General features: G+C 46.0%; 1 protein-coding gene across 2 annotated transcripts; it reads left to right on the top strand.

The window, feature by feature from the left end:
• The first annotated feature begins 29102 nt into the window (after nucleotides 1-29102).
• On the top strand, nucleotides 29103-125087 carry LOC119375571 (carbonic anhydrase 1). Of its 2 annotated transcripts, XM_037645792.2 has the most exons (8): nucleotides 88279-88296; nucleotides 88434-88590; nucleotides 111603-111800; nucleotides 113686-113804; nucleotides 115178-115273; nucleotides 118237-118351; nucleotides 121817-121923; nucleotides 123502-125087. In XM_037645792.2, the coding sequence occupies exons 2-8, from the start codon at nucleotides 88446-88448 to the stop codon at nucleotides 123634-123636; spliced, it is 915 nt and encodes a 304-aa protein (XP_037501720.1). In that variant the 5' UTR covers nucleotides 88279-88296; nucleotides 88434-88445; the 3' UTR covers nucleotides 123637-125087. The 2 variants fall into 2 exon arrangements, with proteins under 2 accessions (XP_037501734.1, XP_037501720.1); XM_037645806.2 differs by lacking the exons at nucleotides 88279-88296; nucleotides 88434-88590 and adding an exon at nucleotides 29103-29439.
• The last annotated feature ends 8343 nt before the right edge of the window (nucleotides 125088-133430 follow it).

Below are 133430 nucleotides of genomic sequence, written 5' to 3'. Positions count from 1 at the left end.
AAACTCTTTGTAACGCTGGGCTAAGCCGCAAGAACAACACTTGTATATTTCAGGATGTCTGAAGACATCCTGAAACGCTTAGACCAAGCAGTGGCCATCAACACCTTTCTCCTACTATTAGTTCTCTTCTGCTTTGCGTTCTTCCTTCTCAGAGTTCTCTTCCCATTTGTCCCTATCGCGTTCAGACGTCAGAGTGTCCCATTTCTCGGTCTTCCATGTTGGGTCTTTTCTTTTTTTCCTAGTTTCATTTCCATCGTCCACTTCTTTTCTCTACCGCTGTGTTAGCCACACTCTCCGTTCTAAATCCATGCCTGTACCAGCATCCCTGACCGTCTTCCCACGTGACGTTGCTCCACTATTGTGGTGCTTTTCGTACTGTTCCAGTTCCTCATAACCTTCCGGCTCTCCGCTTTTCCTTTTCTGCTTGCTTGCTTGCTTGTTTGCTTTGTTTTTTCCTGTCCTCTATACCGATGAAATAGGGTGCTCAAACGCTGCTTGCACGAAACGACGGGTGGATTCCCCCGCCCAAGGGACGAATTTGTCTTAGCCTTCTTTTCCTTTTCTCCGTGTCATGCTTCTACGCACATTGCTAGCCACATTCTGAGCCAGCGACATGAATATATATATATATATATATATATGAGAACTCTGCTGAGTACAACAAAAGTCTGTATATGGTTTTCATAGTCTACGAAGAGGCATTAGACTAAGTAGAGATACCAGCAGTTTTAATGGCATTACGTCGACAAGGAATAATTAGCCAACGTCTAGAAAGATTCCACAGGTAAAGAAAAAGCACTACGGATTGCGATCAAGAAAGGGGTCAGCTAAGGAGATGGGATCTTTCCATTGTTGTTCACTGCATGCTTAGAAAAAGCATTTAAACGATTAGATTGGCAAGAAATCAGAATAAAAGATTTAGAATATCTAAGCAACTTCAGATCTGTAGATGGCGTTGTGTTCTTCAGCAGTGATAACGACGAATCTTAGAAAAAAAATTGTTGAAGGCCTTAACAGAGAAAATGTAAAAGTAGGGTTGAAGACAAATATGCAGTAGACAAAAGTAATTCAATAAAACCGAGTAATGGGCTAGTTGATACTGCATATCTTTCGGTTTAGCGTAAAGAAACACGAGGACCCAAGAGACACGAGTGTTCTCGTGTCTTTTCTTTGTTTTGGTGCCCTCGTGTTCCTTTACTCTAAACCTAAAGATACAAAGATAATGTTCGGTGAAGCGGCGAAAGAACGAAAGTTTGTGATTGGCCACAGGACCTTAAAATCCGTACAAGAGTATGTATATTTAGGCTAGATGGGGACACAGTAGCCTCCTCACGTAAATTCTCCGAAGAATAAAACTCACAGGGTCCCATATGTATTTACTTAACACGACTCGAACGCGAAAGCCATCTTTTCTCTCTTCTCAGTCGATGCTTTCTCCTGCCCCGCCACCCTTGGAAAGCTTTCTGCACCTAACGTCGTTTTGCATTGCCTCCCTGATCGGACCACCTTTGACCAAGCTACGATGTCATGCAATGGCGTCACAATGTGACGTGACGTCATAGTGACGTCATGTGGTGACGCCATCACGTGATGATTATTTTTTGCATCACTCGTTCCCGACGCCGCGGGACGCCGACGCCGACGGCCAATTTTCGCGTTTGATGAGGCATTTAGGGCTTTCGCCTTAAAAGATGCACTGGAGGGCACACGGCAGGCAATACCAAGTCATGAAGCTCAGCGCTGTCCCTAAAGGGGAAAGTGTGCAATCATTGCATTTTGCAAGTTCACTAGATAGGAAGAGATAGCTGACCAATGAGTGGACCAGAGAAGAAACAGGGGTAGCCGATACCCTCGCCGACATGAAGAGAAAATAATGGACCATGGCGGGTCACGAAATGCGTAGGACCGACAACCGGTAATAAGTTAAAGAATGTGAATGGATACCAAGGAATGGGGAAAGCAGCCGAGGTGTGCAAAGCATTAGGTGAGGTGACGAAATTAAGAAATTTGCGGACACGATATGGAATTTCCTCGCGCACGACAGTGTAAATTGGAGATCACTGGGAGATGGCTTCACCCTACACTGGACATAAGCTAAGAAGATGGTGGCGATGATTTGTTATTGTTTTTGGGACATCTTGAACAGTGCATTTAAAACCGGGCAGGCAAATAATGTGGATCGCCAGGACAACTCCGTCCATTTCAGCCTCGTTATAACTTCGCTGTCATATATGTGTACTAGACACGTCACGGAAATATAAAGACAAAACTACAGGCAACGAAAGTTCGTGAACCGAACTTTCTTTCTTTTTCTCTCTCTCTCTCTCTCGGAGCAGCCACTGTAATTACAGAAGCGCTCGCATATAGTAAAGCATGGTTGTCTTGTCGCTGTGGTTGGGTTGTTGGTTGCAGGCATGGGCCCTCGAAAGCGCACTTAAGATACTAAGTAGGTTCGCTAATTGTGCTCCGCGTCGTATGCTCCCGGATCGACATAGCAGAGACTGACGTCATTCGCTCCTACCGGATCGTGTTTAGCGGCGTGTGTGCGTTAGGCCACCGAGTCGGTCCCGGAGGACCGAAGGACTCGGAGGTCGGTGAGACGGCGCCTCGGGGGAAAATCGATGGACTGCTAAACGAAGGTTTCCCCGGCAAATTCGCGCCGCTACTCAGCCTCCGGGCACGGGTACCGCTCTGAGAACGATATTCGGGATTTCATATGTCCGCTCAGCTTCACTGCGGGCGTTTCGTAAGCGACCCCCGGGCGTGATGTGATTGCTAGGAAAGAGGATTTCACTGCAGGGAATATCACACCGGACGCCCCCAACCAGCTTTCGGGGATTTATGACGATCGCACCGCGCGGAGATATGTTGCGCATTGCGCTGCATTTCTCGGGAGGGCTTCTTTCATTTTGAACTTTCTATATAGGAAGCACTATGGGTTGCAGAAATGAATCTACGGAAATGGCGTTACTGAATCTCAAGAAAAATTTTGGCGAAGCTTGCACTAAGCCGCGCAAGGCTTGAAACAGCGAAACTGGACGATTCTGAACACTAATCTGGTTGCTTCTAGGTTCTTTCTAGGCCTTAGCTATAGGTGATGAGGGTTGTTTCTAGGTTGCTTCTAGGTCCTTGCTAGGCTTTAGCTAGGTGATTCTAGGTTGTTTATACGTCGATTATCAGCGCAGAGAGGTTCGAGTTAAACCACAGACCGTCACAGACACGACACGAAAATCCAGAGACAGAACCTCGCGCTGAAACCAAGCTTTTGCACCTCCCACAGATCTACGAGCACGTCGTCGTTGGCGTAGGCTTTTCATCGCTTCGGGGTCTTCTAGCAGCCGCCTTTGCCCTTCCCGTTCCCGTTGTACATACTCGGGGTCTTCGGCTCGCCGCCATCGCTTCGCAGCCATTTGTTAGGCTAACTGTTGCCTTCTTCATTTTTAGTGGACCAGTGGTGAGCAGTGGGACCTACCCAATTTCTGTGGAACATACCCATTTATGATAATGAGTGGTGAGATTTGGCCAATTTCTGTTGCACATACCCGTTTGTGATGATAGTTTTTTTCTTTTGTTCGTCGGACAAGGAACGATTTGTGAAACAGCTTCGCTGTTAAACAATTTATTGCAGCTTCTAACCCACCCATCGTGCGTGCACGCTTAGCGGCTAAGGTGTGGCGTTGCTAAGCACGAGGGCGCCGGTTCGATTCCCGGGCACGGCAGGTTCATTTCGATGGGAGTGGAAGAAGAAGAACAAAACTTTATTTGCGCAAGACTTCGTTGCCTCTAAAACAAGGCAACGCTGCGTCGTCGGGCCCTATTCCAAGGCACCGCTGGCCCTCGCCATCCTTTCGGCCCTCCGGACCAGCCTGAGCTGGTCACCGAGGGCAGGGCTGGACAGCAATGCCTCCAACCTCAGTCTGGTGTTATCCACCTCTTGCTCTTCGGTATGAGCCGTGCACTGCCACGTGATGTGGTAGAGCGTCGGTGTGTTCCCACATCATGGGCATATGTATTTGTATGCTGTGGGGTAATACACATGTAATCTATGAATGTTTGTATATGTGTCCGTTTGGAGCCTACGTAACGCCGCAGAATCCATGGCTGAAAGGTTCTTGTGCGGTGCTGGGTAGAGTCCCCTCAAATCCCTGTAATATAAAAAAGAGGACATCCGTGTACTTAGATTTTGGTGCACGTTCAAGAATCCCAGGTGGTCAAAGTTTCTTCGTAGTCCGCACGTACTATACGGGGTGCGTCATACGCATGTCGTTGTTTTCGCGAGTAAAGCTTTAGATGTCTCATTTCAGTTTTTCGAAATAAATTTATGTACAATAAGAATATTTCCCGACTTCAGAACGACAATTTATCGAATAAATTTAGGCATTCTGTTAAAAAGGGAATAATATGAAATCATGCTCTTGAAGTATGAGGAGTTAACACCGGCATTCATTTTGCAATGTCAGAACGAACATGGGAAAGCCAGCCATCAGAGCAATAAAATTGGGAATTCCTAAGGAGTCTTATTTGGTACGCTGCTTTTATTTATTAAGACAGATAACATAGCAAACATCCTGAAGGCATCAGATATATGCCTATATAAAGACGATACTAACGTGTTTTTCTCAGGAGAAAAAAAAAGGGGGGGTTGGATACTCTTTGAGCAGCAAGCGAAATTTGGCTCGTGAACTTGAGCAAACGGCTGAAAGCAAACAAGCTATAATTGAACAGTTAAAAAAGAGTATTACCTTATCTGTCGCCCAAGAAGCAAATCTGTTCAAGATGGCATAGAACTTATACATACATGGATGGATGAATGAACTTTATTTTGGTCCCTCGGAACGCGCCCTAGCACGTTGCGGGCCGCTCCCACGTCGGAACAAAAAGACCAAGTCTCTCTGCTGCGTCGCGGGCCCGCTGGACTGCCCATAGCTGCTCTTCAAGTCCGGAGCTGGTAATAGTAGCCATTTTGTGACGAAATTATCAAAAGCACTAAACCTCACAAGTTCATAAGAGTTTGACTTGTAGAAAAGCTAAGATGGCTTCATCATGCAGAAAATGTTGGAACTAGTATTTCGCGCTCAATTGGCATTAATAGTAAGTTACAACAACTGGTACCATCTCGTGTAAAAATACAACACTACTACATGATTACGTTCGTATGTGTAGTATTGTTTGTCCGTATGGCGTACTGAACAAGAGCCAAATTCAACACTGTATATATTTTAAAAAAGCGAATCCCGCGCGTAATCTAAAATTAGTCTTACCCTAATCATGTCGCACCGTTCTTTATCCAACCTGTAAACAATAAAAAAAAACTTATCAACAAGAAAACAGCAGTAAGAATATACCACGACGTCAGGTCAACTGAATATGGTTGTTTTCAGATGGTACGAATGTATACGTAAGAAAACAACACGACAATAACACATGACATGCCAGTTACGATACGTGTATAATACGAACAAATCGCTGTAAACAAGAGCAGTCGTACGTTCAACACCGATTTTTTCAAAACCATTTTCCTGCCGATACTCGCGCAATACAGGAATCAGAATCATTTGGAATTTACAACCAACTGATAAGTTGGTATTTACAATGTATTCGAGATACGCGTTGAATATTCTGCTTACTTCTCGCACGAATAACCGCCTTTTAACAGCGAAGCCGTTTAAGCCGGCCGTAAAAATTTTTGTGTGTACAGTGTGTACAAAGAACTATCATCATCATGAACGGGTATGTGCCACGGAAATTGGGCAAATCCCACTACTCACCGCTGGTTCACTAAAAGTGAAGAAGGTAACAGGCGGACGGCAAACACCAATTAAGAATTTTAGATAGACGTAACCATGCAGTAATTGAGCAAAGCTTTAATAAACCGTCGGGATTAAACCGGTGATATAGACACAGCGGCCGCACGTTTCAGCTTCGCTGAAGCATCTGTACGGAGTGCTTCAGCGGTATACGTACGACGAGAGAATACCAGGGAGCGGGAATGGCAACGGCGGCTGCGAGAACACCCCGAAGCGATGGAAGCCCTGCGCGAACGACGACGTGCCCGTAGTTCTATGGGAGGTGTGAACGATCGGTTTCAGCGCGAGTTTCTGTCTCTGGATTTTGGACATCCCTGTCGTGTCTGTGACTGTCTGTGGTTTAACTCGAACCTCTCTGCGCTGAGAACCTAGAAACAACTTAGCATCACCTAGATGTAGCCTAGCAACAGCCTAAAGAAGCAACCAGATTAGACTTCAGCATCGTCCAGCTTCGCTGCTTCAAGCATTGCGCGACTTATTGCAAGCTTCGCCATTCTTTTTTCACGGCAAAGCTCTGCGTGAAGTTGTGACAGTTTTTGTTTGTTTGTTTGTTTGTTTGTTTGTTTGTTTGTTTGTTTGTTTGTTTGTTTGTTTGTTTGTTTGTTTGTTTGTTTGTTTGTTTGTTTGTTTGTTTGTTTGTTTGTTCGTTTGTTTGTTTGTTTGTTTGTTCGTTCGTTCGTTTGTTTGTTTCAGATTTTTGTGTGAATTCTATGCGTTGCATAATGTGAGCTCTCACCATTTTTCCTTAACGTACTCTGGACTGCAATTTTAGTCTGTGCGCGAGATTTTATTCATGGAATTATCATGTAAATTATGGCCACGTATTCTGTTACGCTACTGTAACGAGGGATTCAGATTTGCGTGAAGGAGTTTGGGATTGAAAGGTGGCCTGATCCCCGCTTCAGACATTTGTGCCTTTTATTAAGCCTGTTGAGCAAATTTCTGTAATCTTATCAAAAGCTGCCTGATGCAGCATTTCTTTGCAAATTGATGGCAGACATTGAGTATTCGAAGTCCATTTTTCGCGGGGGGGAGGGGGGGGGGGTATCGAACTTCGCTGTTGAAGGCTGGATTCTCACAGATGGTAGAAATGTACTACCACCGCCTTCAGGGGCGTAGCCAGAAATTTTTTTCGGGGGGGGGTTCAACCATACTTTATGGATGCTCGTGCGTGCGTTTGTATGTCTGCGTGTATATATATGCAAGCAAAACTGAAAAATATCGGGGGGGGTTTGAACCCCCCCAACCCCCCCCCCCCTTGGCTACGCCCCTGACCGCCTTGTCGCCCCAGTCGCCCGCGTTGCATCTCGGTTCGCCGCATGTATTCAGAGCTGAAACACTCCGAGAGCGTTGAGCAGGGATCCCTGTCTTCTGTCAAGATCGGTGCCTTGTCTTGGGCGCGATAGGCCCTGCGGGTCTGTTCTGCAACAACTGAGGTTGCCACTCGCTGACAGGCGGGTGCACTGGTTCACTGGCGACAGCCTCTCCCACGAACCCCACAACCCACCGAGATGCTGAGATAACTTACTGAGGGGCGACGCGGTGCTTCTCCGTATAGACAGGCTGGCTCCTTTTTTTTTTTTTTTTTCACCCACTATCGTAACTCGGCAAAAATGCTGGAGCTCACTCACACTCGCAAAAGAAAGATATTTTGCGCTTAGGGCTCTGTTGAACTCAGACTCTCCATTTTTTTTTTTTTTCGTCCGAACTCACTCAGACTCAGACTCGCTAAAAACTTTCTCAACCGGGCTCACTCGGACTCAAACTCACCAACATATTAGTCAGCCAGACTCACTCAGACTCAGACTCACGGCTCGATCTGAGCTTGAGTGAGCCAACTTATGAGTTTGTTAGCGTAAAATTAGCCTTTTCGATCATGGTGTCAATGCTCTTTAAAATCAATATCGCACGTAATCGGTGCTCTACATGGCTCCTTTTGATCTCGTACCTTCAAATACGAGTTATCAGTGGCTGAAATCCAGTAAGGACATTCTTATAAAAGACGCAATTCACACGATATATTTTTATCAAGAACTTCCCGCCGTGAAATAGTTGTCTGGGGAGGTCAAGGCATCCCCCTCCCATTTTAACTCACGCCTCTTATAAATTAATATTGAGGTGGCGTATGAACACTATTGCGTTGAAATTTGTGTGAGTAGACGTGAGTATAAGCGTCAACCTACATAAGGCTGATAATAATGCTGAAGATGAATTGATAGGACCATAGATCGGCAAATAAAATTGGAGCTCACTCAGATTCACTCAAGAAATATTTTTTGCACTTAGGGCTCCCTCAGACTCACTAATATTTTCCTCAACAGCACTCATTTGGACTCATACTCACCAAAATGTGTCTCAACCGAACTCACTCGGACTTAAACTCATCAAAATAATACTCACTCGGACTCACTAAGACTAAGACTCATGGCCCGACATGAGTCTGAGTAAGCCTGAGTGAGTCGGCTAATGAGTGAGTTTGCCGACCTATGCCCACTATACGAGTTGTAAACTTGATTTAATAAGCGTTCATTCTCACTGCTATCAGCATGGCCAAATATGCAGGCTTCTTTTTCGAGCATTCTAAGGTGGTCAACATTGATGCGGTTTTTCTATCTTTAGCTCATAACTTTAAAATGCAGTGGCGTGATTCAAGTTGACGGTGTCTGTTCGCATTCACTGTTCAAAAACTTTTCCAGTGATTCAAGCATGTGCGCGTGAAATAGTAAGTTGCGGCAGATATAAATAAGGGAGATGAGAAAATATCCTATTCATAACAACTCAAGATGGCATTGTGCAACTCGACGTTTTCCAAAAGGGACACGGTTTTCGACCCTTCCATTGCTAAAGCTTATACAGCTTCGTAAGCGTGCGGTTTTCCGTCGTTTAAACGAGGATCGCTTAACCACCCTGCGCGAAAATGATTAATAATAATAAATGATGGGGTTTAACGTCCCAAAACCACGATATGATTATGAGAGGCGCTGTAGTGGAGGGCTCCGGTAATTTCGACCACCTGGGATTATTTAACGTTCACCCGATACGAGTCTGAGTACACGGGCTAAGTACACGGGCCTCAAGCATATTCGCCTCCATCGAAAATGCGGCCGCCGCGGCCGGGATTCGATCCCGCGACCTGCTGGTCAGCAGTCGCGCACCTTGACCACTAGACCACCGTGGTGGGTAAACGCGCCTAAATGAGTTTACCTGATGTCATCACGTCTATACTGCATAGAATCCTACAATTATCTTGTCCAAGATTGCCAAAAGTGTATGTATAGGGGCTGAAATGCTAACGAAGGAAATGCGTTGGCCCATTAGAAAACATATAATGGACGAATACGTATAATTGTGAATATCACTCTGCGTGCTACTTATGTTTCCCCACCCCAAGCGTCTCAGACGGTCGAGCTTCCCAACACCTTAGGGCTGGCCAATCAACGGAACACCAGACCAGACCGGTGGTACCTGAACCCCGCGATATCGGCCGTGCCTTGAGCACCGTCTGCAAGGCCTTTCGAGCCGAACCCGCAAAGAGCCATTTCTCCCCAAAATGCCACTAACATCCCGCACCTTCTCCTTTCTCTCGTTCCCTGTGACGTTCCGTCGCGTCTATACCTAACTACGACGCCGTCGGAAGAGGCCCGCCGAAGAGGAAGCCCGGAGTACGTGGCTGTGACGTGGTCATCGAGCCGTGGATGAGGCGTGCGGCGACGCGCGCCAGCGACCGTCTCCGAGCGTGACAGCGAGCCAAGCGCGGCTGCCTCGAACGCGTCAGCAGCGCACGTGGCTGCGGTTCATTGGGGCGGAGGCGCGTGCCGCCGCCCGCGGTGCGCGTCCGGCCCCACCCAATGTGTAACGTCGTTGTGGGTACTCTGCCGACGCCAGCAGACGCGCAGTTTGCCTTCCGTGCACTTGACAGCTGTCCGCTAGGGAAATAGCGAAATTCCACGGGGACAAAGCCGTTCTCGAAAAAAAAAATATTCGCAAAATCCACGCACGCTTACAGCGCACTCGACGTGTTCGCTGGGGAAAAGGTCTCGTCCGGAGGAAGTATGTCTAACAAACAGGTCAAACTGTCAGTAAAATACGCGTTGGTCCAAACTCGCCGATCTCGTGCTTTTGCGTAGCCAGAGTCGTCGCACGCAAGCAAAGGTATCAATGAAGCGTATATGCGAGGGCCCTTTGGTAAATAGGTCGGAGGATGGTCCTACATGCACAACGCAATCCGCGGGTAAACAAAGTTGCATGTACACCCAGACTTTCTATCTAAATGTCTATAGTCAGCCGTTACCTGAATGGCTGACATTGCCGGCATCCGTGTGTAGCGCTTGATATCGCAATTAAACTTCTGGAAACCTTCACTGCATGCCTTTCTTTCGACGAGCGTAGACAGACCCTGTAGAACTGCAACACAGGATAGGCAACGTGCGTTGACGTAGAAACAAATATTGGGTCTTGTGCGTAAAATTGATTTCTTCCGTCGCCTCTTAAATGTTAAATGCAGTGTATCGTTTACCCTTTTTCTTTTAATTTTAATCATCCGACAGGGAAGCGTTCAGCACGATGGATGCGCGCCCTGGGACAGCTAAGTGAGCGCGTTCCCATTGGTGGTATTCTGTAAGAGTCAACTGACTGTCCGGTTTCAGCATGCCCATCAGAACATGCTAAATGAGTTCACTAAGGTGAGCCATAGCCTATACATCGAGAGCCACGGGGCTGGTACCAATCGCGAAAACAGTCTCCGAGCTCTATCCAATCAGCACATGCTGAACTAGGCAGTCCACTTGGTGGACTCTTATACAATATTCTGTATACAAAATACCACCTCTGGTTAACTGCTCTGCTATCTCTTACCGCTTTCGCTGTTCTCACATACAGAAACATACCAATTAGATCGCTTTATTCTAGGCCATTGCATTGGTCTGCCCTTTTTCTTATACTTACCACTCTTTCCGAAATTGCCGATTGTTTTATTGTTGCACATGACGGCCACCCCGTGCTTAATATCGAAAGCAACGGTGCATAGAACTTCGCCCGTTCTACACGCCTGGTCTAGTTCACTTTGTCCAGTTCATCATGGGGACATCCAAAATAAATGTGCATGGGAGCCATAGTGGATATACCTAGAGACAGAGTTGCCAGTTCCGCTTATAATAAGCGGATTTGGGCTTCTTTTTTTCGCCGAGTCGCTTGCAGAATTTCCCAGTCGCTTGTCGCGTTTTCTTTTTCGGGCTTATTTGCATTTTTCCAGCAAATATAGTTATTTTAGTGATCATCACATTCACCAATAGCGTGTTTGTCGTTCACTTATGGTGTCTTTGTCGATGACTTTGACTAGTTGAGTGTTGAAGTCAAACATACGCTGGGGGAATCAACAAGTAACGTTAATCATGCACTTGCAAACGTGCATTCAACCGAATGGAGACTACCCTGGAGACAATGTTAAAAGCGAATATGTGCTTTCGTTCAGAGTTGCGAATTATTTTCGCTGTACAAAATAATTAAAGTAATTTTTTAACTCCCTTTCGTACTTGAGTGACATTTTTTATTATAATATAAAATATTTTCAGAAATGGGAAAATTCACTTAATTTCCACTTCTTTTGGGCTTCTTGCGAAAATCGCGCCGCTTTTTTGGGGGCTTATTTTGTGATGGTTATTCGCATTATCTGGCAACTCTGACTAGAGGGCAATCTGGCTCTGCGATCATCCAAGCAACGTAGGACTGATGGGAAGTACAAGCTTCGGATCGTATTGTGTTAGCTCGCAAACTGTGCAGAAATCTTTTATTTCTACAGTTTAGCTTTTGTTCCGCGAGCATCAGGTGCATCCGTCAGCAATGCGTGCGGTGTTCTCTGACGTGGGTGTCGGGGTGAGGCGCAAAGCACTCAAGTTGTGCCTTTGTTGTTGAAAGTATACCTGAAGTGCGCTTAGTCTCTCGGTTTGTGGTGACGTTGCGTCTATGCAGGTTGAATTATTTGCTTAACGTACATAAAGACGTGCGCATTGAGGAAAATAACCGTGCTCGACCCCAGGCCTCCGCTGGGCCTGTCAGCCACAGGTCGGGCTAGTGATGCGTCGCACTATAGACGGGCGCTCGCAGCGCAAAGCTAGGACACGACAGCTGCCGGCGCGCGCGCTTCATATGAATCAGTATGCCAGCATAAAATGTATTTGAAGACCACTCGCATCCAGCTGGCACCTGAGCCACCGAAGCAGAATCGCTTGAATTCGCAGCAGTCGCGGTATTAAACAACAAACGCCTACCGCCCGCGAAAAAAGCTGGGCTGTTCACGCAGAGACGATACATTTAATGCTTCTCTCAGACACAACACTTTTCACACGATGTAGTTCTTGTATTTCCATAATATAGGATGCGTATACTTTAGAGAGAAAAACACACATGTTTGTTTTCACTGTTGTAAAAAATAATTCATTTCTTCGTAACGCCAAATCTAGAACGCAATTGCAGAGCAATACATGCCCAGATGGGTTGAATCTGTCCGTGATTCACTTCAATCTCACGGTCACGCAAACTTTCTGCAATAAATTTTACATATGGAAGACTGAAGCAAATTTTAATCTAAAATAAGTTCATAAAACGTCCCGCCGACCTCCTCTAAGCAGCATAACTGACCTCCGGTTCGGTTCCCCTCTTCTGGGAGTAAATATCACAGGGAGCCTTGTGCATTCACCTAAGACGACTCGAAGGCGAAAGCCATCTTCTTTTTCTATTCAGTAGATGCATTAGGGAGCCTATACATGAACGGCCGGTCATGTCGGCTCCCTAGATGTATTTATCCTGCCCCGCCACCCTCCGAAAGCTTTGTGCACCTAGCGTGGTTTCGCAGTGCCTCCAGGATCGGAGGCACCTCTCCTGGTTTTGCACTGCCTCCGTGATCAGCCCACCTTTGGCCAAGCTACGATGTCATGTGATGACGGTGTAGGCTTATGCCACAGGAGCGAAGGAGCGAGACGGCTGAACCAGAATCGACGCCAGCAGGGAACACGAGCCGTGGCTTCACATGCCGCTGCGAAGCGCCGTCTTTATTTTCTTCTCTTGAGGTCTTGCGCTCACCGGTTTTGTTCGCCGCTCAAAGGAGGGCGCTACAACGGTATTATGTGACGTCATCATGACGTCACAAATTTTGCTATCTGTGACGTCATGAAGACGTCATATGGTGGCGTCACCACGTGATGATATTTTGTACCACTCATCCCCGACGCCGCAGGACGCGAGACGCCGCCGACGACGCGGGACGCCGGCGGTCAAATTTCGTGTTTAATGAAGAATATAAAGCTTTCGCCGTAATAAAGTTTTAGTCATCATCATCAGTAAACAAGCACCGCGAGTCCCAAGTACGAAATCCATCTGAAGCAGATCCGAAGGCTTTACTTCCGATCATTCCCATTGTGGTTGAGGCGCTGCTAAAGGAGCCCCCCATAGACATTAGCGCAAGATTTACCTCTAGTGTGTAATATTATGAAACCCTATAGCGGGAGCCAACGGAAGGACACACAATGCGATATATGTGTTCTATGAACAGGAATAAGGGGCCTCGACAGAGCCGCCGACGTTTCGATCGATGGACCTATCTTTGTCAGAGACGCCTTATCATCCTTTTCATGTTAGCCTTAACCAGGTTAGTCGTTCACACCACGTCACGTGATGTCGCTGTCGGTACTTGTTATTTGCAAAAGAAGAAACAGGAAAGGAAATGTGCATGGCCATTTCATGCCTGTGAGCATCGTAGTATAGGGGAATGAGAGCTTTAACGATTGAAAAGTGAAGAAGAAGAAAAAAGAAAGGACTGAAAAGTGACTAGGGTATACAGGGCGTAAGAAACAAGGAGGTAGAGAAAAAAACAGGAAAATGGGGGAAATGAATCTAAAAGGAAGGAGAACGCGAAAAGAGTGGGAAAAGTGCGACAGACTTTCCCCTCTTTGCTCGTTCTCTTTTCTTTTATATTTGTTTTCTTTTCTCCCATTTCTCTTTTTCATTTTCTCAGCCTGGGTGTTTCTTAAGCTCCGTGCCCCAATTTCCTTTTAGTCCTTCTTTTCTTTTATTTTCGTTAAAGCCTTTATTCCCCTAATGTCTGTCTGAGGCACTTTATGCCTTTTCATGCAACCTCTATAGCGTAGTATGGGGACAGAATCACGGAGCACGAAGGGGAATAAGGAAATGGTAAGGATAAGAAAAAGAATGGCATAGCTTTCTCTTGCATCCGCTCAGCTTTTAACAAGTCATGCCAGCACTTAATGCATGAGAGCGTAGAAGGTCAGTTGGCAAAACTAGGCGAAGCCAGTATCACAACAGTGGGCCTGCCGTGCCTTGAGAACATCAAAGAATGGATGGTGAGCCAAAGGACATGACGGGGCAAAGGAAAGGATATGCGGCAGTACCTTATATCCATGTTCCGTATCATCGACTAAAAAAAAAAGTGGACTCCCGTTACAGTGTGCCCCTGCTGACTCTTGTTACAATGTGCAACGCCAGGAATAAGCTTAACGCCATATGTCCAGGTCTGCATAAGCTCCTGCGTAATAAGGGGTCGCAGAAGCAGACCTCATGTAGCACCAAACAGGATGCTCCTTTTGCCGTGTGCGCGCAACCTCGTCTACCTCATTCTTTTTTCATGCGGACGCAGTTACATTGGGCGGAGTGGTCGCTGCCTGAATATCGGGTTTAGAAGACACCACAGCTCCCTTAAAGATATATACCTTATTCGCACCTAGCGTTGCTCCATTCGTAGCTATGTTTCAACGTGTGTCAGTCAGGCTTCGGTAAAAGTGCTAACCAGAGAATATCTAGATAGGTCGCATGCGCTTTGATATAGGATAGTATCTTTGACATTAGGTACGCTAGGCATGGCCTGTTTTGGCCTTTGTGCTGCAATACTCATGCGCTGAACTTGTCTTTTTTTTTTGTTCTTGTGTTTTTGTGCTGGTTAATCAGTGCGGATAAGTAGTAAATTTTCTTGATTGTTAGCTCTGGTGATTTGAGCGTGCGCCTTGACGTGTTTTGCTTTCCTTGTTGAATGATAAAAACAGGATGGTTTCGAGAGTTAACTTCAGTTCGAGAAAGCTAGTGCTCGTCCTGTCTGTTCTACCTTCTTGTGTCATTGTCTTTTTTGCACTTCAAGTACCATCATGCAACCTTATAAACTCGCCCAGGTTTCAGTTCTCTTAAAATAAATGGGGATAAAAGCAAGCAACTTCATAGGAAAAGAGAGAACAGATGCGATTGAGAGAGTAACGGTTCAATAACAAGAGGCGCACACCTGGACCAGCACTAACATATTTCACTCTACAGCACGTGGAAGACAGCTACAAGGCTCACCGTCACATTTACACTGACGGCTCTGTAACGCCTACGTCATCTGCCCTTGGCGTCTACATTCCGTCTGACAATGTCACCATTTCTGCCACTCTCAGTCACCGTACTTCGTCTACAGCCACCGAACTGGCTGCACTACGGGCTGCCTTTAATTACATTGTAGACCAGACAGCCGAGTCTTGGGTCATCTTCACCGACTCAAGATCGGCACTGCAGTCTCTGAAGTCCCCAAGCACGCAGGAACAGCTCGTAATGGACATCAAACGCGTATGAAAGAAAGCTTGCGAACTGAATCACCGCATTGTTCTACAGTGGATACCTGCCCACTGCGGAATACAAGGCCACGTCCGGGCTGATGACGCTGCCAAAGCTGGACATGACGCCTCGAGATAAATGGTTGAAATGCCTTTCTCGAGAAAAGACGCGGCGACACTCGTATCGGCGCATGCTTGGCGTTTCCAGCGATCTCTCTGGACAGAGCTAGTCGCCAGTATGGGCCTCTTTGCAAAATTGATCCATCGTGTGACTTCCATATGCCGTGAGACCACAACAGACAAGAGGAAACATGCTTGCACCGCATCAGATTAAACGTCGCCTACACTCATTACTTCAAGAGCAAAATCAAGCTGTCGGACTCACCACTGTGCGTTCAATGTAACATCCCAGAAGTCCTGAAACACGTTCTGTGTGAATGCAGGCGATACGCGTCAAAAAGACAATCTCTGGAGGCGGCCTTGCACCTTCAACGGGACTCGTGTCTAGAACTGCGGCACATTCTGGGCCCATGGCAAAGCAGCACCTGTGCGTTACGCGCCACGAAAGCGCTGCTGACTTTCTTGCGGGCCACAAGCCTGACCGAAACTTTGTAAACAGTGTAGTTTATGTATGCGTGTGTGGTTATCAGTGTATATATCATAATCATCACTCAGCACCTGGAGTAGCATGTCAGGCGAATAGCCAGGCAAACATCTCCAGCTTTTCATTAAAATGTTTCTCTCTCTCTCTCTCTCTCTCTCTCTCTCTCTCTCTCTCTCTCTCTCTCTCTCTCTCTCTCTCTCTCTCTCTCTCTCTCTCTCTCTCTCTCTCTCTCACCGCAACTCCGCTTTCCTTGTCACCAGAACAAGCCGGCAAGAAAAGCGTGAGATTTATCTAATGCAAACGTTGTAAGATTTTTTTTTAAATCTTTTTGCTTCCTGGACTCAGTTCATGTGGTTCTTCCTACGTTCGCGACAGGTGAGGCTGTTATCTAGTCACAGATTTCCAGCATCTTAGATTTGCGAGTTGAAAAGCAGTCTGTACAATGCAGCTACTCCCTAGCTTGCCTTTGCCTTTGTTGGCGAGTAATGATGAAACAAGCATGGAAGAAAATTGGCCGCCTCGTTTCCGTCTCCGCTTTCAGACTGCGCCCCGTTTTTATGATGAATCGAAATGGAAGATTGCGCTCTGTTCGGGCTGGTTGGCAGCACGCCAAACATGCACATCAGAGAGGCTATATGAGATGCAAGAACGCTGTCGTACGCTATATTAACTTGTCGTACGACCGCTGCTATGCGTAGAACAGGCAGGGAGGTGTATGAACGTATGCTTTCGAGAACACGGGGCGCCGTATTCACAAAATGGGGTTTCGGGTAGCGGCTTCAGATGGGGGCTGCGTTCGACAGTTTTAATTGTGCCGTACAATAATAATAATAATAATAATAATAATAATAATAATAATAATAATAATAATAATAATAATAATAATAATAATAATAATAATAATAATAATAATAATAATAAAGCGTACGGAGAGGAAAATAAGACGATACATAGGAATCGTTTACAAGAAGCAAATAACATGTAAGCGCTTCATCACTGTCGTTCGGGGTTCAAGAACAACTTCAAAATTCGGTTTCTGATAATCACATACGCGCCTTTCTAGTGCGTTTTCTTTTCGGCAAACTGATTTTAACGCCACAGTCCGCGTCAAAGCTGCGCACCGTACGAAGATAGATCTCTGAATCGAGGAATAATTGTAATCATGTTGTTGTGACGGCTAATAGAAGTCGAACAATTATAACAAAAAAAGACAGAGGTACCACAGCCGGTATCGAACCCCGTTGCAAAGTAATGGTCCAGCCACGACAGTATTTTCTTTACAGAGGATATTCACTTTAGTGAGCCTATCTTATGTGCGAGTTCTGCACCGGTACCAACCATGACATCAGATTTCAATGGTTTGAAAACTGCCTGGAAAGCACGCATAGATGAAAGTGAAAATCCCGCAAGGTTATCTGCGCCCAGAGGCGTAGCTGGAGGGGGGGGGGGGCACACCGGGCCCGTGCCCTCCCCCCCCCCCCGAATTTTTTTTTCTCCCATGGAATACAGAGCACAAAATGACACTCGACCACACTTACCTGCCTGGATATCATGTCGGATCAAGGGGGTGCCACCCCTCCCCCCCTCCACCCCGCAGCAATTTCTGCCTACGCCACTGTCTGCGCCTGAAAGAAAGGCAAGGACTTTGTAATGTCTAATCAGGAGTTTTATCCAGAGATCGAATGTTTGCATAGTATAAGCCTGTAGTCGAAAGCAAAGCCGAAGTGGCTCAGGGCATGTAGTTCATAAGCGCTAAAACACAGGTAGGGTCCCTTTTGTGCGAGAAATCAAAGTGGCAGTGACGAAAAGACACGTGCGTCACTTCAACGTTTGTTTGGTCTGCGTACTGCCACTAGAAATATATACTATATGTATATACTATACATACTGAACGACCGTCTTTTGCAGATTCTGACCCCTCCCTATATGCTGGGTTCTATATGTAAGAACTGATTCCCCTCTACTCTCGATGTATCTGGAGTCTTATAAGGCAAAACCACAAAACTAGGCTGTGATAGACCTGGCTCGTAAGCGAGTACCTACCTGGAGAGCCAGCTGACCCTCCTGGAACAAGCCCAGCGGGCTGCGAATGCCAGTAGAGCCCTGGGCTGCGAAACCCACTCATCCGCCCTCATCCCCCCCCCCCTTCTATAAGTAAACGTTATCTCTCTCTCTCCCTCGCTCAAGCCTAAAACGGTTGCATTTTTTTCAGGATTCCTTTATAGTCGGTGTTGTTTCGCCTTGCTGAATTTTCCCAATCCCCTTTTATCTCTGTGTAGATATAGCAGGTACAGACGTACTCTTCTAACTCACTTATCTCTTCATCGTTCTTTCTACTGATTTTCCACTTTGTCTCTGCCTATCTTTCGACGCCGGTTGATTGTATATGAAGTGAAAATTTTTCGTAATACTCTTACGCAATCTTGTTGTGGGCGAAAAACATCGCCTGGCTCCAGTGTCGCATAACGTCCACGAAAGGCCACTCCACTTGCTCCACTCGGCAGACAGGCCGATATGAGCCACTCAGCAAGCAACATGCACAAACTCGCAGCGAATGCGCCCCGGTGAGAAAGAATAGGAACACATTCAGTACCATAGGCGCTGGAAGCAAAGCAGGTAATGCGGCGGAAGAGCGAGCTGTTTATGTGCTGGGGCACGTTCTTCGGACTGTGGATCCGGCGCGCATCCGTTAAGAGGCCTGCACTGTCACGTGCTTTAGACACGGGCCTACATAGTGCTTGTACAACTGCTGATTCGGCCTATCGAGCACATTCTGCGCATATGCGGGCCACACGGAAAAGCTGCGCCGGTTAGAGAAGTAAAAATGAAAACCTAATAAAGAAAGGTAAGCAATGACACCGGGAACATCGGATAACATTTCCACAACCGTGGACCTATGGGGAAATTATTGGCCTACCCGAGGCCTGTGAAACCTGGGGACAGCATCAATGACCTGCAACCTATCTGTGTCACTTCAACGTCTGCGCAACTCCAAGCCGTACCCCATGTCATCAAGAAAATTAGTCCTGCACCCAATGTCAAGACAGCGCAGAATCACACTGACTTGCGAAGTGCGGCAAAGCACCTCAAGCAAGTTGAAAAAACGGCCAAATATGTCAAGTCACCCACAGACACTACAATTCTTAACACGTTTCTCACAATCGGGTGCAGGGGGTATTGTCGGAACCGTTTCAACGAGATGACAGAACACGTGACTCGATCACCTGCCTCACCTGAGATACGTGTACCCCTTCTGTCGGGTCGCCGCGCGCTCCGCCAAACGCTAAAACCAAGCCTTTGACGGGACACACGCGCCTTAATACCCCCCGTGTCTGCTTCCTTTCTCGTAATCTCACCCTGACACAGGAAGTGTCTCTTCGGAGGTTTCGGGCTGGAGTGACCCTTACGCTATCCATTACTTGGGCTTGGGGATCTGCAGAAAACGACCGAGGAACATGTCCCAAGTGTTCCGCTCCCGCAGCAACATCGCATGCAAGAGACGTACTTTGGATGCGCCCTAGAACATGGCCAATGCGATTAAAGATATTAAGAAAGGTCGGACTGAAGCCAGACCAGACTTGTACACGTTACAGAAAATAAGTAACCGATTACAATTACAATTACTTCCTTTAAAATGTAATTGATTACAGTGGTAAATTACAGCCTCAGAAAGGTAACTGGGCAATTACAGAAATGTAATCGATTACATTTGCGTTACTTTACTTCAAAATTTTACTGCCGTAACACAGTGACACAAGTTTACTCAAACTACAACGAACTACTGTGGCTTGCATGCTAGAGAAAAGGCTGGATGCTTGCATGAAGGCTGGCTTACTGTTGCTTCTGTGATATAGTGTTACACTTCGTTAACTTTCAACAGATGTTCTTTTTTTTTTTTCAAAGTTGTCGCTGATTCTCCTACGTTTCCTTGTTAAGAGGTAATCTGCTACACTGAACACTCATTGCATGCGCTGCAGGGGAGAACGCCATCATAACGTAAGAACACCTTACGCACCAGCTCGCAGTTGCGCAGTGCTTCGATACTGTAGTGTCCATGTCCTCTATAAAGCGCTGCGCTTCGCTCTTGCTGGCACTAGGGTAAGGCGTTGCAGGTAAGGCCAAGGAAAAGGTGAAAAAATAGGCCCTGTAGGGACTTCCGGTCTGACAGGACGGGGTGTGCCTACAGAGCGGTCGCATATTTTTCGGTACGAGAACTGCCGTAGAAGACTGGTTACAACTTGATTTTGAAAAAAAAGTAATTGATTACCAGTAATCAATTACGAGAAAATGTAATTAAATTACCCGGAACGTTACAGTTTCAAAAAAGTAATCGATTATGTTACAAAAATTCCAAGAAAGCGTAATTGATTACAAGTAAACGAGTATTTGTAACGCGTTATGTACAACTCTGAGCCAGACCTACCTGAAAATCCCGGCTGTTGGGTGATGGGCAAGTTAGCAGAATTTCTGCGGCAGTCCCTGCTGAAAGCCCAGCATATAGCATTTACTTAGCCTCGCATTTATTCTTCATATACTTTGCGGCAATTTCTCTCGAATATATAAAAAACGCCAGGCCTGCGCTGAAACCGCAGCACAGTCACAGCGAAAGCTGGAAGAGCGGCGTTTCTAGAGCCCGTTAAGCCCTCTTGGGGCTACAATACAAGTACACTAGAAAGGTACCCACTACGCCATAAATCACAATTTTTGTGAAGTTGGGAAGCACCTACTAAGCCATTATTCGTCATTCTGTGGAGAAGCGAGGCACCAGCTACACGTCTGTAAGGCATTATGTGCACTTTATTGACGCGACGACTGATGACGATGAAGAATTATGGCTCAGCCCTTTGTAATGGGTTGGAATCTTTAAACGGCCCACCAGTTATGTAATTTGCATTGGGTGACGCCCGGTCGCTATTTCCCTCTCCCGTCATGCTGTATAACATACGTTGACGTGGGAGAGAGACGGGGGGGGGGGGGGTGAAGAACTTTACTGAGACCCCGAGGAAATGGATCATGCGCTTATGGGCTTCCTTGGCAACCAATACAAGTGCACTTGCGAGGAACCCACTACGCTATAAATCAGTGTAATTTTACTGAGACCCCGAGGAAGTGGATCATGCGCTTATGGGCTTCCTTGGCAACCAATACAAGTGCACTTGAACCTGCTGGTTTCCCTTAATAAAGTTTATTCCTCCTCCTGCGAGGAACCCACTACGCTATAAATCATTGTAATTTTTGAGAAGTAGGGCAGCAGGCACTGTGCCATTTTTCGTCATTCTGCGGAGAGCGTTGGTACCTGCTATACGCATGTAATGCATTATGTGCACTTTGTTGATGCTGTGCCTGATGACGATGAAGAATTATGGCAGAGTCCTTTGTAATGGGTTGGAAGCATTCAACAACCTACTCGTTGCGCAATTCGCATTGGGTGACGCCTGGTTGCAGAATTCGCGTTGTGCGACGCTTGGTGCTTATTTTACTCTTCTACCACGCTATATTGCATATGCTAATGTGGTTCCTTCCCGACATGAAGCCTGTATAGGACCTATTTGCAAAGCAGTTTCAAGCAGTAATAATACGGAAAGGCGTGCTTTCTTGTGTGTCCTCGTGTGTGTGCGCTAAAGTTCCAATATGCAGTTTCAAGCACCGGCATGGCTCAGAGGTTGGATACTGGGCTCCCTCGCAGAGGGCCCAGGTTCGAACCTCGTTCCATCCTGGAATATTTTTCTTATTTCGAGCGATACTGGTTACGGACACCGGCGCCGCGGCGGCGGCGGCGGCGGCAGCGGCGGCGGCGGACAACTACGGCGCCAAAAACGGCCGGGAAAATGATCTCATAACAGCTTTCGCTGTAAAAGTTTACGGAATTGACATCATCGTACCGTCGGCCTGCATTCGGTGCTACCGTTATCATGGTTAAATTCGTAGCGCGCACCACTGAGAGGGACGCAAAGAAGAGAGACAAACGAGCGCTAACTCACAACTGTTTATTTTTGGAAACGACTGAACGTATAAGCACCACAAATCCGCACAGAGCATGCGCAAAGCGAGTGATATGGCATGTATTCAGATTACAAAGGATCAAGAAAAATTCAAAAAGGCCAATTCTTCATCGGTGAGTGCCACCGATGGCCGACTGATACATTTGTCGGCACAGCTTTTTATATGAAACGCTTCCGTAACTTCACGTGTTAGTTTATCTTTACCAGAAAACAAAATATCTGTATCAGAAAAAAAAACATATTTTACAATGGTCTGACAAGTGCGAAAAACTTTCTTTCCCCAGAGAGTTTTTTTGCTCCTTTTGACGGGTGTTGACGCACCGACCTGTTTGCCCTGTATACGTATTTCCACAGGTTAGCGCCCAACTGTCAGTTTTGCTACCGTTATCTCTTCAGGAAATTCACTCAGCTGCACTTGCAGGCCCACCTTACCCCTAGTGACATTGCCCTAGATTTTCCTCTAGCCCATTCTTCAACTTATTGAAAATTGGGCTAAGTTAGAGTGCATAAGCCATTATGTATTCAAACAAAACACTACAATCAAGCCGCCTACGGGAATGTCGTCTGTTCGTCTGTGTATTTGTCGTTCACATCAATCGAAAATTCGCCCTGGTGCATGAAACTGTAAATGATCTGTTATACAGTAAAACCTCGGTGATACGATCACAGCTCATACGAATTTCGGGCTGATACGAATTTTTCGTTGGTCCCGGCCAAGGCCCATTAGCCTGCAGTGCAATGGAGTACGGTTGTTGCGAACTAATTTTCACCCATTGACGTTTGATACGAACGTATGCTACCGCACAGGTATGAATAGGTGGTGTCCGTGCTGTCCGGAAGTTGCGCCAAGCACGTGCGAGCGTGGGAAAGCAAGCGTGGGCATGCGCGCCGCACCGCCAAATTGTCAGAATCATGGTGTCAGAAAAACACTTTTCTTACGGTCAGAATAAACCTTCGGAGACGCGTCACGTCCTCCGAGATTGTGTGCGCGAATCTTTGAAGCTCTTAAGTGCCTCCGTGTGCCTTCGCGTTTAGATTACAGAGGATATTAGCGCCATGCTTCTTTTTCTAACGCGTCGATGCGGGCTCCTGTCGTTGTACTGTGTTTACACGTGCATGCCTCGTGCATCAGACATCCTATGAAAGGTGGACGAGGACCGAAAGAAGGCGAGGACGGTCTTCGCGAAGGAGTCACGCCTCACAATGTCAACATGCGCGACCGTTGAGGTCGCACTTGTGCGGGCATGGCCGTAAATATCTCAAAACCATCCCCAACACCTCCACGATAACAAAATCATAACACAAGACCGTGGTTCTGTAATTTTGTGGCCTTGATCCATCGCGTCAAAGCGCTTCTTTCGTTACTTTTACTGCAGTGATCCGGTGTCATGCAAAAAAAAAAAACATGCTAAAATTTTAAAGGGGCTACTGCTGTCGCGGATCACAACGCACCTGGTTCATTAATTAAATACGCGCGTACGAGCCATATATTTATGAGTGCTGGTATGATTGCCGACATCTAAAAACTTAACTTACAATCATTCAGAGTTCTTGCGGACGTTGCCGGGGCCCTGACAAACAATAAATGAAAATGTACGCCAGCTTTTTTTTGTCGCATGCTAATTTTTCATGCTTTCTGCTGATACGAATTTCGGATGGTACGAATATTTTTGGTGGTCCCGTGAGTTTCGTATCACCGAGGTTGCACTGTATACGCATATGTGCTTGTTCTATTTAAAAAGCACAGCAGAAATATAGGGCCCACATGATAGAAAAATAGGACAAGTTCGAAGTATCTGTATATATAAGATCCTTCACCCGTTATATATATATATATATATATATATATATATATATATATATATATATATATATATATATATATATATATATATATATATATACGCACACTAGGGCACAATGTTATCTACCGACACATTATTGAGTTCCTTGAAGCTAACATCTTATCTGCCTGTTACTTATGATAATGCGTCATGACTCAATTATTTGAACTTACACATGATGTACATCAATCACTCCATTTAAGGGCTTTCAGATCGAGTCAGTACTCACCGACTTTTCTAAGGCTTTTGAAACGTTTGGTCACTCTAAGCTTTTGCACAACCTTCACCAACATATTAAATTACTCAGTCATTGTGAATTGTACATCCTGCTGCCTATCTCACAGGGTACAATATGTCCGTTTCAATTCAGCTAAATCACCTACCGTGGATGTTACTGTACTTCAAGAATCCAGCAGGATTCGGTATTGGGTCCGCTCATTTACTTGATTTACTTTTAATAATTTACCCGCACATCAACCTCACTTACAAACTTTGTCACGGGAGCACATCGACTTATTCGGAGCTTGTTGCCCTGCGAGGTGTCATCGATTATATCAAGCAACAACCGGCTAACCGATGGGCAGTATTCTGCGACTCAAAGGCAGGTCTACAATGTCTTTTGTCGGCACTTCGTCGCGGATCGTACGAACAACTTGTGTGGGAGGTACGAGAAATGCTCCACTATGCGATTGAAAAAGGACACAACGTTGTGTTTCACTGGATACCAAGTCATTGCGGTATATCCGGCAACGACCTCGCCGATGAAGCTGCCAGAAAAGCACACGTAGAGACAAACCTTGTTTCTATACCATTATCCAGGATTGACGCGGCTCGATACCTAAGCAGGCTGGCGCAGAACGTGACACTGCAAAAGTGGCAAACATCATAGTTCACACACCATCGACTGTATTCTCTCGACCCATCTCTACGACTGCGGCTACTACCTGGTCTTTCCCGGGAGGACGATAGTGTTGTGCCGTCTGCGTCTGGGTGTAGCATTCATCAATGCCTACTCATTTAAGATCGAGATGGCCGACAACGCCGAGTGCAACGACTGTGCCGTTGATGAAACTATTGAGCACCTTTTGTGTTACTGCCTGACATACGCAAACGAGAGGCCTCACCTCCGCACTGCACTAAATCAACTGGACGGAAGCGCTTTCCCTGTCGAGAAGATGTTGGAACCATGGGGCTGCCCATCACAGTTCCGAAAGGCAACGAAAGCGCTGTTGCGTTTTCTTAAGAATACCGGACTGATTCGCCGTTTGGGATGTCAAACGCGGAACCGTGACGTCGGCTGGAAGAGTGACTTTTCTCTCCTCCTCTCTAACTTTCCTCCCCCTTCCCCAGTGCAGGGTAGCCTACCGGGCTCAGCCCTGATTAACCTCCCTGCCTTTCTTTTATTCTCTCTCTCTCTCTCTCTCTCTGCCTATACGCAGACGTTTGCGTCATTTACCTGGCCGTTGCGGACACTGAGAATCACCTTCTTCTAATAGTTCATCTAAGCGCTTTTGTACTTTGTCTGATGCTTGTCAAATGAGCGCTAAATTCAGCAAAGCAGCCTTTACGTCCTCCTCAACACGTACCTGAGAGTCATCCTTTAGTTACTCCATATAATGGTTCTCCTTTACAAAAGAGGCGTCTGAATGTAAGTACCTGGGCGTTCTGTTAATGCACAGTTTATCATTGTCGAAGCCCATTGATTTTACCCGTGCTTAGGTGCTTTCTCATGTTGGTTGTTCTTGCAACTCAGGCTTTGTTCAGCTTCTTAGGCCACCAAATTTCTGACCTTTAATACCTTAGTGAGTTTAAACCTTGGATACTGCTCCATACCTTGGAATTCTGACTTAGAATTCGCCATCGTGAAGTTGGAATCTTTTAAAAAGAAAGCAGTCTGCTTCGTATGTCAGCTTTGTGATCGAGACTTCTCTCCCTCTCCTAAAACGCCGCCCTTGAGTCTTGCTACTCATCATGCATACCGTCAGGTTGAATGCGTTAATTTTTTTTTTTACACCGTAGTTAACACCGAACACTGCTCACCTTTACATGATATTAAAGGGGTCATGAAGCACCCCTTGGGCTGATTGAAAAAACACATCCTGCGGAAAGCTGACACAGCTATGAACTGCTCTGCCAAATATTACAGTCGTGCGCGCCGCGTAATGGCCACAAGCGGATCGCGAAGGTGCCGTTTCCCCAGGCACCCTCTTTTCAAACAGAGGCCGGTTCTCACTCTCGTCGGTGGGCGGGGCGTCTGTCCGCTGTACGTAGCAAGAGACATAGCATGCTTATTGGCCGATAGCCGACGTAAATCGAGAGCGGCGTTCGGATCAGATGCGCTTCTTGCCGCGGGGTGCCGCCACTTGCCGGCGCCGCACTCCTCAGTACACGGTAGCCGCACTCGCGCAAGCGAATCACAGCGGGAGAGCGATCGCGTTTCATGACGCGCGCTGGCGTAACTTCTTTCCCCCATGCCATCCCTCCCTGTCTAGCTTCCAGTGCGCTCGCCGGCACGAGAAAAGAGAGAAAGCGCTGGGAGCGTGCGCCAAACCCCCGTAACTCCGCTGATTCTTGACGGATTCGAGAAATTTTTGCGGCAATCGATTCGGGAGGCAGTACACTCCGATACTGAGGCCATTAGATCATTACTTGGAAAAGTGGTTCATGACCCCTTTAAGTTTGCGAAACCTCCTTCGACTATAAACTTTCCCCTCCTGAACATTGCGTGCATGTTTACGCCAGAACCGGGAGATTTAGAAATAGCCTCTTTCCTCATGCGGTCGAATGCTGGAATGTCTTGCCCGATGGTGCTATGTTAGGTGTGCGAAAAATTCGTAAACATGGGCTGTGCTGGAGCCGATGTTTCGACAAGCGCACGTGTCTTCTACAAGGCCGCAACTGCTTCCATCTTCACAAGCTTCCATCTTCCCCCGGCTCCTGCCTTTTTTCTATGTTAGGCGTTTGCCATTCAGAGGATGTGTAACTGCTATTTCCAGCTGCTGACGTTCTCTTGGTGTTCTGTATTTGTTTCGCAACGTTTTTTTTTACCCCACTTCTGCGATAACCCCTTCGAGGCTTGCAGTATGTACGAATAAATAAATAAATAAATGAAATTAAATGGGCTTCCGATAAAAAACACAGGCGACATCTGGATGTTCCTGACAGTTGCGTAGCTAAAAACGAAACAGAGTTCGTTCTTGTCTCTCTTGAGCTGCTCGCAGCCGCCGGGGAAATTTGGCGCTCGCTTTCTTTCCTGTTTCGTAGGATTACGTACTGACAGTTTTGTGCCTCTCCTGTGCTGTTGCCGACCGCACCACGCTCCACCGCATCGTTTGCGTTTTTGTCACGGGCCAGTGGTTTTGAACATGACGTTTGAATCTTCTAGAGCATTTGTACCGCGCTATTAAACGTGAAATTGAACGCACGGTGCTCGATTTTACATTCATAGGCGGGAGACGCTTCACAAAGGTAAACCTATCATGGTAAGTAGCTCAATGTAGCGATAAATTGCCAGTCAGTCCTTATATGGGCTTTCAAATTCAGGACTGACTGGTGTGTGTGTGTGTGTGTGTGTGTGTGTGTGTGTGTGTATATATATATACATATATATATATATATATATATATATATATATATATATATATATATATATATATATATATATATATATATATATATATATATATATATATATATATATATATATCCTTTCTCACAGCATAGTCCTTCCTCATTTTGGTTGGAAACTCCACCGCTACTCTGTCTATTGATATCTTGTTCTTACGTTTTCATATTTTGTTGCGATTACGCTACACATCGCCTGTTCTTGTGCTGTACATATTATGGGAGGCAACGTTGTGCTGTTTTACTCAACCAGATTCCTGGAGAGGGATAGAGAGAGAAAAAAAGCCGCTTCTTTTATTTATTTTCTTCCCTTTTTTTTTTTTTTTTTTTTTGCAAATATGAATGCACTCTATCCGCTAGGACAGTAAAACTTGCCTGGCTAGTTTTTCTGTTCACGCTGTTGTTTTTCACGCAGAAAGAGGGCCGCATGAGAAAGCACTCGTAGCGACGTGGAGGAAAATCTGCTTTCGAGAATCGCGGCATTTTTCCATTCCCCACGTTCTTATCCTGAGCTTCGTTTCTCGCCGCCGGCTTCGCTAAGCTTTTTTTTTTTTTTTAACGCACTGGAAGTTTACCGTTGTCACGTGCATCGTAATGCACACCGCAATTCCAGCCTCGCTAGATATTTCTGCTTTTTGTCAGCTGCTTTCACGCCTGTAGGAACGCTTAGCTACGCGCGTTTTTACCATTGTTGCTGTGCTCTAACACCTTATTGCATTTCAGATTAAAAATTCTTTTTGAACAAAGAGCGCTGAACATATGACGGGGGAGGGGGGTGGGAGTTAAATGTATTGTTGAGTATTGAAAGATAAGATTCCATGTTCGAAAATAGGCGAACTGTATTGTTGCCTTTAGAAACATTATACGTTGCTAGCACAGCGACGTGATTATGATCGTTACCTGTAGGAACTGCTCTACGACAACGTCTTATTCGCGCAACGTACGGCGGCATCGCAAATGCAGCTGGACAGCCCTGTAACAACTTCAGGAGAATGTTAACCGCGGCTGCGTAAGCATACATCAAAATGCCGAATATTTCCTGCACGATTCGCACGTGTCAACAGCTCTATAGATCCGCTGCATTCGCTGCTACTAACGAGCAGTGTTGAGATTAAGGCGCCGCGATTGACGTCAGCACGTGTCGTTTCCGCAGTGCACTTCCCTCGACGTTCACTACTTTTGTTATTGGTATTTTTTTTTCTCCCTCGCTTCTTATAGAGACGCTAGAAATGCCTGCTATAAAACAGCACACTGCGATTGATGCTTCTGCTGGGCTGTATTTCTGATCTCGCCGCGATGGTTAAGCTCGGACTGCGGTTTTTCCTTCGAGTTGGGCTGAAATGAATCGGATCGTTGACCGCGAAGAAGCTTCTTGGGCCCGCACGAAAGGTGCCGCATGGCTCCGCGGACCGCAGCGGGCGCAGCAGCAGCAGCGGGATGCTCGCCCTTGGCGGACGGCGCGAGGACGGCCGCGCAGCGCGCATGCCCGGCGGGAAGGCGAGAGCGGGCCGCGCACGCGCCGTGCGCCTCCTCCGCATCACTGCGAGGCGGCAGCGGCGCGCATCAGCGGCCGAGAGTCCGCTCTCCTCCTCTCGCGCGCGTAGTACACACATCCGAATAGATGTAATAGGGAAGCGAATCGGAACAGCAGAGAGTGAGTGAGAGGAGGAGGTGCCCAGGAGGCTGGAAAAGTATGAAAGCTCAAAGTTGTTGGCTCAGCCGGCGAGTTGCTGCTTTCACAGCGTCGGCACTTCATCGCGCGCGCAGCAGGTCGCAGCAGCAGCTTTGACAACAACGATCGGCGCCCGCACTGCACGAGAGGAGCACCACCGCCGCCAACGTCGCAAGTGGCCCCGCGCTCCCGGATCAGTTACACGCGGCCCCCCTGCGACCCCGTGCCTTAGGAAGCCCCCATGTCTCAGCAGCAGCAGCAGGAACAGCCCGCCTGGGGATACTCGGACGCCGACGGTGGGTCTTCGCGCACTCGCGCGCGTGCAACTTTCCGCGTGCGGGCCAACTTTGCCAACTCGCGGCCCGTGCGGATGCGCTCCGGATGTCGATGGCCCGGTGCGTTCGATAGGCCCGCGACTGACTGAGCTGCGCCTTTCGAACGGCCGGACCACGCTCACGTGCTTTCCCTCCCCTCCTTTCATCACTGCGCCTCCTGTCATCGTCGCCAGTATTTACGCTCCGCGGGGATTATTCATGTAGCATCTATGAATCGCGCCATTCGCCCTCAGCGGCAATCGCGCTGTGGTCCTTATATAGCGATAAGAACTACCAGTTCGCTGCGCGTAGCTCGTAGTATCCGAGTTTCGTATTATCAGGAAACTTTCACAGTTTACCGTTTTGTCTCCCTAGGCGAAGACGATTACGTGCTTCGTAAAAAAAAATAATAAATGTGTCTGTCAATTTCAAAGGACGTAGAAATAAAATCGCTTTAGGAATATCCAGAGAACTAAGTAGTGTGACTTTTTTAGCGTGCCTCGTGTTTACCTTTGTGCTGTGGCGCCTCCTGCATATTAGATGAGATTATCCATAACAGCGAGCTGTAAGTTGTATCGATCTTTCTTTATTTCGCTGCTATTTAATAAACCGAACATTTTTCACGGTCTTTCTCGTCTCGGTGTACTGCTTTTTAAATTACTGATACAGTTAACTCCCTTCTTTAGTCTGTCGTCGCGTGCCTTTCGCCCTAACTTTATTTTTATGCCGCGTTGCTTTTCACCCGTTATCGCGTATGGCATACGCCGCACAGCTCGCCTGTTCTACCGCGCCATGTCGTGCTCACACACTTGTGACTCTGGCTGCCACGCAGCTTCACAACGGGTTAATCGTTTTTGTTACTATTTCATTCGATGATGTTTCCCTTCGTAGTTCCTCTTGGGCGAGTACATGTTTCTTTCCTTCTTTTTTTTTTTGTCATTCTGAAGTCAACAAGCCGCCCTATAAATTATGGAACAGCAGTGCGCCTCCCGAGTCTTTTGAACTGCACGCTCCTCTCCTTGGGGAGTTCTCCGCGCTCCTCGTCCTGTGCTAGTGCCGTGTGCAAACAAGGTCACTCGTAGTAGGCAGGTCAGATAACACGACCGCTTCTATGGTGTACAATTGCAGCAGAGACCAAGTGGACGCTTTCAGGCTGGCCTTATCTGTCCACGAAGGTAATAAATATATCAGAATCGCGTATCATTTGTTGCAGAAGGCACGCAAATGCTGTCCGAGAGCTTCTCGGTGTCGTGGCCGAGAACTGTAACAGTGACTATCGTGACCTCTTTTGCCGATAACGTATCTGTTAACGGCCGAGACAGAAGTGTCTGGCTGACAGTATAACCGCAGACAGTATATAGCTAGGCGACCGTCTTCAACATTACCATTGCGCCTGTGTGGCGCAGCTTCAACAAAATTTCAGGATTCCGGTGTTGTTTGATCTCATTTCGATCAGTCTGTATAGACTTAGTTGTAGAGGGTAACAGGAAACAATGGAACGCAGAATGGGACCAGTCACTTTTCCCGCATTTCTAGTGCGATTTCCCTCCGTGCAGCAAGTATAGGTTGCGTGAGACAAAAAAAATAATAATAATGTAATGGGTGTTCTCACATCGCCTCCTTCGGCGCGTTGTGTGGAAGGGCAGTTATTAAATTTTTTTCGTACGTCTTTAGCATCTCTTAAACACTGCCTGAAAAGCACATAAATACGTCCACGAAAAATGACGTCCGTCCTATCCTGTATTATGTCTGCTTGCTCGTGCATCACAACGTTGAGAAGGGCTGATCATTTTACAATATTTGGCTCAAATGACTATGCTTCGTACGTATTGATGTTCAGGGCTCATATTCACGAAGCAGTTCTTGAGTAAACTTGATCCTTTAGGGAAAAGAAAAAGAGAAAAACTCCGGCTAATAAGCATACCAGTGTCTAAGACAAACGGCCAATGACAAAAAGGTTTCAGGAACGTTTATCTTTGCGGGTTCGGCCGCATTCGCAAGGCTTTTCGTCAGCGAAGTGTTCTTTCTCATTAGCCACGGCCGCCTTCACTTTAGCCGACATCACGAGTGTATGGTGCCTGTCCTCATTCGGCATTGTATATATACTGTAGCGTCAGAGCTTTTCTTTCTGAATACGTACTATGGGGCCACATTATGTAGCGATCCTTTTCATTTTCCATTCTTGCTGCCGTCCGTCATTGGCTGGTACAGGACGCCACGCCTTCGTTATCGCCATTATCGGTCGCCCGCTTCTGTATGTGATAACGAGCAGACAGAATCGAACGAGGAGGATCCTAAGATTAATAAGTGCCTAGGCTCGTAACGTTTTCTTACTTTACAACCCTTTTTGTGAGCAGCTACGCGAGAAAATCGTGATGTTGGGTAAATTATTAGCGCGGACAACCAGCAAGTGGCAAGAAAAGCACTTACGTAAATGAATTTCTTTGTGAATTTAAGTGCTTAGGTGGAATTCACCGAGCTTTTTTTAATCGCAAGTATCATTTGCTGGCAGCTTTCACTTACAATACGCCCAGCATAACGATTTGCACAATTTGCGCTTACGAACGATTCTTAAGTAAAACCCTTATTTGTCTATACGGGCCCACGGAGCGAATTCACGAGCCTTAGGTTCGTAAATAGCATTAGGAGTGGCTCAAAATATATATACTGTATAGCGTAGCGAGCAACTGCAGCATACGAGGTCTTTGTGAACACCGGCTGCCGTGATGCATATTCCTCTCGTTTGTGTACGGTGTTATTGTCGTGCGCTAGTATTTTCTTTGTACCCTTGCTAATTTATTGGCGCTGAATTCTCTACACTGTCGCGATAAAAATAAAAAAATAAGAAGTGCAGCCGCTTTCGTTGCAGCTTTCGGTTGCCGGCGTACTGTTCCGGCCGCAGCCGCTTTCCACGGCCATTGCTCCGGTAGCGGCAACGGGAACTTCCGTCGTTCCTCGCGATACGCGGAAATTCTATATACCAACAGCATCTCATTTTCCTTTAACTGCATCGAATTCTCACAAACTCATTTCGTTCTTTTTTTTCGTTGGAGAAGCCGCCTCCGTGCAGCGATAGTAAACAGCGGTTTCGCAATAAGCAGTGCGTCGATCACGCTCTCTTAGCGAAGCAAGCGACGTAACAGCCCTCAATTTTTCTAGCTTCTGGCTGGAAACAAGACAGTTGACGCGAAACTTTACCAAACTAGCGAGGCACGTGAGTTGCTTTTTTTCTTTCTTCGCCTTCATCTCATGGCGGTCATCGAGGGTCCTCCGCTATACCAGTATATACTCTCACTGCAGCCAAGAACACGTCTCTAAAAGCCCCCAGGTCCATTACGCAGTCGCAACAGAAACTGGAACGGGATCTCCTTGAACGCTTCGTTCAATCGCCGGGGCAGAATCAGTTCGCGGAAGACAATATTTCTCCTCGCATTATCGTCAACTTATCTCGACAGTTGCATTCGCGGATAAAGCAGGGGCGTGTTTTCCCGGCACACGTGTCTTCATTTTTCTCGCGCTGCAAGGGGAGGGTTTTCTTTTTTGTTTTTTTTTTTTGCTTTCTTTGTGTTTATATGTATGTGCACGGAGAAGGCAAGAGGCGGAGAGGACGAAAAAAGAAACAATCGGACGGAGACGCTCGAACGCTTTGCATATGAGCCGGTGCGCGGTCACGCCAAGCGACGCCGAAACCGGCATGGGTGCCGCTGCTCGGAGAGCACCACTTCAGGGGCCGTGTGAGTTCGTCACCCGGCGTCGCTGGTATTTGCATCGACCTCGCGCGGTGACGGTGGTGGCAGCAGCCTGTTTCGGCTCCTCCACTCCACTCCCCGCGACCAATCTCCTCCTGAACACCCTCGGTTCCCCTCTCACACTCACAGCCCCTGCTCGGAGCACTATAGACCAGGTCATGTATGCGGATTCGGGGCCATTAACGCTCACCGCTATTCGCAGGTGTCAGTCAGCCGCAGTTGGTTCCTGAAGGGCAGTCTTGCCCGGCAGGCACGGCTCCGTATATCGGCAACTGCATTTTTCTTTTCTCCCCAGTTTTACCGCAATGCGTGCACGGCCTGCTGCTCTCGAAGCGCGTCATGCGGCGCAGACATTTGCCGCGGGCACACCGTGGACGATTTAGACTCGGAGAACCAAAAACGAAGAACAGGTTGCCGCGTCCTTGGTTTGGGTCGGCTCGAATGAGAAGAACGGCTGAGCGCGGGATTGACAAGAAAAGAAGAGAAAGAAAGGAGAGAAGGTGCGCTAGTATTTCTGAATCAACGCTCGACGCCGCAAGAGTGGAACTGCGAGTGGTTGGCGAGAGAACAAATGGCTGCACGTGTAGTAGGAACGAATATAGTTCGCGTGGTTTGTTTCCCGCTGCCCACAGACAAATTACGACGGAAGACTTGGTGGGGCGCTGGGAATCGAGTGCCCTTAATGGTGTTGTTCTTTGTTTTTTTCCTCGCTCAGACTCCATCGCAGTTTTCTTTTGCAATTACATTCGGAGTGTGAACATAGCGAACGAGTTCCAGGTTAGAGCGTGTGCGTAGTTCCTTTAATCGTTTGAGAGCAGACGTTTCGCCTTATCGACAAATGCGGGTGATTCAAACATTGCGAATGTATTGTCTCTGTACTAATAGCAATCCAGATACTCATTTAACGGCGAGCATGAGCTGAAAAGTATATTGGATGCATCTGTATGTATTGTACAAATTATTCAGGCTTTGACTAAAGCAGTGTAATCTTTGGAGGCGCTGGTGGCTAATCTATCAGAGAGTGTACTTACGATTAATTGGACAAGAAGGACAGTCGTAGACAGACAGAACGATTGGAAAAGAAGCTCAACCTTTTTCTTTAAAAAGAAAATACACTTTTTCATGTCTGCCAGCGAGCCAGCATCAGCAAATCGAGTGTTCAGTCATGTCGATTGAATTGTTCGCTTCAGAACATCGAGTCCTAAATTAAAACCTCGAGAATCCGTGCGGCCGATAGTAGTCGGGAAGTTTAGCCTGCTCTTGTAACCTAGTGGCGCCTAAAATGGGCGTAGTAGTGATGGTAGTATTAGGTATAATAATAATAATAATAATAATAATAATAATAATAATAAATTAACATGGCAATGAAAAACTCATCCTATAGAGTTTTTTTTGTATTTTTATTTGTATGTTTCGGATATTGCGTTTAACTGTGCCGTCTTTAATGCTTTGGCCATTTTCAATAGTTCTTCTTTACACCGGAGTCAATCGTCTTGAACGTTTTGATGCGACCTCCACCATGAGGACCCGCGTCGCTTGCAGTCTCTCGCAAGGTTAGCGTCTGTGCCTATATAACAACTATAGTCTGAACAAAAACAACCGGAAAATAACTTTCGCCGGTCCTTCGTCAGCGTGTATAATAGCATGCATTATTCTTAGCTCGCAAGTGCCTATCATTGACGAGGTGGTATGTCTTGTAGGGTGCCAACAGATTTTGTACGCTCCCGCTGTTCGTCTAGTTTGGCGACATTAACTGTAAGCGTTTCAACGTACATACCTTCGGCGCATCATCGTAATGTAGTGCGTTAATACACAGAGACCATGCGCGAACTCTGCAACACTGTGGTTGCTGCCGTGTGCCTCATGATTGCGCGCCACCCTCTCATCCATCCCCATCCCGGTTGCTTGTTATGCCTCCGTCATTATGGCCCGTACAATAGATACTTCTCTAATAACAAAGCAGCGACGAAAAGACCAGTTTGCTGGCCTCGGACAGGTCTGCATCGCCGCTAGCGTGTGTGGCTACAGCGCGCTGCCGATTTCCTCGGGAAATGCATAGGCAATAAGGCTGTGGAAAAACCTATCCTGTTTATGTGTGGCTTGGCCACTTTTCGTTCACGAAGAGGCTAAAAGAAGCTTGCGCGGCTTTATTTAAAAATGCACGTTTGTGAAAGGCAGTGAGGTTGATACGTGCGTTGATGGTCTATCTTTGATGGTCATGAGGGAGAGTTGCCGTCCGTAAAGAGATACTGAACCAACTCGATATACTTCACATCTTGTCTGTTACGTCATACTTTTATTTAATGTTGCTAGTTTATAAGCATATTATGATTCCCCATCTTTCTGTCATGTATGCATGCGCTCATTCGGCAGAATTATTCTGCGCAATAAAGAGAATAACAAAAAAAGTGACCTCGAGCTGAATTAACAAAAGCATCTTCTACGCTAACATTGTTCGTAAGGTAAAATTTCAGCCAGACTCGAAACTGAATGCATCGTTATGTGGCAATGAGCACTTATATCGAGAAGGAGCAACGCATCTAGAGACGAAGAGCGAAGAAGGCGGACAAACAACAGCTATGTCGTTGGTCCCTCTTCTTTGCCATTCGACTGTGCGAGCTGTTCCCTTTATGGGTATGCACCACTATAACCCAAGCCGTCACTGTAGGGCACGTGAGAAAGCAAAGCTCGGCGAATTCGACCCCTGATTTATTCTGCGCCCACTCTCGATGCGACCATGAACGCATAATTCACAGCGCGCTTGCGGACTCTGTTGTTCTCTTCTATAACTTCTGACCGAGGGTTTGAGGTATATAGCACCTCGGCTGCTCCGTTTCTCTACGTTCTGCCGCACAAAAAAAGAATGGTTCCCCTCAAACAAAAATAAACAAGTAAAGAAACAACAAACAGCAAACTAAAGCAAATAATAAATTAACATGGCAATGGACAATTTCCTAGCAAGAGTTCACTTTGCAATAGAACGTCCACACGCGCACATTTCTGTCCGAGTTCTATCCACGCAATGCGTAATAACGCATCGCTTCACATGCAAGTGCACATGGCGGCTCATCACAAACGCTTATCTCATTCAGTGTCCACTAAGAAGTCTTTTAGGAAGATGGTTTTGCTGAAGATGATTTGCAGGCATGCATGGCCCATGTATAAGTAAATCAAGTGTTTGCGGTTGAAAACGTGCACTGAGGTCTTATACACTCTTCTGGAAACCACTGCGAGAAGAACAGCGCGACAAGATTGGCAACGCGTTTCCCGCGAATTACGTGCCGAACGCAGCGAGCGTTCATCATGCGTGACAGCGTTCTGCGGCAATCGCGGGAAGCGCGCTGCGAGGTGCCGCCGCGCGAGAGGTGCACGACTGCTTGCGTGCGCTTTTTCTGCGGCGATGGCCCTCGCCCGTGGCATTTCTTGTTTCTTTTTTTTTTTGCCGACCGTCTCGGGGTTCTCGTATGTTCTCGGGCTGCTATGCCGTGCGCGGCACCTGCGTGCAACACGTCTCCGCGGCCGCGATGCGGGCTCGTGCCAGACGGAGGCCGATTCCGCTCACGTCGGCCGGATCCTGCCGCTGCCAACTCAGTCGGGAGCACGTCCCGACTGTCTCCGGTTTCTGCAGCCGTGGTGGCCTTCGACACCGCGAAGAGATGTGGACTCGGCTCAGAAAAAAGCGAAAGAAGCCGACCGAGCGAATCACTGCCTGCCGCCTTTCGCTTTTAAGTGAATTTGCCACGCCCGGCTGACCAAAGGCGAGAGGAGATAAGATCAGCTGTACAGGCCTCCTCTTTCATTTGATCCGTTCGACGTATCAAGTGATCGAATTAATGGATGAAACGGCTAGCCTCCCCGAAAGCAACAGTTGTTTTCTTTCTTTCACTCACTTTCTTCCTCTCCACCCCCCCTAGCTTGCGTGTAAGACTTGTTTAAAAAAAAGGGGGGGGGAACAAAATGCCGCACTGAAAAGGTATAGCGGTAATTATAAATGGCTTTTCTGCGCCCGAAAGGCGGAAAAACTGCCTTGAGCCACATAGATGCGCAGGGAGGTTGATCGACGGCCGCGTCCGAAGCTTTTTCCAGCGAGAGTCGGAAGAAAACATCGCGAACGAGAGAGGGGAGGGCGAAATCACCGGGCCCTATATAATGCCGCTTATATGCGGTTGTTGGAAACGGCCGTTACGCCGTATAAATCGTCCTTCTCGGAGAAAGGCTGTTCCCGGAGGAATGGGGAGCTCGCGGCGCGGCCGTCGCAACATGACCTTCACCGCGAAGCAGCAATCCTTCGCATTCGGTCGTAAAAATCGGCGAAGACGCGACTAATCGGCGTAAATATATATATATATATATATATCTTCTTGAGCGGCGAATCAGGAGTGGAATGACGTCAGAAAACGTGTACGCGATTTGCTAGGCGCTGCCGAATAATGTCGATCTTTCGACATTATCGAACCATTAACGGCGGTACGAATAAAACGCTGCGTCAGGAGCGCAAATTCGTTCCTCGCGACCTTAGTGAACACCGAGGGGATGGTGGTAATTAAAGCGAACGTGCGTTGTGCTTACCTAGGTGTGTATATACAAAGCACGCAGTAGAAAATGCGCGCGTTCAAACGCTGTACTTAACCAGTCGAGTGCAGGCAAGGGATAGTTTCCATATAAGGCTGTAACAAAGAGACACAGCGCGACTTACGGGCACGAAACACTGCGCCAGATAACAATCACCCGCATTTAATTTATATATCGTTTTCGCGTTATGTTGCACGCATACGCCGACTAGCCTCCCTGCGATTTCCCTATTGCTGTCCTCCTTCCTGTTCATAACGAACTATACGAGCGTACATTAGAACAAGCTCATACATTCTATGCCGTAGGCAAGCCTTTCGATTTAATAAAACAAAAACAAGAAAAAACAAAAAAAAACGAAAGAGACACGCATTCATAAAGGTATTAAAACTGCGCCTTAGTCGGCCGAGAAGATGGTCTCTGCCAAAGGGGTTATTGAAACGACGCGGGCTTGCCCTCGGGGATGGTCCTGTTTGCGTTACACTCCATTTTCTGATATTACTCCTTTAGGGCGTAGATTGAATACGCGTACGAATTTCGACCAGTCTAACCCGAATGAAAACCAGCAGACAATGACGCCAAGGAGGGTATTGGGGACGTATAGGGCTTCATTATCTGCTGGCTTTCATTAAGGTTGTTGTCATACATAGGAACTATAGCCCTCAAAAATTCCCTTCCTTCATTCAGTCTAACCCGAAAGGCTCGCAGATGGCCGCGTCGTGGCCACCACGCGACTGTTCTGTCCGTTTTCCGTACAACGTTTCTTTTGTTTTGTTTTTGTTGTTTTTTTATTTTATTTGTTTTTGTTTTTTTGTTGTTGTTGTTGTTTTTTTTTTTCGTTTCGTCGGCAGAATTTCTTGTCTTTAGTGCAATCTTCCAATCACTGACTTGAATTGTATGCGGCGTGAAGCCTGTGTCGACGACAATATCCCATTGCTGTGTGCCTTAAATGTCCTTCACGATTTTTGGAGCAGCGTTTGATTCTTTTGGCTGCCGCTGCGGTCATCGCGTGGACATAAGCTTTTACACGCGAATGAGCCTTCAATATTCTTCTTCCTCGTAAACGCTGCCGCATCGTTAGCACCTCACGTTTGCCCTGTTTGCCCCCCCGTAACTTATACGCCTCTGTATTTGACTATGAGTAGGCGCAGGTCTGAGGTCTCTGCAGGAGTCGCTGTCAGCGCAAGAAGCGACGTAAACCTCATGTGACGCGGATTACCTGTACCGGTAGTTTATAGCGCTCCTAAACAAGCAGGATTTTATGGACGACGGCACCGCCGCCCTGCGAGCGCTTGAATAGTTCGGCACGTTCAGCACGCAGTGCATACACGACTGCTGCGATCTGCCTGGCTGACATCCTTGGGGCGCGGCTGAGCGTGGCGTCCCCTCTGCAGCGATAACCTCGTTGGCCTCGCTACAGTGATCTAGTAGTCTCGCGTTATCGGCCCCGCCGCTGCAGCGAGCGTGCTATAATAATAACTGCGACTCCGTCTTCTCGGCTATGAAACTTCTTCCCGAGCGGCACGCTATATAGCCTTGCACTGGCCTCGTGTCGGTTTGCTCGCGTGCTGAGCACCTCCTATCGGATCGTTTCAACCACTCGCTCTGCACCGCACGCTGACGCTTAAGCGGGACAGTCCGCAGTTCTCGTTTTTATATGTTATTATTGTTGCTCCTCTGCAGCAGGCTGGGTACCAAGCGGTACTCCTTAGCACGTCGCTGTCGACGCGGCAAATGAAAACGTCGCGCAACTGTGGCGTTCGTGTTTCCGAATTAGAGCAACATGCGATTGTGCAGAATGTGCAGACCTATAGTGGTTTCCGAATTAGAGCAACATGCGATTGTGCAGAATGTGCAGACCTATAGTGTAGAAAACAATCATAATTGATAGAAGTCATTATAACAGGTTTTGTTTAACGTCGCAAAGTTGCACTCGGTGCTTTGAGGGAACGCATTAGTCGCCGCTGTATATTTTTGCTAGTGTGGCTCCTTCATAGGCGTATAAAAGCTGAGCGAACGCGCAGTTATTGCTGTCCGCTTTCTCCTTAAAGGGACACTAAAGAGAAACAATGAATTGGTTTAGATTGATAAAGTGTGCTCGTAGAACTCTTGTGTAGTTTATTTCACCATCACAGGTTTATTATTAGAGAAGAAAACCAAGTTTAAAGTTTCATTCTTAAATTTCGCGCCGAACTTTGTAATTCGTGACGCAAAAGACTTCAAAGAGCATTTAACTTATTTTGGCGCCACTGGCTCGACAAAATTTCCACAAACTCGTTATGTCAAGTATCTGGCCCCCGCAGAGGACAATGTACTTCGATTTAACCGATTAGGAACTACGTAGGCCCAAGCAGGCGCCGTCAAAAATATGTGACGTCACGGCAAATGGTGCGGGATGGATGGATGGATGGATGCTATGAGCGTCCCCTTTGTAACGGGGTGGTGACATGCCTGCCACCAGGCTCGAAGAAGAAGAAAAAAAAAGCTTCCTTGTTTTATGTTGGCCTAATACCTTATTTACATTGATTAAATCTATGTTATTATACCAAAAAAAAATATAAATTCACGGTCTATCTCTCTGCCTTAAGGCAGAATGACCTTATTTTTCCCCCCATTATTTATTTTTGTTCTTTATCTCTACTTTTCTGCCACCAATACTCTAACCGCCTCTTACTTATTTCTATCGCGGACGTGTTCAGCTTTCCATTGTTGTCCCTAAAACCCAAGGCTTCATGTAGACTCGTGCCCAGACGTATAGCTGGGTGAATATCGCCACATTCAATCAGTACATGTTCCATCGTTTCCTTAGTTCCCCCGCAGCATGTACATTGTTCTTCTTCGTTACTGAATCTCGCTTTATAACTACGCGTTCTAAGGCAGCCCGACCTTGCTTCAAACAGTAAAGCGCTTCCCCTTGAATTATCATAAAACCTTTCCCTCCTTATTTCGTTTTTTCCCTTTCGGTAGTTACTCAGAGCCGGCTTCTTTTCCATCGCTGCCATCCAATAAGTCCTCTCCGCCTCTCTGACCTTCCGCTTAATGCTCCTTGTTGCCATATCGCCCGCACTGCTAGCCGTATATTTACTGGTGAGCCTCCTAGTTCTTTTTCTCCACTGCGTGTCAACGCTTTTTCTATACAAATACCTGGAAACCTTCTCTGCCCATCTACTCTTCTTCATTTTCCTCAGCCTCTCTTCGAATCTCATTTTGCTCTGAGCTTCCCGCACTTCAAAGCCTGTCCATCCCATATCACCCTTTACAGCCTCATTTGTCGTCTTCCCGTGAGCGCCCAACGCGAGGCGGCCCACCGTCCTTTGATTTACATCAATTCCTGATTGTACCTCTGACTTCATGCACACCACTGAGTTCCCAAATGTAAGCCCCGGGACCATCACACCCTTCCACAGCCCTCGAAGCACCTCGTACCTATTGTACCCCCATAAAGCTCTGTGCTTCATAATTGCAGCATTCCTCTTTCCCTTTGCTACCGATGCTTTCTCTTGTACCTCCATATATCTATCCCCCTCATTTACCCATACTCCGAGGTACTTGTACTCGCTTACCCTCGGTATTTTTTGGCCCTGTATAAAGACCGCATGGTCTTCGTGATCATTGAATACCATCAATCCACATTTTGTTGCACTAAATCCTAGTCCTAAAGCCTCACATTCCCTTCCGCATATATCTGCCAGTCGCTGTATATCATCTTGACTGTCCGCAAATAAGACAATATCATCAGCATAAAATAGACCTGGAAGCTTCTGCTCAACCATCGTGCCGACCTGTTTGTGTGACAAATTAAATCCAATGTTGCTACCTTCTAGCGCTTTTTCCATCCTCACCATGTACAGCATGAATAACAGCGGGGACAAAGGACATCCTTGTCTCAGCCCCTTGCTGATTTCAACGCTGTCCTTGCTACTTATTCCTTCCCATTCTATACAAACTGTATTTTCTCGGTATATTTCCCTCAAAAGCTGTATGCAGTCGTCACCTATGCCCACTTCTTTCAGTATATCCCACAAAATTTCCTGATTAACGTTGTCATACGCCCCGGTAATATCTAGATAAGCTACGTATAAGGGCCTGTTTTCTATTTTCGATATTTCTATACACTGGGCAAGAACAAACAGATTATCGTCTAACCGCCTGTCGATTCGAAATCCATTCTGAAGTTCTCCCAAAATATCATTTTGTTCTACCCACGCTTCTATTTTTAATTTTACTGCCTGCATCGCCAACCTGTATAGCACCGATGTAATGGTTAGCGGTCTATACGAGCGAATTTTATCCTTTTCTCCCCTGCCTTTATAGATTAAGTTCATTCTACTTTTTCGCCAACTGTCTGGTATTTCCCTCTCCTGTAAGCACTTTTCTACGGCTTTCAGCAGTGCTTCTTTGGTGTTATGTCCGAGTTCGTTAATGAGGCTGACGGGAACCCCATCTAAGCCCGGTGTAGTGCGCTTAGGAATTTTTCCTTCGGCTTTCTTCCAATTGAAATTCTCTAGTACTACATCTTCGTCGGTTGCACTCCTTTGCGCACTTTTACTCACCGGGGGAATCCCCTGGGCGACCTTTTTAAACGAATCGGCTGTTATCTTTCGGATGTAACCTAGCGCCTCATACCCTTCCAATTGATTTCCTCCTTCATCTACCACATGTTGTTGCATTGTGACAGACTTCCTACCCAGCGCTTTTAGGTGGCTCCAAAATATCCTAGGCGCGGCCTTCTTTTCGCGAATCTCTGTCATCCAGCGTTCACTTTCACCTTTAATTTTTGCCTCGACTAATTTCTGCACAATGGATTTTTGCTCTAAGTATATTTCCCATATTTGGTTGACTTCGTCCTGTGGCCGCTTCAGGTGGCGTCGCCACCTGTATTTTCTTTTTGCGCGTTTTCTCGCTTATTAAGCGTCTTCGCGCAGAAAGTGTGGTGTTTTTGGTATCGTGGAAAACTACTTTACTAATGCGAGAAAAATCGTTTTGCTCTTTAGCGTCCCTTTAAACGGGACGCCTTGGCCGAGACTCCATCACACGACTCAAAACGCCAGAGTAAATATAACTCATGATTAAAGCAAAGGCTTTTTAAGCGCACATAAAACGAGGACAGAAGAACTAAGCGCTGTCCTGTCAAATTCTTAGTTCTTCTGTCCTCGTTTTATGTGCGCTTAAAAAGCTTTTGTTTTAAACATGAATGTTCACCAACTAGACCATCTCGCCGTCTTGTTGTAAATATAACTGATCCATTCTGTGGATAAACAGAGAAGGATAAAGCTATGGAGCCTCTTTCTCTCGAGCACCTCTAATACCGCATTTGTCACGGTGTGTAGGAACTTATTTCCATGCTTTTTCTGTCAGTGGTTAGCTCGAAAGCTTTCTTTTTTCTCTTTTCTTTTAAAGAGCCGATGGGGAAGCATGACATGACGTTTGTACTAAGTATATAAATTTCAGGTCTAATCTAGTAGTCTGACTGGAAACGTTTCAGAGAATCTTGCTTACGCAAATACAGGCAGAGACCTATAGATCAGAAAACACCAGCGAAATGCGATTTAAGTTGTCGCGCTTCGTGAAATTATGGGAAAAAAGCCTGACCAGAAGGTCGGTTCCCATGGACACAGTGAAAGAACTCAGGTTCGCCAAAAATGGACTTCTGAAGCTTGTGCCAAGGTTTTTCTGAAAGGTCCTCTGCAAGGAAAGTATATTTGAAAGCGTATATGCACCAGGATAAAAAAAAGAAAATAAAGAAAGAAAGTTACCTTTGTAAGCGAGAAATAAGAGCAATCAGTTGTGAAAAATTGGTGGAGGGGGGTGGGGGGGTTGAAAGTATAGTTACTATATTTGTTTAGATTCTCAAGCACACTAGTTTTATTTCCTGAGGAAGCAAGTTTGGCATTCGAGTCTCACTGAACTTACGACAAAGTCGCGAAGGTCTAACGAGTGAGCAAACCGAGAAACTGAGGCACGAAGCGATGTCTGATTTTCGTTCCTACACCTTCTATTGTGTGCTCCCTGCCTTACGCGTACCTTTTCTATCTCTCTTTCTCTCTCTACTTTTCTCTATCTCTCTATGATTGCTGCCATGTAGTCCGGGGCCACCAATGTTTGCGCTGCAATTTGAGCAATTTCTCTTCCTTGGTCTTCGTATTTCCTCCTTATTCACAAACGTTGTGGTCTCTGCCAAGTAGGGAATGACAGATGAAGAGTTTTCGGGGTGAATTATGCGCAGCCCAGAAAAGGCGAGTCATAGAGTTTAACGCAAGGGCAATGAAAAGGACTGCTTTGTCTCGCGAGTGCGCGGGTACGCTCGCGAGACAAAGCGGCCCTTTTTGTCGCAGTCGTTCTTTTCCTTATTTGTTTTTTTTTTCTTCACTGCTAGGGGTGAACGTCAAAAAATCTCCTCCATCGATTACTCTTGCGTTCACCTGAGCGGCTCCGGACGCTACGACGCTCGCCCTCTCGTCCGAGGACAGAGGGACGTCGGATGTCGCGCGCTGTCGCGCTAAAACGCCCGCGAATAACCCCGCAGCGCCAAGAAAAGCCTTTGGAGAGCGTGCTCCCTACATGTTGTCTGAGTGCCAACGACTGTCACCGCCAGGCTTTCTAAACAGAGATTCCCTTGCCGCACTGCAGATTGCAAGCAGCCCTTGATGCCAAGCGTGCGCCTTGCCGGGCTACGCGCTGTGTATGCGCGATAGATGCCGGGCTTCGAGGGTCATCCTTTACTGTCTTGACGCGCTCGGTAGACAGCGGGCGGCGATATGCCGGGCCCAGTTCGCTTGAGACGGAACACCTGGCCGTCGCCGCTTTGATAGGGCCGAGCTCGCGCTGGAAGTGATGTTTATATACCCTCCCCGCGCGCAAAGCAAAGTGGGGATTATTCGCAAAACCATTCTCGCCATATTCATGGAGGTTTTCGTGCGGAAGGGTTGCTTGCCATCGGCCCGGCCGTCTTCGCTAATAATATGTACAACATCACGATTGGTTGACAGCTATCTCTTCCTAACAATTCTAGCGTAAAACCTTGGTAAATTCAACCCCTACAGCCGATTTTATAGAGCGTCTATTTCGTTATTTCGTAAGGGATATTTTCGATTGCCAGCCGGATGCATTCAATAATAATATATACAGTTCCAGGATCGGTGAAATTCTCCGTTACAAAACCATTCCTAGTGTAAGAGCTTTTTGTGGATGCGGGAACTTTTTCGTAAAAGCTTTCTGCGATTGGCCGTCACCATGCCGATCAGATCGTCATCACCCTGATACCGATCACGACTGGCGAGAGCCGTAACGCTAGCCAATGAGGAAGCGTTCTGGCTTAAGTTTTGTGAATGCTGGCCCAGAAATCTATAGTCAGTCGGCCTATAGAGGCAGCGCAACACTGATGGGATTCCACGGGCATGTCTCCGCTATGCAATTTCACGCGACCGTGTTTGCAGGATGCGGGCAACGTTATGCATCAACGAAACCGGAAACGAACCGAGCGACGATAGAGGACGCGTTTCGCAAGCTCTACAAAGATCTGGTCGTACATGTTGAAACTCGGATGATGACGTCGTGGCTTTTTTTTTTTTTCTTACGATTTGAAGCAAAAATTAACATAACTTTCGCAAATGCTGGAAGGAAGGTGCGGAAGCGAAAAATTCATCACAAATCACCGAAATCAGTTACTTCATGACCCTTCATGTCAGCCAGACGCCGAATTGTCAATGCGCTTTGTTCTTAAGTTCCACTTACGATTGCCGAGCCGCCTTGACTAACACGTCGACAGTATATCGTTGGCTGGCATCCGCTCTTACAAACAGTTTTAGCGCAATAATTTTTGTGTGCACTGGCGCTGAATGCTATTCATTCACTAAAAGATATTCGTTAAGTACCTTCTCTTTGTAAACTATCCTTGTAAATGATCCAGATCGGTATTGACAAAACGTTCTTACGCTAGTAAAATTCGGAAGAATCAAAACCGTCCAATAGTGACACCGAACACTTTATTATCGAAGGCCGCCGACCAATCGGATAAGGTTCTTGCGAAGGAAAATATTTGTGAATTTCATAAAGATTTTCGTTTGTAAGTGCCCTTTGGCCAGTCTCTTTCGCTAATATACATATATGTCCGTGCATGAAGATTGACCAGTATTTGCTCCCGCGAACAGCTTAGCGTAGGAGCCTCTTGTAAAGCGAGAGAATAAAACATCCTTGTTGCACACGCCCGTTTGTGTACTGATGTAGAGCCCGCCGTTCGTGCATGTTGTTTGGCGCAAGCCTCGACGAGGAGCGCCATCCAAGAGACGGCGCAAACAGCCGCTCGATCGCCTCAGATCGCGGAACAAGACGGGCTCCGGACGGCGCGTCGTCTCTCGTGTCCCTGACTGCTGAGCAGTGAATACACATCCGGTGACCCGAGAAAGAGCAATCCATACTAAGGGCACGCCTGCCTGTTTGTCGGTTTTCGTGTTCCCCACGCGTGCTACTGCTGTCACGGCTCGCACGCTGCATAGAATTGTCCTTGAGCTTCGCGTGATGAGCGGACCACAACAATACAGCGTCTATATTCATTTCTTGCGATATAGCATAGTTCGTAAGAGGAAACTTCAGCCAATCCTGATGTTGGGCATATCATTGTCGGAGCCGGCTGACCGATGGCAGCGAGTTCTTACGAAAGAAAAAGCTTTGCGAATTCAGCCTCCCGTATTCACAAAAAAGCATATTACGCAAGAATTGTTCGTAAGAGAAACTTTCAGTAAATCCCAAATTTCAATGCTGTGAATATTATTAGCGAAGGGGGCTGAGCAATGGCAAAAACCACATACGAACAAAAAGCTTCGTGAAATTGGTCCCTGCATGGCGGAATGTAGTCTAATATGCTGGATGGACCTATATATATATATATATATATATAAGGCTGTTTCACGCAATCATGATGCTGGACATATTATTACCGAAGGTGGGGCCGGTCAATAAGACTGCTCACGAAGGAACCCCTTTCTGAATTCGGCCCCTGTGTTTCATTGGGCAGCCGCTAGCACAAAAATATTGCTAAGATATCCGCTAGCGACAAGTATCACAAACATGCAGGATTCATCTTGCAATTGTCGCTGCTGTAAATACGCGTTGCCGTTGTTACCTCGGTTCCTCCTTAATTTAATAAATGACGCTAAACGCGACCCGGCTTTTTCCTTTGTCTGGCGATAATCTATGTTTGAATGCTGGCTGGGGTTATTACTCCAGTGTTATTTTCTTTATGCAGATTTTAATAACATTCTGCGAGGCACCTACATACACGCCAGTAATATATCCGTATTTTTTCGCATTTAACTGAAGAGGTTCATGCCTCTCTCTCTCTCTCTTCTCTTTCTACAAAGGAATACACTTATGAGCATCAAAAATGTGAAAGATTGCATTGTTCAAAATGCCGCGCAACAAAATCTCTTTTTTTTTATTGTTGTTTATTTCAATCTACGCGTATTACGAATCAGAGTTTGCTATAGCATTTTCCAATTACTCGTGGAAATGAATCCCGCGGGGGCTGCCGCGGTGAACGTATTCGATGTTTAGGAGATCCGATCGCACTCTATCTCTTCACTTCGTGGCACGTGATATGAGAAAGAAAAGTGCCTCCGAAACACATTTCTGCGGACTCGCTCTGGCATACCTCCGACGTCAGAGAAAAAGTGAAAGAAAACGAACACGATGGTTAAAACAAAAACAAAAAAGCGCTCACACCGCGAGAAACAGCTCCCCTCGTCGCCCCCTTTATTTATATTTCGTTTTTTCTCTGGCACTCTTTGGAACTTCAAGTGGTGTAAAAGGCAGACAGGGTCATGCATGTGTAGCCCCTCTCACTCGTACACCACTCCCCTGCGTGCGCGCTAAAGCGACGCGGCTCCTTGAAAGCCCTTTGACGCCGCTTATACGAGCTGCGCGAATTCCACGCATCCCAAGCCAGGCGCCGCCGCGAAGTTTATCAGAGCGCGATGAGGTGGAGACAGTGGGGGGCGCTCCGTAAAGCATGGAGCTCGCGCACGCAGCTTTCACGGCGCGCCTCGTTGCATCGGGTGGCAGCTCGGGGCTCTGGCCACGCCGCAACAGTGGGCGAACGTGAAAGTGGTTTAGAAAATCGCTGCCGCTTCCGTTGCGGAGTGCTGCGCGTAAGGCTTGGGCAAAAAAGAAAAAAAGAAGCAACGCTATGGGTGAAAGGAGAGCGTTAAGGCTAATAAAGCTTTCCATGAGATTGCAGAAAAGATAATGAGAGAGAGAGAGAGGTAGGGAAGGGGCATGCATGCGTGCTGACAAGTGGCCTGCCTTTCTTGACCCCCCCCCCCCCCCCCAGGGCACACACACACGCTCATACACTTCCCCGAGTTATGATGCTGCACACCAAGGTTTTCTCGTGACGGTGAGCGATCACGCGGCGCTCGTCCCGCTCCCTGAAACTGCTGCACGCGTTGGCCGAATGAAATATGCAGCGGGCCGGTCATTAAAGAGGCTTAAACCTCGGAGCCTCGATTTATGCTTTGCATATTCTCGAAAGCGATGCAGATTCGAAATGTGCGAAGAAGCACGCGCAAACCATGGCGCGTCTATAGAAGAATGAAGATTTAGCGACAATATCACGTCGCCCCTGAGGGCAGCTTCATTCATAGAAAAAAGAAAGGAAGAAAGAAAGATAGGAAATGGCAATATCTCAATCAGGCATCGCTCAGTCGACATTATTTATTGCCCGTACAACTGCGCTTTATTTTAAGCTGAAATATCTGCTTGGCCAGTTGCCATGCTGCTTTGATCGACGCCTATAGTTCACGCTATTAGCCTTTGAAAAATGCGTTTGCCATCCGGAACTGTGGTCTCTTTCCCTCTCTCGCTCTCTCTCTCTCATATTTTCTTATATGATTGCATACTCATGTCAGGGTTTGCTTGCTGCTGTTTTTTTTTCCCACTCGTTCTTTCCTTTTTACTTCTATGAAAGCTCATGCAGGCCTAGTTTCACTCTAAGATATGAAAATGTGATTCATAAAGTCGCGTTCATTGTACACACGCAGCGAATGCCGCCCTTGACACGGGCATGTGTCCTCGTTATTTTATGGGTACGCTATATGTTCTCGTTTCTCGTGCCCGACGCTCCTGAATTAGGCACTAATCTCGGTGCTCGCTTTCTGCGCGTATATATATATATATATATATATATATATATATATATATATATATATATATATATATATATATATATATATATATATATATATATATATATATATATATATATATATGTTTCGTGTCTCTTCTCCATATGGGCTAACAACAACACGAAATGCGTACGCGCGAGTGGCAGCTCATCAGGCATTCCATATTTTTGAATATACACTTGCACGAGAAGTGACTCGACAGGATTTACGTCTGACAGAAAACGCGATCAGAGGTCCTCGTTCATTTGTCGTGGAATTCGAGTTCCAGCGACAGTCGGATCTTATTTCCCAAAGCGAGATACACTCACATATCTCGTTTAGTTAGCATCCAGAAACGTGCACTAAAAAGCATAAACTTTACAAGCCCTCGTTCATCACCTAAGCCCCTATTTCTAAAATTGAGTGTACTTCCTGTTGTTTGCACATACAGAGCTAGTCTGCTGGTCTTGCTGTATAAAGCCATCAACCGTCAAGTTTCTGTTGATGTTGATGTTGTTCCCAATTCGTCAATTCATTCATAATAATACAACTAGGTTTGTTCTGTCGATAAATTTTCTGCTACCGAAAGTCGCTACGAATTACGGTAGGCAAACTGCCTGTTTCAGTGGAATTTCTATTCGGAACATTCTAAACCGTAATTTAAAAATGTTACCATTAAACCGTGTTCGATCGTCTTCGAAAACATAGCCGATTTCATCACATTAATTAATGTAGCATCCAGTTTTTGTATTGCCTTTATTGATGCTCTTCCATGTATTTTTCGACCGTTTCTGAACATACCTGCTTTCGTCGCATTGATTAGTCCATCAATCAGTCTTACTGTTGCCTGCATTGGTGGTTTTCTATGTATTTTTATTTATTATATTTTGGAATGTATAGTCAATCCAAACCTGTATAGTAAATCTATTCCTTTGCTTACTAAAAAAAATTTTTTTGTCCAATTCTGATCGGAGGCCCTCCCACGGTTCTTACTTTTGGGCCTCCATCTGAAAATGTTGCACCTTCATATATGCATTGTATTTTGCGATTCTGCTAATAAAGCAACACCTGAGCGACGCGCACAGACCTGAAATTATACATACGTATATGCGTTGGCAACGTTGTATTATGAATTCATGGTACACAACCTCTGTCGTATTTTTTTTATTTATTTTTAAGTAGCGTTTCGGTGAAGCTTGTGCGGTGGTTGTTTCCCTTAACTTCTACCGTTTCCTTTTTTTTTTTTTCTTAATCTTCCAAGGCGCGGCCATCGCGGCCTCGAAACGGAACTACGAATGCGTGTGCGGTGAGGAAAACATTTTAAACACCGTCTTTACGTGGATTAGATGTACCACGACGCCGCTTTGGCGCGTTTGTTTCATCGTGCGTGCTGTCTACGTTGCACTGCATTACACGCGGTCGCCGCTTTAAGCAGCCACGTCCCTCAGTAGACTGCGACTGTGACTTTGACACATCACGCACAATGGTGTAGGCGTGCCAAGGCCACGCATAAAGTACGTGTCCCGCCCGTATGGCGGGCGCTTTATTCACTGCATCACGCTCTGGCAACCACAGTTATTTGTAAACTGACGCAAAGCTTTTAGTTCGTAAGAACTCTTTGTCATCGACCGGCCACTAGTGTTATGGTAATTAGTTATCGTGATGGACGCGAGCATGTTTTATGCCAACCCGTCAAACAAACGAAATGCTTTTAAGGTGCGTTTTCCGATAGCTTTTTTTTTTTTTTTTTTACGCAGAGTGCATGGTTTGCTAAAACAAGCAGAGGCCGGCCGTGATAGCAAATGCAGGATATTCTAAGCGGAGGTGGCCTGCCAACGACAAATGGTTCTTACGAACGAGAAGCTTCGCGAGTTCGATGACTATACGTTCGGACTACAAAAGGCATTTCAAGAGTTTTAGCCGTATTTCAGGCGTCTTATTGAGCTATAATTCAAGAGAAAACACCTTTTTCAACAGCAAGTGTAGTTATGGAAGGCTGAACCTTGCTTTCCGTCGGTGTGACACCCCTTTTATTCACATTCCGACTTTGCAAGGAAGGAAGGAAGCAAGCAAGAGAGAAGGCAGGGAGGTTAACCAGACACGCGCCTGGTTGGCTGCCCTACGCTGGAAGGGGGAGGGGGTCTTTAGAAGAAGTCTGAAAGGACGTGAGCGCTTACATGTGGTGTCTGTTTTCTTCTCTCTCTCCCTCTCTCTCTCTCTCTCTCTCTCTCTCTTATATATATATATATATATATATATATATATATATATATATATATATATATATATATATATATATATATATATCATTAGGCCACGAATTCCATTGAATTTTCGCCTAAGATGTTCAAACAAAAAATGGCACAGGAAAAGGGAGCGATATGGAGGCACGTAGAAAAACTAGCGCGGGTTGACATTCTGTGAGTAGCAGGGGTTCGTAAAATGTATTTTCGTTGTGGAGCCATTCACCTGTTCCTGCTTTGTATGGTTTATGAGCCGTACAGCACTTGTCCCGTGGTCTTCGTTCCTTTGTCGTCCTTGCTCCATTAGCGCTGTTACTTTCTTTGTTCTGCTTATGAGCCATACATATGCGACGGTTGACCATAACGGCGAATGCGTCGGTCGACTTGACAGTCATGTCTGGGCCGATCAATTTTACAAAGTGCATTGCCCCCGTGCCAAGAGCGTGGGCTTTTGTTGCAGTGTCTGTATGAACTGTAGTATTACACGTTTCGAAGGTGTTCTTCCGCTCCGCAAGCTGCGTCGCCGACGTTTACGTGCTAAGAGTGATCGCCGCTTATACATGGTAAGCGACGGGACCCGAATCGACTTGCGCGCATGTGGCGCGTCCACAGCTGCTGCTCCATGTTAGTATAGGTGCGTCGCACTCGATTTCCGTGATCGCTGGCCGAGAGCGGCGTGACACGCTGCACAGCTGCACGTTCCTTCCTGCAGGCGCGCACTTTCCCTCCGTAGCGCTCGCTCCGTAGCGCTCGGGCCGCGCTCGAAAACGCGTTGTCCGAGTTGGCGGCTTATTGTGTCCGTCGAGCGTCAATGGACCGTTCACCTACGGTCCATTCGGTGACAAATCAAAACCGTGGCTCTGTGTTCTGAATCGTGCTCATTGGATGCTTGGCGTAACTATGAGGAACAATATGTGAGATCGGAGCTTCGAGATAAGGGACTCCGTGGATTGTTCCTTTCCTCGAAGGATTCACGAGCGATCATGCTTGGTTGGACTCTTCTTATGTATATATGTGTGTTTGTGACTGTATGTACTATTTGTGTGTATATGGTGTATATGTGATCATTGTATATACCATAATCACCCGACACCTGGAGTAGCAAGCCAGGCGACAAACCAGGCTAACCTCTCCGGGCATTTCATTAAAGAATCTTATCTCTCTCTCATGCTTGGTTGTTCTGTGAAAACCCTCACTGAAGGAGATAAGATGGAGCTTTTTTTTCTCGGAGCGCGAGTGTCCTGTGTATAATCTTGGAAGGTGATAATGAAAGGCTGCCGATTTAAAAAAAAATGACAGGCTGCCGATCTGTCTGGCAGCTTCCGCCAGACAGACCTCCACACAACATGAGATCAGCACATCCCCCGTTAAGTGCCGAAGATAGGGACCTCAGAACGGTTGTACACTTGTGCAACGCGCTTGACCGCGCGCTTGCGCCTTCTGTACTGCAAGTCAGTGGTTCGAGGCAACTTGATTTGGACGTGGCCTGTCGGCCAAGGAATACGCACGCTTTTACGGTGCAGCAATCTATATAGATCGAGATAGGGGCAGGCATTTCAGGGTAATACTTAAGGAAAAATAAGACGCCCACACGGAATACTCGTAAACTGTGTTATATATAGACGACCTCTGTTTCCGTATCTATCTGGCGTTCTTTTTTGATGTGATTATCGCGTACTCAGCAATGCCCACTTAAAAACCGCGCAATTTTTTCTCCGTTATCTTTCTTTGTTGGTGTTAAAAGGACCGAAAATCAATTTTTATGGTACCTGTTTTCTTTAGCGCAACAAAAATATTACCGCCGCGGTCAGAGTGTCCAATCGCGTAATGAACGAAAGAAGGGGTATTTAAGGGATTGTTTTTCTTTGCTAGACACAACATTAATAAGAACTAACAGACAAGACTTCCCTTGGTTTTCTTATCTGTTAGTTCTAATTAATTTTAATAGCGGAATGATAACGCGAAAACGCCGTGAAACATTTATAATCAAAATTTTCGATCTGCGGCGACTATGAAGTCGTGTACACACAACACATGCTTCAAACAGGGAGAGGTGAGCACGAGAGCGATTCGTGTTCTAGCGCGGCGGTCCGCTGCGCATGCGTGCATTCCGCGCACATGCCCCGCGGCTCGACATGTTAGTTTCCGCGAAGGCAGCGCCGCTTCTCAGCGTGCAACCTCTTTTAACTCGTAAGCAGCACAGAATAGCGCGGGGATGGATAACAATATACATACTCTAACTTTGAGTACGCATGGTGCGCATGCGTACCCAATTATGGTGCGCGCATTAAAGCGTCAGACTATATATATATATATATATATATATATATATATATATATATATATATATATATATACGTAAAGCAAAACTAACGACTCCATAATCCAGCTTCAAGGCTCTTCCACTAGGCTGCGCGACATACCTGCTTTTTATTACTTTCAAAGGCGATTTAAAAATATAAATCCTACTCACATCGCTAAAAGGATGCTTGAATTTGTCTCTATAGCAGTGATGCAGAACTATCGGTAAATTGACTATCGATAGTATCGATAGTTTTTTTTTTTTTAAACTATCGATAGTGCTACTATCGACAAACTATCGATAGTGCAATCGGCAGTACCATCGTTAATATTACTATAGCGATATTACTGCCACGCGTGTTTATTGCTTTGTTTTGACGTATTCGGGTTTCACCCACAAAGACTGTTAGAAACGTTTGACGCAGACCGCGCCGCCGTAATGTTTGAGAAGCTTCACAATAATTTGAGATCATTCTGTTAACATTACGCGCCGGACGCGAATAGTCAAGTTAATTCGAGAGCTTACGCGAGCACCAGCGATAACGTTAGAAGGTTTGATGGCTGATGTATAAAGGACGACGCGCTCCACCGATGATCACATTACTCAACGACTGAGACCATAGGCGTGCGCAGGGTTCCCTATTAGGGGGGCCGAAAATTCATCGCAGCGCCCCCGCCCCACCCTACTAAGTCAATGTATGGGGGCAGATTTTGCCCCCCCCCCCCTCTTAGGTGACTAGAAGGGTCAATGTGCAGGGCAGATTTTACTCCCTCCCCTGTTAGGTGATTAGGGGGGGAGGCGGCCGCCCCCCTGCCAGCCCTGTGCGCACGCCTACGGCTGAGACTGCTTCCGCCGCTATCAGTGCGCAGCATGTATCGCTTGTATTTTGAGTTTTGATTTTCTGGGCACAAGTTCGCCCAAATAAAGAGCTCTGTATTTCCCAGTCTTGCTGCAGCATTCTTCACCGTCACAACCACGTGACAATACTATCGATAGTGGTGTGAATAATGATGCGGCTGCTGGCCGGCCATATTGCCAGAATATTTGCGCTAGCTTACTACCAGCCTCGCTTAATTTATGAGCAATTTTTGGCAGAGAAATAATTATTTCCGCAGTGAAAATAGCGGAATATATCCATCAATAAATTCGTATCCAAAAGCAACCAGATACACCTTACAATTAACTTCTTGATATTTGTTTTTATTTTGAAATCATAAAATGCAATATCAATTTGAAGCCGCGCAGTCCCACCACATGTGAAGGCTTCCTTTCCGCTACATCTGAACAGTTTGACTTTATGATGATGTGTCAGCAAAGTACTCTGGTGAAGAACAAAATCATGTCAACTTTCTTGCCCTGCAGCCTGCTCCTCCGGCTCCACTATGTACCACGCGCGCGGGGAACCAAGTTTATTCTGCAGTGAGTCCGCGCTGTTGATTTTATACTATCGATAGTACCATCGAATTTTTTACTATCGATAGCGCTTTCGATAGTATTTTTCACCATCGATAGTTCGATAGTGACTCAGCTATCGATAGTATCGGTAGCACCATCGATAGTTCTGCATCACTACTCTATAGGCTTCCAAAGCAACGTCGAGCGGCGCCACTGCTCTTATCGAACTGGGAATATCCACGGTGCGTCTCCTTTCGTCACAACACTACGACCCCGCTTCTGCGCACGCGCACAGCTCTCGGATTGCATCTGTGGTGCGTCACAATGTAACTATTGTTGACTAGCAGTGCTCCGGGCCGAATGAGGAGCTCATGCGCGCATGTGTCCTTGCCGCCGCCGCTGCCAAATCCGGCGACAAACCGCCTTCGCCGGCATCCCAGTATCGCATAGCTCGGCCGCGCGAGCGTCGCGCCCAAACTTGAGCTTGGGTTCCCTATAATTCACGGTATTTTCATTTTTCACTAGGATCTAATCACACGTCCTGGCCAGTTGTCGGTCTCTTTAAGATAACCTAGCTTATTTCCTGCGCCTGCGGCCGTATTCACGGAAAGCGTCTTACACTAGAATCGTTCGTAAGAGAATATTTTAGCCAATCCTGATACTGGGCACATTATTGGCGAAGCTGAATGATCAACAGTGAAAAAGCACTTGCGAACGAAAAGCTTTATGAAGTAGGCCCTTGGTCTCCAAGCACCCGAACACTATATGGCCGAATTCACAAAACTTCTCTTTCGTCAGTGCGATTTTCCATTGGTCAGCCGGCTTCGCTAATGATATGGGTGAAATATTCTCTTACGAAAATTATTAGCGTAAGACGTTTTTGTGAATGCGGGCCCTTGTTTTCGCTATCGTGTTATCGTATTATTGGAGCTTTTGCGAGCTCAGCTATAGGAAAGACCAAAGTACACACTGCGCGAAAAGATACCTAATCGCGCAGGGAAGGCCCAATGGGTCTCATTATAGTTTCACGGACAGCCAGCAGGGTAGAAAAAAAAAAAGAAACACGAAAGGACTCGTTAGAAGGTGTACCTGTCGCTGAGTGTGGTAAGGTAAGCGATGGATCCGGTTTGTAGGACGAGCCCTTGGAAAAAATAATGGTTTTCGGTCAGTGCGTAGACGTCGATTCAAGGTAACGTCTGTAATCCGTTCTACTGGGCTTGAAAGGACGCAGGCCACGTTTGAAAAGATAGAGTAACTCTCCGGAGCCCAGGGGCGCAGAGGCGAAACGTGTTCCCATGTCGTAGTTAAAAACGAGCTCAGGTTTCACGACGGTACCTTTTAAAGCGACTTGCTGGCGCTAACAGTGAACCATTAAAGACGGAATATACACACACAACGCAACGCTGCGTGCAGGTTGTATCGCTGTTCGCCGCCGGTAATATGATCTGTAAATACTACAATAACGAACTTGTTAAGCCTCCCGCGTCCCACAGCAGAGCTTTCATCGAGGCATGAGTGCCGTAAACGCGCGTGGCCGACGGCGCTGGGCGGTTTTCCCTTCCACGCTTCATTATTCGCTCGTCGGCCGGGTAGTTTGCGCTGGCAGCGCTCGCGTGAGATTAGTGGGTCAAGTCCGACACGGCCGCGTTCGCAATCCTGATCTATGAAGCGCGCTTAGACGTGGCCTCAGGCGTGCTCTTACATGGCGAAAAAAAAAAGAGAGAAAAAGAAAGGCATCCCGCATCTGCTCGCAGGGCTTCACTGCTCTTCAATCGCGTGCAACACATCGGCAGCTGCTCTGAACTTTCCTTTTCTTTTTAGCAATGTGTACCACTGCCTTATTGATTATGGATTATGTTGTTGTTGTTGTTGTTGTTGTTGTTGTTGTTGTTGTTGTTGTTGTTGTTGTTGTTGTTGTTGTTGTTGTTGTTGTTGTTGTTGTTGTTGTTGTTGTTGTTGTTGTTGTTGTTGTTTCGAGAACGTTTTTATCGGGTACCATTTGAATAGGAGGAGACTGTCTGCCTAGAAAGAAAGACCAATCTCCTCCTTTTGAGGCGACTCGCAGCAGATGATTACCTATGCGGTATTTAGTGCGCTAACAGATATCCCTCCCAGCTAATTATAGTCGCAGGCTTCACGATCGCAATGCCCTAGAGCTTCATACGACTATGCGTTGTAATGCAAACATTAAGAATAATAAATCTGTCCGACGGTACGCTCCTGTTTCTCAGCTGCTTATTGGCTTTTTGTTCTCCTGTGTTGTTCAAATAAGAGACTGCTGCCGACAAGCCGTGGCTCTGCTCAAAGACCCCCCCCCCCCCCTTCCTTGAAAGTAATTACGCAGCTACTTCGGCTTGAAGCTCTCCTTCCCCTCAAGGCGTCACCGTCTGGCTCGTCCTTATCCAGAAAAATGAGAAAGCTGTGCTTCTGCTCCTATGGATGATTTAGAAGTGGTCAGATTGCGTCTTGTTCCGTTTCATTGCTGCCTTGTCCGCCAGGCTTGCTAAGCTGTTTGTTTGTTTGTTTGTTTGTTTGTTTGTTTGTTTGTTTGTTTGTTTGTTTGTTTGTTTGTTTGTTTGTTTGTTTGTTTGTTTAATTATTTACAGGCAGGTGTGGAAATATGGTGGAACAGCAAAAATCAATGCGAAATCAACGAACTTCACGTAAAGCCACGCAAAAGACTGCTAGGCGCGCAGATGAAGTGTATTCGACACATGTGAAACAAATTAAAAACACAATATTCGTACAAGAAGAAGGAAAACTACTAATAATCGCGCTAAAACACTTGAGCCGCATGGAGCACATAACAGAAATTGAGGATATGGAGCTCTTTCCAACGGCTGTGAATTGCAGGACACGTGGCTGTCGAAGGAAAAGCGTAACCAGTGCTTGAAACGAGATAGTAATTCAGACAAAACAAAAATAGAGGTGTTCCAAACTAAGATGCCCTCAACATGTTGAAAATTTGGGCTCGTGGGTTAAAGATTGTCGAAGCAGCAGCGCACATTCAGGACGCAGACAGGAAAGAAAGGGGGTATCTGCAGCACTGTGGTGGTCTCCTTTCTGGTCTGCGTCGTGATTGCGCGCTGGTTGTTCAGACGACGGCCTCAACGACAGACCTTGTATGTTCTAGCTTTTACTGGATACACAAAGTGGCAGCGTTAGGGCATTTGTAGGGACCCTCGCTTTAAGGACAAATTCGTCGGCAACCAAGCTCGTTCTTCCGAGCTTGTTTCTTCAACTGCCGCCTATACGTAGTATAACCGCTGTCTGTCCAAAGGAGACAAGCTGTACACAGCGGCATAGCGAGCTACCATTACTGCGTAACGTTTGCTGGCGTTGGTATAAGATCCATGTGAACATGTCTGTTCAATGTAATGGTATTTTCTGGAGGTATAGTCAAGTTCACCAAGAGCTGGAATGTATTTCCCCATTCTATTTTGAAAACCACTTTTCTTTCACTTTTGCCCGATTTTCGATTTGCGTGACCGCGAATCGGTGCGAGGCGCCGAGGGCAATATGCATTTGAACAAAAGCGCGCGCCTTAAAGCAAAGGGAAATTCCGGAACAAGGACGCAGACAGGCACTGCAGTTCCAGTGATGGTGCGGCGTTATGCGACTGTTTTGATGACTCTTACTTGCTCCCGGAGAGACGAAAAACTGCCGTTCTCGCTTCGCGCGCATGCGCCGACGGGTTGTTCGAGCCCGTGGCTACATACACAAGCGCTCCCGAGCCATTTCCCGTTCGCCGTCCTCTCTGGTCCGTCGTCGTGACTTCCGCGAAAGACGCGACGACGCGGCACCTCCATCAATCTTGGTAAAAACTCTTCCCGGTCGTCACGTCCACTGTAAATCGATCGAAAAGCCATAGATCTCTATTACTCCTGTCACGCTGTGCGTGGCAGCGTTTCCTCTTTTTCGCCTACTTTCTGGCCTTTCTCACACAACTACATTACGGGATAAACTAATCGCCTGAAAGCTATGCGCTGTAACGGTGCAAACCAGTCCCTTGATTGGAGAGTAGCCCTTAGCGATGCTCTACGGTCTGCCTGTATATATCGTGTTATATTACAGTGCTCCGGGACGATGCAGTGACGGCGTTGGCTAAGTGCGCTGCTGTGTCCGTGGGGTTCACACAGTGATCTCGATCCCAGTTGACAGTCCTAAACCCTTTACGCAGTGGTCGTAAGTATTGATTTGATGACGCACGTCGGAAAGAGACCATACTCCGAAGCTTCGCCGCATCAGTTGTTGCTGTGCCTGGCGTGGCCGCTGCAAACCGGAGCACCCAGATCCGGGTTTTGGTTCGCCGTTTGTAACGACCGGTGCCACAGGGCCGTTGGCCTTTCGTCACTGTAATTAACTACGGCTGTGCGAGCTGTAACGAAAACGGTTAACTTTCGTTCCCGTCCATTTAATGCATGAAGCCAGTTTGAAACGATGTTCTTGCATTTATTACTATGTTTGAATTCTCGATTCAGAAAAATATTTGCATTCTAGCTATACTTGATTCAAAAAGTATACATGCCACATAAAACTGGCGAAACGACGAGTATTGTTAAGAGCCGTTTTTGTTTGTTTGTTTGTTTGTTTGTTTGTTTGTTTGTTTGTTTGTTTGTTTGTTTGTTTGTTTGTTTGTTTGTTTGTTTGTCTGTTTGTTTGTTTGAATAGTAAAGCAACTGGGCCGTATACGGGCGTCCATATATTTGTTGCCAAAGCGTCTGTTTCTTCATTTTTTTTTTTTTACATAGATCTGTTTAAGGAGAGGTTGGTGCCTATGTGCGGCTCCGGCTACTCCTCTTACATGATAGCTGTGATCGTATTGTTGTCATCAATCACAAAACTAGACAAATCCCAGTACTACAATATGAATGATCACGCAACAGGGGAGTTCACACATCAGATATCTTCATCGCACACACGTAAAGACCACACGTAACAGAAGAGTTCAAGATGTTCACACAGCAGACACTGGGCACTTGCAAATTGTATCCCAATTGCCGCACTCTAAGTACAACTGCGATGATCGTACAAACAAATGTTGCATGGCTACGAAAACACGAGAAATATGTGACCAGGAGTACCTGTTAATAATTAACAGTGCAACAGTAATTTTTATCTGATTTAGTACGTTTCTGATATTTGTGATTTCTCCAAAAAATACTTTACTATGCGAGCCGCGACGGTTCGCAAGCTTTCTGTTGGCCATGTTTTCCATTGCAGAAGAAGGTGCTCTATGTCTTCTTAAGCCTCTTTGCATGCGCATGTATATAGCACTGTTACTTTGTTACTTGCATTTCACTAAGCAAGAATATTCGAGAAATAGACGCCGTCGATGAAGCGACACGGTTTTTTTCACTCTTGAGCACTACGTTCCTCAATTTTTCTTTATCTCGCTCTTTCATATCGCCGCTTATAAAAGAGCTATGTTAAGGGGATTGAGTGGATTCAACATGAACGCTTTCATATTCACAGGCTTCACTTGTATTCTGCACATATTATTCGACTACGAAGCGTTAACAGCTTTCGTTGAAGCTGCTCGACGTAACGCGCTTCCGAGCTGCGCAGCAGGGCCCTTATTCAAAAAAAAGAAAAACGCCTCGCCTTAGGCCGTTCGTGAGAGAAAATGCCAACCAACAATGATGCTGGGCATATAAATAGTGGATGTGACCGGGCAACGGCAAAGAGCATTTACGAAAGCAAGGCTTCGTGAATTCGGGCCCAGGGCCCATATTCACAAAAAAAAAAGAAAAAAAAGTACTTGTGATAGAATTTTTCGCAAGAGCGAATGCGAGCCACTCGAAAAGCTGGACATATCGTTAGCTAAGGCGGTCGACCAATGACTTGAGGCACATTACGAATGACGAGCTTTGTCAATTCGGCGATGCAGAAAGGCTATAAGGACGACGCGTATACACAAAACTCGCCGTGGTTCGCACTCATATGCTATCCCGCTCTTCGGTCGTCTCCGCGAAACGCTTTTCGTTTCTTGTCGCGTTATCTTATCGTCCCGGCCATAAATCATTTCTTTCTTACGCGTGTCGAGTTTCTCCCACTGTGATAGCAGACGCGCATTTCGAGCCGGTAATTCTGAGTGTGCCGCGGAGGAGAACGAAGCCATGGACGAGCGACAGACGAGCTCGGCTGCGCACATCGGGCATCGACAAGATTTCTTCTCTCTTCTCCGCAGATACGCATCTCGTTCCCGGAAATTGCGACTTGGTTTCTCAGCAGCGGCCGCTGAGAGCGGGCTCTGCTAATTCTTTCCGGAATATGAGAGGCCGCAGCACTCCTGAATACAAAGCGCGTGCCGGCCGGCGCTCGTCGACGTCCGGTGCGCGGCGGTGAAGACGTATACGTGGCAGTTTTCGCGTCTCACTCGTACAGTTAGAGAGTTGAAGGGAAATTGCGTTTCCTCGGGCGAACGTAACTTACGCAAACGAAGTTCGGTGTTACGTACCTCGTAGTTAGCGCAAGTGGCGGTTGCTGTACGTTACATGAAGCCAAATTCGAGAAAACGTGGTCAACACTAAGAAAATCTACGTAACTGTATGGTAATGTTTTAGTTGCGGAGAGCTCCCGTGACTTCATCGTTAAAAAAAAAAATAACGTTACGGAGTTCTGACTCTAACTACAGTCGCCGAAAACACCCCCGTAGCGGGTGCTTGCATATGCACTCATAATGGCGCTAAACCACCAAGCAAGTTATGCATTCTGATACTGGCGGCATTGCATGATATTGCATATCGTACGGCGCATAGAATCCAGTCATTTCTGAATTTAAAAGGTTTGAATGCTACCTCACCTATAGATCCTCGCTCCTAAGTTCACGTGGTGAATTGACTACGTGCGTAACGTGTTCGAGTAAGCTCCATTTTTGGGCCCTTAACTCCATAAAAGACTCAGAGCACGCAATGCGCGGCCTGCTTTTTGTCTACAACTGTCTCGAATCATTAAATACGGGAGATTCGCAACAGAATGATCATATTCGCCGAGCTCTTTCGAGTGTATGAGTGACCGATGGAAGCGAAAATGGTTAAGGCCCGTGTACTTTGATTTAGGTGTACGTTAAAGAACCCCAGGTGGTCGAAATTTCCGGAGCCCTCCACTACGGCGTCTCTCATAATCATTTCGTGGTTTTGGGACGTTAAACCCCAGATATTATTATAATTAGTGTATGAGTGAGGGATTCGCTGTGTTACATGTTCGCGTCTGCGCTCATGGAGCACATCCACGGAATTTCCCGTACGTGTTTAATTTGTATTCGCGGTCTTGCGTTCCTCGTGAATGGTTATTATTCGGATACAAACTCTCTCGCAGATGCAAACAATACCTGTGACGATTGACTGTGGGGCGGAATATGTATAGTCTATATTATATTCGCGAAAACGAACCTCTGTAAAGGCGAACTTTCCTTTTACTGGGAAACACCGGCAATAATAATAATACACAAATGAGAAGAAAGAAATTTTATATCGAGGGGGGGGGGGGCTGCTACTAAAGGCACTTGTTCTACTATCCTGGGTACAAAAGAAAATTTAATGTCGTCAGAAGTACATTCAATGTGGTTACATCCGTCTTGCTGTCTTTAACGCCTTGCCAGAAGCAAATTCCACCCGCTATGTCATTCTGCCGGCCTGACATAGCGGCACGCGTGATTGTTCGCGAGAGGCGTTCTTTCTTTCGCGCGCGTCAGAGAAACGGTGACATTTTGATTCACAGCAATAAAGGGCGCCGAGGGACGGGCCCAAGCGGGGAAAATGTAAACAGAGGCGCGGCACTAAAGCAGCGGCTGCCGCTTGGCCGGGACCCAAAAGGCCGGAATAAAATGCCGGCCGACGCCAGCGGTGCGACAGAACTCGGCTTTCCGCAGTAAACGGTGCTCCCCGGGGGACACGGCATGCGGCCGTAAAGGGGCCGGCAGTCCTTTCTCCTTCTCTTTATTAAACGGAGAGCCAGGAGTCACTCCTTATTTCTGTCCCTTCGAAGACTGCTCTCTGCCCGCAAAGTGGACGCTGGATTTTTTTTCCTTTTTCCCTTGCGACACGCGGCGAACAAACCAGTGACCCTTGGTGCGATATGTCGTGCGTCCTGCTTGGCTAAACGTCATATTTCACCTCGGAACGACCCGTCTTGGGCCGTCCAATCTTGCAGTGCGCAAAGTGCAGTGCGCAAGCTGACGTTCCAAGGAGCGACGAAAGCTGAGTTGAACGGAGGTGACATATATAGCTAGTCGAAAAGACTAAACTTGTAAAATATTGAAGTGCGAAGGAAAAAAAAAAGTGCGTCCCGTCTAAAAACTTAAAATGGGAGAGTGTTTTCGTTGCGGTTGTCTCACCTTCTTTACGACAGCACCTACACTCTGATATGGGGGCCTCACAGGCTCCTCGTATAGCTCAAGCAGCTGAAGCGCTGACAGGTCAGGTGCCTATCGATTTGGCGCGTCCTTGAAATGGACATGTAGTTTAATTTCCGGAGCCAAGCGTCTCTCGGCTTCTTAAGGTTCACGTCCGCGGCTGAGGTAAGCGAATGTGCGCTGTGGTGGCAGCTCAGAAGCTGACGTCGCTCTGTAATTCTTTCTTCAATAGAAAATGGCGAGTAGGGCTGTTCTTGACAACGACTAGGTAAATAGGATGTGCTGGCGGACAAAAAAAAATAAAAGACAGTGGTGAGGAAGGAAGGACGTCTTCCGTTGACGTCTCAGTGGTCTCAGTTCCAAACATCTAAACAATCATTTTATGGGAAAATACGAATTGGGAATTGCTGTTGTGACAATTGGTTCTCCAGTGTTGGAAATCATATCCCCGTCGCATCGCATCGCAATTATCAGAAACGCAATAGTTGTCCTTGTCAATTACTATCATTAAACATTTTTCCTCTAAACATTGCAACGTGCCATAACTGCCGAAATCCTCGTTTACGAAAGGATCAATAGTTGGTCAGTCCGAGAGTCGTGTGCAGGCAGCGCGTTGCTCGTCGAGGACATCGTCGGAGCGGTTTTCGGCATTGGGAAACGGGAGTTTCTTGCGAGCCCTCAAATTGAATATGTGCGGCGAGGAGATGACGGGTGTTGAACGGGGAGGCCTTTGTGGTTCGTGGAGGACGCGGGCGCGATATCATCCTTGTGCAGCCGCGCTTAACGGCATCAGCGTAACGATCGGCATTTCAGTGCCCATAGAATGCCTTCGCGATGAATGACAGCTGACGCTGCAGAAGCAGCTGTGTTTGTGTTCCGACGCGCTTCCGCTCTCGCGTGCCGTACAATGGCATGCCGTACAATCGTTTTAAACCTCTGAGGTAGCTCGCCTCGAGCGTCTAAGCACTCGAGAGGAAAGGTGCGTCAGCTCGTTCGATGGAAAGGCCAACCACGCAACAAAGCGCCGCGACCGCTGTGCGCGCTTTGTTGCACCACGCCCATCGGTCCGCGAACACGCTCTCGTTCGTGCCGCCCGTCGTAGCATGCGCGGTCTTCGGATGGCTCGAAAGACATCGATACTCTCGGGTAATGGCGAAGCGTGCGGTATTCATTTGACATAGCTACGATTCAGTGACGCATGTCGGGCGGCCCCTGCGCGGAAGTGCTAAACGCCGACGTCGCGCATAATATCTTCTGTATACATTATGTATCGCCTTCAGTCGTCGCTCCGCACAAATATTAGCAGAAACTGCAGGGCCCGTATACTAAAAGAATGTTCTTACGCTTTTAGTAAGAGCAGGCGCCAACCAATCGTTACGTTGGCCATATAGTTAGGAAAAGTGGCCGGCCAATGGTAGACGGCTCTCACGAACAAAGAGCTTCGTCGATTGGGCCCCAGGGTTTTTGCGTCCCATATGCGGCAGGAGGTGCGATAAAATAAGCATATTGTTCAGTCGTCAATGCGGCGCGCGTTTGTTTGTGCTTTATATTTCTTCTTGTGTTCTTTTTTGTGTGTATGTGCAATGTGTTATTCTCGAAAGAGAGCATTCACGCATACTTCCCGGCGATAAAAATTTGAAAATTGAACAGCTTACTGCGACTGCGTGCTTCGATCGCTCGAAGCGCAAACAGGTAAAAAAAAGCGTTCTGATAGGTGGTCGATAAAGCGCGTATAGGTGACGCGCCTCCACCGCCACGCCCCGGTGTTTTCATTTCCTTTTGGCTTTGGGTATAAAGAAACATAATGTGTAGGTAACAATAATATAGTAATTACTGGGGTTTTACGTGCGAAAACCACAATATGATGATGAAACACGCCGTATCGAAGACTCGGGATTAATTTCCACCCCCTGGGGTTCTTTAACGTGCACCTAAATCTAAGTACATGGGTGTTGTTTGCCTTGCGCCCCCGTATATAATGTGTAGTCCATAAGAAGCGTGGCTGAAGCTAGCTTATCAAGCACGTTTCATCGTGGCTAGACTTGCCGATGGTTCGTTTGCGGCGCGGATGGTCATTCCGTCGAGATGCGTCTCATCGCAACATGTATGTTACGGGAAAGGTGGGGACACATCATCTTGCCGCCGACTGCAGTACACGCGAGGCTGCGCTATAAGCTGCCGTTTCCCGAATTCGCGTGGGCGCGTGCTTCTGACGTGCCATGCGATCAGACTGGCTTTCGCTATGGTAGGTTTATTTCTTCCATTCTGCAACTCTCTCTTTCTCTCTATCAGTTTCCTTTAGTAATCTTTTTTTTTCCTTCTTTTTGCAAGACAGCATTCGACGTAGACGACCTCGCGCAAGAGAGTAATGCCAAAGCACGTGGATTAGTCAACGACATGTGGAGCTGAAAATGGCAACGGCATGCTTGGACAAGCCAGTGGAACTTGTCGGTGACACGCGATTCTGGCGTCTATCGTAATCTCGCCGTGAGCTAATGGAGCACTCGTGCCGTTTGCACCTGGCGTGTGGCAGGATGAGGTGAACGCTTCACCTGCTTCCATGCGAATGTGGATAAAAGAGAGTGGGAGAAGCGCCCAGAGTTCCCAGCATACTTACATCAACTTCGGTATATTAAATCTTTCACTTCCTTGCCGAAGGCAAGGAAGTGAAACGACTCCTGAAGAGACTCCAAGTTTCGGTTTACTTGTGAAGCATGCTGAGAAGATGGCAAAACTTTTATGCTTGCATGACAAGGTTATATAATCACGCTATGCTTCCTAATTGATTTATCCTCGTATTCCAAACGATCCTCGACCAGAAGCTCCTTTTTTTTTTCTTTAAAAGCTTGTGCTTAGGCATAGTGGAAAAAGGTGTCAAAGATACACGAACGAATTTGATTCGCGCAGAAAGTGTACGATTGAACGGTGAAATGCTCTATGTATTCAACATTGTCAGTTAGCACAAACCGATACACGTGTCACGCATTCTCTTTTTCGGATGGAGACCTTCTGTATCGTTCTAGCAGTGTCAGGAAGGGGGGGGGGGAGCTGTCTGCAGTTTAGTCTCGCTTGACGTACTCACCTGAAGCGTGGTGGAATTGAGGAAGAGAGGGCGTGTAGCGAGACAATAAGGTTGTCCAGGCACCTCGCAGTCCCTGTAGGGCACCATTTCGAAATGAGATAACCCCTGCAAGTAGCCGAACACTAAGCCAGAGTACATCTCTATACATTAGAAAAACAGCTGGGCCTCCAACATTCGATCCAAATACCCACCGCATACGATGCGGATACTGCGCCTCGAGGCCTCCATGCACTGGGGTGCATCGAAACGAAGCGAAAGTCAGCCGAGACGGTGTGCTGTTCGCTGGACTCGCTGTTTTCCTAATCGTGGATGCTTCTCGTTTCATTCTCCTATTGGAACCTTGGCAAGTTTCCAGTATATCGTTGCCGGGAGTTTCCACAGTTACCGGACTCTCCTCCTCTGCGACCGTGGTTAGCGTCTAACTTCCGCATGTGATGGCGTGATTTCGGTCTTGCGTACAAGGTGTATTGTTTGAGAGTTTGTGCAGCTAAATGCGTCGCGCTTGCCTCGGTATGGCAAATGCAGTGTCGGACTTTTCAAATCCAGCGTGCCGCGTGTTTCAGTTCTTTGTATTTATTGCAAGCGTGCGCTACAGCTGGAGGGATTGTGCGTACAGTTTCTAAGAGCTTAAGTTATACAGCGTCCCGGTCAAGCCATCTTACCGCGCACTTATTGGCAACATAAAGAAGTCAAGTTCGCACTCACAGTACGCTCACAGTGACGTACGAAGGCATCACGTATTTACGCATAAAGCTTGGAGAAGAAGACCTATAGCCTGCTCTGCATACTGAATTTTGAATGTTGAGAGCTGTCAGCTGCGCACACCCCCCTCTCACGTACACTATACATACATAGTATATACGACAGTGTACCTTACATCCTGCATCCAACTCCTCAAATCATTGAGCATGTGCGAATGCTAAAGCGTCGTTACAGCGGAAGAACACGTTTATCGACTGATCGCATACACATTTCTTGCGATGAACGCTGCGACGTGCGAGGCCATGCATGAACTTGAAGCTATTGTGAAGGTTCACAAGGGCAAAAGGTTTTCTCGAGGAAAAACAACTCGATGCGCGATATCATTATGGGCACATCGAGTCAGTTTGTCCGGGATCGGCGCAACCAATAGTGTTCGATCAATCTTTTTTCTTCACTACAACTTTTCAACTCTGCGAAGTGCGGCTGCGGTTGCAGATGCTAAAATAGACGTTACGCCTCAGTCGTAACACATTACGCCGCCACTCAACCCCGAACGCTGCATGCAAGAGCAGAGACGATCGAACTCGCAAGAACTTTGTATATTAAGCGTCTACTCTGCGCGCTGCTGGCAGCGTGCGTGCCAAAGTTATACCTTCGGTTGAGGGTCATATGCTTATCGCCACTTTTTCTCTGAGCCGGCCAACTTTGCAGTGATCGATGACTGTGGTCGATCATTGTGGTCGATCATTCCGACAAACGAGCCTCGTTGTTTTCCCGGGCAGAGTACGTATATAGCCGAGCTCGGTAGAAGAAGACGTGACCATAGCGGTGGCGGCCACCTGATCGCAGGTCCACGCTGAGCCTTAAACTCTCGCCCGAAGTGGCTGCTGGTGTCGCGACCTGATGAGCACGCAAAGCGTCGCGGGAGCCGAGCCGCGAGGTCGTTTCACCGTGGCCCAAGTTTCCCTTGAATGAACCGGCGCTGACCCAGCCATGTGTTTGAGGCAGCTTCTTTCTCCCTGCTGGACCGGTTTTGGTGAGTGCCTAATTCGCGGAGCTTGCCTTGAATCTCGCGCATACATACATACTGCGAAAGTCACGCGTGCGTCTTGTATAACACTGTTCGCGACAAAGCGTGAAGCCTGCGAGCTGAACGTGAAGTGAGACCGAATGCGAAGCTTCAGTAATCATCGCTTGACTCATTTCTTTGTGAAGAGACCATTTTACAAAATATATAGCCCCTAAAAACTAATATTGCAGTCCGAGAACAGGCTTGTTATATATATTAGAAGGTCGCAGGTTCGGTCCCTGCCCTCGGCAAGTTATCTTTTCGTCCACTTTTCTTTCTTCACATTTACTTTACATTTACTGCTAATAACATCCCCTATACTTTCCTTGGCATGATTATCTGTTAGTGCTCATTAATATTGTGTATAACAAAGAAACACGAGCCCTTAAAATTAACACTTCTTTCCTTCTCTCTCTCTCTCTCTCTCTCTCTCTCTCTCTCTCTCTCTCTCTCTCTATATATATATATATATATATATATATATATATATATATATATATATATATATATATATATATATATATATATATATATATATATATATATATATATATATAATAGTGTAGTATATTGCGACTGTTGGAGCCGTAATAAACCGACATACCATCATGGAACTAATAGCACAAGAAGGGAAACCTGGGCTAGTTGGTGATCGTACATTTTTGACCAGTTGTAAGCTGGTCAGAAAGGGGAGCCTTTTTTGCACTTCCTCCTCGTTTCTTTAGCGCTGTAAGCTGGTCAAAAATGCAACTAATAGCTATCCAAAGGTCGCGCGTTTCTGGTAGGTTTAGAGCGTTTTAAGGGAAGTGAACTAAGGTGTTTCTAGCGCGAGTGCACACAGCTCCACAACCGTCGGAACAGACCTCAATATGCGCGCACGTTCGCACCCCCGTGCAGGAGCGGCGAAAACGCGGCGGCTGTTTTCTTTCACTTTGAAAGCGGGAAAGCAGTGGCTCCAATGCGACACATTTCGTTTTCGACGCTTCAGCGCCGCGTCGTCTCTAGAGTCCCTTGTCAAGGACATACACGCGTGCCGCTTAGACAGCATGACACGAACACACATTCGTTTCCATTGTTTAAAGCGCCTGACTCCAGTCGACTTTGAAGTGCAGTTGTGGCTGTCTGAAAAGGAACTCCGGCTTGTCGCGTTTGACGCCGCGGCCGGCTCTACAGCTTCGACAGGCGGGTCCTTTTGTTCGCCGCTGGAATCTAAACAGAAACCTCACGTACGTCGCCAAACATGAATCCGCGACGTCTCGGCTACCCGCCTGTGACAGCGGGCGGCACTGCGGCGTCTCTTTGAGGTCGAGGTGTGTGTGCCGAGCACATTGTTTGACCCGAAAGTGAGCCTCTGCCTGTATTGCCCCACTTTTTAAGTTTATTCCATTTTCACTTGTACGAATTTGTTTCTTATCGCGTAGCGTTTGATATTCTTACTGTCGCGCCGCAGGATCTGTATTTGCACAGTTTATGCGCAAGGACATACAACGCCTGCAAGAGCAGTTGTTTAGGTTTGAGTCTGTACGGCGCACTATAAAGCATGGGCAAAAAATATGAAACACGCTGCAGAACTTCATCGCGGGATTAACACGTGTGGCAGCGTAGAATACGGTAAAGTAAATCGCGCACTAATTACAGATGCTAGGAGGGGGGGGGGGGGGGGCTATTTGTATTATTATATTTAGCCGGTTGTCATTCCTTTAAATACCAACACTTTCGTTTTGTCATTATTGTTTCCATTGTTACTGTTGTTTGTACGCTTGTTTGTTCCTGCATACGTTGTATGCTTTGATTCCAGAGGTGTTGGCTGCACATTCTCTTTCTTATTTCATTATTGAAGTCAGGCCTGTACGTGCTGTGTTCCTTTGTGCTCACATTATCATTTCGCTCCTTATACTTAGGTCACGCAGTGCCAACTCGCTCTTTCAAATGCGCAATACAAATTCGCAAAATGTGCACCGTGGCCTGCACTTACAAAAAAAAAAAACTTTTACTCTATAGGATTTTTCTTTATATAAGGGACAAAGTTATGGCCAAAATTTAAGCTGGACGTTGGTGTAGGCGAGCAGCCATCGACCAAGAACACTTACGAGCTTAAAGCTTCGCAAATATATATACGGTAGTAACGGTACTGCACCTTTCATCGTCGTATTGCCAGTCTTCGGCTCCAATTTCTTTTATAAGCAGTGATGCGATCAAAGCCATCTATATAATTTTGTTCCTGTTCGTGGCCGAATTTCGAGCGCACGCGTGTGCTTCAGTATTGGGCTGCCTCCTTTCCGCCAATACCGCGCCGCACAAACAAAAGCCGTCTCCTTGTCTTCCGTTTCACTTACTTATCGATAGTTGTCTTTTCTTTAGTTGTTCCTTTCTTGTTTGTTTCTTAGCCACCAAACAATGGTGTCGAGAAGGTGTTCGCGATTCCGGGTGAGTTTACTAGAGAGGCGCCGACTTGGATCAAATGAAGAGGGCGCCCCAGGGGAGCTCCCATCTTGATTGAGGCTTGCGCAATTTTCTTCGCCGGATCGACATTTGACTCGCTCCATTCGGCGCTGGCAATAATGGCTGAGGACAGTAATGGACGGGCTGCATTAAGTTGGATGGATGAGCGCGAAGCGAAGCTCAAACCGCTTCCCCCTACCCGTTCCCTCCTCCCCCCCCCCCTTTCCCCTCGGCAGAGGGAGCTGGGTTTGCGCCGCGTGTTGTCCTAATCGTGAAACTTGCGTTCGTCGGGTGCACCGCGGAGAGCTTCGCCGAGCCATACACACTTTGGAGGCCTCGAGTGCTGGGCGGCTCGACTCTATACATAAAGGGCTTATCCAGCCGCAAAAACACGCCAAACCTAGCAGGGATGTTAGTCGACCGTGCACTATGGGCGCGCGAGCGGACGAAGTGTGCGCACCACCCGCGGTAAATTGCGCAGGGGACGAACGAAAGCTCTCGCAAAAGAAGGAATGAAATTCTCGCGAACCTCTCGTTGTGCTCGAAATGGCTGTTTTCTGTTGGATAACGCGTTGTTTCGTTTGTTTCGTTGTCTGTTGCAATAACATTTATCGCGCCATGTACTATATGCGAAAGCTTCAGGTTTATACGCGATGATGTGTGCGAACTTCTGCCTGCTCTCTCTCTTCGGGGCGAAGCATGCCACATAAAAGGGAGGACTAACAGCCTGCGTCAGTGGAGCGTTGCCCCGATGGCAGTATATACCGGAACGTTTGCTGTATACGCTACGCAAACAAATCTTTGCCGCCAAGGGTTATCGATGGTGTGGCATAGCCGCGGCGCAACCGGCACGACGCTTCGATTCGAGAGATGGGCAAACATTAATCTGAACCGTGGTCCACCACGCGCCCACAACGACGAGAGCATTTCGCGCCGCTCTTTTCATTTCGGAGCTGCACGTGTGAAGCTGCGCTTCGTTATATATGCGTTGCCTCATATATATATTATATATATATATATATATATATATATATATATATATTATATATATATATATATATATATAATATATATATATATATATATCACTCCCTTTCAACGAACATCCGCTCAATTACTTCGTTTGCGTCTTGCCAACCCCCCCCCCCCCCCAACTCCGCCCTTCTCTATTTCAGATTCTATAATTCTGCATGCAAAATTCCCGCGGCACTTTCACGCTGAACTGCGAAAAGCGATCGCGTATACAGAAGCAAGACCCCGACTGCGCACGGACCATAAGCACTTCATCCCGCAGCAGTCTGTTTTCTTCTTTTTTTTTTTCAGATAAAGATGGAAACATATTTTACTTGCACTCGGACTCTGGGCGAAAGCAAAACAATAAAGAAAGCAGCTCTTTTCTTTTTACGCGGTGGCGAGTAAGCCTAAGTAAGTGAACAAACGGTACTCTTACTGTACTGACAGCCAAATTAGCGCACAAAAAAAAAGAGAAAGAATAAAGATTCGTTGAATCACCACCGCAACGTGAATTCAACGTAGAATATTTGCTCGCCTGGGTATACCAGTGCATTAATATACGATAAAGTAAGACGTTATGGGCGCTTGTATATACAAGTAATGTATACTACAGCTTGCATATAGGATGGTTATAACGACGAATCGGTAAAAAAAAGGAGTAGAAATATAGCGAACGTGAAAACGTGAAATGTCAATAGTTGTAGTCTCGAAATCATGGCATATTTATCATATGCAATGTGTTTTCTTTCTTTTTTTTAATGGATTTCAACCAACAACAATCCTTAAATATACGCATAAGAAAGCTGTAAAGTGACTTAAAAGTGTTTGGAAGCGAGCTCGTTGGTAAGAACCCATCTAAAAAAAAAAAACAGCTCTACTTTACACACGGACAAGGGAACAACACCAGCCTATTTCTGTGGGCTCTCTCCCACAGCTAGTCGGTGCTCGGATTCCTTCAGCGGCGTTTGCTTCTGCAGCTTTCTGGAATAACGTGTGGCACTCGGTGCAACAATTATTCCTCCGACAGTTGCGTTGACGTGGAGGCGCTCTGTTCTTGTAGGGTTTCGTTCTCTTTATTTTAGTTTTTTTCTTTCTTTCCTTCTTTTTTTCTCCAGCGGCGAATATCGTAATCCCATCGATATCCTTGATCTCGAGCCCGTAACGCGAAGCTTCGTTCAAAATCGAAGCGTGAAAAGAATAGCGAAGCAGGGAATAGCGACGGTGTCGATGCGTACCGGTTTCTCCTGGAGCTGAACGAGAAGGAGAAAAGAAAACGATAATGGATAATTTCGAAGAAAACAACGGACACGCGCGAACGAGCACGAACGCGTTCACTCGCGCACAAACAACGCCAGGCGAGCGAGTATATTATAGGGATAAGTATATAGGACCTTGCAGGCGCTCTTTTGAACCTTGCTTTGGGCTTGATTAAAATGGAAGGAGTATCGCGAAGGTCTTTATTCGAGCCCGCGTATATAAACGCACTGGAGCGTGTCGGTTTCTTCGAAAACGAGAGGAGGAATAAAAGCACGCGACGCGAAAGCGAGAACCGCCTGCAGGTCACCGAGCTCCAACGTCGTCTTTGCCAAGCGCCTTCACATTTTATTGTTTTGCGGGACGTCGCGGTTTTTAGTCGAGGATCAAACCTTGTTTGTTTGTTTGTTTGTTTTCCGTCTTCGCATTCTTTCGTTCGAGGGCTTTACGTCATTGCCGCTGATAAGCCTCGTGATTCGGAGTGGCACGGGATCTGTGAACTGGCACGAGGAAGTTTTTTTTTTTTTCTCTCCTTAGTGGGGCCGGCAGCGGCGTCTTATGCCGCTTCTTTTGAAGGAAGCTTGCATAAGTAGCGTTGCGTAAGCGTTTGTTGCAGTTGACAATAAGCCCAACGTCGCGGAAAATCTAGAGCTTGCCAGTGTGGCTGGACTGCTAAGGATATCCCTCTTTCTCTCCCTCTCTCTCTCTGTGGCTGAAAACGCGAGATTTGCAGGTATAAGCGTCTTTATTTCTTCCCCTAGAGTCACCACATAATATTCTCGTGCTGACTTTATCCAGGCAGAGGCGACGCGCAAGAATGCCCGTGCAGATATATATTCTCGTCCAACCACAGTACTTTACGAAGCTCCGCAGCGGCAATGTATATAGAGCAAACTGTGCTCTCTCACTTTTTAACAAGCAGTGAACGAGTGTTTGAGTGTCGTTCAAAAACATGCGTAAAAGAAAAGAAGAGGAAAATGCTGGAAAAAGAGAAGTAGCGCGTTTCGTTCATTTCTCGTTTCACGTCGAATAGAGAATATACTACACTGGTACGAGTAGACTCAAGTAATACCGACTGAAAGCTGATGCCTTGGGCAGATTTCCATCATGAACCTTAATCTCGCCTCGAGTAGTGAAAATGTTGTGTGGGAAATTTAATGTCGCGAGTTTTTTCCTTGCTATGAGATTTGAAATGGTAACTTCACAAAGTCGTACACAGTTTTTTGTTTTGTTTTTTTGTAGTTATCTGAAGGAAGGAGACGCGTCTCCCAAATATCCATTCACTGTGTGCATCATCACCCTCCACCACCAAGATATCTTAGCGAGGAAACATTTAATATAGATTGCGATACAAGCAGAACCTGTGACGAGTTGTTTACTATTGTACCTCTACTTGCATACAGCTGTCGAACTTGAGAAATAAGTTCATATTTCTTGCTTCAGGTGCCTATAAACATACCCTTGTGTTATACGTAGATCATAGCATGAATATTATATCATAGCTGCTATTCATAGAATGAATAGTAGATCATAGCCAGCATTCACGATGTCAGTAAAGCGCAATAAGCCTGTGATATGCTGAGATCGGTGAGATAATCATAAATAGTGTCCGAGAGTGCACTGAGAGAAAGCCATTCAAGTGTGGCGTACATGCACCAATTCGGTTTATGTCGGACACACAAATCTGCCTCAACTTTTCCATTTACACTACTGTCTTTTTCACACTTCTTCATCTCATGATCATGCGATCAGTTTTGCAGGCTGCAGCATCCTTTCCTTACTATTTCTTTCTCTTTTTTTTTTGCTTTCTTTAAAGCGAATGGAAGATGCCTGCGAAACGTAATCAGTACAAAAGTGCGGCAGTAAAACGTCGATCGGGCCACGCGCTCGACATTTCTCGAGAATTTCCTGTGCCTCACCGACCACGGACGAAGCAGCCGCCATTAGGGGCGCCGCTTTTCGTATACCGTGCACCGTATAGGGGGCGGCGTGTCCGAGATACTTTCGGATTTGAGGCCGCCCATTGGTAAAAACATTTTAGAATATACGCGCTCGACCGTGTTATTCCAGCGCACTGCGTTCAACGTCTCGTTTGGCAAAGTTCTCATTTCTCTCTCTCTCTCTCTCTCTCTCTCTTTCGCTAAAGAGCGTGAAATGTTCGGAGCGACGACGTCACGACGCCGCTGATGGGTCGCGCGTTCTCACGCTCTGCAGTTCATTTCGCGCCGCTGCTTCTGGTGCAAATGTCATCCGCCCCCCAGATGGGCTCGCCATGGGCGTCTCCTTTATGGTATTCGCTTTTTGCCGCTGGCAGACACGCGCAAGTTGTTCTCGTCGGCGCTGCTTTGCCTCGTGCACGACCAGCGTAAACGACCGGCGCGCACGCATCACGCCTTTTTCCGTTATGCTATACGGTCATCACAAACACTACCGAGGTGTCGTGTCTGAATACGGCTGCCCGTCTTTTATTTGAAGCGGGATATATAGTTACTTAAACGGCAGTCACACGGGCAGCATCGTTTCGAGCGAGGGGTGTTTTTGTTTGCCGGTGACAATATTTTGCTAACGCTATATACTACGCTGGTTTCCTGTTTCCACTGGCAACAGTTGTGCATATTCCGTTGACGTTTCTTTCTTTCTTTCTTTCTTTCTTTCTTTCTTTCTTTCTTTCTTTCTTTCTTTCTTTCTTTCTTTCTTTCTTTCTTTCTTTCTTTCTTTCTTTCTTTCTTCTCTTTCCTTTTGCAAATCGCGAGGCGCGTTTCTAGGTCATGGTTACGTGGCCTGACCTCTTGGACGGCGGTTATAATCGCTGGCGCGTGACGGCCGTTCCTCTGAGCTGTGCAGAGCTCGATTCCTGTCTAAACACGACTCGTGTCTCACAATCGTGCTCTGGAACGCATCCCTACGAACATTAAGCTCTAGATGCTAGGGCCTTCAGAGAGAGTTTCCGTCCTTGTATCAGGCTATAGAAAAGTAAATCGAGTCACGCTTTTGCAGGGAAAAAAATAAGAGAAAACTCGATCGAATCTGTCTTTGAACGAATCTCGCCCTTCTTCCTTCTCCGTTCTTTTTTTTTCTTTTGCCACAGCCCTCTATTGAAAACGAGGTCTTTGTATTTAGCGACGGATGGTCGGCTCTATCCGAGGAGGAGGCGCACGCGCGCGTGACAGGAATGCCGAATGATTACGAACGACATGCACAATTGGAGGCTGTAGAAACAGCGCCCCTCCCCCCTTCCCCTTTCCTCACCCCAAAAGTATTTGCGCATACCGAAAAACTCTAACTGCTTTGCACTCCTTGTGTGTTATTTTGCATTTATATATATTTGCATTCTTTTGTAGGCCTTGCCGACAGCGCCTCCTAATTTTGGATTCCCTCTTGCTAAAGCTCCCTAATCACTTTAGCTAGCACCGCGTCTTTTTATTGGCCGATGCTGGTGCCCACGGGCATCCACGAGCTGCATCGAAACCTGACTTAACGGAGCATTCCAGGGAAAAAAAAATTGCATAAAAAAGAGGTTTTCCAAATTTATGGCGTCTGGAATGTCTGGCAGTGTGCTGCCAGACATTCTAGACGCCATAAATTCTAGACGCAGCCTGGTAGTGTGCTGCCAGGCTGCGTCGGGCTCCACAAGCCCGCAACACGAGCAGGAAGATGCATCGCCCAGTTGTTGGGAAGAGCTTAATTCGTCGGCGTGACGAGGTGGCCGCAGATCATAACTTCGACGAATTGTGGGTCGCAGACGCGGACACTGACACAACAGACGTTCTCGACGACGAGGAGATAGTGCAGCCTGTTTCCGGCGCACGAGAGGAGTCTGAAGATGCGAACGATCCGGATACTGTCGAAGCTTCCGTGCCCACACCAAGCCAGGTGACCTTCTGAGGCGGTTTGCTGGGGGACACGCGAGGGTGCCGAGGGCGCTTTGATTTTACTGGCCAGCTACGAGAATTGTGGGCTCACGAAGCGCGCGCAGGCGAAAATCACGAGCTTTTCCACTAGGCAATAAATTTGCCGTTCTCTCGAACGAAATTTGTCACCTCGATCACTTCGTTAAATCATGGTTGAACTAATATATATATTCAAAAATATGGAATGCCTGATGAGCTGCCACTCGCGCGTACGCATTTCGTGTTGTTGTTAGCCCATATGGAGAAGAGACACGAAACATATATATATATATATATATATATAAAAGCTAAAGCGATAGAGATAACGAGAAGATGTATGTAGAACGACTCGATTTCCGTTAGTCACAATTAATATGAAGCCAACGGAAAATGAAAGTCAAGAAAAGCTACTACTTCTTTTCTATTTCAGTTATATAGTGAAACGATGAAGCTGTTTTTTGTTTTTTTTGTTTAAGTTATTCTTAGTTCAAATTGGAAGGGAGGCTGACACCTTTGCCAACACTGCCAAAGTAAAGCGCGAAACGAAATCGCCCGAATACAAAGAGGGCCGCCCTTCGAAGCCCGCGGCGCCCGAAGAGTATACAGGAGCACCGTGATGGGAGGCGAGAGGAGGTTTTCGCTCGGGGCGGCAGCGCACACGCTGATCGATCCTGACGGCGTCCCCAGCTCCGAAGCGCCCGCGGTTCACTTGAGTCGGCAGGGACGGCGCGCTTTAGCTGCTCGCCGACGAGATCGAATTCAAGTTCCGCTTCTTGGCACGAACGCCGTTGGGCACAGCGCTCTTTTGTTTCCTGCGCCCCGTTCCTCCACGTTGCTGTATATAGGAAGCCCGATCGATGAATCCCGTAACACGTGCCTGCTGTTGCTGTTTGGACGCACACCCCCTTTGCTATATCTCTGTTCCGGGCACGCCGGCGACAATAAAGTAAAGACTGTCGGAGTTCGCGCTCTTAAAACTCTCCGTGCCATAGGCGCTGCTTCCGCGGTGCGTAGCTCGAATAGGCGAGCTGGCGTTAACGAAAAAGGAGAGTTAGCGAGAGAGACAGAGAGCGATTTGCAAAAACCTCGTGCATAACAGATGTTCGTAAGAACGGGACGCAAGCCAATTGGGATAGTGAATACATTACTTGCGTAGGCCGCCTACTAATGGGAAACAGACGAACTAAGGCCTCTGTGAACTCGACGCCCGGTTTTCAGCGTCGTTGTGTGAGGGGCATATGTGTGTGCATTCATTCGCCTCGACTGGCACTGATCGCGCGAAACAAAGCGTCGCCACGCGTGCCGGAATCGGGCGGTGCCGCTACGCAATCCAAGAGTTTAATCTTGGGTTCTTTTCATGAAAGCGCACGCTCACGTTCGATACGTATATTATTTAAATGCCGGGGTGGGCGTATACAATTCCGGGACAGAAAGCCGGCCGGTGCCGTCTCCGTGACAAAGAGCCCAACAAAAGCATAGAGCGCGGCGACTTCTCGCTCCGTGCTTTTTTCTTTGTGACTGACGACTTTCAAGAAAGGGAGGGAAAAATAAATGATCATTGTGAATGCAGTTGACGTTTCTGAATGCACCTTCCCCCAATTCTCCCTTCCCGCCCACTGAGCGCGTTTGTAAAAGCAGTCAGGGAACACTGAATGCTTGCTGCCGTTCGATAGGTAAAACTGCCACTTGCATTTGTCCCGAGTGACGCGCAGGGCACCTCCGGCTTCGCACTTTCGGGGACGTGTCAGACGCATTTATGTTTGTTCACCTGTGTTTACAGCTGGCAAAAATTTGCTTAGCGTAAAGCATAATATGGGCTTGAGGGAACACGCCGTTACTGCTTGCCGATAGGCGAGCGCGTGTACGGCAGCCTTGCAATCTCACTTGCATCGTGGGTTAATTAACGTAACTTTATTTATCAACTGCCATGCCTTCGCCATCGTCGCCTCCTTGCTGTAGTAACCGCCAGTGTTGCAGGTGGGGGCTACATTGCGCCAAACTGGTGCATTACGGCCCCGCCTGGCGATCAAAATTTTAGATTAGCTCCATGGCTACTTTCTCGTTACTTTGAACTTCTATTTCGGCATATTTACTAGCCAGTTTTCTTATTATTTGCAGATAGAATGGCAAGAGAGCCTAAAGAAGGATCATTGTCCCCAGACTTTTCTGTATTGTTGGCCGATGCGCGCGCAACCCTCCACCCGCCAGCGGGTTGGTGCGCATCGAAGCAACCAACACGTACCGCGACTGTAAAGACGGAGTAACGAAGTAGCGTTTCTTCGATTTTGCAGCACTTAATGATGGATGAATGCTATGAGCGTTCCCTTTATAACGGGGCGGTGACATGTTCGCCCCCAGGCTCCACAAAAAAGAAGAGAAAAAAACTGTTTTTTCTCTTAAGTCGGCCTAATGCCTTGTCTACTTCAATCAATTCGATCTTACTAGAGAAAAAAAAAACACAAATTCACAGCCAAGCTCTCGGCCCCTCGCAGAATGACCTTATTTTTCCCAGTATTTATTTTTGTCCTTTCTATCTACTTTTCCACCGCCAATCCTCTAACCGTCTCTTACGTTTTCCTATCGTGAACGTGTTCAGCTTTTCATTGTCGTCCCTAAAACCCAAGGCTTCGTGTAGGCTCGTGCCCAAACATACACCTGGGTGGATATCTCCACATTCGGTTAGAACATGCTCCGTCTTTTTCTTGGCTTCACCACAGCATGTTCATTTTTCTTCTTTACTGAATCTCGCTTTATAACTACACGTTGAATGAACCAGTACTGGAGAGTGCCATCTGATGGGTGCACGCGAATTTATGTCGTGCGAGATCAACGCGGCATTTTCGACTGATGAACATGCAGTCTCCGCAAGGTCGCTGGCAAAATCTGCCGTGACAAGCAGCTGCATGTTGTTAGTTGAGCTACAATGACTAAAGACGCTCGACTTCATACGCTGGGTAGCGGTTCAGCAGTATGGAAATTCGGGCGACTTGATGAACTAGCAATGTAGCAGCGCGAAGTGGCGACACACGAGGAACGAGGAAGGAAGCGCGACAATCGCTGTCCCATTTCCCTCCTTATTATTTGATTTTCGGCACTTCGAGCTGCATTGCTTTCATAATGGAACAGAGCGAACAGCTTGCGTACACAGAATCGCCACGGCTGGAGATGTGAGTACTTCGCATTGTTCGGTTGCGTGTACCCTTCACTTCCGAAAGTTATTATTGCATCCAAAGACAGCACAGTGGTAGCCCGTTGACCTTGAGTCATCCGATATCGCAGCAATTACGCACGGAGCACGTTGGACTCGCCGTAACTCGAGTCCAACGTGCTCCGTGCGTAACGTGCGTAATCCGCGCGCACGGAGCACGTGCAACGTGCCCCGTGCATGCAGCCGCTGGGAGAGGTAGTTCTTTAGAAGTGGAAATATGACACTATCTTCTGCAGCCCTTCGCAGGAACACGGCTCAGCAGAATCAGCATTTCGCACGCACCACATGCGAGAAGATAAGCGGAGGAGTGGCGGAATTTCGCTGGTTCGATTCTATACGCAGGGCGTCTGTGGACCCATTTTGACGAAAAAATTCTACGCTAGAATTTGTCATAAGCCTGGATTCCAGCCAATCTTAATGCTGGGAATATCATTATCTAACGCAGCCGGAAGAAAGGAGTAATACTTACGAACGAAAACCTTCGTGAACCGGATCCGCGTTATTTTAACGTCGCGCTCGCCGCTCGGTAAGACATGATGCGCTTTCATATGTTTTTTCCTAATTACTCTCGAATATTATTCACTTACATTACCATTTATGTTCACCACACTTCCTGACCATATCGATATCTGTTGCGATGTTCGCACCGCGCAGTTGTTATTCGAAGCACACAGAAACGTTCATCAGACCAACATTTGTCAGCGCAGGCTGGTTTGTGATGAAATTTGTGCCATTTCCATCGGCCTAAATCCAGCTCCACCAGAAAACGAATGACAGTAATCGTGCCAACCTTTACGTAAGCTATGGCGTTATGTCTTGTCAGTTTGGTCCATATCGCGGAGAACAGCGAGCGTCTGACCGGCTTTCGTGTTTCACTCGATATGAGCGCCGAACTGACTTACTGTAAGCGCAAACAGTTTTCGCACAAAAATCCTCATTAATGCATTATTGGAAACATTTTGGCGCGCACACAATAGATGAAAACGTTTGTCTTTCGTTTTCGTCTATTGTGTGCGCGACAAAATGTTTCCAATAATGTCCTCAAACCAACTCGCCCAGCTCTCTATACTATTACATCTCATTAATGCCTTTGCTCACGAGTGAGTGTGCCAGGTTAGGCTGTTTGGTACAATCGCTTGGTATTGGTCGTTGCAAGCAACTCGCTCATACAGTCGAGCCCGTGTATGTCAAGCCCGAATGTTGCTGCTTATTGCCTAAGCCGAACACCTAAAGTGTGTCTACGAATCCCATGCATGGCATGTAGGAAACGTGTTCTATAGAGCGTACGAACGCAGTACCGAACAGCGCCTTTCCCTGTCCATTCGCACAGCCGCTGTTGGTTCGAGCGAAAACAATGGCGAGTTGCCTCAGAGGCGCTGATGCGGAACTCCGTGTGTGATCCGTCTGTACGTTTAATTCTGCTGTACGTCTGTACGTTTAATTCGGTGCTGAGTAGTTCGACTAGTACTTTCAGCTGTTCATGGAGCGCACGACAACGAAGTAGAAAACACAGGGTGCGTAACTAGATTTTTCGCCGGGCGACCACTTTTAATGCAAGTAGCCCCAAAGTGTGAGCAACATTTTAGGACATTGGGCTTGCCGACAGAACAGCGAAATGATGTTCATGCGTTTTGTAGTCGCTTAATAAAGTGCGCCAGACGCCTTGGGCCGTCTCGCGGTCGCGTTTCTGGTAAACGTCCCCGCCGCGCAACTGAATGGTTGCCGAAGATCAAAATGCTTCCAGCTCTCCAATAGCCGTAGTTACCAATCTCATTTATATATGTAAACGGCCCATTTGAGAACAGCTTCGGTAAGTTTCAACTGTGCAAATAAAACTATAGGTTACGGGGCAGTTCGTTAGTGTAAGAAAAAATGATACATTGAGGCGAGTGTCGCATCAACTATATGCCTGGAACGGGAGACAGTCAAACGCGCTTCCTTGTCCCTTTTCCTCCTTTGCACAATGGTATACGGTCACTCGCGGAGACCGCTTGCAGCACACCGGCAGTGATGCGGTGTCGGTAAAAATCTCGACATTGACTATGTACGATCACTGCTTCAGTATACGCAACACTCACGATAATCTCATTCATATACAACATATCGTCGCATATTTTCTTCCCGTGCAAGAAATTATAGAAAGTACACTAAGGAAAATGCACAGCGTGTGAAAATAAGTGCAGAGCAAATAATTTTGAAAGTTGCAGACGATGCGCTTATTCTTGTCCCTGTGCAGTAAGTTCGTCTACGTCAACCGTCAGCTTGAACATGTGCTTGTAGCCGCGTCCGTTCGTTGCAGTGTTTCACGATCGCTTTTTATGTTTTCTTGCGTGAATGTGCTTTGCTGAACCGTGTTTTTTTTTTTTTTTCTAATCGCGTAGCGATCCGTCATTTCTGCATCACGCTCGTTAAATCAGAGATAAATATATCCCAGAACGTACTTTCATATTTTCCGACAGCGGTTTGCATAACCAGTGGCTCAGCGCAGTTATATAGAATGGATGAAGCGTCATCAGGAATTCTTAGTGCGCAGTTGCATCCAATAAAAAAGTACGCTGCGCACATATTGTTTAATGAAAATTAGAATTTTTTTCTGTCTCTCAGTCGCATTTAATTTTCGAAGCAGAATTTCGCTGCAAAGAAAAAGAATAGTTTGTGGCACAGGCTGCCAAGTTTCTTTGTAAGAACAATGAAGGAAAGAATTTTTTTCGACTGGCTCGTTTCTTTGTTAGACACAGCCGAATCTGTTTGATTTGCGACGTGTATAGTATCGAGCCTTAAAATAGGTCCAGTAAATGTTTGGGGCCCCAGAGGGCTTTGGGTGCGCTGGCTCTGGGTCAATCAAGAGGTGTGACTTTTATTCTAAAATTTTCGCGCTCATTGTTTGCGCCTTGCGTTTGCAGCGCTGCAGCTATAGAAAAGCGGGCTGCAAGACAATTGCTAATAATTAAAAGGTGGTGGAGGAACTGCCTTCCGCACAAGTATGTTCGAGATTCCTAAATAAAAATTTTGCTCTAATAAATTTGTTAGTGATCACCAGCGGCTCAGTGCAACTCGTTTGCCGTCTTCAGTCGCGCGACAAGCCCGCACAAGCTACATTTGCGAACGTTAGCCCACTTCAGGCTTACGAACTCGCAAATATACAACGGACCTCCTTAAAAACGGCGATGGCTTTTCGTTAGACCGATCTGACCACTCGATCTGCGCATGCGCGAGTTTCCGAAAGCGGCGCTGCCGCCATCTTAGTTGAAGTACTCCCAGCTCTGCAGTGCGGCTGCTTGCAACAGCCGTACCAGAGCCGTGATCTTGGCGCCCACTAATGAAGAACACTACGCACACCTACGTCAATAACATCTGCCGTTATATCCACAATCTCGCAATCTATTTGTTCCGCACTTTCTGCTGGTGCTAACTCACATGCGGTAAGGGCGTTTCATGCACTAGTATACCTGCAAAAGTCCGTCTAGTTTGGGTACCCGGTCATAAAGGGTTATTTCTCAACGAAACTGCTGACTCGTTAGCGAGGTCGTCACTAACTGTACCGACTTTGCCGCACTTTCCTTTATGGCTTATGGCGCGGCTGCTCGGCTTCGTAGGCATGCCATCATGGAAGCATTTGCAGACACAGCACTGACTAACTCCACCGAATATGGTCATCTCTTGTACCCCTAGAGGAGATCATTCTATCAAACACGAAAATTGGAAGTGCCACATCGTGCACCAAAGCTAAATTTCATCCAACACCGGTCTGATCGGGCTCCTTCTCCGCTGTGCGCATTCTGTGATGATGATGATGATGATGATGATGATGATGATGATGATGATGATATCCTCTTCCCGGTGGCGCGCACCCACAAAAGGGGATGGACCAAGAACCGGGTAGCAGAGCGTGTAAGGTAAAGACCCATGAAGTTAAAGGAAACGGAAAATTTAGACTAAAAACAAAACATCCAGTAAGTGCAAATGCGAAACGAGCTAGCGGTCAGACTGTCAGGTGGGATTTATGACAGCCCGAAACAATTCATCACTTGTCTTTTATCTGTAGGTGATTCAATGTAGCAAAAAAAATATCCCTTTTAGAAACGCCTTTGCGGGCTATCGGAAGATTTGTCTGTGCCTGTCATTTTGTCTTTTGGAGCCTCCATTCCTGGGTTTTGCAATGCGAAAGTTTGCGTGGCTGTGCGGAACTATCTTAATGAAACCAATCGGCTACCTAGCTAAACAGGTTACATTATTATTATTTTAATTCGTTTTAATAAAAGTGTTTTTTACACATTATCACGGACCTAAGCTTAGTCTTTAATTCGTAATAAATCTATTCTTTAAATTACCCTATGATTAAATTTTCTATAAATTTATTTCTAAAAACCCAATGCTTGGCCAATCACCCGCACTGGGTGTGAGCCACAGAAATATAGGCGAACAAAAACAACAGCGGCAGCTATGGGTTAAAAGTGCGTCCACGTGAGCAGAACGGTGACTCGCAGCACGCCGTTTGAGTTGCCGCGAAAGTCGGGGAAATCTCGAGAAGGCAAGATATTTCCTGCTGCACAAAGAACGGAATAGTACGTGAGTGAGTTTGCCGGCCGATTCAAAGCGGCGGATCAGTCTTGCCGCCGGCGCCTGTATAGGCCTTTACCGCTTCGAAATGGCAGCACATGGTACACGCTCATAAGATGCTATAAGTTTTGTTACCGTTCTTGCCGCTTTACCTTGCGCTCGTAATAAGTATGCAGACTGAAAGGAATCGGGAAATAAAGGCGGCGCCGTTGGCTGCGATGCCGGCACCGCTGAATTTTCGCCCGCGAGCTTTGTGTGCACTGCAGTTAAGCTTGGCTTGCATCAGAGGTCTCATTCGTGCTAGACGCTTGACAGTCGTCATTGCTTTTCGTAGGTCAGTTTAAGTATCGATACGTTCTAGCGATAGCTATTCTGCCCGAAAAACAAGTTGCATCCAATCTGTCACCGCTGCATGGCGGCGTTGGCCCGGGAAGGGGATAGAGCACATGCTATATGAAGCTTTGCTGTCGCTGATCGGCCTATCGGAAGTGCGCAAAGCCTGTCATATAGCACACTGCTAAACTTACATGTACTAAGCACAATAAATTCACAGACACTTTGAGCAAGAAAGGCATGTGCCGTACATACTGGTCAGTTCGACTCATTTGCCGCACTCATTCCTGTCGAAGCTTGACATCCTTCGGGAACACGTGAAATCAGAGGCTCTCTGGTTTCCGGCCGTTGTTGTCTATAGCATGCCCGCATTTGCCTTCAGTACAGGTAATACGAGCCCGGATAAATATTTCTTGTTTATCTGTTGGGATGACTGCACTCTCGTTAGTTAAGTCACTTCGCACGGTCGTTGCAAACATTGTGCCGGCAGCAGGGTCTGTCGAGTTTTCCTTGAGTGGCCCGACTATCAGGTCGCTCGAGTGTTTATAAAAATATTCAATTATAAATTAATGGTGTGACCAAATGCGCTAAAATTTTGCCAGCTTGTTTGTGAATGCACAAGGATTAAGCCAGACAACACAGATTATGAACGAAAATTGGGTGTCATGGCCCCTTTAACGGCCTCTGGTGTTCAAAAACAGATATCATGTGCCACGAAGGTTCGCGTGCATGCATGTGCGGGAATATATACGTGATCGGTTACTTCTTATTATAGACCAGGTTCTTTTACTCTCGCACTCACGTTTATACAGCAACCGTACATAATTTTATCCCACTTATCGTCTGTCGGCGCGGCCAGCACAGGGACTGCGGGTTTGGTTACGTCACAGCTAATGACAATGGAACATTAGCTGGCTGCAAGCGTGCGATTAGGACAGGCTGGATGCTATCGTGTTCGTTCGTTCACTATATGGTTCGTTCCATTTTACCTGCAGCACTCGGCCGAAGGTGGCTGCCCCCAACGAGTGTTGAAAATTCTAGTCTCTATAGCAGAGGACTCACGCGATCGTCGCGAGCAACAAGGCCGTCTGTATTCATTCTGACCGTAAACAATAGATAACTTCGATGCGGCTGGCGTCTTTTTCCGTGTGGTAAATACATAATACGCGTATGCGAGACGAAAAACAACAGCATTAATGTGTAGCTTTAATTAGCGCTGCCTGCCATCATTACTGTTTCTGTGATCGTTAAAAAAATCGTTAAAATTGTTTATGGCCTGTAGTGCAACTTTACTACTTGAGCCAGGTTACTCTCAGAAGTGCGTATAATAGGTGGAAGCGAATACTTCGCCAATTAGCGAAGCTTCTCTAATTAATTTCTGTATTAGTTACCTTACGACACATACTGCGCTTTATTTACCGGTCACTTCAAAAGCTTCATTCACTCGAAACACATTTTGAGGCTGACAGCAGCATAGTGTTGTGTAATGAGATACATTTTCCGTATCGTTCTACACTAGCTTTTTTGAGATTATGTATATGGGCCCTTCTTTTTCTTAGAGCTCGAAAAATTAAACACCAGACAACTTAGTGGAACTAAATCGACTGTATACGTACGATCGTCAGCGTTACCGTTGAATGTTTCGAGCTTATATTTACAGTAAAACCTCGGTGATACGATTACGGCTCGTACAAATTTCGGGGTGATACGAATTCTTCTGCGGTCCCGGCCAAGGCCCATTAGCCTGCAATGTATTGGAGTACGGTTGTTGCTAACCGATTTGCACCCCGCGATGTTTGATACGAATGTACGCTAGCGCACAGGTACGAACAGGTGCTGCCCGCGCTGTCGCTCAAGACGCGGCACTCACGCGCGGGCACGCGCGCTGCGCGACCATCAACGGCGCGTCGTTGCCTTCGAGATAGTGCGCGCGAATTTTTTGAGGCCTTTATGCGCCTTCGCGTTTAGATTACAGATGACGTTGACTTCGCACTTTTTTTTCGACGCGTTGACGCGCGCTCCTGGTCCGAGGCAGCATCGTCTTTGTACTGTGTTAACACGTGCCTGCGACGTCGATGCAAGCCATGTCCCCGCAATCAGACGTTCTATGAAACAAGACTGAAACTTGGGCTGCGGGTCCGTCATGAGTCCCATGAAACGTGGACGAAGACCCCAAGAGACGAAGCGGACGGTCTTGGCGAAGGAGCTAGGCCTCCATCTATCGTGTGCAAAGCGCTTCTTATGTCACTTTCGCCGCAGTACTCTGGTGTCATGCAGAAAAGCGTAGTAAGATTAGGAAGGGGCTACTAGCGGTCACGGGGCACAACACATCTGGCTCGTTAATTACACAAGCGCGCATGCACCGTATATTTACGAGTACAAGTATGATCGTTGACATCTAAAAACTTTACTGGCAATCATTCAAAGCTGTTCATAACGTCGCTGCGGCCCTGAGAAACACTAAATCAAAACGTACGCCAACTTTCTTTTGTCGCATTGTAATTTCCCATGTTTTCTGGTGATAGAATTTCGGATGATACGAATATTTTTGGTAACCCCGCGAGATTCGTATCATCGAGGTTTTACTGTATATCATAAAGATTAATGAATCTTCACTTATTGTCATTCGACCTAAGCGTACGCAAGAACAGACTTACTCAAGGGGACTGTGAAAACGACTGCGTCGCTGTAGTTCTGGTAATGTGCATCTGCTTTTCTTCTTTTTTAAGTTGTGGCGCAAGTTGACTGAAAACGACAGTACTTTCAATCGATTTCACTGCACTGCGCCAACGTGATATATGCCGCACGCTTTCAGCGCTGCTTGAAGATAACAGAGTCACATGGAGCGCTTTTTTTCTTTTTTTTGTAGCGATAATTAGTGGTTACGGTCGTGAGAGTTCGGAAAGGAAACAAACCAGCTGATACAGCTGAGATGGAAGGAAGGATCGAAACCACGTCGCCTTAACTGTGGAGATCGCCGCATCATAAACAAAGCCGATACAGAGCAGAGGCCAAAATGGAATGCGGTGTCCCAGACAAAAGTAAAAGTTTCAGCTGACAAGCGCCGACTATGCGGTTTGCGCTGCCACGTTCGAGCGCTGTCGCCTCTACGACGAATAAATTCGAACTGCGCGCGCGACGCCATTCCACAACTCTCGATCCCATGGTTTGTACCCCACGGCAGATGTTGGCGCTTCCGCCTGCTCAAGGCCGCGCGTGGCCGTGCTGGTTGTGTGTTGGGTTGGAGTGCGTCCGAGAGAACACGTTTTTCTTGTGCCCGGTTGAATTGCGTCACAGCATCGCCAAGCACTCGCTGCAAAGAGAGAGAGAGAAAAAAAGGTGTCGCGGTATCTTTCCTGTTATCGTCAACGCGTGCGCCTGCTCCGGCAGCAGCGCGTGGACGAAACTGAGGGAGCGGCCGCCTGTGGATCGAGCGTCGTCGAGGGGCCGTGGTGCTCCGCGCAGCGGCAGCCGCCGCCGCCCGCGACGCTGCGCGCCATCGACAGCAGCCGGTAAATGGCGACAGCCACTGAACGCAGCCTGCAAGGCGTGCTTTCCTCACGCAAGAATTACGTGACTTGCCGAAAAGCGCGGCTGCGCTGGCGGTGAGGCGTTCGTGGGTGAGCAGAGACCGTTTTGCCGTTCGCAGGGAGAGGCCACGATGCCGCCTGCGTCGTGCCGTCTGTGGACGTTGTGTTCGAACCGCGCTCTGACAATACACGTCGTCAAGCGCTTCGTCTCGTGCTCGGCTCCCGCCAAGGGTGACAGCCTCCGGCACCTTCGTCACAGGAAGGTTGTGATCTGTGGTGAGTGAGCGCTGAAGGGGGTGCGCCTGCGAGCGCCGTTATCGCTGGATGCGCGACCTCATCGCGCAGCGCTGGTACGCCATACACTTTGGCATCCCCCCCCCCTTTTTTTTTCAATTATTGTTCTAGAAGATGGGTGCCTTGTATGCGCGGTGCACTAGAGATCTGCTGCAGTCAACGCCGCGTTACTGTGGCTCGTGTTACACGTGTTGTTGAAGCGGCTCAAACACGTGTTTGCCTTCCCCAGACAGTGCCATTTAATCCCTGTGGAGGCAACGCAGAGTGATTTTGGCATCAAGCCAAGCACGATCGCGCGGGTTTTTCTGGTGGTGTGTGTGTGGTTTTTTTTTTTTTTTTTTTTTGCTTCTTGTAACTTACGCTGCCGTATTAACTTGTACAGGCTGCCTCGCACATAGGGGAAAACTCGGAGCGCATAGCAATGCGCTCCGAGTTTTCCCCTCTGAGTGAAACAAACCTGTACATGCCTCTGAGACCTGCTAAGCTGTTCCCAGCGATCATTAATTCCCCATCTCCCTCGCACGTTCATTGTTATTTGTTAACTTTCCACATAGATTTCTGCGTGTGCGAAGTCGGTGGTTCATTTCACTCAGCTGTTGCTATTCTTATTGCCAGCTGGTTTGCACGCTTTTTCTCATGACGACTGCTGTGTGTAGCCATACATATGCGTTGACGGTCTATTGATGGATTACACTATGCAACAGGGCAAAATCATACAAAATATTCTGTATTTCCCGGCTAGCTTGGCTTCTGCGATTATACATACACTCCTGTAATAGTTTAAACAGCGATCCCTGCGAATGACGTCACGTGTACCCGAAGGAAATCGCGTCATCTCGCTGCTCAGTGTGTTTTATGGTCACTTGCACTGTTCCGCAAGTTCTGACACTCCCGACGTAAACTGAAGATACTGTTCAACGTGTATACAAATTGCGTACTGCCTTTCTTTTCGGCAAATAAGGGGCGCCAAGCTTGCGAGCAAAGCCGACTCGGTGACTTTTTCTGGAGCTCCTTTTCCGCGTTCCCTTTCATTGTGAGGACTGTACGCGAGGTCTTCCGCGTTTAGAAGTTCTGGCGACGCCTCCGAATAAGCTTTCGTCACACGTCGAATGCTTATTATGATCGTAAAGGAAGCAGTGCGTATATATTATCGAAAAGCACATTGTTCCCTGTTATTTGCAGCCCTTTATTTTCGCCTTGTTAGAACGTTCCCGCATGCCGAACACCGGCGTAACGTGCCGGAACGGCTGTAGCTGGCTGTAAGCATGCAGCGAATTTTACGGCGTTGTAGCAGTGAAAAATTTCCGCTATCGAATATGAGCACTCGAAAAAGAAAAAAAAAAAACGCCTCCAAATATCGAATGTTCTCACTTCTATAATAATTGTCGGGGTTTGACGTCCCAAAACCGCGATATATGACTAGAGAGACGCCGTAGTGGAGGTCTTCGGAAATTTTGACCATCTGGTGTTCTTTAACGTGCACCTAAACCTTACTACAGGGCTTCTATAGCACTTCGCTTCCATCGGAATGTGGCCGCCGCGACCGGAATTCGATCCCGCGACCTGCTATAAATTGTCACGGAGTACAACCTTTTCTACTATAAATAATTGCCCTCAAGTCAATAAATAGAAAATATGTTAAAGAGACACTAAAGAGCAAAACGATTTTTCTCATATTAGTGAAGTACTCTTTCACGATAGCAAAAACACCACGCTTGCTGCGAGAAGACGCTTAGTAAGCGAGAAAACGCGCAAAAACCAGATGTGGGTGGCGACGCCACCTTCAAGTTTTCGCACCATTCGCCGTGACGTCACATGTTTTGACGGTGCCTACTAGGGACTACGTAGTTCCTAATCGGTAAAAAATGAAGTACATTGTCCTTTGGGGTAATTTTGTTGAGCCAACAGCGCCAAAATACGATAAATACACTTTGAAATCTGTGACGTCACGCGGGGAGATTTCGGCACGAGATTTAAAAATGAAACTTTGAACTTGGTTTTCTCCTCTATTAATAAACATATGATGGCGAAATTAACAACATTAGAGTTCTCAGAGCACAATTTATCGATCTAAACCGATTCATTTTCTCTTTTTTGTCCCTTTAACGAGTTTTCATTAATTAGTCATTTCAGCTGCAGTGAAGTATATCCGCCTCGACGTAGAGTTCGCGTGCCCAAACGACAGGAGCCTGATTGTCATGTGAGTGTTATCAAAAATCTGTACTGTCTAAAAAGAAAAAAAAACACCCTGTATTGTCTCAAGTTTGAACGTAAGGCACAACATTTTATCTTGGTCAGGCGCGTGTAAGAGGTATCACCCTTTGCTCTCGGTTCAAGAGCCAAGTTCAGACGAAGTCGAGAGCGAGGCTTCCGGTTGAGTCATTGCGATTTATGTGCCGAGAAAGAAAGAAAAAAGAAAGTGGCGCGGGCAAGTCGTTTTTGGCCGCTTGCCCCCGCCGACTAGCTTGGACGCTATTTATCGTGTTTGATTGTGATAACATTTGAGCGCTCTGTCGATAATGCCGGGTGACGGGGGATACCCAGTACTGGAAGGGGCATAACGTTGCTCTTTAGCGGCCTTCGACCTGCGTTCTTTCGAAAAGCATATACGGAAGTCTCCCTAAACTTTGACTCACGAACGGCATGCCTGTAGTACACGAAGCTATTTCGAGGAATAATTAACATTCACAAGAGGCAAGCGGGCGAGAAAAAAGATGTATATGGAGTGAGAAAAAAAAAACAAAAAATGAGGTGGGGGGGGGGGGGACATATGTGCTTCTCAAGGGGCAATATTTTCGGAGCGATGAAATTCTTGTCCCATTTGGGCCTGTAACTCATTGATTGTTTTTTTTTTTTTTTTTGCGAGCCAGATTTCCGGAATGCGCTGCGGCACTTTTTGCTTTCTTTTTAAAAATTAATATTCGTTGATGGCAGTACCACATCGATGGCAGTTCCGTCGATGTGGCATGATACCTAGTTGGCAGGGGCGTAGCCAGGAGTTTTTTCGTGGGGGGGGGGGGGGGGGGGGGGGGGGGGGAGGGGGGGGTTCAACCATACTTAATGTACGTCCGTGCGTGCGTTTGTATGTGTGCTTGTATATATACGCCAGCAACATTGAAAAAAAAATCACAGCATATCCACGGAGTGAATGATGATGAGTGGGCGAAACTGCGGAGGTTCATCGGTAAACCGTGAATCTTCCGTGAATTCTGCCCAGTACATCATCACCGACGTGAGATCGGGCGCGTTTATACTAAAGGTTCGATGAGTTATGACGACTTGCAGCTCACTTTAATTTTACATGTACGCTGTGAATTTTCATTGTTTAGAAAACCATTGCTTTATAAAACATCTGGCGTCTTTCGTTAAGCAACTGGCGTCTTTTCGTTTTGCTTTAGAAACATCTGGCGTTCTTTCGTTTTGCTTTTACAAAACATCTGGCGTTTTTCGTTGGTTTATTTCATCAATCAACGGCGTTTTGAACAAAATTTTTATTGTTTAATCACGCACAGGAGAAATCTCACCAGGCACTACCTTGGAGGTAAACAATGGCTGCTAATGGGAATGAGAGACAGAAGAAATCGGCTTTTAGCTAACACTTACACTTCTACTTCTACTAACGTTTCCTACTGGAACATGTTAATGGCTGCTGATGGGGAATGAGAGACAGAAGAATTCGGCTTTTAGTTAACGCGCACGCTGCGAATTTTTTATTGTTCAACAAAGCGTAAGACTGGTTACGCACTACGACTACTACGACTACGACTACGAGGGACGAACGGGTGCCGCCTTAAGGAGCTTCGCCCCTAAAATTTCGGGGGGTTGGGGGTTACCCCCCCCCCCTCCCGCCTGGCTACGCCTCTGCTAGTTGGAGCATGTTACGTAGTTTGATGGCGCGCGTGAATGATGAGATGCTCAAGTTGGATAATGATTCACGTCTGTGAGGCTGATGTTGCAAACACGCGCCTTGAATGCGCCTGAAAACGCTGTGCGCGACACCGAAAAGCCATGTGTGCAGCCGGAGTCATCTTGAGATTGTCCCTTGGTAATTGGCAAAAGCGCGCTGTGTATAGTACTTTTTGGAACGCAAAATGGACGCCTATTTGCTCTTGCCACTCGGGCAGGTATACTGTCTCGAAAACGTACTGTATAGAGTGGCCGTCTGCGTAAAGCAGATAGTAAGGAAATTTCGAAATGGGCTTCGGAACACCCGAAAAACTGATAAAGTCGCACACCGTGCAGGAGAGGTTCAAGAGGCGAGACTACTAGGTGCTTCGACCGCGTAATCAGTAGAGGCTGGAGCTACTTTGATAAGAATTAGGCAGTGACACTTGACTTCGGTGACAAGAGGAAACAAGATCGTCGAAGAACAGGTAGCAAAACAGTACGGAGCGAGAATATGGTCGCCACGGAGCTAAGAGCGGCTGACAATAGGGTCAAGGCACGGTGGGTCAAGGGGAGGAAGCACCAGACAGTTCACGACGATCAAAACAGAACTTGGCCGATAAAATTAACCCTGCAAGAAACTCTCACGTTACAAGCAGGATTTCAAATCCTAGCTGCCTCACTGATGTTCAACAACGCGTAATACGCGTATGTCTCTTTCTTTCTTTTCTTTTTTCCCCAAGACGCTTGCGATGGATAATGTGATAGAGGCTGCATCGCCGTTGTCTTGCTGCTAATACGTTATACTCACCGAAACTAGTGCTGCTCTTTGTTAAAGCCCAGCACGTTATAGGGCGTTCGAATAGTACAATTTCCGAATTGATTCGGACGTGTATTCAAGAGAAGCAGGGGCGTAGCCAGAAATTTTTTTCGGGGGGGGGTTCAACCATACTTTATGTATGTTCGTGCGTGCGTTTGTATGTGTGCGTGTATATATACGCAAGCAAAACTGAAAAATTTCGGGGGGGGGGGGGTTGAACCCCCCCAACCCCCCCCCCCCCCCTTGGCTACGCCCCTGAAGAGAAGCGGTCTCTGAATATCTAAAGGATCATTAAATATTCTTATATATTAAAGAAATCGAATGAAGTTTTCGCGCAATTCGTTTCGCAAAATAGGGATGCTTATTCGCATTTGTTCGACAAATGCGCGTAAAGCCGTCTGGGACTCAGCGTCTGGTCAGTCCAAGGAGCTTGTAAATGAGGAACAACTGCTTTCATTGGTCTGTTGCACCATTAAAATGACAATGATAAAACGCGAAAGCAGCATATCACGACGTGCTTGCGGGGTGCTGTGTTCATTGAAGGAGAGGCGTCTGCCATATGGTAGAACGGCGTTGTACTTATATAAGTAATAAATTGTTGTATCTAAATCGAGAGAAGGAATCGTGTACCGGCCGCTTAGAAATAAGCGAGGCATACATATTGAATACTTGGAATTTATTGAGCAGGGGTTATCTGCCGCTTACATTCGCACAGACAGAGGTAGATGCAAACAAAACTTTAATGCTCGGGAACTATAGACGCTCTCAGGGGCGGCTGCAGAGCGTGATTTCTTACTTAGCACATAATTGCCTCGGTATTTAATCCACGCCTTGTCGTGGGGTTTTCTGCATGATTAGCACAGACACGCGGCGTGTACTATGTACACGGGCAATCTCGTGTGCGCCACTTATAAAACCTAATTTATGTAAACTTTTTTTTTTTTCGCTCTGTTGAGAGCGACGCTGTTTTGCGCTGTAGTTGACATTCATTGACCTCACTTCCTACAGCGCAACGCCGTCGCTCACAAAGCGACGCTTCCGCCAAGCCAGCGGCAGATAAACGAGATCTGGCGTCGTCTTTACGCCATGTCCCGCTTGATCTGCATGTTAATATCGCGCTAGAACTCGTGATGCGGCTCGCCTGGCTCGTAAAGGCTCTTATATTGGTGTACGTTCTTCTCTGCTAGTGGCACTGCCAGCTTGCGGATTGTTTTAATATCATCAAACATGACCGTGGGCGTCAGCAGGGGGGGTGCTAAAGGGGCATTCCCCCCCTCAAGCCACAGCAGCGCCCTGCCCCAGCCGCGATGCAACACGGGTTTCCACCCCCCAAGACAAAATCCTACCGACACTCATGCATGGGGCTGCTTGTAACGACGCCTTTTCGCTGCGGTTAAATAATTTAATCAAGGATTCAAAAAATAATTGTGCGGATGGCAGTAAGCTGGATGCACTAAAGTGGAGATGCTGTCTACATCAATATCTCCACTACAACCCACGTTTATATATAAAACAACTGCGCGTTATTGCGGAGTAAGTTACCAAACAAAAACAAGACTGGGCCCATGAGCGCTTTCATGCGGTTGTGCGTTAGTTTTATATATATATATATATATATATATATATATATATATATATATATATATATATATATAACGCGATTTATATAAATTATTATATCCGTCACTACAGGCACTACCCTGTCAATTTCAGAGAACGTCAGGTTTCGGAAGGGGTCGATGTGGGCGGGCGATATGGTAATGCCGGCGCGGAGCGCCGTTTCATCTAATGCGCCCGTGCTGATAATGACGTTTCATCTAGGGATTTCAATATACCGTCCATTCTTAGGGGACACAGCTCGTTAGCATTCTAGCACTGATAACAGCTGAAGTTTTCAAAGAAGTTTTAATTATTATAATGATGATTATTATTAACGTAGTGTCGCACGTTGTACAGGTCCTTTTCTCCTTTGTCTTTCAGCCGACCTTGCGCACTGCTATATGCGATTTTATTTATCATTGTCCTTCTGTTTTTCTCGTATTGTGTTATTCTATTTTTTCTCTGTTGTCCTGACTTATCGTTTTTTACATTTGTGCTCATTTTTGTTTGTTTTCTTCTGTAGACTCTCTTTATTGTATTGCTTGTTTTTAGTAATTGCTTTTTTGTGTGCGTCAGTATACAAAGACCTTACAGTTGTTCCTGGGCACGTTGATTGATTGATTGATTGATTGATTGATTGATTGATTGATTGATTGATTGATTGATTGATTGATTGATTGATTGATTGATTGATTGATTGATTGATTGATTGATTGATTGATTGATTGATTGATTGATTGATATGTGTCTGAAGCGTGGCAGCAGTCACCTCTCCCTATATCTCTTTCTGTCCATCTTAACCTCCCTGCCTTTCCTTCTCTACTATTTCTTCTCTCTTTTCTGCACACGAAATGCTCAATGTAAATGAGATTGAATGCCATGAAGTGTTTAGCCTAAGAGTGGTGTCGATACTTTAAATCGCATTGAATGCCATGAAGTGTTTAGCCTAAAAGTGGTGTCGATACTTTAAATCGCAAGTCCCCGCCGCGTCGCTCATATAGAGTAGCAACAGTGGGGTGAATTGCATTATATCAAATATGATCTCGATGTACGAATCAGTTATTTGAATAGCAGTTATTCAGCAATAGATACTAGGGGCGTTCAATAAAGATTTCCCCTGACTCACTTCTATTTATTGCAGGATGCTGAAACTGCGCATGTGTAATGACATAAGTCACTGTAGGTCACGTGCCAATGTGCAACTCTAAACTATTAACGGTCTTTCTTTTAGAGGTGCTGAAGTGTTGTGAGGTGTGATAATGGATGCAGTGGAACACAGAGCAGCCGTCAAGTTCCTGTACTTGAAAGGCCACACTCCAAGGGAGACGTTCGATGAGATAAAAGAGGTTTATGGGGAAGATTCCCCATCATATGATGCAGTGAAGAACTGGCGTCGTCAATTCAAATACGGTCTGATTTCGGTGGAAGCGGCTCCGATTGCAGGGCGACCCCACTTCGCTGTCGATGAACACACCATCCAGCAAGTGGAGGCTGCCATTTTGGAAAATCGCCGCGTTATCGTTCGAGACCTAGCCCAACATGTCAAGATTAGTGTGACGTCAATGGAAAGAAATCATTCAGGACGATCTTCATATGCGTAAGGTATCCGCTTGCTGGGTTCCCCGACTGCTCACACCTTTCCAAAAGGAGGAACGAGTCGAATGCTCTCAGCACCTTTTGACCATGTGCCATGGAAACCAGCAGTACTTTTTCAACAGACTGATTACGCAGCATGAATGCTGGGTCCATCACTATAATCCGGAGACTAAAGTCCAGTCGATGCAATGGAAGCACTTGGACTCACCGCCTCCAAAGAAGGCACGCACCTAGCCCTCAGCGGGCAAGGTCATGCTCACACTCATTTGGGACCAGCACGGAGTAGTCTTGATGGATTTCCTAGCAAAGGGTGCCACGATTACTGGGGCATACTATGCTTCACTGCTGCGAAAATTGCGGGAGGCCATCAAAAACAAGAGACGTGGCATGCTCACCAAAGGTGTCCGCCTTCTGCAAGACAGTGCCCCAGTTCACAACTCACATGTTGCCCAGACGGAAGCACGCTCCTGCGGCTTTGAAATTGTACCGAATTCCCCTTATTCACTCGACCTCGCACCATCGGACTTGCACCTCTTTCCAACAATGAAGTCATATTTGAAGGGCAAGCATTTTCCAATGATGAGGCTCTGATTTCTGAGGTTACAACATGGCTCTTGCAGCAACCTGTCGACTTCTACAAGCGAGGCGTTTACAGTTGCGTAAAAAGATGGTAGAAGTGTGTGGGGTAGAAGTGTGTCCCTGGGTGGCACCTATGTAGAGAAGCACTAAGAAATATGCAAAGTTTCGTTGCTCTCCGTCCCTTGGAAGTGAGTCAGGGGAAATCTTTATTGAACGCCCCACGTACGTTGACGCATTACTGCGTAAGAGCGATTTCAACAAAATGGAATGGGGGCTTGGAGAGTAATAGCTCAGCGCTCCTGCATAAAGGTATCGCTAAACCGGAGCCGTTTAGCGAAAATTATGTCAAAACGCGAACAGAAGGGGTTGTGTGCAGTGCATGTGCTGTCTATACAGAAATGTTGGCGCGTGGTAGTAAGGTATGGGAGGAGGAAGAGGCCTTCCTTTCGTTGTTAGCCTGCGCACCACAAATGTGTGATTTTTTTTTCCATATGGTTTTGGATAAGTTGTAACGACATGACATATCGAATCTCTTTTTCCGCATGCTATGTTCTGAGCTAGTTTCGACTAAAATGTGCATATACCAATGTGAGTTCTTATTAGCTTTTATGCATACACATCGATGACGAGCAGCGTATTCTACCGCTAGAGGTGAAAATGCAGCTGAAACTGCTGCGAATGTTCCTGGTTTAAGCAACTCTACAACGTTCGACTACGTCGGCACCCCAGCCATGCATGAACTTAGCAAGTTAGCTGTGAAGCTAACCTGTTCTCTATGTGCCGTGGCAACGCCTCGGCAGTCGGAACTCGTGATTGGTTATCTGCTAACGGGAACCAACACGCACGCATTCAAATATGCAAAGAAATGTATGATCTCCTCAGCCCCGTATTTCGAATACAAACCGTGTAGTCTTCGCAATTCGTTTCGTGTTGGCTTTGACAGATGTTCAAAATCTCCGAATATTGAAAGATAATACTCGAATGTTTCAAGCTAAAATATCCATGCGAATTACTGCTGCACAGGCCTTTCAGAATTAGCCGATGGCGTTGCTCCACCGCAGAAGCACCGCCGTCAGTGAGCAATCATATATGGAGCGGTCAGACATGCGGGTATACCGCGTTTTTAGCCTGCCTGCAGACTTGTTGAACGGATTTGGCTGAAAGATATTGTTTGCTCAGCGCATTTGGACTCGCTTAGGTAACATGGGACACTGTAGCATTGCTTACTCAGCCCCTTTTCTGGCCTCTATTAATAGACGTTCCTGCTATTGCATTGGTATGTAATGACGAACAGAACTCTATTCATGGGGACTTATGGTTTCATTTCTTTTACTACTATCTTTTTCATGAACGTGGAGGAAGTTGTCATGCTTCACATGTTTATCATTGACAGACTTGTCAATTTAGCACCAATTTCGTTTTGAATGGCATCACGGATATTTAAGAATGTAAGCAGTATACCATGTTGCCGTCATTCTATTTTAACTATACTTTTCTTTTTTTAAAGAAATGGGCGAAAAAAAAAATGTCTGCATTCGGTTCAAAATTTTCGCTGTTCAAACACCCCTATAGACTTTGGCAGTGCGTTTCATAAAAGTATCCGACACCCTGCGCCCTGTGCTGAATAGTAGTTCGCAGCGCGAGCAGCCTGCGTGCAAGAGCTTTCCTTCTCGCTGCTGCGATGTCGTTTTCATCTAATCATTTCTGCCAAGAAAGGGGATTGCACTGCACACACGCCAGTCACCTGCGCTGCGTGCGGCTGTGTACTGTTTGTCTAAGGAAACGATTATTCCGCCTTGAGTCCACCGCTTTTTCCTGTGTCGTGCTTCGACTTCTGCATCACACATGTGCAGTTCTGCATCTGTTGTTGTTTGGTAATTGTTTTTTTTTTTTTTAGCGTGCGTTCCACTGTACTGGCCGCGGCACTTACAGACGCGCGCACGATAAACATTTTGTAAAAGGTTTCCTGCGCGGAAATCGTTACCTGGCCCGCCCATTTTCTTTTCGCGATGTTTGCGCTCGAAGCGGCGGCTTCGACCCGCCTTATCGCGTGCCGCGGCTCCGAACATGCGCCGGGATTCGGACATGGGGCCGCGAGGGTGGGAAAGGGTCGGCGAGGAGGGCGGCTCATAAATCCCGCCTCGTCAAGCTTGCGCGCGCAATGCCGAAGGAGCACCGCGAAATGTGAAGGGCCGTCGGTCGACGACTGAGAATATCGTCGCCGAGCGCTATTTGAGTGCTCTGCGATTCCGCCGTCTTCTTCGCAGCGCGCTTGAAAGAGCCGCATCCATTTCTTCCAGCTTTCTATTTTCGCTTTTCTTTTTGGCCTTCTTTAAAATTTTGTTTTCTTTGCTTGCTCCTTTTCAATCGAGCGCCTTTCCGGTGAGTGGTTTGCTGCTTTCATCCTTCGTGAATGCCCTAGCATGCATGTGTTAGAGCGCGCGTTGATGAGGGTTCGAGCCGCTACCTCGAGTCTAGAGCGGTTGCAGTCATTGTTTCGCTAACGAGCTGCGCGCACCTGTTGCGTTGCGGCATTTTTATTGTGCCAGTGTTTCTCCTGAAACCGTGATTACGCGGCACTATGGATAGTTTATTACATCTTTAGCAGAAGAGACGATTGGGGTATCTTTGCACAGCGAATCGGTTTTAAACGTGTTCCTAAATACCGTTTTTTTTTTTCTTTTCGTGGGGATGATTAGCTTGTCTGGATGTCACCGAAAGGTTCGTTAGATGACGAGGATATGATCCTTCGGACCGTAACGCCAGGTGAAGCCTCTCGACATGTCTAACAAATCTGCAGACTGGGGAACCGTGAGACCAAATAACAATAAAATAAAAGGCGGAAAAGAATAAGCGGCTACGCTTCGCAACGAAAAATGACTCGTTTAGAGCCATGGTTAAGTTTAGTGAATGAAGAAGAAAAGCATCGGGGCGTCCTTGCCGTTGCAATTCCATATGCAGTTAACAAATGAGCTTCAGCGAAACCTTGCAGACGGAGATAGTTTCTTCGAGGCAAAAACCGTCATTGCATGCTTAATTATCTCGGCGTGGTACAGAACCATTGCGACTTAATGTAACAGGCAGACCGCCGCGAAAATTGTATGATCGTTTATCGAAAAGCAAGTTCTGTAGTTAAAATAAAACCTTGTTTTCGCATCATGGGAATGGAACGCAATACTTTGAGCTTGACTAATACTCTGTGAACTGGATCTGGACATTTATGTTTCTGTAGTTCCGAAGCTTGTTTGCCGTTGGCCCTTGTTAATTTATATTTATATAGTTGGCTTACTTTCCATTGTAAGCTTCATTACGGCAGAATGGAAGCTGCAAGGCACGTGTTCGCATGCTTGTCGCCGTTCAGTGTAGTTTGCTGACATGCCGAGAGAAGAAAGTAAGAAAAAAATTTTGTCTTCCAATTTAGCAGTTACAGAAATCCGTGACATTTAACTTCAATTTCTACTAAACATGGCGTTCGTGTGCTAGCGGGATAGTGTACCAAGCGGGCTGGCAAGCTTCTCGTTGGCGGACTGTACCGGCATTCTTAATTGTTTTCAAAAAGTTGAATGTCCCCTAACACCGGTGGTCCGTAACTTTGAACTCGCACCACTCCTCTCGCCGGTGCTTGGCCTTCGTTCTCCGGGCGACCTGCAGCAGCAGAGTGTCCTTCCACCCGCGATGGGCACAGCCTGCTCGACCGACCAGGCCGTCCTGCTCATTGGCTCGGCGGCTTACCCGGAGAACTACACCGCCTTCGGCGACCGTGGGACCCGCGGCGCTACGGCAGAGGAGGAGCGGGTCGACTCCGCGTCGCTAGGTTCGCCTGCTTCTCGCTCGAGAAGCGTTTGGTGTTTCCAACCGGAGCCTCTGCGCATACGCGCATTTCGTTTTGGCTCGCCTTCGCGAGGCTACGCGATAATGAAATAGCGTAAAAACGAGTGAAATATTATTTCAGTGGCCTTGTACGGTGCCATGTATACACAACACATTGTACAGTCGTGAGCACGCTTACCGTAAACACGGGAGCGCGTGCCACGCGGTGCTACTAGCGACGCCTACCTAAACAACGCAAGGATCGGCACAAGCGCATTGCGTAAGCGGCGACACTATTTCTCCATCTCTCAAACTACCACATCTGAACGCACCTTCATCGAGGGCGCTCACCGATGACGCAGTATGCGCGATAGTAAAATAACCACACCGCTAACACACCACGCATGTATCGAGCCTCGTGTTGGTGTAGGTATAGGAGTCGCTGAAAGCACAGTGCGGCTATAATAGGGTGCCTCGATGCGCGCGCACGCGCGCATCAAGGCACCCTAAGTACGGCACGCGCTCCCGTCTTTACGGTAAGCGTGCTCACGAGTGTACAGGGTCGGACACATCCAAGGTGAACGCCTCATAGGTATTCAAGCCGGTAAAATCAGAACGTTTATTGTAATTCACGAAGGAAGTCCGTTATATGACGTCTAATTACGGTGTCGATAAACGGAATAATTTTGCGAATTATGTAATAAACATCAGCCTCTATATGAGGCCTTGAACACCAATATGATGCTCACCTTAGATGTGGAAGACCCTGTACGTGGCATTGCGCACTGGTCATGCATGCAATACCTTTTACAATGCCAGTGCGCTGTTACTGTTTAATGTTTGCACCGTTGTTCTCTACGAGCAAGTTCTGCTTCGCAGCGCCCGTTTAGCGCTTCTTTAGTTCACTAAAGCTGCAGTGTTCAATTCCCTGATGAAGACGTCGGTGCCAGCCGGCGCCGGTTAAACTGTGTCGTCCGTTTTAAACCGCTATAATCCTACCAACAGTGCACGTTGCACTGTAGCGCTCATGTCATGCATGATTTGGAAGCGTTAACAAAAGAAAATGTACGTAGCCAAAAAAAATCGTCGTAGTACGTCAGAAGCTAGCAGTACGTCATCTCTATTGTACCTTCATCAGATATATGCCTCTGAGATCAAAGGCAACCGCCCAGCTATGAAACGCTTCTTCATTTCAGCGATTATAGATAGGCTTCCACTCGTCAATTCCAAAAGCCTATGAGTGCATTACTAATATAGCTGGGGCACCCCTCTGATTAGGTCAGGGGTGCCCTGATTAGGTCAGGGGTGCCGCTGAGGGGTGCCCCGCAGGGCACCCCTCTGATTAATAAATATTAAGCTGGTGTATGAACGCTAGTGCGTTGAAGTATCTGTGAGTATAAGTGAGTGTCAATGTGAGCCGTCATAAGGCTGATAGTAATGCTGAAGTTGAGTAGTTATCAGCACAACCGGCAACAAAATTTGGAGCTCACTCAGACTCACTCAAGAAATATATGTTGTGCTTAGGGCTCACTCGGACTCAGACTCACCAAAATTTTCCTCAACCGTACTCACTCGGATTCAGACTCACTAAAATTTGTCTTAACCGAACTCATTCTGACTCAAACTCAACAAAATATTACTCAGCCGGACTCACTCAGACTCACGGCTCGATCTGAGTCTGAGTGAGTCAACTCATGAGTGAGTTTGTCGACCTGTGGCATGAGCGTTAAAATTTGCGAGGTTTTCATTTTTTAAAACTAATTGATGAAGTATAGTTCCACGTTATGGTATATACCAGCAAGACTTAGGTAAAGTTCTTTCGACGTTGCGGACGTCACGCACTTCTATATTTAGAGTGACCGTGAGCTGCGTCGCAGTGTAAGAGAGCATGCTGCGCAAAGTTCAAGGTACCCAGGCGTGTATACCACGTGATTCCTTTGTCTGTGTGGCTGCTGCTGTTATAGTAAGTGTTCTGTCTTTGCGAACATATCGCCTAGCTCGCTTCGCAGCACCCCACACGGGCGCTATAGACAAACGTATACGTGCTCACGTCTTTACGTTGTGAAAAGGACGCTGATTGATTGTGTGACGTTAACTTAAAAGCGAAAGCATGGTTGCAATCGTGGAATCTTCCTTGGTAGCATCTGGTTTAGACTGCAGTACTTTGTCATGAAATGTCATGCTTTCGGTGCACTTGAAGGCGGTAAGAATCAGCCCTGTACTGCACGCTATATACATCTCGCATGTTCATTCTTTGGCTTTGGGACGTAAAGACACCACACTTTCTTTTACTATTATTAGTAATAGTAGTAGTACCACAGCACTTCTTCGGTGTTAACCCTATACAGCTAGTATTCGGAGCCCGCTTGTGCTCAGCTAGTTTGTCTTTCGGGACCGTATACATTTGTAACACCCACCGCGGTGGTTATGGTGCCTTATTATAGTGTTTATGGTGCCTGATTGCTGCCTGCTGAAGGTCGCGGGATCGAATTCCGGTCGCGGCGGCCGCATTTCGATGAAGGCAAAATGCCAGAGGCCCGCAGTGCTTAGATTTATAGTGGTCGAAATTTCCGGAGTCCTCCACTACGGTGTCTTTCATAATCATATCGTGGTTTCGGGGCGTAAAAGTCCAACAATTATTATTACGAGGGTTGTTCAAAAAAAGTAAAGGCCGTTTGGTTCCCAAAAAATAAGAATTCATTAGCAAAAGTTTTTATTGGCTGGTTTAGCTTAGCGCAAAACTACTTTACTGTTCTGCATAATCACTGTTAAATTCTAAGTACTTTTCGTACCGCTGCACCAGTTTCTTTAGCCCCCCTGCACATAAGTTCGCCGCCTGCCAATTCTTTGCTGTTTAAGTTGGTCGGTAAGCATTTTTAGTACCCAGCTTTCACACACTCTGACATCTGAGCTGTTGAGTTACAATCGTGCAAATTCTAGTGCGGCTGACGAGAGGAAATTCATCTGACAGACAACAGTCGTCGATCTAATCGCAATTTCCGGTGTGCTTGTTGAACAGTTTCATTGGTCTGTACTCTGGCCCTTCCACTCCGCTCTTCGTCGTGCACATTTGTGCGGCCATTTGTGAAGTCTTGACACCATTTTATGACCTTTCCTTCACTCATCACTTCATGTCCATAAACTGGGCACAACTCCGCATAAGTTTGAGAAGCTGATGATCCTTTTGCAAGCAAAAATCGAATTATACAGCGCGCACTTCACAACAGGCGCGAGCAGCGATTTTCGCAGACATTGTCGTTTGCATTCCCCGAAAACCAGACGACTACCGAGTCAGAACAATAACTTCAGTACCCTCGCGAAGAATTAACAGATGGCGCTGCACAAATAAATCTTCATTCTGACGTGTAAATATTTAAATATTAGCAAACGGTCCTTACTTTTCGAATAGCCCTCGTATATTATTATTATTATTATTATTATTATTATTATTATTATTTGTAGCACTGCCAGAGCGCTCAAAAATGACCAAGGGAAGGATGCTGGGTTGCCACTAGTGGCTACTTTTCGCCAAAGTGGCGAATTTCAGAAGCCCGTGGCGACCTAAAATTGTGCTTAGCGACATGGCGATTTTTGGCGATTTCTGGCTCAGGTCTCGACTGAGTTGTACATTTTATGCTCATTGTCTTCCCAATGAATGATCGACATTTTTTCTATTTTTCTTGGTTTTGGACTCACCAGTAAAAGGCGCACTTTACACGTAATCCAGTACGGCCATTCTGTTTCTCGTGTGGATCGCCTCAATTAATCTAGATCCCGGAGGTACTGGTGTCTCCCCCAGCAAACTCCCAGCAAAATGTAAGTCAGCGGATTGCTTCGCGTGCTGCGAGGCGGTGGTGTTAGACTAAGTTCTGCTTCTGAAGTGGCTACACGACGGGTAGGCCGTGTGTTCCGACCATAGCTCCAACTTTTCTGAATAGCTTGTCGACTTCGTCACTGCTACAGTACCCCCCTATTTCTGTATGTAGAGTGTATTTTTGTCATTAACATACTTTTTTGGCAGACCAAGAAGTCGGCTTCTCTGGGCAGCCTTCACGAACTGCGCCGAGGCGAACGTGTAGTGTAAGCTTGACCGCATAGAAAGCGTGGTACGGGCACTATAGAAGTCACGCAGTACTTTCGATGAAGCTATTTCCGTTGCCTTGTAATTAAGTTGTTCGATTATTGGACGTATGATTGCACTGCAATGATATTGTTTGATTTATCTGAAGAAAGGCTCACGCCATCTCTCTCTTTTTGTAGCGACTGCTTCGCTCCGTATTCGCTTCAACTGAAACTAATTCCTCCACAAGTTTTTGGTATGAGACGCTAGCATTCAGGGACGCTGCTGGTGTATGCTCTCTGTCAGCGCTCGCCATTAGAGCCATCAGGATCCTGACACTTCCGATCTCAAATGCCGAAGCGGAAAGAGTCTTTCCTCATGTAACCTTGACTAACACGGAACTTCGCAATAAGATGAAGCTGGACCTTTTGGAGTCCATCTTAGGGATCAAATGTGGCCTTCGTTTGCAGTAAAAGGCGTCGACAAACTACGCTGTTTCGGAGGAAGTTCTTCGCCAAATGACGGCGAATTATCCTGGGGCTTCCAGCATTTACCAATAGTGCCCCTTCCGTGATACCCGGGAAGTGCGTCGGGGTCAAGTACCTAGGGATATTTATGGCCGAGAGGCGGATGCGGGGCGTGTGTGCAATAAAAATTATTTACTCAGGTATTTTTCGCTGTTCTCGGCGAGCATGTGCAGTAAAAACAATTGCTGTATACCATTTTACATTCTTTCATTTAAGTTACTATAAGAAATGGGCAGTGGCGCCCGGTATCATATTAGTATCATACTCAAAAGCCACAAGAATCACTAATGATTGGTTCCTTTAAGACTTCTGTCGTATTACCTTCAATAAAGCTTTTAATTCATGTATGAGGACATAAAGCTGTCTACAAACAACGCTGTCGCGCTTTTCACGCGAGGTTTACCAAACCACGGCCGGTCTGGAGGCGCGCGCTCGCTCCTTAACTTTCACCTTTACAACGAGCGCACTGCGATGGAAGGATATCATGAGCGTTCCATTCATTGGAAAACGTCATTATAATTTAGGAGTTATGTATGGCACTCTATTCTACAGGGCTACACATAATTTTCAATTTTTATTACTCGGCATGCCACACATATCCAGAGTGGCGACTTCTTTGGCGAAATTTGAAGAAAAATGGCGACTTTTGGCTCGTCGTTTGGCGACATTGACTGGAAAGTCGGTGGCAACCTTGGAAGGATGGAATGTTCTGTAAAAAAAAAAAAGACAACCCATAGCGAAGGCAGATGACTATGCGGCCCGAACATGCGATTTCAACGCCGCGTGATTGACAGCGCGCAGTGGCTGTTACCATGGATACGCATATGTGCGCGTCGATCCCGGCGTGAACGCGTGGCGACGAGATGAAAAATACTTAAAAGGAATTGTCAGAGTTCTGATCGAAAACCCTATTCACCTTATCACCAATCTGTCCCCGGTATTTCTTGATAGACAGGTCTGGTACTTTTTTTTTTCCATGATGACAAGAATGGAGGAAAAGAAGGAAAGAGGGAGGACAGCCATTCGTATTCGTGTTCCCCTCACATTGCTGCGCAGTCGGTGCTTTTTCGGGAATTGCCCACTTCGACGTTTTTTGTCCTGACACTCTTTTGAATTCTGTAGTGCTTGCTTTTCTTATTCGCAATTTCTGCGGGAATCTTACCGTTTCTTTCGTATTGAGCTCTTTATTTAACTGTTCCTCGTTTAGAAAGTACGTGTGAGGTGTATTTCTTGTTCGTTGAATTTTATCAGCAAACTCCTCTAACGCCTGGAAAGCCGGGCGCGCATTATTCGATCGAGCAACTATATAGACGGACTTCCAACTTTTGAAAGTAATGAAGCGTTTCACTATTGCTCTTCAAGCATAAAGGAATTGTGCAAGCCGTGTACTCTAAAATATTGCTCGTGCAGTGTCCGTCACGCTACGTCGATAGTTTTTCCTCCTTTCATACTCATTTTTCTTGAAACAAATTTTCTTGTTTGCTTGAAACGTGCGCTCGCTCGATTGTATCGTGTGTGTGCGTGCGTGCGTGTGTGTGTGTGTGTGTGTGTGTGTGTGTGTGTGTGTGTGTGTGTGCGTGCGTGCGTGCGTGCGTGCGTGCGTGCGCAACTGGAGAAGCGCATTGTCTGCTCTATAGTTTGAAGTATCTTTTAACCCCCCCCCCCCCCACCCTCTCCTTTCTTGCTATCGGGTAAGAATTGAACGAAGCGCAATATTTAAATAATGACAGGCAGTAGTGCGCTTTCAACAACAGCGCTGCACCGCGCTCTTCTTGGCGCACCGTAATGAGCGCGCTTGAACGGTAGTCTTTTATATGGCTGTTTTTCCGCTGAGAAATCGACTTGTTGCTGCTGTGTAGCCTCGATAATTGCGATGAAATTGTAGGCACGGACTCTCAACGACACTAAGAGTGCTTGTCGGCACGCTATACACCGCAGCTGTTGTGCCGTTTCTTCTAGCTGCCTTGAATCGATCGAACTTAATGTTCCTCGCTAGCTAGCCTTTCTCGTCATTCCGCGGTCCTGTCGTCGTAAGACAATTAAGTGGGCGGGTTTAGGTCTTCGGTAAGGACCTTCCACAAATGCCCACACTTTCGTCTGGTGGTGCGCCGAAGCGATGCGCAGTAAAAACAGCAGTGGCATTATGTGGCTGTCGCTTAAGTGAAGAACATGCTGCATGCATATGGGTTTCATTGCATGTCCACCATGGCTGCCCGCGAAGAACACAATCGTATTCACTCGTCAGATTATCTTACTCTGCATGGGACCAATCATAGGCGTGCGCAGGGTTCCCCATCAGGGGGGGGGGCGAAGGTTCATCGCAGCGCCCCCCCCCCCCCACCACCCTACTATGTCAATGTATGGTGCAGATTTTGCGCCCTCCCCCCTCGTAGGTGACTAGAAGGGTCAATGTACTGGGCAGATTTTGCGCCCCCCTCTTAGGTGATGGGGGGGGGGGGGGCGGCCGCCCCCCTGCCCCCTCTGTGCGCACGCCTATGGGACCAACCATAAACGACCGTGCTTATATATATATCTTAATTATACCACGATATAACGAAGTGGGTAAAATTCGCACTTTAAATTCGAAATTCGGCTGTTTATGCGAAGTATAGTCGCCGAAGGATTAATTTTTACACGGATGGTGTCGCAAGAATGTTCGAATAATACGATAACAGGAAAAATAAAGGCTAATTTAAATGACGTTAAAAAAAATTAAATTTTGTTGAATATGTGATATCCGCCGACCACGATTTGATGCCGCGCCGGCGAAGTCCTCTTCGCGTACAGCGGCCGCGTCACGCGTGAAGCCATGCAACTAATTTAAGTGCAGCCAGAGTCCTTCAAAAGCATTGAAGGACTCTGGTGCAACGCACTCTAGCTGGTAACAAGAGTTAAGCGAAATTATCGCCTCTCTGCTATCGCGCCGATTCTGCCGCGGAGGCTTGTCATCAAAATTTCATGTCGACGCGGATGCTGTCATCAAACCGAACCGCAATTGCGCTCCATATCAGATGAACATGCATGCAACATCAAAACCATTGCACGCTACAAAAATCAAAAGCTGCGGTCTAAAACCTCATGAAAGCTAAACAACCTGAATTACACCTCCGTTTACGGTGGCCAGGTTTTATGTTATCGCGCGACGAATGTCAAGGATCGAGCAATTCATACGTTATGGCGTCGCGAACTTTTTTCTCCGCAGTGCATTAATTGTCTCAACAAATTTTTTAGATGTGAAGCATCTTATAGTGGCGTTCAATCCGGTGGTGGTGGTGGTGTGCGGCGTGACCACCCTTACTGCGCATGCGCAAACCTTCTCTTCCCCTCTCCACTCCCTCTCTTCCCTTTCCCTCTCCACATCACCTCTCCCGTTCCCTTTCCCCATCATTTCCCTTTCCCATCCCCCTCCACTTCCTCTCTCCACTCCTCTCCCCCTTTCCACATCACCGCCCCCTTCCCCTTTTCCTTTCCCCTCCCCCTCTCCCCTTTCCCCCTCACCACTCCACCTCTGAAACGCGGGCTCTACATGCCGAAACACTGCTTCGCATCGCCTCATGGTCCCCTTTAGCGGGAGATGGTGTGATTTTTTTTAAGTCGGCTTTTTCGGCACATCCACGTAATTTTATAGATCTACAAAATTATGTGGACGGCACCGCTTTCAGCTCGAGCTGTTAGCGGTGCAGTTGGTGACTGTGCAGCCTGTTTAAAACTTGTTGCTGCTTGCCGAGGAAAAAAATTGCGGTAACTTAACTGGTTAGTTCCGATGTTGCTATCACTGGGAATTTATTCTATTCCTCACATAGTGCTATAGCCTGCCCGAGAATAGGTTCTTTTGAATTGGGGACCACGGATAGTGAGATCCGCGATGTCCCCAAACAAGCGGCGACGTCTTTTTGCATTCCACGACATCGAGATCGCTTGCAAGATGCCAGTCTCATCGGCGACATCCGTTTCCTGGATGATCGTGATCACCTGCAAGGTAACTTGGAGCTCGTTGGGTTTGCTGCTACGCGCGTCTACGGCTACGCATGCTTGTTACTTGAGACGCGGCGATAACGAAAACACTGAGTCGGGCGCCGACGCACAGCACGCGCAGCACGTAATACGATCTACGCTGCGCGTACAGGCGTAGTGTGCGATACAATGGATACGATGCGCCAGGGTTTTTGCATGCCACGCATCAGCCGCGTGCTCTAGCTCCCTCTCCGCCGCACCGAAGGCGAGGAGAGCAATGAGCGGGCACTCTTTCCCCGCAGCTGGTCACCGTCGCGCGGCGGGCGACTTGAAGAGTGCATTCAGAAAAACCGCTTTCAAGTCAGCCATATGACAAATGGCACCAGCAGAAATTTCAATCCAATGCCTATAGGTCTTTCTCTGTGGTTACGGGGAAACTTCGTTATTGAAATCGCTGATAAAGAAGCTTCGTTATGTTGAGGTCGAAAATATGTGGTGTTCTATGGACCTGGAGGTATAAGAACTGAAATACTACTACGTTATATCGAGAATTTTGTTATATTGAAGTTCGTTATATTGAGTCTTACTGTGTGTGTGTGTGTGTGTGTGTGTGTGTGTGTGCGTGCGTGCGTGCGTGCGTGCGTGCGTGCGTGCGTGCGTGCACAAATTATAGGAACTTGCACACACAGGAGCTTGTACGTTATAGGAAGCCACAAATAATACATGCCAGTTATGTCATATGTTGCTTGAATGTGTCTGGCTGCCCTTTCACTTGTGTTTCACTTTTCTTTGAAGAATGTGTGTAGAACAAATCATTTGGCTAAGCAAAAAAAAAGAAAAATCTTATTCACGATGATGTTCAAGTGATCGCATTTGCTTACGGTGCTTTAGAATTTACAGCACCTAACTTGAATTGTCCAGGCAGCAGGGGTGTAACCAGATATTTGGGGCGGGGGGGGTTGATCCCCCTTTATGTATGTTTGTGCATGTGTGTGTATATGCACATGTGTGCAGATATATACATACAAAATGTGATTTTTTTTTTGTCTTCCATAAACTTTTTATACTTTCGGAAAGAGCTGATCGTCAGCGAAATGGAGCTGAAACATTGCAGCGCCTTCTGAGTCTAAGCGGGGCTAGAAATAAATTGTGTATCTTCATTTAGCTGCATTGTTGGATTGGAAAACAGCACTAGCACAGACAGATTTTATTATGCAGAGAATTATATATTAGAAAAAGCTGGTGGTCTACTGGTGGTAATATAAAAAAGAAAAAGAAATGCACATACGTACAAAATTAGAAATTTTTTATTTTAAATGTCCAGAAAACGAGCTTATGTTAGCCTGACTGGTGCATTATGATGAGCTGAACAAAGAGTCCATGGCTACGCAAAAAATGCACCTATGCCCAAAAACGTTAGGGAAGCTATAATGCTTCCGTCACAAAGAACCGGCTGTTGGGAGTTTGCTGGAGCCCCGCAAGCAGTGATGCAAGGAGCACGTCACAAGGGTGGGGTCAAGGCGCAGGCGTGTGGGTCCATTCAAGCTCTCACCGGTGACTCTTTCCTAGCAGACAAAATCCACTGCCAGTTTGCAATGTCTCGCGCTGTCTTCAACGAGCTGCTCTCCACTGATGGTTGAGAAGTGCCGGCATTTTTCCTTTCGTTGTTCTCGGCGAAGCTTCCACCCAAAGTTGACAAATCATTGGCATGTGTCATTTTGTTTTTTTTATTTATTAATTAGTGGCATCCACATGAGTCCAGACAGGGGGACCCTAGGCAATCTGTACTCCTCATTAGCAGCACATGCGGTACATGTCAGATGTTTTAAGTATGCCTACTGATACCAAGTGTGTTTTTTGTTTCTTTACTGGGGTAAAATTTTGGACCAGTTTCTATCCAAGTGATGCTTCTTTGATCCTCTAGGCAGCTGTGCATGCATGTATTTATCAGAAAAATATTCAGCCTTTTAGATCACTTGTTTTAAAGTGCTGCTTTAACTTACTTCTGTTTATTAACTGGTCACTTGAAAAATTTGTTTATTGAATATAGTTAATGGCACTTGCAGTGGCCAATGACTTGGTACCATCAGGAAAATATTTATGCGGCCTTCGTGCATTTAGAAGATATTTATCTGCCGCTGATGGCTCTGTCTATTATGTGCAGGTCCTTCAAATTGGGCCAAGAAGTTCCCCAAGGCAGCTGGAGATAAGCAGTCGCCCATTGACATTGTGCGTTGTGAGGTGCAGCAGGATCCATTCTTGACGGAGAACCCATTGCGATGGACCTACACTGGCCTCAAGTGCACTAGCCTGCTCAACACTGGCTCTGGATGGCGTGTGGACGTTTCGTCACCAGGACCTAGTTAGTTGCCCTTCACTATACTGTGGAATAGATTGAATATCACAAGCACAGCACTAGCGAATACTGATTAACAAATCTCATGCGTAGTCTAAGCAAGTCTTTGCCAGTGTGTGCTAACCTAGCAACAGGCTTCATTGGCAAGTCAGTATATTGAGCATGGGACTAATAAATCTTTGTTGAAGTTTTCTCTTTTCCACAAGCATGGGACTTGTGCTAGGGAAAATGAAGGTACTGCAGCTGAACAGTTTTTAATGTCAGTGTGATAATCAGGGGCGTAGCCAGAAATTTTTTTCGGGGGGGGGTTCAACCATACTCTATGTATGTTCGTGCGTGCGTTTGTATGTGTGCGTGTGTATATACGCAAGCAAAACTGAAAAATTCCGGGGGGGGGAGCTGACCCCCCCCCCCTCGGCTACGCCCCTGGTGATAATGTAGTTGATGCATGATAAGGAAAACTATTTCGTTGTGCAACAGTATCACATATTTGACATAACAGGAAGCAGCTAGATTGTGACTGTTCTGTTTCTATTTTCTGCTTTGAACGAGACAGTGTGGCCTTGACTTGCTTGGTGCACTGTGCAACTATGCTTGAAAGCTGGTAACTCTAAGCTTCTATTTTTACACATTACACTTGTACATCACACCACGTCACGGACATATCGCTAGGAAATGTTGCATATCATTTTTTACATTGCATTTCGAATAGCAATGTTGATAATCATAACGTGTTATGATGTGGGCTTTCGCTACATCATTGTGCATTCAGCATAGGTACAATGGTGTGTGAGCTAGTATAGCAATTCGACTTGCTAAATCTTCCAGTGTCTTTATAAGTGAACAGTACTAGGGAAAGTACATGGAAGGAAAGCTTTGTGGTTGTAATTTTCCATACTGATGTCGAAAAGTGGCTCTTCGTTTACTACTGACTAAATCACTTGTATCATAGTGTTTTGGAAGAACGATTCTGCCATCTGTCCACTTCTACATACCAAATGAAAGCTTTACATTATTTTCAAGATGCCGTTAAACTTCCGAAAGCCTTCATTGACTTTAAAGAACGTAAAAGCTGTGATGCTGCATTATCTGCAGTAAGATTATACTTTATATTTATAGAATTAGTAATTGCAATTTACACGTCTTTGTGCAAATTTTCACCTTTGCCTAACATACAATGTACATATGATACACGTGAATGGATACTAGTATGCTCCAAACTGTTAAGAAAAAACATGTTTAAAGGCCACGAGAGTAGTGATAGGTTTAAAGGGCTCTTCTCAAGGATTGATCACTGCAAACAGTCACACCTGGCAGATGCATTTCACAGAAAAACCATGTCTGCAAAATATTAAGCTGTGGAAACAGTTTAATTTTCAATTGAAAGTTCGTGCACCGTTTTTCTTGGTGTTACCAGAGTCCACACCAGCACTCTCAGTGCAGGAAGGATATCTCCACTGTCACGTCGCAAGTCCTCCTGCAGCATAAGAGATCGGGATGTGGTGCAGTACACAGATATTGACCACCAACATAAAAAACATGGGTATTCACTTGAAATGCAAAATATGCAATACTGCCATTAGAAATCCACCACACAGTGAGAAAATGAGATAGAAGAAAGAATGTTGAACTTATGGTATTTAAGTGATATCTCAGTTTCATACACTGAATATTTTTTTTACTTCAGGAAATCAGAAACCAGTTAGTCCACTGAGTAAGTACATGCAGGTTCTTGTTTTTGTTATTGCTTTTGTTGCATAGTTTCTGCCTCAAGAGCAGTTACCCAATTCACAGTATTTTGTTAGTATGTATTGGTGTGCTTTTCTTTACGAGAGTATATTTTATGTGCAAGCCTGTACAATAAGGCTTACACTGGAGCTTTAAATTTCAGACATCCGGGGAGGACCTCTTCATCACAACTATCAGATGGTGCAGTTCCACAGTCACTGGGGCACCTGCAGTCAGACTGGCAGTGAGCACACCATTGATGGAGAACACTATGCAGGCGAGGTGAGTGTTTTTGTGTTCGTCATTTCGCCCGCTGCGCGCTTCCATATGCCACAATGACCAACCAACCAGCCCTCAAGTACAATTTAAACATTCTAAGTGAGTGTCTGCCTGTTATCATTTGCAGTAAATTGACATCCCATATTTACTCTCTTCTAATGTTTCACTGATTGAATTCCTCAATCGTACTGCACTCTAGATCTTTTATGATAAGAAATGCAGTGCCCTCAGTTGTAGTCTGCACACCAGTTTCCATACCTGAAAAAATTTAAATTGAATTGCCATGTTGTTTTCTCACTAGATTTACATGACAAGAGAGAAGGACAGTTCAAGGCACTCAGAAGGGGGGCTCAGGGGTGGGCAAGGATGTGCTGGGGCCCTCTGCCATAACTTACACCCCCTTGCCTGGTGATTAACAATACTATGCACACATACATACCCCTCCCCCAATACACACATACATACATGCACTCACACATGCATGCATGCATTCATACATGCACACACGCATGCATGCATCTAAGATGCCCATTATGCACAGTACGCTCTCGTTAAACAGAACCTGAAGGGAACAGGAAATTATGATCCATCTAAGAGGAGTTTTCTTTAATGAGGGATGAGCAGGGGTACAGAATTCAAAAACGAAACCAAGCATATCAGAGCTGTTGTTCCACATAAAGGGGCCCTGCAGCACTTTTTCAGCATGGTCAGAAAACGCTGCTGATCAGTAGTCGAGGCTCCCGAGAGCACGCAAGCCAAACGTTATAGCGCAACACGTGGCCTGGGATTTACAATAAATTCGCAAAGTCAGCTAAAAAGCGCTTCCTCTTCTCTCGACAAAAAATGATGCTTACGGCGCCACAGGCAGGTTCCATGCCACTGGCTGATTTGAACATGGCACGCTCGGTAGCTACTGCGGCTGCCGCGAGAGGCTGCCACTCGCCCACGTGCACGATTGCACGGAAAGTACACCACGCGTTCGAAAAAAAAAAAGGAAAATGTGCTCAAGGTCAGACGTGACGTACCTTCTTCCCCCATGCCATCCCCCCCTGCTAAGCTTCCAGCGCTTTGGTCAGGGCGAGAGAAGAGAGAAAGCAATTTTTGCGGCGTTCGATTCGCGAGGCAATAAGTTCCTTTAGTGAAGCCATTCCATGGCAACTTGGAAAAGCGTTGCAGGGCCCCTTTAAAGAGCAGTTTCGTTCAAGAGATTTCCATCTACTGAAAGTCCACTGTACATAGGTTGGGAATGCCCCCTTGAGCAAAGGGACACTCTAACCACTGACTTTAATGAATGGAATATATGTCCAATGGTATAACATAAGCACTTATAGGGAAAATTTTTCTAATTGTACAGCCCTTTGTTTTTTTCCACGCAGCTGCATCTGGTGCACTACAATGTGGACATGTACAGCAGAGCATCAGAAGCTGCCTGCTCTGACAAGGGTCTAAGTGTGTTGGCCGTTTTCTTCAAGGTAAGCATTTTGTCAGGTGTTCGCACTGAAAAACAAAAGTCATCTCATCATTTATCGTTTACAAGCAAATTGTTTCTGGAAAAGGTTTTCTGATGTGAAAAACTGGACTTAAAGAGAACGCCTTGGTGCTGGATACTACTTCTTCATTCCATTTTTAAAAAAAGTATGAAAATTAGGTTTTGGCCCCTAGACACCTGGTCATGCATCAAGCATAGTTTTGGAATTGTTTTGTGCCTTCATTCATTCAAACTGGCCACCATACAAGTGCCTGACCTACCTCAATAATATTATTTTTTTTGTTAGCTTTCATTTTCCTAACCTAATATTTCTACGTTTCATTTAACACCTCTGTCAATTTCTCCTTGGTTCAAGTTCTTTGGTTTCATTGTCTGTTGGCCTCATATGGCTGTGATGAACAAAATATTGAGCTTCTTCGTTCTCCTTCTTCTCATTCTTTGTATAATGGAGGTCTCTACTCTGGTAGCTTTAGTGCTTTCAGGTCGCATGTGAGAGTTTATTGGCCAGCTGTCTGCTCCAAAAGTTCTTGCACTACATGGTGATGGCAATTCAAAAGCCTATGCCATACCTGCTGCCACAGCCACAAGTGGCACTGGCTAATAATTCCAGGGCCAGATTTAGCGTATACACACTCATAAGCACACAAATAACACCAAGAAAGTATACAGAGGAATGGTCACCACCTAGCTCAATCAGGAAAACATATTGCATACATAATGTAAGGTTTGCATATTGGGTTTGCTTCCTGACATTTTGGAGCCAACTCAATTCCTTCTTCAGGGCGAGTGACAAGAGAGATGTCATGGTGCAACATGTAACTTCTTTCACAGTTGAGGTGGGGAGGACAGGGGAGGGTGGATGTTTTTTGGTGAGAGTGTTGAGGTTTTCTATGGTTACGTGGAATTGATGGGCTGGAGGTAGTCAAAGATGGTTCGGTTCTTCAGGCACGCTTTCCCTTGCATTTTTGCTCTGTTTAAGCTGTGATGTAAATTGACCGCAGGTTTTCTTTGCAACAATATAAGGTTTGCTTTGCAACGTTTTTGCTTTTAAGGGATCCATGAACAACCTCCCATATTATTTTACACATATCAATCGTAAACACATGCATTGTGTAGAGAATTCTGTGATATTCACCTTTGCCGAACGTGGCAGGCTCGCCACACGCCACGATGGCACCACAAATTAAAAAACAATCCTGTGCTGTTCTCCTGGTTTTTGCAGTGATCTTTTGCACATCATGATGTCAGCAAGGTGCTCCAGGTAAAATCCCCAGGGTAAAAGCTGTCGATTGGATGGTCAACAATGGACGACAGTGCCAACATGATGAGGCAAATGTGTTTCAAGAATGACAAAGGGCTCACTCATTATGCACCACATAAAGCTTCCGTTCAGTCGTTCAGTAGCTTTTTCTGCACTGCATAGGGTTTGCAAGAGTTGTACGCAGAGAGGAGGAGAGAATGCAGTGGGAATGGTTCACTGTAGAAGTGAATGAGAAAACTTGGTGGATGGGTAATAGTTAATCAAATTCCTAACTTAGTAGTCACACGTGTGTAATTGTCAATGACATGTATGTATCATTGACAATTACATACGATTTCAGTTAATTGGACAGTGCAGAGTTTGCAATGCCACTATAACAAGCATGCTACAAAGCAAGCTAAAAAGAAACAAAAAAGAAGGCAGCTGCCGCGATGTGGTCCCTCCACACCCATGTATATGGGAGAATGTTACGGAATAAAGTGCCAACGAGAAGAACACAAGAAGTGACATGGACAAGCGTGGTGACACGCAGAAGCGCTTGTCAGTGTCACTTCTTGTGCTCGTCTCATTGGCGCTTTATTCCTTCCGTAACATGCACCAACTAGCCCAGCAATAAGTTCTGCTTGAATGTGGGAGAATTCAGGGAAGGGACTCCACTTGCATCAGCTGGCCAAGACAAAGGGTAGAGCTGACAGTGATGCTTGCCTCCTACCACCGTGGTAACAAGACAGTTCAATTCCTTCAGATTCATCCAATAATGAAAAAAACCAAAAAATTTATTTCGGTATATTGCTCAGGTATGTAACCAAAACCTGTAATTGGGCCTGTTGAGAGGCCCCTCTAAGTGAGATGCACATGGGGTCATTCTGAGGGAGCTTGCTGAAACCCCGAATCAAAAACTGGACAAGTACAACTAAAATTTGAATATGTTTCAGATCCCCTCATAAAAGATTGTCAACACTTCCGTATGCTCACTACAGAACATGATGCACTTCTTTATCAAATCAATTCAGTTGAAGGCTTTCTGAAGCTGGGCTGTTACTTTTATAAAACATGTTTTGGAGCTTGCATGTTTATTCTCTTCTTATGCTCTTCTTTGAACCGAATTACTGTTTGAAAGCGCACACTTGCAAAATATAAAGGCCAACCGGCCATTGCCTATATTGGCAGACTGGCCTTTACTTTTTCAGAATAGAATTTACATTACACACACATGCATAAATACATATTGTTGCAGTTACATCTATAATTTCCTTCGGGAAAGTTACTTTGTGAAGTTTTGCTATCTTCATCCGGTGCAGTCATTAAAATAGCTTTCTAGTAATCTTAGTTCTAGGTGTAGCTTCAAGTAATGCTAGTGCTAATAATGCTGGTTCGTATCTGCTACAGGCATTCTTTACGTGTTTGTACATTGTAACATTAAAGTGTTGACACATCGCTAGATTTTGCTACATCGAAGCAGTCGACTTTATTTCGTTTTGCTCTCATGGCACAGGAGAACATGGCTCACTCTAAAAATGGCTGAGTGTATATGTACTCAGCATGGACAGTCTTATAATCTGTTGCTGTGCTGTTTACTATATTTTCCTACAGCCCATTGCCTCGACATGCATTCGACCTGCAATGTGTTGTGGCTGCACGTACACGAGTAACGCTTCCTGTAATCGTTCACTAACTCTTTGCAGGAAGGAAAGCCACACGAGGAGTTGAAAAAGCTCACTGATTGTATGTCAAAAGTAATTTACAAGGGGATGAAGTGCCCGCTGGAGCAAGATATTGATATCAGCTCATTGATTCCTGGTAAGAAGATATTGCATGCAGTAAGTGCATACTATACCAGGTCTTCAAAGTTAAGCTTTATGGTTTTGTTAAAATTAAGCACTGGGAAGAACGTGAAAACCACATTTGCAGATAAGTTATGTATCCAAGGGGACACAAAGTGAGACATTAATTATTGCTGTCAGCCACCCAATTAACTAAGATTGAATAAATAACTTTTTAATTAGTGCAGCAAGCGGGCATGTTTGTATTGAAAAGTTGGAGGCAGACGCGTTTCTTCACAGTTCCACTTGGAAGAACTGTTCTAGCATGTCTGTGCCCCGAGATATCCCGCTGCAAAGTTTAATTGCGGTTTGCATGATTACGCATGCAAGACAGTGAGCACTGGCGCAAAGCTCCTCCCTAGTGTGACGAGCAGTCATTGCTTGCCATCGCCAGCTGGTAGCAAAAGGGTAACTGTTATCGTTTCCTATGCCTTCGACTCGTTGTCAGATTAAACGACGCACGCAACTGCCGCGGCTCATCAGGGAGGAGCTTAGCGCCAGTGCTCACTGTCTTGTATGCGTAATCATGCAAACCCCAATTAAACTTTGCAGCGGGATATCTCGGGGCACAGACGTGCTAGAACAATTTTTCCAAGTGGAACTGTGTAGAAACGTGCCTGCCTCCAACTTTTCAAAACAAACATGCCCGCTTGCTGCATTCATTAAAAAGTTAATTATTCAATATTAGTTAATTGGGCGGCTGACAGCGATAATTATTGTGTCACTTTGTGTCCCCCTGGATACGTAACTTCTCTGCAAATGTGGTTTTCACATTTTTCCCAGTGCTTAGTTTTAACAAAACCATAAAGGTTAACTTTGAACACCCATAACATTTATGATGCTTGCCTTGAAGGTGAGTGATATATAAAGCCTGGAACAGTGGAATAGAAGTATAGAGTTCAAGTCTAAAGTTTAGGTCAGTTTCTACTGGAAGGTCCATATGTAGCTAAACCTACTGTGTTGATTACTCATGTAGGGCTGTACGAGTATCCTGATAATCTGAATACTAGATCAAGTGTTCAAGTTTAAAATACTGAATGATGCTTTAATTACTGCCAGTTGGTAACCAGTCCCTTTTTAAATATTTTTCAATGGCTTGGTTTCATAAAGGAACTGCTTAATTCTACTATTGCGGAATGCAATAAAATGTCAACCTGCAATCGCCAATTTTGCCACAGGGCTTATACCAAAAACCACATACGTGTATATGAAAAGCATGAGATTCCTTCAACATCTTTAACCTTAAGAGCAAGTGAAACTTTTAATGTAAGGTAGGGGTGTGCGAATATTCGAGTTTCGAATTCAAATCGAATAGTTTGTAATCGAATAATTCGATTCGACTTTCGAATGGGTAGTATTCGAGGTTTCGAATAATTTGACAGGACGAATATCTAAAACACGACAAAGGCCAATGGTGCAACTTGGTTAGGGTGGGGTGGCAAAAACTAACGCTAACCTCGCCTTTTGTTAAACTTTCACTGACATCCTGGTTCAAAAGCGAGCGCATGTTGATCTTAAAGGAGATTATGTAATTTCCACACGTAGAAAAACACATGAGAAAACTGTCAAGTCCTTCACAACTTCACTTCCGAAACGAAGGCACGGACTTTTTGCGTAGTTGAGTCGCATATGCCGCAAGAAGCTTAAAATGACCTGACTTTGGCCTGTAAAACCCTCGGTGATTGGCCTTTCATATAAAAATTTGTTCACACTGGGCACTCGCCACTGCTGCACCACACCACTCGTTCAGAAACTCCCATCGTTTCAGCGCACAGTTAAAACGCTGCTATGAACGGCCGCCCGAAGGTTTTTGGGCCCAGAGCACCCATGGCGATGAATCACAACATTACTGTTGTTAGATAAATCGTATTGCGCGACCATAGGGGCAAAAAAAAGCTACCTACCATACCCCCCTCTTTTAGGAGGTTACGAGTGGCACTGCTGACTGAAATGACGGCTCTTCTATCAACATGCTTGCGCGCCCATAAAAGCTGAAACAAAAGCCACTCCCGAACAAGTGCGTAATGAAGCTGTCAGCACACCGTAGCGTCCCTGATTTTTCCTTTGTCTTGCCTTAACTGGTGGTACACATTTCGCATAAATATACTGTTCGATATTCGATTCGATATTTTTGGCCACTATTTGGCACTATTTGATTCGAATTCAATTAGAGATGAAATTTCACTATTCGCACACCCTTAATGTTAAGCATTCCTTATACCTTCTTGGCACTTCTGTAAACTACTGAGAAGTTTGTCAAAACAGTTGCCAGAGGTTGCAGCAGTGGTCGTGCTAAGGGGCCCAGGGGAGTGGGGCAGGGCAGCCACCTACCCAGGAGTGTAACCTGCCTTAGCACCTTCACTATCCCCCCACTTGATCCTACAGCTTGTTCCTTCAGAGCTGTATCACCTCTTCCCCTCAAGGGGAAAAAATCCTGGTGCCACCCCTGATACTGCACTTGCAGAGGCATGAGATTTAGCTGGCTTCCCTGTAGCATGCAAGTTGGCATCTCATTAACCCCTCATTACAGTTTGCACTGCCCGGAAACTGCAAGAAATAAGACATAAAAATTAAAAAAACTGTTTGGCTGAAAAGAAAACTTAACGTAACCTTACATAAGTGAATGTCATTTAGGTAGTTATGAAAAAAAATTACAAAATGATTTAGGAATGAAAAATTGAGTGCAAAATTGAATGAAAAATCTTCCAGGAAGATGATTCTTAGAACTATCAGATAGTTGAAAATAAGGAATAGATGCAAGATTACAACACATATGGACTAGAATATGTGCATGTTCCATGGCTGACACAATAGTCTAGGTAGAAGGCAATGAATTGGGTTATTGCACTATTTTTTGTGCTTGGTTTAAGCAGGTGATGTTCCTTTATGCAGCGATCACACAGTTGCGAATATTTGGTTCTGTACAAGATATATAAAGTGTAGAAGATGCAGGAACTGTTTGTGCTTCATTTTTGTCATTACCTCAGATGGCGTGGCCTGTTAAAGTTGGATGTGAGCAGGAGTTGTGTGCTTACAACATATTGGGACAGGGCAAAGTATGAATTGTAAAATTGTAACCTTACTTTGGTTGTTGCTGATTGAGTTCTGAATGGAAGTTGAAATGTACAAACTAGTACCGTAATCAACAGCTTGCTCATCATGGCCATAACAGTACAGTTGAACCCCTTTATAAGAGGCACGCATGGGGGAGAAATTCTTGCCTGTTATATGAGGTGTCTCTTATAAGCAGGGTACTAAGTTATGCATTTTCCTATCAACCCTTACTTTCATGTAGCACACTGGTGTCTCTTATACCCCACGTGTCTCTTATATCAGTGTCTCTTATAAAGGGGTTCAACTGTACTAGTTAGTGGCCTAGTGTGTTGTGTGTGTACGTGGTGTCTTGCTGCTGAAGTCTAAATGTAATCTTTTGTTTTTCCAGCCAACAGTTCATATTGGACGTATGAAGGCTCTTTGACTACACCACCTTGTTACGAGAGTGTCACTTGGATTGTCTTCAAGGAACCCATTGAAGTGTCACGGGAGCAGGCAAGTTTCTTGCACTTATGCTCTCTCTTCAGGCTGTAGAGGGCCTGCAATAATGAAAAAAAAAATATTGCTAATTTTTGAGTTTACTAAAACTTCGGACACAGCGTGAGTAAGTTACTAGTATTCCTTTTAGAAATAGCGAGGTTTAAGTTAAATCAAAAGTTAGCTGGATGAGCAGATTGCATATTCATGTACAAGATTTCTTTTCAGAAGAAGTTCTAGAATCGATGCTGCAGCCCTGGCTTCTGGAAGTAAATTTTAGGGTCTTACATGTGTATTCAATAAAAAAAAATGTTGGAAGTAATTTTTCACTAATGTGCCAACAACGGTAATGTCAAGCAAGGTCCCTGCCCTGTGATGTGCACACAGCTTACCGTTTACAGAGATCTAGAAACTGAAAAGTCCAGCTTGCGTGTAAAAGAAAGAAGAAAAAACAACAAATTGGTGGCTTTCAGTGATTTTGGTTTGTATTGCAACTGAATGTAAAAGAAATGACTTAAACACTGTAGTTCAATAGAAAGAAATGATCACACTTCAAGGAGTGCTTTCGTACATGTAGAAAAATTATAGAACTGCAAAGAATATTTAGTTCAATTAGCAATCCGCATAGCTGGCATTCTTTATCCCCTTTTATTACGAGTTTGTTGCGCGTGGCTCATCAATTGATGGGCCACGACCTTTGCAAGCAGTGGTAATGGCCATTGGCGAGGCATTCCTTAAATACTTTCTCAAGCAGTGCTAATCATTCATTTTCTACAAACACACATGCATAGGAAAATCAAATTAGCAACCTGTGCAAAGAGTGCTGCTCGGAGCAGCTATGTAAACAGATGCTCAAATCAATATAGAGCTTAAATTGTTATGCAGTTTAATAGTTCACTAGAAAGTTTTAGCCATCAAAACTAAATATTGCAAGTTAATAAATAATATAGTTAAATATTAATGGTTCTTAGTAACAGTGCCTGAAGAAAAATTCTGAATGTCATAAATGCATTATGTATGTTAATTGTCTTTTCATAAAGAAAGAATTTGGGGATTAAGAAAAAAGTATGTACACTGCTGCAGTGAATAACAATAATTATTATTGTAAGATTATTTTTATATCATCTATTAAAATACAAGCAGTCACTTCTGCATGTACTAGAAGATATGTGAGAGTTGGCCTGGGGTTACATTCAAGCCTCTTCCTGTATGATTGTTTTTTCATACGCTGTGATTTTGGTTTTGAGTTATAGGTTTAAACATTTTAGTTTGTGATAACAATTTCCTTGTTGCTTGAGATAGTGTTTGTGCTGAACAGGGTCTACGTCATTGTGTGTTTTTTTTACCCTACTTTGTCGTAATGAACGTACTCGCAAAAAAACAAGAAGAGACAGCACTCCAGCCGGTCTCTCTGTTTTTTTCGTGTGTGTTTATGTGGTGCTGTAGTACCACATTTTTATGTAGCTTCTGATATTTTAAACAAACACATATCTTTCTTGTTTGTGGCTTGCGCATGTTAGGTTATAGTCCAAGACTTACCTGAACTTTCCCGTCTTCTCTGCCTCTCATGTGTCCTTCTTCTTCCTTTCCATTTAGTTTGAAGCATTCCGCCAGCTGTTGTCTTACAAAGAAGGAGGAGGGCCCCAAGTGCCCACCGATGGCCCAATCCTCAAGAACTTTCGACCTCCACAGCCTCTGAATGGTCGTGTGGTGCGTGAGCCCTCTGAATAAGCACGCCCGCCAACATGGTTCTTCAATCAGCAGCTTTGCTTTTCTTCACCAGCTTCACTTTACAATAATTCTCTGGTGCTGGCAGGAGTTTGCATCATATTTAGATTGTTGAATTAGCTTCCCTTTCTGTAGCAGTAACATTGTTTTTTTAATATTTTAAAACTGAAGAACACTGGGGACATTGCACCTGCCCCATGTCCCCCGAGGCACTCATTATGACTGTGCCAGAAGCGTCAATTTTGGTGTGGCTAGTTGGTGGCCGAAAAAAAAAAGGAGGTCTTGCTGTGAGCTGTCTTGTCTTGCCTTGGAAGTGGTAGTATTGTGCACTTCTGAGACCATCATGTTGTGTTGTCTATTCCTTGTTCAAAGGTGTCATTAGGTAGTATGCCCACCAAAATCTAGTCAAAGTGGAAATATAGTCTAACACTGCTGTTGACCGCAGCGTGTGCGCGCTGTTGCAGCTAAGAAGCAGTGCTCTGTATTTGTTAATTGTTCTACAGCATCCAGCTTCAAAGTCCAGGAAAGCCTGACGGTGGCACAACAGCAATAATGAGTGCACTTTAAGGTGTCGATGTGTGGGTTAGGCTGATTGCCTCTGTACCCAAATTGCAGTTAATAAGCTCACCGATGGTAAAATAACTAAGCTGGGCCTGTACATTCATGTCTTCCACCTAGTAGTTCTTGTAGACATGTTATGCATGCACTTCTGGTCCATGGGATCGACTAGTTGCAGATTGAGAGGCCGCCATGGCGCATTTAACTCCTCTGGTTATTGCATTTGCTTTCCTCTGAGGTGTACCCCTTGGGACATATGCAGCTACAGGCTGCGCATCAGTATGCAAAACCTTTTGGCACAATTATGTATATTGTTTGTCACATCTTAAGAGGTTCTATGCATATTTTTATATGTGTATATATGTATAGATATATATGTACCCTTTTATCAAAAATGAACATTGGCAGAGAATCGTTGTCAAAAAGAGCAGTGATCAAGTTTTGCCTGAATTACACGATCTTGTACATAAACAGTCTTAGTGAATGTTATAGCCTTTAGCATAGGTTCATGTCTTTCAGGAACCATAGTACAAGGCTGCATTTACATGTTCAGCAAGAAATCGCACGGCATCGAACTACCGGTATAAGTGTTGGCCATTTTAGAGTTTAGTAATATACCAATAAGCAGTGCATAGAGCAGAATGTCTATCATGTCTTGCAGTAGCTGACGATGTGCTGGAAGAAAATTTCTTTTCTTGTAGGATTATATGCACCTTCATTTATTATATGCTCTCTGTACTGCTTCTTTAATTGATGCAGCATACTGCCATCTTGGTACAGGTGACAATGACAGCATACTGCAGACTTTTTTTTCTAACCATGTGCCTTTATTGAATAGCAAGAAGTATTTTATGCAGTTGCCTGTTGAGTTTCTAATAAAATCTTGTTGCAATGCACGTTGCTCATTCTTGAATTCTTTCTCCACACTGACCATTAACCATTGTACCACTGTTCTATAAGTAACTGCGTGTCACCTTGTGGGATCATTTAGATAAATTCGCTGCATTATTACAGCATGCCTTAGTATTATAAAATCATTTTTTTAGGCATATTCAATCATGACTGGTGAATCCACATACAAATGAAGTGTCATTTAGTTTCACAGAATGCTATATTTGAAAGAATGCGGAAAAAATCGGAACACGCTTAAGTGGTGGATAAATTTGTTGCCCAGTTTTTTGTAAATACATTTACTTCACTGCAGTTTACATATATTGGAGATAACCTCAGTGGGACATGCATTACTTTGTAAGTGTTTCTTTTGCATCAATGTTAAGTTTACCAATTCTACAGCAACCGCCAAAGCGCAATTAGGTTGTCTGGTAAGAATAATCAGGTGTGGTAAAGGAATCTAGTCTTACGGTTTGATTGCACAACATGGAGCAGCACACCAGGTCCCATGGTGTCCTTCTATATGCTTAGTCCAAGACAGGGCTGGGCAGTATCACGATACAAGAGGTATTTCGATAGTATCTTAGAGATACTTTTGAGTATCTGTATTTCTGCACTGAGATACCAAAATGTCTTTGTATCTCAGTACTGAAATACCTTTACGGTGTACTAATTATATTGCTATACTGTGCAGGACCCTCGTACCTCGTTACTCTTTTTTGTCAAAAAACTGTGGAGTTTCCAAGGGGGGAAAGGAGAGAGAGAGAGAGAGAAAACTTTTTTTTTTTTTTAAATCGGTCAATCACGTCGGGTCCTTGCTGCTGCCGTGTCTCCGGCCGACGGCTAGGGGTAAAGGGGGAAAGGAAGACTCTTTTTATGCTAAGCCAAGCAAAGGCACGTCGCCTGTCAACGAAATGGGGAGGGTAGCGAAGGGCGTCTCGCACGCACAGAATTGCCCATGTGGCAAAGCATGCAACGCCGCTGATGGCAGAATCGCGGAAGCAGTATTGTCTGCCTGTGCTGATGAGAGTTGCTGTCTCTCAAGGCTGGTTCAGCACCCCTAATTTTTTTTCGGGTGGCTAGTCATTTCGCGAGTTCACGTGTCTTGTGTTGAGACTGAACTGACACTTTATAGAAGACAGCCTTTTGAGAAGCTGCTGTTGCTCAAGTGCAATTAACACAACAACCACCTTAGCAAAACAGATCGTATGTGTAAAATAAATGTATACTTTTTCTTAAATCGCTGCTGTTTATTAGTGATTAGAGCGATATGCTTGACTTGCAAGTAATGCACTGCAACATTATTCACTATATTATGCTGCACTTAATAAATGTCCTTGCAAAGCATCAGCATCCCCGAAACAAAAAAGTATCCCAGTATATGTATTCTTGTATATGTATTCTGGGATACGTTTTTCTTCTTGCAAAAGAGTATCTAAAATATCCCGTTACATCATATTTTAATATCTGTATTTTATGTATTTTGATATCCGTATTCTGGAACGCTTTTCTGAGTATCGCTGCCCAGCCCTGGTCCTAAGACTTCTCTGAACGTTCATGCGCAGGAACATTGAGATCCTGGAATTTGGCTCATGAATTCCACATAGAAATGTAGTATTCATGTAGCCACACAAGTTCTAGTTTAAGGGAGAGGTGTAACGTGACATTGAAGGCATTATGATGTGTGCACAGCTAGTTAGCCAGCACTTGAATGTATAGTGATCCGTAACTCCACAGCACCAAGTATGTCGAAGTACTTCGCATTTGGGCTAGTGAGTCAATGCAGTGCTGCCATTCTATTTTTGCTTTCCTTTAGTACTGTTGGTACTCGTGGTTAGCACCATCCCACCACTGCCACCAGTTGTTGGGGCGCGGGGTTACATTATACCCAGACTCCATTTACTAGCGTGACTGAGTCAACAGGTTAGGGAAGACTGATGCTCAGGAGGTGGGAAAACAAAAACAAACAGGTTTAACCCTTTGTTGGTTCGCCTATATTTTTGACATGATGATATAAAAACCGGATGTGATTTATTGATATAAACTACAAAGAAATAGCATAAAACAAATTTAATCAAAATCAAGCCAGTAGTTTACTGAAAAAAAGTGGGACATATATGTCCCACTGACTCATTAGAGTGTTTTCAAAAAGTAGGAAAACATTGCCCCACTGTCTCATGAAGGCACCATCTCGCGATTGCATCAATGGGTATTTGGGACGAAATGGCCGAAGCAAGTGGCACATAGTATCACTTCTCAAGTTGTGCTGAATGAAGTTGTGCGGACCTCATTTCCAGCAGTGGAACACCACCTGCACCTGCACCTCTTGTGAGCCTTAATTCATAGCGCTGTGGTCTGTTCCTGTAAAGCTTACTTCACCGAATGCACCAACCATTTTTTTCTCCATTTGCTTGTCCTGGCTTTGGCTGTCAAAATTGCCGAGTACGGCTGTTGTCCCTGAATATGTGCCTACTTTTAAGGAGGTATATGATATCAAGAAAAATATTTCCACGCTACAATATCCGCAATTACTCTGAGGGATGAGCGTGGCAATTTCGCAGGGGATTGGGTTTTGATGCATTTATCGGCCAAGTTATTTTGCAAATTTACAAAAACACGTGATGAATGCAAGCTAAAATGGCCTTTCTGAAAAAACAGAAAAAGAGGAAATTATGCGGCATTTTGATTGGTAGGTTCTTTCTGTCTGAAGAAGAGGAAAATTCAGAAGCTGTCTAAAAAAATTGATAGAAATTTAAGCCTTTGTAACACTGATTCCGCCCTTTGAAAGCGTGGTAAAAGAATTTCCCTCGAGATTACGAAGACTTGGGTGAGATTCGAGTGACTTAGCATTGCACTAATTGCAACGGGTGACATGGGAGAAAATTTTCCTGCAGACGGAAAAGTAGGACGTATGTGTCCCGCTGTCGCCTAAAGGGTTAATTACACTTTTCAAATTTATTTACATAGTGAAAAAGAGTTCAGGGACGAGTGACTGGATGAGCCATTAACCCAGGGCTCAGAGCTCCAGAGCACAGAACTCTAGTGCAGAGCGTCAGCGCTAGCTCCTGTGTCCACTCGCCGTCTTCTGTCACTCGCTACCATCGTTATATCACCTCAGGCTGGCCCCTCCTTCCTGAGGGTAGCCACTCATACACAGGAAACCACCCACCAAGATGCCAGCCAACCGCACAGCACTGTCGGAGATGGTATGTTGCACACGTTGAGGCAGCAAAGTTCTAGCGGTCAATGGCACTCACATGGGGCCAGACTGGCAGAATGGGAGACAGGGCAAGTCCTTTCACTCTTCCCCCAGGCAGTAAGGAAAAGGTTTACAGCGACTTAATTGCTCCTGTCGAAACACACGAGCTCGGTTAGCGCCGTAGCGTCTCGACCAACCCACAATGGCCCATTGTGATGCCGGCACCAGCTTTGGCGTCGCCTTGATCTCTACACCCCGCTGTGGAGAGCTCGTCTCCGGGCAAGATCAAGGTGTTTCGAGTCGCGTGGGAAGTCACTGCCAGCCAACTTTCACATAAGTCGTGGTGCCAGTGGCAGTCATAACAGTACACTTGGCTGCCCAGGCACCTAATTAATGTAACTGTACATAAAGGCTGAACAGTACTTTAAGGTGAATTCAAGAAAGAGAACTTGGCATGTATCTGTCGCAGCTGGTCACTTCACCCTACAATGTGTCTGAGTTCTTGCCCACATTATGCTTGCCTACCACTGGCACTGAGCAAATTATCACCACCCATGTCACATGAGCAACATCATCATCTACAGTTGGTCTCAGCTGTTGCAGTGCGACATTTGACAAGCCACATAATCAGCAGCCAACTGGAGCTGTTGCACAGCTACCACCAGTGCCACACACATTGCATAATCAGCCGCGGGAGCAGCAACCAGTCGGCAGAAGCACTACAGCCTTTACAATATTATCCAAAAAATGTATGGCTACACAAGAGATATGGTGAGGTGTTTTAAAGGTGCTACAACACCATGTAAATTTGAGTATATGGAAGGCTCAGATTGTCTTAAATGTGGTTTGGCCTAAAGAATGGCAATTGCTGAAAATAAATCTCTCTTAGAATTAAGACGTAGTTCTCTTGTAGTCCACCTTGCATTTCTGATTCCTTGCTTATATACCAAGCAAAGAAAAGTGCAATTGATCAAGTTGTTTCTCCATACTTGGCAACCTGCCAGTGGTGCTGTTTAACTTGGGATATTATAGTACATCGTAAAGCTATTGCTTAATTAGTAATATTACAATGTATATAACAAAAATAGCACCTTCCACACTACTGTAGTGTGGACTGAATGACTGTGGCAGAAAGAACACTGTATTCCAAGAGCTTGTGATGGTGTGTTGGTTCTCAAAAAAAAAAAAAAAAGACACCAGTCTGAAGCCCCCACTTCATCTCATGCCTCCGTTAGCATTGAGTAGCACTTTTCTGTCTAGAAAACTATAAGCAGTGCATGAAAGAAGGGAATTTTTAGGGCTCGTTTCTTTGTTTGAGAAGTGCAGCCACTTCTAGTTGTGCATGCGTCATGAGATCAGCAGACAAATAAATTATGCATCATTTGGTCATTTGTTTCAGAACCCCTGCTGCTGCTAGCTGAGGCACATTTATTGTCCAGATTTCTCATGACCTTGGCAATGCTTCCACTTATATCGCACCTTACTATTCATGCAGCGTAAGTTTTAAAAGAGTACTGATACAAAATTTGCAAGGCAAGTTAACTTGTGGGATAGATTTGTGTGGACACATACGCATCATCTATGAAATATCAACTGATAATAGCCTAGAACATATTTAAAATCAGTTTTAAAGTACGTGTCATGCACCTGCACGCTGAATGCACCATCTTAGGACATGGACACCAACTTGGTTCCAATGTAAACAACCATCAAACACCTACGCCACGAGTTTGTGTTTACTGCCACGCTCCTTGCAATTAAGCGCCCTCTTCTAGCAGACCTTTTCAACGGAGAGATGGAGCACCTCCTTTACAGAATTGCACAGGCGAAGGTTGACGTCATTGGCTTGGCAGTGCATTCTTGGGGGTTCACACGTATTTACAATTGCTCAGAGGGGATTATGGCAGCACCCAGGGACCTTTCGTTGAAAAGAGTCAACGCGGTGCTCACTCTTTCGTGTGCTCAAATAGCCAGTTGTGTTTACACAAAAACCCAGTCTACTTGAACTCCTGAACTGGAAAAAAACCATTGAACTTTATCTATATGTTAAACTTATCACTGCAGAAATTATAAGCCAACTAAAAAACTTAAGAACACAACTCCTTTAGAGGGCCATATAATATCTAACCTTACATCACACGAGGACATTATCATTACGGAAGCAAATAAGAAAGGAAGCATTGTCGTTTGGTCAGTAGACAAGTACAAGCACGAGGCTTACAGACAACTTCAAACACTACTGTAAGCTAGACAATGATCCAACCGAGCAATACACCTTGAAAATCACCAACTTACTGAAATCCCTCTTAGCTGACAAATTAATAACTCCAGCAGAACTTAAGTTTCTCAAATAAAACAACAGAACTGCAGGACACTTTTACCTCCTTCCTAGAATTCGCAAAGTATCATCCACCAAATTACACACTACCAATATTTCAGGGTGCCTAATAGTACCAAACAGTACTACTTCAACTCTATCCGAGAGCCTCTCCATATTCACGCTCTGTATGTACCAACTGGCCCACCTACAATCAGTGCTGCAGTTTATCTCCATATTCCTCAACCACTTCCTTGGTGACATGCCAAAAACTTTTCCATAATTTGTCCAAGATATCCCCACTTACTAAGAATAATAGAGGACATAAACAGCAACAGCACGCTACTGCAAAATGCTATTCTTGCCACAGTAGACTTTATTGCTTTATATGCAAACATTCCAATCCTTGAAGGCTTATCTTCAGTGAAGGTGACCCTATCTCAACAAAATGTATAAAATTCCACTGATGTATATTTATCTCTTCTCAAGTGAATACTCGCACACAGCTACTTTGAATTTGGAGAAAATTACTACTTTCAAATACAAGGACAAGTGTGGGTCCTTTTGCATCAACCTACGCACGTATGTTCATGGTGATTCTGAAAACTGATTTCTTTGTTCTTTGCACAGGCAAACCCCACACACACCAGCAATACGTAGACGACATATTTTTAATATGGGGACACGGTCGGGCAATCTAGCTAAATTTATAGCATTCCTGAACTCATTTCATTCAACAATAAGATTCACATCCAAGTCTTTAACCGAGAGCATATACTTTCTCAACACAACCATATATGTTCAGAATGGCACATTAACGCTTTGTGGGGCAGTGGGACTCATATGCCCCACTTTTTTCTTCGCCACATTCTAATTTTTTAGATCAAAACCACTGAATCGATTGCTTTCAGTCTCTAAGTGTGGCCACGTGGATGTTCTAGAAAGCGGTTTTGATAGTTGTTTTTATGATATTCGCAAGGTGCCAGCACATAGCAGTGCTCCAAACGAACCATTCCACTTGCACGCTCTGTATCCTTTTTTCATCAAATTTTTTGCGCACTCTCCACCTGATTCAGCATGAGCGGTATGCTTGAAAAGTTTATTTCGTACTCACGAGTTCCTAAATGTGTTATTATAGTGGTTTTATTCGTTCCTACCCATACAGTTTCCTCAAAAATTTGAGCAATGTAAAGTTGACAACCTTTCAGTGATATATTTTAGAAAGCGTAGCCAGTCTAACATTGTGTGCAAGTGATTGCAGTATCCAATTTTCATTCTGCTTCACGCAGGGAAGCCTCTTCCAGTGGAGGAAGCAGTTAAGCTATCTCCACGGACAAAAATTCAACTATTGCAGGCATGCCCAATACCCACATCTGCTGTTCGAGTGCCGTTAGCAAGTGGATACACAATGGATATTTAGTCGAGTTTTTTTTGTGATAGAGAGTAGGTGTTTGTAGACTCTGTTCTTGGTGGTTTATAAGGCAGCAGCAACTTCGCATAAAAAAATAAAAGTACTTTTTTTTTTTTCTGGAACGACTGTCCTTCAGTGGTCAGTGGGACCCATATGTCCAACTTTTTCAGATACACTCATAGTGTAGTCGGACACATATGTCCCACTTTTTTCTTGAAAACCCTTAACAATAGAGAGTTCAAATTTTAGACATATTATAAGAAGCTGATAGAAATGACAATGCCGCCCTCAGTAGGTGGTGTGCGTTGTTCATAACATTATGCCCCATAAAGGGTTAAAGGAGTCATGATCCACTCCTCAGGCTTGGTGAGAAAACGCATCCTGTGGAAAGCAGACAATGGTATGAACAGCTCAGCCAAATCTTGCAGTCGTGCGCGGCAAGGAGAGTTTAGAAGTGGAGCGCAGAGTTGCCATTTTCTCAGGCGCCCTCTTTTGATAGAGAGTGCTCACTATCTTCAGAGCTGCCGGCACCTGCTGTCTGACGTCGAACAACAGATGGCATTCTACTGGCCAATAGCCGACATAAGTCAAGGGCGGCGTTTGGGTCAGATACACTTCTTGCCAAGGGGCACCACCATGTCCCAGCTCCTTAGTATGCTAGCATTACACAGCAGCCACACTTGCACACAGGAATGACAACGGGACCGAGTGATCACATTTCATCACGCACGCTGACTTAACTTCTCTGCCCCGTGCCATCCTTCCCTGTGTAGCTTCCAGCATGCTCGTCGGGATGAGAGAAGAGAGGAGGCGCTTAAGGCATGAGACAAACCCTTATAAATCTGCTCATTGTTGATGGATTCGAGAAATTTTTTCAGTGACCAATTCGTGAGGCAATAAATTCCGATACCGAGGTTGTTCAATGATCTCTTGGAAAAGTGGTTCAGGATCCCTTTAAGAACAACAATGTACAAGGAACCCTTTGACAAACAATACCTCGAATATACAAGCCACGAGTAGTGTAGCCAGAAATTTTTTCGGGGTTGTGGGGGGCTCAACCAAACTTCATGTATGTTCGTGGGTGCAACTGTATGTTTGTGTATACGTATATACACATGTAAAATTGAAACATTTCATGGAGAGTTTGATTAATTGGATACTGCAATTCTGGGAATGTAGACAGCAGCAGAAGCACTGTTGGCGCTATCTTGTGACACTTTCTACAACTACAGTACAGAAGAAATCTTTTTGTTGCATTCCAATGTCAAGATGGGAGCCAACAGATGGGAACACTGAGTGCGGATAGGTTGAACAAGCAGTAGAAAGTGCCTCAGACAGGCTGGCCGAGAGGACCTATCTTTGTCAAAGGCACCTTGTTATCCTTGGCGTGTTAGTTTTGGGGGTTAGTGTTGGTGTCATGT

Source organism: Rhipicephalus sanguineus, chromosome 1 (genome assembly GCF_013339695.2).
Source record: "Rhipicephalus sanguineus isolate Rsan-2018 chromosome 1, BIME_Rsan_1.4, whole genome shotgun sequence".
Taxonomy (NCBI): Eukaryota; Metazoa; Arthropoda; class Arachnida; order Ixodida; family Ixodidae; genus Rhipicephalus; species Rhipicephalus sanguineus.
The sequence above is the reverse complement of the archived record's forward strand: the minus strand, read 5'-3'. Positions and strand labels throughout refer to the sequence as shown.

What these genes read in the sequence shown, in the direction of transcription:
- LOC119375571 (XM_037645792.2), top strand. Translation starts at nt 88,446, where the DNA reads ATGCCGCCTGCGTCGTGCCGTCTGTGGACGTTGTGTTCGAACCGCGCT. An exon ending in GAGAACACTATGCAGGCGAG is followed by an intron (nt 113,805 to 115,177) that starts GTGAGTGTTTTT and finishes TTTTCCACGCAG; the next exon opens with CTGCATCTGGTGCACTACAA. An exon ending in TTGAAGTGTCACGGGAGCAG is followed by an intron (nt 121,924 to 123,501) that starts GCAAGTTTCTTG and finishes CTTTCCATTTAG; the next exon opens with TTTGAAGCATTCCGCCAGCT.